This window comes from Camelus dromedarius, chromosome X, assembly GCF_036321535.1.
Source record: "Camelus dromedarius isolate mCamDro1 chromosome X, mCamDro1.pat, whole genome shotgun sequence".
In the NCBI taxonomy this organism is placed as follows: Eukaryota; Metazoa; Chordata; class Mammalia; order Artiodactyla; family Camelidae; genus Camelus; species Camelus dromedarius.
This window is the reverse complement of record NC_087472.1, coordinates 113344729-113487913: the sequence shown is the minus strand read 5'-3', so window position 1 is coordinate 113487913 and position 143185 is coordinate 113344729. Positions and strand designations below refer to the sequence as shown.

The 143185-nt window shown below is 51.7% G+C and overlaps 3 protein-coding genes and 1 long non-coding RNA gene across 4 annotated transcripts in view; 3 read left to right on the top strand and 1 right to left on the bottom strand.

Moving 5' to 3' along the window:
* LOC116151033 (P2Y purinoceptor 8) overlaps window positions 1-13892 on the bottom strand; it is a 45866-nt gene extending 31974 nt beyond the window's left edge. The window contains exon 1 of the mRNA XM_064482651.1: window positions 13483-13892. The gene's annotated coding sequence lies outside the window, so the exon portion shown is untranslated. The remainder of the gene's footprint in view (window positions 1-13482) is intronic.
* A 17553-nt stretch (window positions 13893-31445) lies between these two features.
* Window positions 31446-40446, top strand: LOC105103087 (A-kinase anchor protein 17A). The gene is made up of 5 exons (XM_064482646.1): window positions 31446-31590; window positions 33232-34009; window positions 34682-34830; window positions 37568-37808; window positions 38618-40446. The coding sequence occupies exons 2-5, from the start codon at window positions 33248-33250 to the stop codon at window positions 39563-39565; spliced, it is 2100 nt and encodes a 699-aa protein (XP_064338716.1). The 5' UTR covers window positions 31446-31590; window positions 33232-33247; the 3' UTR covers window positions 39566-40446.
* A 6409-nt stretch (window positions 40447-46855) lies between these two features.
* Window positions 46856-66287, top strand: LOC105103096 (acetylserotonin O-methyltransferase). Its single transcript, XM_031446033.2, has 8 exons — window positions 46856-47187; window positions 52921-53095; window positions 54582-54711; window positions 56950-57018; window positions 58094-58212; window positions 60000-60140; window positions 62539-62661; window positions 66047-66287. The coding sequence occupies exons 1-8, from the start codon at window positions 47119-47121 to the stop codon at window positions 66256-66258; spliced, it is 1038 nt and encodes a 345-aa protein (XP_031301893.1). The 5' UTR covers window positions 46856-47118; the 3' UTR covers window positions 66259-66287.
* A 16126-nt stretch (window positions 66288-82413) lies between these two features.
* Window positions 82414-132078, top strand: LOC135320103 (uncharacterized). Its single transcript, XR_010379294.1, has 3 exons — window positions 82414-82645; window positions 131393-131655; window positions 131993-132078. It is a non-coding gene; the product is annotated as an uncharacterized LOC135320103 (long non-coding RNA).
* Window positions 132079-143185: the final 11107 nt, after the last annotated feature.

The window sequence follows — 143185 nt, the reverse complement described above, 5'->3', positions numbered from 1 at the left end:
ATGAAGGGAGCGATGAGTGTTCTGCACCAAGCCTCTCTGTTTACCCTGGGGGTGTTGATCACTAAGCACCTTAACCGCTTGCTGGATTTTTCTAGCGTTCACCAAGGCAGGGATCAAAAAAGTGAGCCTCTCTCTGTCCTGATCCATCTGACGCAACTCTGAGGACATAACTAAAGATGTCTTCTCCATTTAGGTTCTGAGCACAGAATTCAGACTATTGTTAGTTAGATTTGGGGAGGGGGGAAGAGGACAGGTTTGCAAATGCAAGCGTTGTAATTTTTTTCCTGTCTTCCACCGTGTAAAAACTTCTTGAGCAATGCATTCTTTTACTGTCTCCCGTTTCTAAGCTTTATACAGAAATCTATGTTGATTGATATCAAACACAGCATATTTATTGCCTTCTTACACCACGCTCCCACATATCTGCACCATAGCATTATCTTGTACTCTTTGGGCTCACAATGTTATATGTCCATTGTATCTCGATATAACTTGGGGGCATAAAGAAAGGAAAAGATACGTCCACATAAAGATGTGTGCCAGACCACAAAACACGGCAAACCGTGCTCCCTCCTGAGAGGGAGGATGAGCTGGGAGGTTTATCACCCAGAAAGGAGAAAGAAGGGGCTGGTCCCAGAAACCAGGGTGGACATCAGGTCTGGGGGCCTGATGGAGGACACAGCAGAGACTCAGGGGGTTGGTTGGACCCCAGGAGCCAGGTAGGGCTGTGAGAGTCAGGGTCAGCCCTGAGCATGGCCCCAAGGACCAGGCGTCATCCAGGTGGATTTCTACCAAACCAGAATGGTGAATTTTATCTGTCAACATGACTGGGCCCTGGTACCCAGATATGTGGGCAAATACCAGTCTAGACGTTACTGTGAAGGTATTTTTTTTTTCAAACATGGGATTAACAATTAAATTGATGAACTTTGAGTAAAGCAAATGACCCGCCATCGTGTGGGTGGGCCACGTCTAATCAGTTGAAGGCTTTTAGAGAAAAGAGATTGCGGTCCCCCGAGGAAGAGGGAATTCTGCCTCCAAACAGACTTCAGAGTCAAGCGGCAGTGTCACCTCATCCGTGGGTCTCCAGACTACTGGTCTACCCTGCAGAATTGGACTTGCCATTAGAAATGACATGAACGAATTCCTTAAATCTCTCTGTCTCTCTGTCTCTCATCTCTCTCTTTCTGTCTACTAATCTATAGATAAATATAGCTACGCACATCTATCATCTATCTATCATCTCTCTGGTCTGTCTGTCTATCTACCTATCAATCTATCTACCTAACAATCTATCTACCTGTTTATCATCTATAGATAAACCTGTCCACCTATCCATCCATCTTTTGGTTTGTGTATTAGCATTCTCCAGAGAAACAGAGCAAATACAGTATAGACAATAAAGAACTGGATCCCAGGATCTGCTGTCTACAATCTAGAGGCCTCGGAGAGTGGATGATATAAGTCTCATTCTGGGAAGAGCGATGTCCAGCCCAAGGATGGTCAGGCAGGGAGAGAGCTCAGTCGTCTTTCCCCAGCCTTTTGTTCTGTTCAAAAGGATAGAGGATGGGGTGGGGGGCCACCCACATTGGGGAGGGCCATCTGTTTCACCCAGTCCATCCATTCAAATGCTGATCTCATCCAGAAACACCCTGCCAGACACACTCAGAGTAACACTTGACAAATATCTGGGCATCTCCTGGCCCATCAAGCGGACACATAAAATTAACCAGCACAGTCTGTTTCTTTGGAGAACCAATACACGAACGTTCAGAGACCCAAGAACTAGGCAACGCCCCGATTTCTCCCAGCATGGAGGGCGAGCACATTTCTCTCTCTGACTTCTGAGACCCCTGCCTTCCAAAGGCCCCTCCCATCTCATGTTTGAACCACCACGCTGTCCTCCCACCAGGCCCCCCTTGAACTTCAACCACAAGACTCTCAATCAATGGCAGAACCAGGTTGCATGGCGTGAATTGGGACAGCAGGAGGGATAGGATATATGGGGTGATAGTAAGATGCAATGTTTCTGGAAGCATCAGAGACTTGGGGGCCCCAGGAGGGGGACAAAGCCAGAAAGGGGGACAGATCTGTCCTGGGGCAAGATTTGAATCAGAAGCCACATGTCCAGGGACCCCTGTTCCACTGTCATCAGGCTACTGGAGACCCCTTCTCAGGCACAACTTACCACCTGCCTCTGAGCAGGGCCAGGAGGGTCTAGAAAGTGGAGAGAGGCGGGCAGTTACCTGAGAGGGGGGTGTTGGCATGTGCTGCAGGTCATCCCACGATCGTGGAGGAGGAGATGTCTTGGCATTTTCCGTCTACAGTCTAGAGACCCATCGCTCAGGCCAACGTTAGGACACCACCAAGCCTAGTGCCAGGAAATCATCACTGAGCTCATAATCGACGTTTCCTAATTTACGGTGTGTCCTGTGACAGAGGCACGCAGCTGACTTAAGTTTCGAGCCCACAGAGCGGCGATCCACCCACGCTATGAATTCCTAGGCCGGGGCTCGGAGTTACTGAGGACCTTCCTTCAAGAGCCGGGAGTTCCGTCTCACGGGTCCACACCTCCCGTTTGTGCTGTCTGATGCCCGCAGAACCTCGTTTATCAGATACAAACCTTGTGATGAGAAAGTGATGAGCTTTTTTTGTTTGACAGAAGAGGAAATTGAGGTTAGGTCATTAGGTGACAGGGTGGTCATGGTCAGACACACAGCTGGGGAGGAGTAAAGACCTCATAGAAGAAGCAAAGCCCCGTCTGGCCCCGCCACACACACACACACCCCTCTCCTCATGGCGGGGCCGCACCACGCACGGCCCACGTCACGACCCTAGAGGTGGCCCGCGGTCCTCATCTCCCACCTCCATGGTCTCACACAGGACCCGAGCGTGCTCCGGACTCACTCTCATGACGGAGCCCCAGGGCAGACACCCTGTGGGTTTTGGGGAAGAACCGAGGGCTGGCCTCGGTCAGAGCACATTGGATTCGATGCAACTAATGCCGGTTTTCTGGTCCTATTAGAAGCCCCAGTGTCCCTGAAAACTGTGGGTGGCCAGCCCACAAGATGCAGCTGGCCTTGCCTTTTCATTTCAGCTGTGGGTGACTGTGCCCCCCACAGGACACGTGGCAATGTTTGGCATTCTTTCCAGTTGTCACAGCTGGGAAGGGGTGGCTGGAGACCAGAGACACAGCTCCACACCTCACAGTGCACAGGATGTCCCCATCAGAGAGTCCTCCAGCCCCAGTGTCAGTCGTTCTGAGACAGACTGTCTAGTATGAGACTCTATACTATCTGTCTGTCTATCTATTATCTATCTAATGTCTGTCTACCCACCTATCTATCCATCATCTATCCATCTTTCTTTTCATCCATCTATCTGAGTATCCATCCATATCTATCTATCTAGTTATCTATCCATCCCATCCATCCACCCATCCATCCATCCATCCATTCTTCCTTCCTTCCAGCCATCCACCCATCCTTCCTTCCATCCATCCATCCTTCCTTCCTTCCATCCATCCACCCACCCATCCACCCACCCATCCATCCATTCATCCATCTGTTCATTCATCTATTCATCCCAGTCTATCTACCTAGCAACCTATTTATCAATTATCTGGGCCATAATCCACTGGATTTGACACTACAGACTCTGAACTTCTGCGACAACACTGCTGGGGGTTCCCTGAAACTTTAGGAGGCCCCAGTGTCCCTCAATATCACGGACGTTCCGTCTAGGAGAGGGAGTCAATGCTCCCGTTTAATCAGGTGGACATCCACGAGCAATGGTGAGATAGGTTCTCCTGCATAGGGTCACCTGACTGTGCCCAAGAAGCAGGGCGGGGGTGGCTGGTGGTCCAGTCTTTGTCAACAGCCCCTGGATGGTGTGGGGTCCTCACAGCCGGTCTGCGTCACTGCTATTAGGACCGAGTGGAGGACGAGGGCTGCCTTGTGTCCATCCCCCTGAGTCATCACCCTCGCAGACGATTTCTGTGATGATGGACGAGGAGCATCAGGGCGGGGCTCCCCCCACGGCCCCACGGCCCCGAGGGTTCCCAGCAAGAAGCACAATGTGCTGGGTCTGGGATCAAAGTGTGGGGAGGACAGCAGGACCTGGAGCAGCGATGGGGAGACCCGGAGACCACAGCACGTGGGGGAAGCAGGCAGGGAGATGCAGTGACCCTCCCAAGGCCACCCGAGAATTTCAGGGCCAGTCTGCCCCTCCTGCATCCCTCTCGGCCCCTCACCCAGGGGCCCGTCTCAGCCCATAAATGAGTAAAAACAACAGAGGGTTCCTAGAAGGTGGGCACAGGGCTTGTAGGTCTCCTGTCCAGGGTGCAGTCTAGAATATGCATGCCCTGGGGCTGCTGTAGCAGGTGACCCTAAACTAGCTCCCTCTGGAGGCCCCAGGGGAGGGTCCTCCCTGCCTCTTCCAGCTTCCGGGGGCTCCAGGCGTCCGTCCCTGGGCTGGTGGCCGCCTCCCTCCCATCTCTGCCTCCGTCTCCATATGGCATCTCCTCTGTGTCTGCGTCTCTCCCCTTCTGTCTCTTCTAAGGTCACTGTTCTTGGATGCAGGGCCACCTCCTCCAGGAGGACCTCCTCTCAGACCCTTCACGTCATCCCATCTGCAAAGTCCCTTTGTCCAAATAAGGTCCCGTTCCTGGGTCCTGGGGACTAGGACGTGGGCCGATGTTTGGGGAAGCCATCATGGACGCACTGCACCAGGGTGACCAGTAATCCCATTCTCCCAGGGCTGGCCCCATTTTAGCCCCCAAAGCTCTGCCCCACCTGCTCCCAGGAGCGTCCTGCTTCCTGGGCAGATCGAGATGGCTGGTCACCCCACACCCAACTCCTGGACTTAAGGGGAGGAGATGGAGGTGGTGGGATGGTGCCAGGGGAGCGGTGAGGAGGTGAGGATGGCGGTGTTGTGCCGGGGCTGGGCTGCACTTGGTGGGGCTGGACGCTCAGGGTGGCAGAGACCTTCACGGACAAGCTGTAAGCATGCCACACAGATGTCACCCCAAACACGCAGGAGCCTCCAGCCCCCGCCCCGCCCCACGGCCCTAACGGAAGCCCTGGCACATGGCCTGGGGCTGCTAGGCCGCACCCTCCCTCACCCGCCTCTGAGTCTGAGCACCAAGGCCAAGGTGCTAAGGAAGGTTTTTTTTGATGCTCTGAGCAAAATGACAGCCACTGAAAGTGGAAAAAAAGGATTTGGGGCTGATACATGGGCTGGGCTTGGGAACAGATCAAATCCTCTGAGTTGGGGTCCTTCTGGACACGCGGGGCCTGCTTTCAAGTTCCCGAGGAAATGTGTGCTCAGCCATCACTGGGACCCAGACGACATCCCCCCCAGTGGTGAGTATTGAGGCCAAAATCTTAAGCATGTGTCCCCAGTAATCTCTCTGGTTCCCCGATATTTTGTGTGGTCCCCTAGCAATCTCTGGTTCCCTGGTTAATTTCTCTGGCTCTTGTATAATTTTTCTGGCTCCCCAATGGTCTCTCTCTGGTTCCCCAATAATCTATCTGGTCCCTCAAATGTCTGTAGTCCCCGAAATCTCTGGTCCCCTGTTAATCTCTAGTTCTCTGATAATTTCTCTGGTCCCCAATATTTTCTCTAATCCCTCAGTAACCTCTTAGATCCCCAATATTCTCTGATGCCTCACTATTCTGATTCCCCAATAATCTATGGTTCCCCGATAATCTCCTGGTCCCCAGTATTTTCTCTGGCCCCCCAGTAACCTCTCGGGTCCCCAGTATTCTCTCTAGTACCCAATATTTTTTCTGCTCATCATCATTCTCTCTGCTTCTCAATCATCTTTCTGGCCCCAAGTCCTCTCTCTGGCCCCTGTAGTGTCTCCGGTCCCCAGATATCCTGTCTGGTCTGCAATCATTTCTCTCGTCTGGTCCGTCTGACTCAAAAGCAATTTCGACAAAGCCTGACGTTTTCACAGAGCAGCCAGCACGGTACCCAGTTGCAAGGCATCTCGCGAGCTAGGAGCCAAAGCGACAGCCAGAAGGGAGGTCTCTCTGCCTTGTGCTGCACAGAGCCAGCTGCCCCGGCCCCACGTGCAAAAAAACCTGCCCCCCTCTCCCCGCCGATTTACATGATTGTTTAGAAAAGGCAACAGCGGCCGTGTTTGCTTGCCAGGGCGCCGTGCTCCGTGAAGGAAGCCAGCCAGCCGTGGCTGCGGACAGGCACCTTGGGGTGGGGCTCTCCGTCTCTGGTTTCCTGTGATGGTGACTCAGAACCTGCAGGAGCCGGTGAGGCTCGAATGCTTCTGCAGAGAGTTTGTAGCCGGGGATGAGGAAGTAAGAGTTGGGGGGCAGGGATTGTAGTGGACAGTTATCTGACTCCTCTCTCTCTCTCTCTCTTGTAAATGGAATGATTCAGTGGCACTGGGTCCGTTCACCATGTTGTGCACACACTGCCTCTATGCAGAGTTAGGACATGTCCATCGCCCCCACGTGGATGGGCATTTTAGCTTAAGTACAGCCAGCAGGTAGAAGCCCCATGCATACAGTAATAATAATAGCCACACTAATGGCAGGCAGTGTAGACCACCATCTGGCTGGGAGAGTTTGTCTCTCGGTGCATCAGGCTCCCCGTGTGTAAAGGGATGTCAACTGTGTTCTCAGAGGGACGCCATGAGGGTTCTGTGAGTCCAAGCTAAGCACGTACAGCAACGGCCCTACAAGGAATCCCACAGGACTTGGGATCGGCCCCTCAAGGAGAATGACATGTCTCAGGCACTTACTGACTTGCCAGCAGCGTTGAACAGGTGTATCTTATTCAACCCTTACTTGGTATGACAATTTCCAGGTCCACCCATGTTGCTGAAAATGGCATGATTTCATTCTTTTTTATGGCTGAGTAGTATTCCATTATATATATAGACCACATCTTCTTTATCTAGTCTATTTTTGCTTATGGACATTTAGGTTGTTTCTATGCCTTAGTGATTGTAAATAGTGCTGCTATGAATTGGGGTGCAGGTGTCTTTTCAAATTAGAGTTTCCCCCAAATATATGCCCAGGAGTGGGATGGCCGGATCATATGGTAACTATTTTTAGTTTTTAAAGGAATCTCCATACTGTTTTCCATAATGGTTGCACAATAAACTATTTCAACCTAACACAAGTCTGTGAGTTTCAATACATTTACTTTTGAATGTTTCAATCTTCTCTAAGTCATTTAATAGTCTGGCAAAAAGGTATCATTTTTGAAAGCAGTACATTTTTCTTTCTGTCTCACTCTCCAGTGGGTGTCTGTGTGGCACTGTCCTCTATTTGAAATCTTACTGTTTGGGTCACCATGAGATTTTTGCATTCATTTGGTTTGGTGAAAACATTGCCTTAAAATAGTAGATATTGATTGCCCCATTCTGGACTTCCTTATGAACGGGATAGTCACACACTCTGTGACCTTCGGCAGCTGCTTTCTCTCACTGACCATCCTATTTTCAAGGTTCCTCCGCATTGTACAGTCTATCTGTACTTCCTTCCTTTTTATGCTGAAGAATATTGCAGGTTGGTGGTGGCCACGGGCTGGGGACGGGAGTGGGTAGTGACGGCTCATGGGTACGGGGCGGCCTTTTGGCGTGATGGAAACATTCTGGAATTAGAGGTGGTGCCTGCACGACACCATGAATGTTCTAGATCGGATTGTATTTATACCAGTGAATTATAGGTTATGTGGATTTCTCCTCCATGCATGAAAAAAATGTAAAGACAACAGTCGTTATTTTGATGACTGATCCTTTACCCTAATCCTAGCTCAGTTTCCTCCCTGACCGCACGGTGATGAGGCAGAGCTGGGTCTTGCACAGTTGCTGTGAGTCCCTGAAGACCTGGAGCAGCAAGGTCCCTGTGCACACCCAGACAGGTTGCATATGTCCAACATCTTCCCCCATTCCTTCCGCAGAGCAAGGACACAGCAGGGCCCCATGCAGGTGCACAAAAAGGCAGTGGGGGCCTGGGCCGGGGACAGCTCCACCTACTGGAAGCCCTGTAGTGGGGATTCATGACTTAGTGAGGGATTTGGGTTCGGGCGCATCTGAGTGGGGCCCCCAGGTCTCCACCCATCCAATACACCCTCTCTCTTCCTCTGAGTAGGATGAAGACCACAGGGCTTTGTGGAGAATTTGCTTGACATGGATTGAAGCCCTGTACCTGTGAAGGTGAGCTTGTTAGGGTCTTTGAAGATGTAGTTAAGAGACAAGCTAAGATGAAGCCATCAGGATGGGCCCTAACCCAACGTGACTTGTGTCCTTGCAAGAAGAGAAGGTGGACAGAGACACAAAAACACATGGACAGAAGAAAGCGGGGTGAAGACAGAGATGAGAGGGAGGCAGCCACCAGCCCAGACACACCTGTGGCCTCCAGAACTTGGAAGAGGCAGGAAGGACCCTCCCCTGGAGCCTCCAAAGGGAGTGCAGCCCTGGGATACTTTGACCTTGGAGCTCCAGTCCCCACAATGTGAGAGGATAAAACTCCATTGTTCTAAGCCACCCAGTTTGTGGTAATTTGTTACGGCTTCCTCAAGAAACTAATTCAGAGGAATTCACTGGGACCCAGCCTCCTCTCTTGTTTTATCTGTCCATTCATCCATCCTCCATCTGCCTATCCATCCATCTACCCATCCATCCATCCATCCATCCATCACCCATCCATCCATCCATCCATCACCCATCCATCTACTCACCCATCCATCCATCCATCCATCCATCTACTCATCCATCCATCCACCCATCCATCCATGCATTTATCTATCTATCCATCCACTCATCCATCCATCTATCCATCCATCCATCCATCCATCTACCCATCCATCCATCCGTCATCCATCCATCTACTCATCCATCCATCCACCCATCCATCATCCATCCATCTACTCATCCATCCATCTATCCATCCATCCATCCATCCATCCATCTACCCATCCATGCATTTATCCATCTATCCACTCCTTTTTCCATCCACCACCTAACAAATGATTACAGAGCCCGTGGTGATTTCTTGTGGTCTCTCATGCACAAGGTCACAGCTCATGCAGGCACGCCCCCATTTGTTCCCTGTGGCTGAGACTGAGGGGTTATTTTGGATCCTACCCCATATGTCTGCCTGCTGGACTGCCCCTGTCCTCAATGCAAGAATGGGTTTGCCCCGTTCCACCCCCAGCACACGTGCATATGACAGAAACCCCTGGAGACCCATGCCTCCAACCACAGGGTATTCGGAGGAGCTCACACATCCTGGCAGATGGGCCACATCCGTGGCAGTGAGCTACCAGGCAGCCCTACACGGAGCTGCGTCTCCTAATCGTCCCACTTCCTCTATTCCCTTTATAGCACAAGTTATTACAAAAGTGTCTTCCTGTTGTTCCTGTTTTGTAGCCAAAGTGCCACTTGTCAGAACCAACGTTTGGTTCTTGGGCAGATAATCCCATGCTGCAGGGGTGACACACACTCTCACCAGGCCCTCTGTGTGGACGGCAGGGAATCAACCCTGGCCCGTTTCCCCTGCCAAAAGGAAATCTTTTTACTCTATACACATATCTCTGTGCCCTATTACAGGGCCTTCTTAATTTTAAGTTTTCTGTTATAGGAACAGGACCACACAGCTAGAACTGAGAATGGGAGGAAGCGGCCCGGAATGTTCTGACTCAGCCAGGTTCTCCCCCTGAGACCTGGGGGATGTGACCTGGTCCTGCATCTCCTCCCAGCCTGGCTGCACTGTCCCTCCAGCCTTCCCGCCTCTTCCCTGGTGGTCCTGAACTGGGGGCAGTTCTACCACACAGAGGACACTTGGTGGTGTCTGGGGACAGTTTTGGGGTGTCACGATTTGTGTAGGAGCAACTGACATCTGGTGGGTAGAGACCAGGGATGCTGTTCAACACCCTACAGTGCGCAGGACAGCACAAGAGTTATCCCAACTAAAATGCCAGTAGTCTGCGTTGAGAAGCCCTGCCTGACATGAGCGGTCTGTCTGTGTATCAGTCTGTCTGTCTGTCTATCTATCTATCCATCTATCCATCTAATCTATCTACCTACCTACCTATTCATCCATCTTATCTGTCTGTCTATCTATCCATCCATCCATCCTATCTATCCATCTATCACACATTTCCCTATTATGAATGCATGTGTGTATTTACATTTATGTACCTCTATCATTTATTATCTATGTACCTATCTACCAATCACCTACTTATCTATCTATCCAACTGTCAGCTGTCAATTCATCTACCATCTATCAGTTATCTATTATCTAATCTATTTGTCTGTCATCTACTTATCTATTCATCTGTCATGTCAATGATCTATATCATCAATTAATCAATGAATCAGTCATCTGTCATCTAATTTATCTATTTACCTGTCACTTATCTGTCAATCAGTGCTTTGTGACCAGGGGCAACTTTGCCCCTCTCACTCCAGGACATAGGACAATGTCTGGGGACATTTCTGGTTGTCCCAACTTGGGGAGGAGAGAACAGCTGGCATCTGGTGGGTGGAGACCAGGGAGGCTGGTCCACACCCCACAGTGCATGACAGGACCACCCAGTCTGAATGTGACTCATGTCCCATCCAAGAGGCCACGCCCTGGCCCTGTGTATCTGACACTTGATTCTGCCCCCAGACACCCCTCGATTCTCTTTTCCCGCATCCCCTCTCTCCATTGGGGTCTCCTGCTCATGCTGTCCCCCAGAAACAATGCCCCGGACCCTAAGACTACTCAAAGCCTGGGGTCCCCACTCTCGACTCCCACCTAGTCGGCAACCTCCTTGAAGGTCCAGCCAGGACCATCTTCCACAAACACAGCCTGGCCCACCCCCTGCCCTGCCTTGTCCATGCCGCCCTTACCCCCAGCCACTTCGGCCTCTGTCTCGTGTCCAGCCCCCATCGTGTCAGTGAACCACAGATTCTACCTCTGTGCTGTTTTCTGCTCAGAGCACCAGTGACCTAGTTCGCACCTCGGTCCTGGCCCCACAGCCCCGCCCAGATCTCTTTCCAAAGCATAGACCAGCCATGCCAGACGCTTCCATGACTTTGCCCATGAAAGTCATCCTCCTTCTGGGACTGTCCTACCCCTGTGCCCGAACCCTTCCTCCACTTGGCACACACAGCCCATCCTCACCCCTGCTGTCACCCGTGACATCTGTCCTGCCACAGCTCTGCTCTCTTGGACATCCCAGGTGCCCCTGGTGAATGCCACCTCTTCCAGGAAGCCCTCCTGGATTCCTTCCCGCCCTGAACCCTCTGAGCCTGTGTCTCACTGTTTGATCTTTCTATTCCCTGGAAGTGCTCCCCATTGCACAGGGCACATGGTGACTTGTCCACTGCCCCCATCAGTGGGACAGCAGGCCAGCGGCCAGATGTCAGGTTAGTCAAGAGGGCCCTGAAGTCCAAAAGTCTGGGTCCAGATTCCTGCTAGGCCTCTCACGGGCTCTGTGTGCTTAGCCAAGTCCAAGCCTCAGTTTCCGCACTGGACACGTGGGGCTGAGGACGGTGAGGTTAGGATGGAAGGAGATGGTGTGCAGGCAGGGTGTGCATGGCTGTACACAGTCGGTGCAGAAAAAGTGTTGTATCACAGTGCTCGGGCACCCAACCTGCTTGCTCTGACACATCACCCTCCTTTTCAGAGGGGACTGGGATGAGGAGGGCCTGGGGCAGACGGCACTGCATACTGCCTGCTCCTGAGTCCTGGCCATTTCCACCCCGGCAGGACAACCTGTGCAACAATGTAACCGCAGTTCCCCACTCAGACGCCGGCACAGATGTGGCCCCCGAGGCCCTAGCTCAGATGCAGTCCCCCAAGGTCCCAGCATGGACACACCCCCCAGGTCCCAGCAGAGACACGGCCCCCCAAGATCCCAGGACAGACTCGGACCCCCAGTGTCACAGCACATAAGCAGCCCCTCAGGCCGGATTCCCTGCATGGCTCAGAAGCATACCCAGTCACCAACTGCCCTTCCGGCTACTGCTTTCCCTAAATGAAGGCAGACCTCACGTCCATCCATCCCTCTGTGTGGCAGGAGGGTGTGGATGCAGGCGCCCAGCTCTCACTGGGGATTCCCAGTGCCCAGCGCTGTCCCCTGGGACCTTCCTGGGGAGCCCATCCCTCAGCCCCGTCTGTGCTTGTCCACGGGATCATGGCTCTCCACGGTGTGACCTTGGCCCTGCGGAGGGTCAGAGGCCGGCATGGGTCATCTCCGGGGGTGGGGGGGGGGGCTGGACAACTGCCCTCCCTCAGGGAGCAGGTGAGTGTGGGGCTCCTGTATCCTGCCCAACCACCATGCTGCCTCCTGGCCAGAAGTGGGGATGTGGCAGGGAGGGCCCTACACGTGCCGCCGCCGGTGGTCACGCCCACGGAGGAAGCGCAGATGGAGGGGCTGGGCCAGGTGAGGAGCCGCACCCGGGGGCTGGAGGGCTCAGGTGCCCGGCCAAGGGGCGTCTGCTGATGAGTGATTACCCACCATCACCGGCCACTCTGTCACTCACACATCCCTTCCCGTCCTGGTCCCCAAGACGACAACACAGACCCCAGGGAGGGTTGGGGGAGGGGCCCCCGGCGCGTCTGTAGAGGGTCCTTCCCTCCCTCTGAGCAGGGTATTTCCTGAGTCTTCTCACCTCCTGGGTCCTCCCCCTGGGCGGGGGGGTGTAGCCAGGATTCGGGGGACAACGTCCAGGGGGCGCACGCCCCCTCCCTCCACGTAGGCAACACCGCAACAAATGAAAACACCACTTCTCTAGCTTGGAAACGCCTTCAAAGGGCAAGGCGCGCTCCGTCCGCCCCCAGGTGCCCCGTCCCCGGCCATCGACTCCACCAGCTTCTCCCGCCAGGGATGGGGGGGCTCCGACCCTCCGCGCTCCTGCCTGACAAGCCCGCTTTTCAGCCCGCGCGCTGAACGGACACGACAACGTGACAGAGGGCAGAAAAAACCCCTCCTGGGTCTGGAAACAAGCACGCGCTCGTCATTCCCCTCGGCCCAGCGTGACCCCGGCGCCCCAGACGGCCTGGTCCGCGCGGCCGGGGAGGGGGGTGCCGAAGCGGCCGCGGCCCGCGCTTGGGGCGCCCCGTCGGCGAGACCCGTCTGCGACGCTTTACCCAACGCCCCGGGAAGCTGGCTTGGCACGTGGGCCGGCGCAGGTGCGCTGGTCTCAGTGGGTGAAACGGGGGTGGGCCCGGCGGCCGGGACACTTCTGGGCTGGGGCCCCCGTGGCCTGGCGGCGTTCAGGGCGCACCTGTGCGCAGGTGAGCTTTCCTGAATGAGCTTGCGCCGCAGAGCGCGTTCCGAGCATCCGCCTCCCCGCTCCGTGGGCGCGCGGGTCTCTGCGGGGCGCTTCCCGTCCCGCCTGCGCCCCGGGGGGAGACGGGGCGCAGACTTCCCCCCAGCCGCTCAGCGCGGCCGACCCTCCCCGGCCCTCCCGGGCTCCTGGGGAGGCGCGCGGCGGGGAACGGGCGTTGCACGCACCTGGGGCGGCGGCGGCGGCGCAGAGCCCGCCGGGGTCCAGGCGCGCCGGCTGCGCCTCAGAGCCGGCCGTCGGCAAGCGGAGCCCTGCTGCGTCCGGGCGAGCCGCGGCGGTCGTCGGGGTCGGCAAAGGGCTCCGGGCCCGGCGTCCGCGCTGCGTGTCCGGCCCGGCGCGCGGGGGCCATGGCGCGGCGGCTGCGCCCTCGCCGGATGCACAGCCTCCCAGGTCCACCTCCCGGGCCGCCCCGGCGGCGGCGGCGGCGGCGGCGGAGTCAGGCTGGTGGGGAGGAAACCCGTTTTGAAATTTCCTGTGCAACAGTCGGTTGGTCTGTTTTCTCTGGTCCCCGGTCTCGGCCAAGCCCGCCACCGCCGCCTCCTATCAGCGCCCGTCCCGCCCCGCGTGGGCGGGGTGCCGGCCCCCGGAGCCGGGCCCTCGGGGCTGCAGGCTCGTCCTGGTCCCACGGCGGCTGCAGGCAGACCCTGCCTTTCCCAAAAGGGTTTGCCGCTGACAGAGGAGCTTCAGGTGTGGCACGGAGGAGGGGCCCCGGTGCTGAAGGTACCGCGGGCGGTGAACTGAAGTTGTATTTCCAGACGAGCAAATACCTGGGGGTTTTTATTTAAAAAAAAAAAAAAGTTTCAGAAGTAGGCTAACCAAAAGAACTTCCTCTTGCCTGCCATAGCTGTGTGCCTGGCCAACTCTTCTGGTCTCGCCACCAGAAGAAAGTGACGTGCGCAGTGACCCACGCACATCCATCCATTCTTCTATCTACCTGCCTACAGCCCCTTGCATCTATTTTTCTACTGATCTATCATCCATCCATCCATCCACCCATCCATCCATTGTTCTGTCTATCTACATATGTATGTATGTATGTATCTATCCATCCATCCGTCCATCCATCCATCCATCCATCAATCCATCTGTCCGTCCGTCTATCCATGTATCTCTCCATCCATCAATCCATCCACCTATCCATGCACCAATATTTCCCTCTATCTATCTATCTATGTATCTATCTATGTATCTATCTATGTATCTATCTATCTATCTATCTATCTATCATCTATCTATTCATCTATCTCTCTATTCTCTGCCTGTAATCTCTCTCTGTACCTCTCATCTATCTATGTCTCCCATCCCTCAGTCCATCCCTCTATGTATCCATATCATTCTTGTACAGACAGTGGTCCTCCCACATTGGAAGTTTGCAGCTAACGGTGGAGGGGTCGGCCCTGCTGAGAGGACATGGCCCTGGGATGCTGTGGGTCTGCGCAGTTCTCCCCCACTGCAGTATGGAAGGTCACATTCAGGAGTCCAGTCTGTGAGGCCCCAGCTGGGCTGGTGTACCCAGGAAGCTGTAAGCCCCTTGGTCCTGATGCCTCTGGCTTTAGGATTTCTACACACACTGGGGCAGGCATTACGGGAATTAGGGAAAAAATCTCACTATAACTAAATTGCACAAAGCAGAACTGTGGATGGAGTATGTAACTAGATGTATCCTGCCCCCTTAGCATCCCTGAGCTGCTGTGTTGGCGACCATGAGATTCACATCCTGAGGTGTATACGAGGGTTACCCCAAAAGGAGACCATGTGCCCATTAAGTCATCCATCCTCATCCCCCTTCCCCAGCACCTGGCAGCCTACTAATCAGTCTCTGTCCACTTTCTGTGTCTGTGGATTTGCCTGTTCTGGGCGTTTCCTGTAAAAAGGAATCACACCCTGTGTGTCCTTCTGTGTGCTTCTCTCATCCTGTGTTCAAGGTCCATCCACGTTGTAGCCTGTGTCAGAGCTTCACTCCTTTTCCAGGCTGAGTAATATTCCCCTGTGTGGATGGACCTCATTCTGTTTATCCATCCATCCACCCACCCACTCAGCCACCCATCCACCCCCATATCCATCCATCCATCCATCCATCAGACAAAGTCAAGGACCTTGAGTTCCCCCTCAAGTGCTGTAGATCTACATATTCTGAGCCATGTTCTTTGATCTGTTTTGCAGACACTGAAACCCCACCAGGTGGGAGAAGTTAACTGTGTGCTGCCCACCAGCACGGAGATCCCAGACCACTGGGACCAGAAAGTTCATGGCGTTGACTCCCGATGACCTCACCACCAGCCAATCAGAAGGATGTGCATGAGCTGATCATGCACCCATTGTCCCCTCCCTCCCCCGTCTTTAAAACCCTTTCCCTGAAAGCCATCGGGAAGTTGGGGTGTGTTGAGCACCAGCTGCCTGGACCCCTTTTTCAGTGCCTGCAGTAAACACTGCTCTGTCCTTCACCACAACCTCGGGGGAGGAGACCAGCATTACTGCACGTCCGGTGAGGGGACTCACGTGAGATTGTTTAGCTGTTATAAAGCATTTTCAGATGACAAGGTGATAATTTGGTGGTCAGCTCAGTGCACTTAGCCCCGCACTCAAGAGCCCATCCACTTGGGGCCTTTCCAGCAGGTGGAGGGTGTGCCTTCCTTCCTGCCTCACAGTGGGTGGGGGGGGGGTCCCAGCTCTAGCAAACGGGAAGAAGACAAGGGAGATGTGACACAGAGGAGGGTCCGGACCCCCCCCAGGGTAGATGATAATGCTGTTTGGGGTGAGCGTGAGCCCCCAGCGTGTGGGTGTGGGAACCAAATGCCCACACTTCCCTGTCCCGAGACCAGACCATGGGCCAGGTCACAGCCCCGTGCCTGCACATGACTCTCATCACTGCCTTCACTGCAAAGCAGACCCCGAGAGGTGGCAAAGTCAGGCCTCATGTTCACAGGAACCACGACCGCCATCCCAGGAAGGCATTTCCCCCACCCCATGGCCTCTTGGTGTCTCTGCAGCCCTGGGCGGACCTGCTGAAAATCAGGTGAACACACGGGAAAAGGAAGGGACCCACCCTCCACACCCCCACACCGCAGACCCTTTCGGGCCCTCTCCATCCGGCCAGCCCATTTCCCTCCAGAGGCGGGTACCCACAAAACCTCGAGAAGGGAAAAAACAAGGTACAGGAGGCCATGCTGCGCAGTCTCGGTGCGTAAGGAACTCTCTGGCCTCAGGAGGTGTCAGAAAGGCATTATCTGGGACTCGGGAGGTGATGGTTCTGGGTTGTCAAGAAGAGAGGGCAACAAAGGTGGTTCAAGCAGTGGGATGCACAGCAGCCAGAAGCTAGAGGCAACCCAAGTGTCCGTGGATGGATGGATGGATGGATGGATATGGGGGTGGTTGGGTGGTTTAGTGGGTGAATGGATGGATGGGTGGATGGATGGATGAGTGGATGGATGGATGAGTGGATGGATGGATGGATGGATGAATAGATGGATGGATGGATGGGTGGATGGGTGATGGATGGATGGATCGATGAATGGATGGATAAACAGAATGGGGTCCATCCACATAAGGGAATATTACTCAGCCAGGAAAAGGAGTGAAGCTCTGACACAGGCTACTTTGTGGACGGACCCTGAACACAGGGTGCTCAGAGAGAGAAGCAGACACAGAAGGACACACAGGGTGTGATTCCATTTACCGGAAATGCCCAGAACAGGCAACTCCATAGACACAGAAAGTGGGTTCGTGGTGCCAGGGGCTGGGGGACGGGGAGGGGAGTGGCTGCTCATGGGAACGGGGTCTCCTTTGCAGTGACAAGGAGGTTCTAGAACTCGACAGAGCTGCCGGTAGCACAATATTGTGAACGTGCTCAATGTCCCCAAATTGTTTGCTCTAAAAGGATGATTTGCACATTATGTGGATTTCACTGCAATTAAAAAACATTTATTTTTTTAAAGAATCAGATAGCCTTGCCTCCATCCCTGGGACTGTCAGCTCCACCAGGGCCTTTGATTCTCCCACTGGGCACCCCCGCCACACCTGACATGTGCTGAGAGCCCCGAGCTCCTGTGCTGTCACATTCTGCAGAGCACAGCCAGATGGAGATTGTCCACTGGAGACAAAAACTAAAAGCAAAACTGACAACGGATGTAAAATAAATAGCACACATCTGATTTTCCTGAGGAAGTGCCCCCTCCCCACCCCAGTTCTAGTTTCTAAGGCCCCGTCAGTGGGAGTTCCCCACGAGGGTTCATGAAAAGGCATTGCTGATCGTAAAACTGAAAAAGCTGGACTTGACTGGGCTGTGGGGACCTGTGTGGGATCCAAGCCAAGGACTTGGCCCTGAGAGAGAGCAAACCCTCACCAGCCAGGCCTGTCTGTTCCCTCTCGATCTCCTGGCCTGGGGCCTTCCAGATCCCTGACTTCTCTCCACCCCCAAACCGCTCAAAACCTGGCACGTTTTAAATACCAGGTCCTGGGGACTCAAATAACCACAAGCTGGACACCTTAAAACCACAGACATCCACCCTCCCCCAGTCCTGGAGGCCAGGCGTCTGAGGTCAAGGTGTCCAAGGGCCGCGTTCCCTCCCGAGGCTCCAGGGAAGGGTCCTTCCTGCCTCTTCCAGCTTCTGGGGGCTCCAGGCGTCCATCACTGGGCTGGTGGCCACCTCCCTCCCGTCTCTGCCTCCGTCTCCACGTGGCTTCTCCTCTGTGTCTGTGTCTCTCCTCTTCTGTCTCTTCTACGGACACTGTCCTTGGATGCAGGGCCACCTCCTCCAGGAGGACCTCCTCTCAGACCCTTCACGTCATCCCATCTGCAGAGACTCTGTTTCCAAACAAAGTCCTGTTCCCAGGTTCTGGAGGTCAGGATGTGGACATATCTTTGTAGGGCACATTTCATCCTGACACAAGGGTTGCCACTGCTCTGATGTCACAATGGTGTGTTCACACTCTCTGGGCCACTGAGCACCCACTATGGCAGCTGACAATGAAACTGTGTAGGTTTCGGGGCCATGTGGTTACACAGTAGGAGCTAGTTACCTGTTTTAAAGCTCAACTAACCGGTGTTTTTCCAAACAACATGGGGAGTGGGATGGAGAGGGAGGTTTGCTCTCCCTGGCAGGGGTCTGTCCTAACCCAGGGGGTCCGCATCCCTGTTTTTCCCCATAGGGGGCTTGAGGGATCATGAACTGATCTTGGAAAAGGATCTGAGCACCAGAGGCAGGAATGCAACCAGCTTTCCCGGATGGCACTTGGATGGGGTTGCAGGAGGGGGGACGTCCCCACATGAGACCATCCAGAAACTCCCAGCAAAGTCCAACCAATAAATGCTGGAGAGGCTGTGGAGAAAAGGGAGCCCTCTTACACTGCTGGTGGAAATGCAGTTTGGTGCAGCCACTGTGGAGAACAGTATGGAGATTCCTAAGAAGACTAGGAATAGACTTACCATATGATCCAGCAATCCCACTCCTGGGCATATATATATATAGGGAATCTTAATTCAAACAGATGCATGCATGCCATTTTCATAGCAGCACTATTTACAATAACCAAGACATGCAAACAACCTAAATGTCCATCGACAGATGACTGGATAAAGAAGATGTGGTGTATTTATACACTGGAATACTACTCAGCCATAAAAAAGAATGAAGTAATGCCATTTGCAGCAACATGGATGGACCTAGAGATTGTCTTACTGAGTGAAGTAAGCCACGAAGAGAAAGAAAAATACCATGTGGTATTACTCATATGTGGAATCCAAAAAAAAAAAAATGAAAAAAGAAGACACTAACGAACTCATCTACAAAACAGAAACAGACTCACAGACATAGTAAACAATCCTATGGTTACCAGGGAAAGTGGGTGGGAAGGGATAAATCTGGCAGTTTGAAATTTGCAAATGTTACCCACTACATATAAAAATAGATTTTAAAAAAGCTTCTTCTGTAGAGCACAGGGAACCATGTTCAATATCTTGTAATAACCTTTAATGAAGAAGAACATGAAAATGAATATATGTATGTATGTGCATGACTGGGACAGTGTGCTGTGCACCAGAGATGGACACATGGTAGCTGATTATACTTCAATAAAAAAAAAAAGGCTTAAGCAATCTGCTTTGAGAAACAGTATTTTTTCAGCTTTATGGGTATATAATAGGTTACTAAAAATGATACATATTTAAGGTATACAGTGCAAGGTTTCCACGCACATGCATTGTGAAATGATCGCCAGCCAAGTTAGTGAATGCGCCTGGCACCTCCTAGTGCCACCTTGTTGTGTATGTGTGTCTGTGTGGTGAGAACATTTAACACCCACCATCTTAGCAAATTTCCAGCATTCCTACAGTATTGTTAACCATATTCACCACACTGTGCATTGAATCTCTGGAACATTTTCACCTTTTGGGGGTTTTTTTGAGTAACGTTGATATTTATTGACACCCATGCAAAACGAACTAAAACTAAAAGCGGCCATTGAACAGGAACAAATATTGCTGCAGCTTGCTTCCTGGAGAGGGTGTGCGCTCAGACCATGAGACCTGCCTTTTTTCCTGAGGTTGGCTCTCCAGACTCGGTACTGTCATCAGCGGGAGACAGAGTCGATTTTGGCTTTGAGCTCCTAATTTATTCATCTTTAAACTGGAAGTTTAGACCTTTTAACCAACACCCCCGATTTCCCCCACCTCCCAGCCCCCGGGAGCCCCCATTCCACTCTCTGCTTCTGCAAATCTGGCTAATTGAGATTCCTCATGTCATTCGTCTCTGTCTGACTCATCTCACTTGGCACAGTGCCCTCCAGGTCCACCCACGTTGTCAAAATGGCACTATTATTTTTTTTACTTTTTTTTCCAGTTTTATTATGTAGAATTATTACAGTTCGACTGCACATACACATTATATTCAAATGGCATCATTTTCTTCCTTTTTATGGCTGAGTAATATTCCATTGTGTGTGTGTGTGTGTGTGTGTGTGTGTGTGTGTGTGTGTGTGTGCATATACATATATATACCTTCTTTATTTACTCACTCTCTTTTTTTTTAAATTGAAGTATAGTTGATTTACAATGTGGTGTTAGTTTCTGGTGTACAGCAAAGTGATTCAGATATATATATATATTTAGATTCCTTTCCATTATAGGTTATTACAAGGTATTAAATATGGTTCCCTGTGCTGTAAAGTAGGACCTTGTTGTTTAGCCATTTTATATACAGTAGTGTGTATCTGCTCATCCCAAACTCCTAATTTATCCCTCCCCCTCCTTCCCCTTTGGTGACCGTAAGTTTGTTCTCTATGCCTGTGAGTCTGCCTCTGTTTTGTAAGTAAGTTCATTCGGGTCATTTTTTCAGATTCCACATAGAAGTGACACCACGTGATATTTGTCTTTCTCTGTCTGACTTACTTCCTTAGTGTGATCATCTCCAGGGCCATCCATGTGCTGCGAATGGTGTGATTTCATTCTTCTTTATGGCTGGGTGGTCTTCCGTTGTGTGCATACACCACAACTCCTTTGTCCATTTAGCCATCCATAGCCAGTGAGCTTGTCTCCAGGTCTCGGCTCTCAGACGGTGTTGCGCAGGCATATTTTACTGGTGAGATATTAAAAATCGGATTAGGCTTATGTGGCCCCCAATAAACACATGGTATTCACACACATGCCTAGACATGTACACACAGGCACTCACACACTCTCCTTGGCAAAAAGCAAAACTCTCTGTCATGCAAAAATCAGGCTGGCTGAGCGTTGGGTTGGATCCAAGGCATTGTGTTAAAAGGTTCTCAGCAGTGCTTGTCATTTAGAACCTGGCCAATAGCGGCCACACCACCCAGGGTCCTGACCCGTCCTGGGTGCACCGGTGCACTCATTAAATAGACCGGGGCCCTGGGATCGGCCAGGACAAGGAGACTTGAACTCACCAGATTGTGTTATGTGCTATCCCCACCCCACTAAAGAACATGGCATTTGTGAATCAGCTGGATAAAAAGAGATCCCTTACCCCTCTGCATGATATGAAAAGTCACAATAAAACCTCCTAACCCGCTCTGGGCTTTTAAAATCTTTCCGTCTGTTCAAAACCACCGTAACACTGAAGCTAACTGCCTTCTCCAAATTGTTCTGCATTTTTAGGAGAATCTTGAAGGTTCTTTCTGGGACTGGGGTTCCCCATGGGGTGAGTGGAGCTGAAAGCTACCTTTCCACCTTTCTGGAGTTACTGCAGCCCCTTGGGACGTCCCCAAACACAGCGTTTCCCCCAGGCCCCTTACATTACAGCGATGTCAAGAAAATTAGAGGTCAAAATTAGTGATGGCTATTTATACAGATAAAGAAAGATTTGGGGTGTAGTCAACGATTTGAGAGAGAAAGCAGAGTCCTAGCAGGTAACCGTGATGAGATTGGCAACAGTGGAGATGCAAATTCCTAAACTCCCTTTATGAATGGGATTTCTACAAATGCCTGCCCCGGAACAACAATTCCATACCCGCCTTGGTCTGGAGAAGAGACGCTTTCCGGAGACCTCTGTACATGGGCCTCACTTGAAGCATCAAAGGGCCTGAGGATAGATGGGAGGACCTGGGGTGGGAGGGAGCCACGAGGAGCCTGGGGAGAGACAGGCAGACTGGGAAAATGGGGAGGAGAAGTCAGGGAGTCCCTGTGCCAGAAAAATCAGGAAAGGGAGGTGCCCTGATTTTGTTGGCTGCCCCACCCTGCCCCCGCCACGAGAAGTGAAGTGAAGACCCAAGAATTCAGATCACCCCTCTGCCTTTGAGCTTGGGATTCCTTATCCTGCTGACATACTAGCTAAGAACGTCTTTAGGAACCATGTCGTCAACGCCAAAGGAATGAATCTCTAATGTGAAATTCTAGATGGAAAGGCAGTGGGGGTGAGGACGTGGCTGAGCGTAGGGCTCTCCCAACCCAGTGCAGTTGTCCCGACCCAGCCCCTGTGCTTGGATGATTGCAGTAGCCTCCGAAAAATAGGTCTTCAACAGTCCACATGGAAGGTGGATTCTGGGTACCACGGGACTGGGTGCGGAGGGGTGATGATGTGCTAAGAGATTTGATTCTGCTCCCGTTTTCTAAGAAGCAGCCATCTGTGCAAACTCCCCCACAGGCAGAGAGAGAGGACTTCTCAGCACCCCTCAGTGTGGGCTGAGCACGGTGACTTCCTGATAACTTTACAACCGAGACACCTTACAAACACACCTGAGCCAGGTGAGCAAGGTCAACATCCACCGTGATAAGTCAGGCTGAGGGCATGCAACCTTGGCATGACGCCATGAGACACAGCCTTTCCCTCTGTGGTCTTCCTCCCCCCAAACCCACAACCCCGTCTAACCCAAGAAAAACACCAAACACATCCCAAGGGAGGGGCACCCAGCAAAATCCCTGCCCAGCCTCCCTCGGAGCGGACAAGGTCATTACAACCAAAGAAACCCTGAGAAGTGGCCCCAGCCCAGGGGAACCCAAGGAGATTGAAGACTGAATGTCATGTAGGATCCTGGTGTAGGGGGACCCTAAACAGAAAAATGACATTTGGGGGAGGGGAGGAGATTTGAATAAAATACAGACTCTGGTGGATAACAGAGTTCAATGTTGGTCCGTTCATGGTAACGAATGCATCAGAGCAATAGAAGATGCTAATAAGAGGGAAAGTGGGTGCAGTGGGATGATGGGGAGGGTCTGTACTGACTGCATTTCCCTGCTTGCCCTCTGCCCCCCGGGAGCCCTCAGCAGGAGCCGCCAGGACTGGACCTGGAAGTGGGGTCTCCTCTGTGCCCCCAGGTGCAGCGCCTAGCGCTATGGGAGGGCCCTCCCGATGGGCTGTCTCCTCGCCCCCCGTCTTCTCCAAGGGGCTCCCCTAAACCTTCAGCTTCCAGGGCTCGCCTGCTGGAGAAGGGGCCATGGGGCCTCCCCTGAGTCCCCTGGATCGTAGTTTGCTTTGTGGTTGTGAATGGGTTAATTCTGAGGCACTGTGGGTGTTTGTGGGCCCACCCACAGACAGCGCCCACCCACCCCACTGCGGTTTGGGGTTTTCCTCCAGGGCAGGTGCCGGGCCACCCCTCATCTGATCCCCTGTTGTCAAGGTGAAGACAGAACTTCTCCAAGGGAGGGGCCTCCCTCCTCCTACTCAGACTCCTGGCTCTCCCCATCTCAGCAACTGAGCTCAGGACTCATCTACCTGCCTGTCGTCTGTCTATCTATCTATCTATCTATCCATCCATTCATCCATCCACCCATTTATCTATCCATCCATCCATCTAATTTATCTCTGTCTATCCACCCATCTATCCATCCATCTATCCATCCATCTATCCATCTATCCACCCATCTATCCATCCATCCATCCATTTATCTATCTATCCATCTATCTATCTGTCTGTCTGTCTATCTATCTATCATCTATCTACCTACCTAACCACCTAATCTACATATGCATGCATCTATCAATCAATAGATCATTAATCTAACATATCATCTATTTAAGGTATCAATTTATCAATAGAAAATTGGGGGTGGGGGTGGGAATAAACAGTCTGGGCTCCCAGACTTTTGACACATTGATTGTCAAAAGCATTACTTTGTTGAAACAAAGGGAATGGACGCCCTCTATTCCTGAGGCTACATTTAGTCTTGAGTTATTTTCAGGGATGATTATTTCAGGGTTTTGCAAATATCAACCTTTCCCCACTGACAGTTGCATGTGCAGAGAGAAATAACTGTGTCAAATCCTTTTCGTAAAAAATAATTATTATCACAGAAAACAGACCCCTGATTTACAGTTTGTGGGATGAGAATATAAGCGCAATTTTTTTTTTCCAAAAAGGTGACTTGAAGGGCATGTATTTCTTTAAACAGTTTACATCTTTGATGTCAAACTCTGTATTTTCTATATCGTACTTTGAAAACATATTGTATATATAATAACTATCATGCATAGTATTAATACATTACTATAAACTAATTACAATGTAATTATAACAACACATTGTGTATTTTTATATATTGCACATTTAAATGCCTTTTTTTTTTTTACTAACCTTTTCATTTTTATGGCCAAAGGTCAATTATTTTGTACCAAATCTTTTCGATTTTAAATTTTAGATCTCAGGGGGAGGGTATAGCTCAGTGGTAGAGCACATGCTTAGTATGGACGAAGTTTGGGGTTGAATCCCCAGTATATCCTCCTACTCTTTAAAAAAATTTTTTTATTAAAGTACAATCAGATACAATGTGTCGATTTCTAGTGTACAACACAATGTCCCAGTCATGCATAGACATACATGTAAACATTTTCATATTCTTTTTCATCAAAGGTTATTACAAGATATTGAATAGAGTCCCCTGTGTTGTACAGAACAAATCTGTTTATCTAGTTTTCTCCCACCTATTCCTGCTTTTAATTTGTCTGTTAAGACTTCTTCATGCCTTTGTCTTATTCTTTTTTTAATTTTTTTTTTCATGGAAGTACTGGGGATTGAACCCAAGACCTCATGCATGCTAAGCATGCACTCTGCCCATGAGCTATCCCTCCCACCCCCCTACCATTGTCTCACTCTTGATTTGTCTGATTACTCCAGCCCCGCTGACACCCTGTGCCTCACACTCAGGCAAGAGGTGGTGATCACCGACAGCTTGTTGCAGATCCTCGCAGTGAGTCTACAAAAGGAGGCATGGTCTATGGTGTCTACAGTTGTTCCGAACAATCTCTGCTCATCCTGCAGGGTATCCCAAATTCTCCAGGTCCTCCATGCATTTGTGTCTTTCACAGGCTGCTCTCTGCTCACAGGCAGGTTGGAGGTGGGATGGGTGGGGGACACACGTGCTGTGAAATGTTCAGAGGACCCTGCTCTGCTAACGGGTGTGACCCACAGGGATCGGCCCTCAGCCCCTACAGCAAAAACAGGTAGGGGTCCTCCCACCTCCCAACAGCTCCCTTCCAGAACCGTGCCCCCATCCCAGGTTTGACCTCTGGCAGACCTGCCAATGGACCCAGAGCAGATGCTGAATTCAAACACCCAATTTGAACTCGGCCAATGAGATGTATAGATAAACAGATTCCTCTTAAGGAATTGGCTTACAAAATTGTGGGGGTTCGAGTCCCAAATCACAGGCTGGAGACCCAAGGGAAGATTATAGGTTGAGTGTGAAGGTTGACAGCTGGCAGAATTGCTTCTTGCTCAAGGAAGGTCAGTCTTTGAGCTTATGGAGTCCTTCAACTGATTGAATGAGGCCCACCCACACTATGGAAGCACAATCTGCTCTTCTAAAAGTCCAACACTTTCAATGTTAATCTCATCCACAAAATGACTTCACAGAAATACCCAGAATAATATATCTGCAGAGATGCAAAGCAAAGGGCAAATGCTATCCCATCCCTAAAAACCCATGAATGACGCCACAATCCCCCTACAGAGAAAAGAGAAGACGAGCCCGTTGGTGAGAAACCTGAGGACGTCCTTTCTGTGAAGGGAGGCACTCTTCCGTATCTCAGCATTGTATCTCTGTCTCCCATTCTGAGGCTGCCCTCTGATCTGATCTTCACGGCGTCTGATTTTTCTACCCTTCGTGTAGGAAATAAGACCTTACCCACCCCCGCCCCCACCCCGATGGCATATCTCGTTAAAATATCAGTTGTGCATCAACAGCTAATGAATTCCTGGAATCTGCACTCCAGGAACCAGCATTTTCTCATCAGAGCTCTGTTTTCAATGAAAACATCCCCCCAGTTGCTTAGCAACAGCACTGATTATCACAGATAAACTATGGAGGTGGGTGGTGGGTCTTCCTACCTGGGTTCCTTCCTCTGGGGCCCATTTGACTCTTGCGATCTCATTAGTCACAGGGCTGGACGCAGATCGTCCTTGCCACCTCCCCCCCTCCCCAGACCGTTTCCAGTGGGCGGCTTCTGTCTCCCATCATTTACCCCTTAGGTCTCCGTATCTCCAAACCAAAGCTCTGAGATGATTATCATGTCATGTCGTTGGGGAGAGAGGAAGGGAGGGTGGGATTCAAGTCTCCGAGAGAACCGTGAACATAGTACGTGTCCTTCCAAAGACTTAGAAGAGGTGACGTTGGTGCAATTTATTTAAAAAAAAATTACAGCCCTAACCATGCAGATTTGCTGGGGAAGGCACATGGAAATGTTAAGAACACTGTTGCAAGGATTTAAAAAATGTTGTTGAGAAATGATGGAGGAGGCACCAAAGCACGAAGAGTCTTTACGCATGTCTACAAAGTGAGAGCCATGCTGAAGATGTAGCCGTTCTGTGCCCAGACTGCGGAGGGCCTCATTAAGCCAACATTCCGCTCCCGAAAACACTGTCTACTGTCTCATGTGATAAGTCACGTAGGCGAGAGGAAGCGGGAGATGAAACACAGTGACATGTAAACCACAGCCTCTACCTGGATGCCGCCGGCAGCTGGTTGTACCGTCCAGCCTCGCCTAGACCCGCCAGAACTTCATTCTCCTGGGGAGCCCGTGGGAGGTCTCTGGGACCTCTCCCATGGAAAGTCCTGCAAGCACAGTCAACCATTCCTTGCTCCCCTGCCTGGGTTTGGCGTAGGGGGTGCCCCTCTGCACCGAGAGGCCAGGTTCCCCTCAACTTCCTGCAGTCCCGCCCTTGAGGCTTCCGCCCTGTTCTCCTGAGGAGACTCCACCCTTGCCCCACCATGGTTTATATCACCTTTTCTCATCTTCCTTCAAAGCATGACCACAAATTGCATCAGTTTGGTGCTTTGTTTTTGTGTAGTGAAGACTTCACCTGACCCAAAGAGAGGTCCGTCTTTGTCCTCTGCTCTTGGGAGGTGACCTCCAGGCCCCTGCAGTGGCCTGCTTCATAGGCATGTCTTTGCTTGGGGGCTTTGGCCACAGGACTGTTAAATGATGTGATTTATGATGGGGACATTGGGACATACCATATTGGTTTCAAACTCCAGGAGAAGATGGAGACTTAAAAATATTACCCTGAACCTCTGGAAGGGGCTGGAGACTAAAGGACAGCCACATGGATACTATGTAGTTGAGTACCAAGAAAAACTGGGTACTGAGGTTCAGGTGAGCTTTTCTGGTGGACAATATTCTGTGCATATTGTCACACATTGATGTGGATGGATGGATGCATGTATGCATGCATGCATTCATGGATTAATGCATGGATGGGTGGATGGATGCATGCATGGATGGATGGATGGATGATGGATGGATGGATGGGTGGATGGATGAATAGATGGATGGATGGATGGGTGAGTAGATGAATGGATGGATGCATAGATGGGTGGATGATGGATGGATGCATGGATGGATGGATGGGTGGATGGATGCATGGATAGATGGATGGATGGATTGGACCCAGTGTCTTCTCCTTCTGCCCTGTATCTGTACCTTCTATATCATGGTTTTTCCTGCTCCTAGACTTACCCTGGGCTCCTGACCTTACAGGACAGCTCCATTAAGGCTGCAGGCACCTCGAAGCTAATTCAACCCTACTGGACCCACCTGCCTCCTTCCTACTTCAACCTGCACCTTCTCCTGGTCGGTTTCCCTTCAGTTCATGTCACTGATTTAACCCAGTGGCCAGAGCCTATGACCTCAGGGTCGTTTTTTTCCCACCACCCATGATGTCTACAATCCAACTGGACACCGTTGATCAAGCTCCAAATCCTCTATCCCACCCTTGTTCCCTCTCTCCGTCTTCAACAGGGCTGCAGGCTCCCCGCCCCTCGCTGCTGACCACACAGCCTGAGGTCACCGCTGAATGTCGTATCACCACCACAATGGGGGCAGGTGACACGTCTGTAACATGCGGTCTTCACGTAGCACCGCATCCTGCTGGCTGAGTACTTCTGTGGCTGACTCAGCATAGGGGCTACTTATAACGGCTTACTCGGCACCCTGCATGTGTGCACTGGGGCTGTTTCCAATTTCAGGTCTCACAGTGCCGCCAGAAGCATTAATTGCACATATGCATTTTACACCTGCAGGAACTACACACACACATGTATACATTATATATACATGCTATACATATATATTTCTGCACTATTGCACATACACATTTGTATATTTGTAAGAAATAATTCTATAGGATGAATTAACAATGCTGAGACTACAGATTCAAAGAGAATGTGGGCACATTAAATATGCTAATGAACAGATTTTTGTCAGATTTCTTTTCAAAAATCGGACTGATTTATGCCCCAGGACCAACAGGAGGGGAGAGAGCATTTCCTTCACTGTCTGCACCTCACAGTGTGTCTGTTTCTTTTTGTCATGCTGCTAATGCACAAGAAGTGGCATTAAAACTCCTGGGATAAATGAAGAACTATCTAACAAGTGACTGAATTGCAAAGGGTGGATTTCACAAATAGAGTAAGGTCCATGGGAAACCGAGCTGGTGTCTTTGCTGAGGATGGGTGGCCCCCAGAAGAGCTTGGCTTCAAGAGCAGACCAGATGATTAATATGGGGGGTCTGTCCCAGGTCTCTCTCCCGGCTTCAAGTGGTTAGCTGGCAACCTCAGGTGTCCTCCTTCGGTGTCCCAGGGTGGGTGACAGCCATTGTTCATTAAGGAGGTGGGTGCGCCACCTGGCGGAAAGGAGTCATTTTGAACAAAGTCTTGAGAGGCATGGGTATGTGAGGTGGATGGAGAGAGGGAAGGCTAGATGGGTAGGTGGGTCGATGGGTGGATGTAGAGGTGGGTGAGTGGGTGGCTGGATGGACGAGTGGATGGGCTGGTAGACCGATGGATGGATGGATGGAGAGACAGACAGATGGGGGTGGGTAGAGGGTGAATGGAGGGATGGGTGGGTGGGCAAGGAATGGACACACAGATGGATGGATGGGTGGATGGATGGGTGGGTGGATTGTTGGATGAGTAGACAGATTGGCTGAGGTGGATGGGTGAGTAGACCAATGGGTGAGTGGATGCATGGATGGATGGGTGGGTGGATGGATAGATGAAGAGACAGACAGTTGGGGGTAAAGGAGGAAGGTGAATAAAAGGATGGGTGGGTAGGCAGGTGAATGGACACACAAAAGGATGGGTGGATGCATGCATCAGTGGATAGATGGATGGATGGATGTACTGTTGGATGAGTAGATGGATGGGTCGATGGATGGATGGATGGGTGTGTGAAGTAATGGATGGGTACACAGGTAGATGGATAGATAACCAGGTAGTCAGATGCATGTACACTTATATGCAAACATTTATATGTGTGCATGCATACACTAGGCATTCTTCTTGTAGAAACAGATTAATGAGATCTCTGGACATGGCTCAAAGTGAATGAGATGCCGATACAGAGGGGAGAAAGCATCTAACCTGGGGTGGGGGGCAGTATCCAAATCCAGAGGGAAGCCACAACTGGGATAGCTCTGGGTTCAGAAACAGTCCACCAGCTTGCTGGTCTCAATTCTTGTAGTGCCTCACGGAATGCCTGCACCTGGCATGGACCCAGGTACCCCTGTGTCCACTGTAATTAGTTACATTAAGATGAGGTCACAGTGGACTAGGGTGGGTTTGATCTAAGGTGGCTGGTATCCTTATGGGAAAAAGAGACAGAGAGACAGACACACAGAGAGAGGATGGTCACGTGAAGACGGGGACAGAGATGGCACTGATGCTCTCAGCAACCCAGGGACACCAGAGGTTGCCGGCTGACCACCCGAAGCTGGGAGAGAGGTCTGGGACAGAGCCTTCCTTACAGCCAGCAGAGGGAATGCACCCTGGCCGCACCTTGACTTCAGACTTCTGGTCTCTAGAAAGGTGAGGGGGTACATTTCTGTTGTTTGTCCCCCCCCCCCCACTTGGGGTCATGTGTTAGAGCAGCCTTTAGGAAACAGAGTGATGCTAAGAAAATAGGTGCTTGTTCAAGCACAGAGAGGAAGTCATTTCCTGCAGGGGGGAAAAGAGCACACATTTCTGTGGCTAGGGAGGACTCAGATCCATATGTTCATTCCAGATGTGTTAGTTGTGTGTGGCTCTGTAGCAAAGGACTACGATCTTAGCGGCGTGTCATCTCAGAGTTTTCGTAAGTCAGAGATCCAGATGCAGGCTCACCGGCCTCACCAGGCAGAAGTAAAGCAGTCAGCCATTAAGAAAACCAACATAATATTTTCAGGCAGTGACATGAACTCTGAAGACAATAACAAAAAGCGGTGATGTGAATAAAAAGTGGGGACAGAAGGGAACAGTTAGAGATGTTGGTTCTCAGAGTGCCGTCCCTCGATCAGCTGCACCACCTGAGAACGTGGTAGGCGTTCAAATTCTCAGGCCCCACCCCAGACCCAGGCTGAAGTCAAGCTGCCAAGCTGGCCAGGAGAGGGGGGTTTTCGGAGTGCTCAGGGGTTCAGGGGTTGTTGGAAGAATTCAGTTTCTTGTGTTGGAGCATTAAGACCTTCATCTCCCGGAAGCCATCCGCCAATCCCTGCTGAGGGGTCTTTGCCCCCAGGCAGTTTGGTTCCTCGAGGCAACCAGGCTGTGTCCCCTGCTGCTTCAAATCTCGCTGGCTTCGACACCTGATTAGGTCAGGCCCACCCAGAATAATCTCTCATTTCATTAACTTGAATCAACGGGTTGAGGACTTGAATTACATCTGCAAAATGCTTGCACCTGTGGTCCTGTAATCCTGGGGGTGATATCTCATCTTCTTCCCAGTCTCTATCCATGCTCAACAAGAGTGATATATACAGCCCTGCACATATTACTCCAGGACAAAGAATTGGAGCTACAGATAATAGCTTATGATAAAATTACATTGATATTCGATGTGTGATGCATAATTACAAAAATAATTTAGGCCTAAACACCTGCCCTCTGTCCTAAGTCCGGCGGCCCCGCACTCCGGCCCCAGGTGCGGCCTCTGCTCAGACCTGAACGCAGGAGGAGGCGTGGGGAAGCGGGATGGGCTCGCGCACGCGCAGTGCAAAGCCCGGGCCAGCCTCTTCCCCCACCCACTCGGCCCCGGAAGTCCCGCCTCTGGAGGCGGGGCCAGGGCCGCGAGGAGAAACGGGCAGTCGCCGCGCGGCCGCTTCCGCGGGCCCGGGCGCCGGAAGCGGAAATGCGTCACAGGGGCGGGCTGCGGCGGCGGCGGCGGCGGCGGCGGCGGCGGCGGCGGCGGCGGCGGCGGCGGCGGCGGCGGCGGCGGCGGCGGTGGGTCGCGTCGGGGGCGCCTCCGGCGGACGGTGGCGGCGCCGGGCGGGGAGGCCGCGCCTGCCGGGGTCGTCGGTGCCCTGCTGAGAGCTGGGGCCAGGGCGGCGGCGGCCTGGGACTCAGGCGGAGCCCCGCGCCGGTGAGCGCCGCCCGCAACCGCCCCCCCTCCGCGAGCCGGGCCGGGCCGGCCGGGCGGGGGTCTCGGGGGCGGGGACCCGGGGCAGGGGTGTCGAGGGCCGGGGTCTGCGGGGTCTCGGGAACGGGCACCGGGGGCGGGGAACCCAGGGTTCGGGGGCGTGCGGGAGGCCGGTGGCGGGGCCGTCGGGGCCCGGGCGCCTGGGGTCGGGGTATCGAGGGTCGGGGGCTGCGAGGAGGTGGGGACCGGGACTGGGGTGACGGGTACCGAGGGCGGGGGTCTCCGGGAGTCTTGAGGGCGAGGACACAGGGGCAGGGGGCGGGGGTCCCCAGGGGCTGGGAGACGAGCTAGGGGCGACTGGGGTTACGGGGGGGTTCCCAGCGGGCCACGGGTACCGGGGGGCAGGGGCGGTGCCAGAGAGGCGGACGCGACAGAGGTTGGGGGTAACGAGGCTGTACCGGGGGGACCAAGGTTAATGGGGGTGTACGGGGGTATCGAGACGACCCCCGGGGGGCGTCTGGGGAGAGGGTAGGCCGGAGCTGGGGGCGGCGCAGCTGCAGGGAGTGGAGGTACTGGCGGCGGCGGCGGCCAGGAGTACCAGGGCAGCAGCGGGCTGGGGGTCATGCCCCCGGTACAGGGGCAGCCAGGTGACCAGGGCAGCCGGGGTTCCTGGCAGGCAGTGGGGGTGCCAGGTTTCTGGCTCAAGCACCCCCCGTGGACCTCCGGGTCCTGGGGGAGGCTTCTGGTCTCAGCCCAGGTCAGAGCCCCTCTCCTAGCTGCCCAGTGCCCCAGACCTGCCCAGGTGACTCTTCCCACCACCTGGGGCCCGCCCCCCAAGCTCCCACCACCTTGGGGCTCCTCCCCGAGCTGGGCAGGCAGCCTCTGAGAGCTCGCTGGTGGGCGGACAGATAGCCGAGGCCACCACCTGTATTGTTTGCGTTTCCCTGGGCTCATCGCTGGGGCCTGGCTTTCCGGAAGTAGCCACTTGTCAGGCCAGTAAGGAAGACGCGGTTGAGGCATAGGGTGCGGACTGCTCCCAGCCCCCGGCTTCGGAAGGGCCCTCTCCCTTTTTCTGCATAATCTGGGCAACGAGAGGATGTGTCTGCCCACAGCAAGGATGTTGAAGTGGATGGTCCTTGGCTGTTTTCTCAGCCTGAAACTTCCTGTTTCTTCAGGGGAAACACAAGGGCTCTTTCTCCCCCACAGACCGTCCCAGAAGCGTGTTCTGGGCCGTCCCTTCCCCAGCAGGTTGTCTGCACCTTCTGGTGGAGGTTGCCAGTGGAGCTGGCCCGTGCCTGGTACACCCAGGGCAGGGAGCTCCCTGCTCCCCAGACCCTGGGAGAGCTGCTTCTACTGTTGGGGGTAGGTCAGTGTCGATGGGGGCTTTGGGCAGTCAGCCGATCCTAACAGATTTTGTCAGTCTAGTTGGTTTTTTCCGCGCTTTCCTGTAATCTGACAAAAGCACTGACATCTCAGGGTATGAGGGCCTTTCGTGAGGTAGAGACCAATGCCTCTGACCTGGCAGAGGAGACGACTGGCTTCCCTTCTCTGGGTCCACAGTGCCAGCCAGCCCGGGGCCGCCTCTCCCCAGCTGGTCTCGGGGTGGCTCTGACGGCTGTGGGTGTCTGTGTGTGTCTGTTCCAGGCCCAAGGTCCCGGCTATGGCCGCGGCTACCATCGTCCACGACACGTCTGAGGCAGTGGAGCTGTGCCCTTCCTACGGCCTGTACCTGAAGCCCATCACGAAGATGACCATCAGTGTGGCACTCCCGCAGCTGAAGCAGCCGGGCAAGTCCATCTCCAACTGGGAGGTGATGGAGCGGCTCAAGGGCATGGTGCACAACCACCAGTTCTCCACGCTGCGCATCTCCAAGAGCACCATGGACTTCATCCGCTTCGAGGGCGAGGTGGAGAACAAGAGCCTGGTGAAGTCCTTCCTGGCCTGCCTGGACGGCAAGACCATCAAGCTGAGCGGCTTCTCCGACATCCTCAAGGTGCGTGCCGCCGAGTTCAAGGTCGACTTCCCCACCCGCCACGACTGGGACTCCTTCTTCCGCGACGCCAAGGACATGAACGAGACGCTGCCCGGGGAGCGGCCGGACACCATCCACCTGGAGGGGCTGCCCTGCAAGTGGTTCGCCCTGAAGGAGTCGGGCTCCGAGAAGCCCAGCGAGGAGGTGCTGCTCAAGGTGTTCGAGCGCTTCGGGGAGATCCGCAACGTGGACATCCCCATGCTGGACCCCTACCGCGAGGAGATGACCGGCCGCAACTTCCACACCTTCAGCTTCGGGGGGCACCTGAACTTCGAGGCCTACGTTCAGTACCGCGAGTACGTGGGCTTCATCCAGGCCATGAGCGCCCTGCGCGGCATGAAGCTCATGTACAAGGGGGAGGACGGCAAGGCCGTGGCCTGCAACATCAAGGTGAGGCCCGGCCCCGTGCCCCGGCCCCCAGCCCCGGGGTGGGTGGGGGGTGGTCCCCGCGGATGCAGTCCCTGCATTAGGCCCGGCCCCTGGAGTTCCACGCGCACAGACAGAAAAGCAGGTGGCCCCCACTCCCCTTTTACGAGCTCTGTCTTGGGAAGCGGGGGGAGGGGGGGCGGACTTCGTGACGGTTCAGGCGCTGACGGTCGGGGTGCCCTGAAAGGCACTGTGCCGGGCGTCCCAAACGCGTCTGCGAAGCAGTGGGTGTTCCCTTCGTCAGTCCAGGCTCTGACATGTGGTGGTTTCACAGCAACAAGGCAGCCAGCCTGGCTCTGAGGAGGAGCTGGGGCTTTTGTGGCTGGGAAGTCGCAGGCCGGGTGGCAGCTGGCCGGAGGGAACGGTGCCCCCCCCCCCATAGCGGGAGGGGGGAAGCTGTCTTGGAAAACGGGAGACTTTGTTTTGGCAGTGAAGGCGAGTTGTGCCTCAGGGAGCGTCTGCACCCCTGCTTGACGGGGGGCTTGCTGGGAGGGGTTCCGGCCTGGCCGCCGAGTGTGACGCCGGCCCCTCGGGGGGAGGGTGTCCCGGGAGCCCGTTCTCTGAAATGAATCTGGGGGGCCCCCTCTCAGGAGCGCTTATGGGGTCCTCCTATCCTGCCCCGCTTTACCCCTGCAGGTCTCTTTCGATTCGACCAAACACTTGAGCGACGCGTCCATCAAGAAGCGGCAGCTGGAGAGGCAGAAGCTGCAGGAGCTGGAGCAGCAGCGGGAGGAGCAGAAGCGCCGGGAGAAGGAGGCGGAGGAGCGGCAGAGGGCCGAGGAGAGGTACCTGCCGCCCCGCGCGCCTCGCGGTTCCTGCCCGGCGCCCGGGTGCGCGCGCGCGTCTGTGTGTCCGGGTGCGCCTGCACGACCGCAGCTGGAGACTCAGCCCACCTGCCCCTCTCCCCGGAGGTCACCTCCTGCCCCCCACGCCGCCCCTGCCTGGTGGCCTGGCCTGGGCCTTGCCCTCCGAGTGTCCCTGGGCGCCGTGCGCGTGTCCTGCTGAAACGGCCACCGAGTCTTGGCTGTTCTGCGGGTTTTTGCGTTTACACCGAAGTTGCCTTAACGACGTGAAGCCGGGAACGCACGACATAGGGCGGGTTTTATAAAGTCATTTAGGAGGACTTTAATGTATCTGCGGTTCAGGCATCAGAAGGCAGACTCGGGCCACGCTGTTGTTTTCTGTGCTGTGAGAGCAGCATGACCCGTGACACCGCCTGGACTTTGGAGAGCAAGGAGCTGCTCCTGTCCCGTCCTGGCCGCTGTCCCGCTCACGTTTCCATCCAGCTTCGTGTCCTGTGTGCGTGTGCGTATGTGTGTCACAGGCTGGGCTTGTGACCTGCGTCTCGCCGAGTGCTGTCTAAATGTGCTGGGTCTGCCCAGGCCCGTTCTTTCCCCTTTCTGTGAATCCCTCGGCTGGGTTGACTCAACTCGTGCCCCGACCGTCCGGCTTCTGTTTTGTGTTCCCTTCTTCACCGACGTCAGTAATGGGGATGCAGAGCTGTGTCTGCGTTCAGCGGTTTCCTTCTTTGCATCAGAGCCCTATTCCACAGTAGTGGGTCCAGACCACGCTGTCTTCTTGATGCGCCCCGTGTGGCTCCCCTGCTGCCAGGGGTTGGGGGGGGCATTGGGATGGACAGACGGGTGGTGTGTGGGAGGTTGTGGGCATGGGTCGGGGAGCAGAGGCCCCACAGGAGCCCCAGAGCAGGCAGGCCGTGCCAGGGGGAGTCGGGGCCGGGGTGGCACTGGAGCGGGGTTCAGAACTTACAGAGGACAGTCCTGGCGTCAGCATGGTCCTCTGGGGCAGAACCAGGGAAGGTGGTGGGGGCTCAGGAGCCTGCAAACCGCCCCCCCCAGCTCTCATCCCGGATGGGCCTTGTTCTCCACTCTTCCAAGATGAACTGACCGCTGAGCCCCGAGCTGGGGTGCTGAAGCGTCACCCACTGCATTTCTGAAAGCAGCTCTGAGGTCTCACTAAAGGCAGTTTCCTTGACCTTGATGGAACCCTGAGACTCAGGGCAGCTTTCGAGGACAGACGGCAGAATGTGTCCCAGGGAGGCGTGAGGACACGGGCCCACAGCCAGTGGGACGGCGCCTCTGCTGTGGTCACAAGGGTGCAAAGGGCTGTCTGGGACGAGAATGGGGCCGGGATGGTGGACAGGGCTGGGTGGCTGGGCAGGCGACCCCACTGTGGGCCTAAGTGTGAGCCGGGCCTGGGGAGCCAGGGCATCTCTGCCACGGGGGAGGGTGCTTGAGTCCTTTGGTCTTAAAAGGGATCAGAACGTAACCTGCAGCCATCACGTCCTGGACATGGAGAGTCCTGCTCTGGCTGCTTAGAGCGGTGGTCACTCACAAGTCCCTGCGAGGCCGCTCTGACCCACGGCTCCGGAAGGACACCTTCCTCCTCCATGTCAGGGGAGGTGGGGTCCCCCGCTTCCTAGTCCTGGTGCTCTGTGTCTGTGGGGTCTGGCCCCAGGGAGCAGTGTTAGCTCTTCTGCAGATGGTCACCCTCCTGCCCTCACAGGTGGCACCTGTGTGGTGTCCTGCCCAGAGTGGCCTTGCCTCCCCTCTGCCGGCCCCACCAGTTACTTGGCGGCTGCAGGTGTGCTGTACGGACACACCCCTGGGTTTTCAGACTCGCCCTGTTGGTCGGGGTCTTGGTTGCCTTCGGGGCCTGGTTGCGGCCCCCAGAAGGGGTGCTGTGAGGATGCTGCTGGTGGGCGTGGTGTGTTCCCAGCGCGCTCAGTGACTGTGCGTGGGGTTAATGTGACCTTGCAGGGTCGTGTGCTTTCAGGGACCCCTCGACCGGGGGGACACCCCACAGCACACGGGATGGATTTGTGTTCCCATGTGTTGCCTTTTCTCCAGTTTCCTGTGAAAGGGGCTCCCCCAGTCCAGTCTCTCTCGGTTTGCAGGGTGCTTCCAGAACCCTCCTGTGGCTGGGCATGCGGGCTTCATGCGTGTCCGGGGCCCGGGGTTCTGGTGGTGTGAAGGCTGGGGCGGGAGGGGGGTTCTGTCTCCCCCGGGGGGCTCGTTGGAGAAGTTGCCGTCGGAGCTGGACCTGCCTGGCCAGTGAGCTCATGTGCCCGGCGGCAGCCGTGCCAACAGGCGGCCGAGGGACCGCCGGGAAGCCTGCCGGGACCTCTCTGGGCGAGGCCGCTGCAGCCCCCCTCCTCCCGCCCATCCTGCCCCCACCAGCGTGCCCCTGGTTCATACTGGTTCAAACCACCTGAGTTGCGTCCGCGCGCTGGGTCCTTTCTCCAGACTTTCAGGGTGGGGGTCACACTGGGCAGGGCTCTCTCCCGAGAGGCGATGCCCCCTCACCTGGCACTCCCGCCGCACCTGGGTCCTTGGACTCGCCCGAGGTTTGGTGGCGCAGCTCGGAGGACGAATCTCGATGCACAAACCTCGGCGCGGCGGCCCTCCCCCGCTCGCCGCGCGGCCCCTTCCATGCACCCGGGCTTTGCGCCCTGGCTCTGGCGCGGCGTCTCTGCCTCACCGAGGCCTGGTGTGTCTCGCGCAGGAAACAGAAGGAGCTGGAGGCGCTGGAGCGCGAGAGGAAGCGGGAGGAGAAGGTGCGCCGGCGGGAGCAGAAGCAGAGGGACCGCGAGCTGCGCCGTAGCCAGAAGAGGCTAGAGAAGCTGCAGGCGGAGGAGCAGAAGAGGCTGCACGAGAAAATCCGGCTGGAGGAGCGGCGGCTGCTGCTGGCCCAGCGCAACCTGCAGTCCATCCGGCTCGTCGCCGAGCTGCTGAGCAGGGCCAAGGTACCGCCGCCCCCGCCCGCCCGCCCGCCGGTGCGCCCGCCGCCCACGGGGACGAGGCTGGCGCAGGGGATGGCGGCGGCAGCGTCCCCGCCTCGCTCCAGGCCTTAGAGCCCTGCTGTGCTCTCAGAGAGCTGGCCGAGCTGGGATTGGGCATCCCCTGCATCCAGGCTGGTTCAGGTGGGAGGCCAGGGCTGAGCTGGGTTGCCGCGCAGGGGACTTAGGCCTTGGGAAGGCAGGGCGCGCCTCGGAGCCCCACCTGGCCGTGCCCTTTCTCTGTGATTTGTCCTTGTCCGCCACTGCGAATCCGACAGGTCTCAGTGGTGCTGTGTGGACGGCCCTCCACGCACCTCCTGGAGGCCCGACCGGTCACTCCTGCGGGCCCGGGGCGCGCGGACTACCTGGCCGGGTGTTCGTGCGTGGGCAGGCCGTGTGCCCGCGGAGTCAGGCGCGGGGCGACTCTAACCTGTTGTCTGATGACAGCTGTGATCAGTCCCGGGGAAGCGGCGTGGCGCGCGCGGAGACGTGTGGCGGCTCAGTTCTTGTTCCGCGGTGAACGGTGAAGACACTGACCCAGGCAGGCCCCCGCCTCCCGCGACAGCGTGCGTCTGCGCCCTAGTCTGCGCCCCGCGTGGGGGCGACCTCCCCGCCTGACGGCAGGGCCGGCCCGCCCGCCCGCGAGGCCTGCCACGTCGCTTTGCCGCGGGTTTCCTTCCGGCTCGGACGCGTGCACGCGCACACGGGCTGCTCGGCGCCCCACCCCGCGCCCGGGCTCGGCTCTCCGCTCAGGCGCGCCCCCCTCTGTCCCGCAGGCGGCGAAACTGCAGGAGCAGGAGCAGAAGGAGGAGACGCTGCGGCTGCAGCAGCTGGAGGAGCGGCGGAAGCTGCAGGAGGCGGAGCTGCGGCGCGTGGAGGAGGAGAAGGAGCGCGCGCTGGGGCTGCAGCGCAGGGAGCGGGAGCTGCGACAGCGCCTGCTCAGCCTCCTGCTGAGCCAGAAGGCGGACGGCGGCCCGGGCCCCGGCGAGCGCGCCGTCTCCCACGAGCTGCTGCAGCCCGTGCTGGACATCCTGCACACCGTGTCGGCCGGCTGCGCGGGCGCCGCCGCGCTGCACCCCCCAGCCGGCCCGCCGCCCCCCGGCGTCGCCGAGGAGAGTGCGCCGCGGCCCGCTAGCGACGGTGCGGCCCAGAACGTGAATGGGAGCGTCCCCGAGGGGGCCCCGGGCCCGGAGGCCCCGAGTCCGCGCCTCGCGGCCCCCGACGACAGCCCCTCGGAGAAGAGGTGCCCCGGCATCCTGGCCTGCATCCCCGACAACACCCAGCAGCCCAAGGGCGCGCCCGCCGCCTGCGACCACAGCGCCGCGCCCAGGAAGGACGCCCGCTCCGAGCAAGACAAGTGCAACCGGGAGCCCAGCGGGGGCCGCGGCCGGGCCGGCGGGGACCGCGGCAGCGGCGGCGACGACAGGCAGCAGCGGGAGAGGAGCCGGCCGCGGCGGGCCGGCAGCCGGGAGGACGGGCGGCCGCAGCACAAGGAGCGGCGGCCCCACCGCAAGCGCTCGCACCCGGACGGCAGCCCGCGCCGGCGCAGCGCCAGCCCCGAGCACGGCCGGTCGCGGCGGTCCCACAGCAGAGACCGGCACGGCCAGCGGGAGAGAAGCCGGGACCGCAGGGGCGGCTCCAGCCGGAAGCGCAGCCGCCACCGCCGCGGCGAGCGGTCGCGCTCGGGGTCCCCCGGCCGGCACCGCAGCGCCTGGAACAGGTAATGCCGGGCGCCCGGCCCGTGGAGCCAGCGTCCCGCGCCTCCTCCGCGCCCCTCCCGTCCCGCCCGGCACGCCCATGGAGCCTGTCGGTGAGGACGGCGGCGCCCCCGGGCCCCTGCCCTTCGCGGTCCCAGGCATCGCCGTCCGTCCGTCCGGAGCTTCAGTTTCCCTTCAAACTCTTGATCCGATAGCTTTAACGTCGCCAGTGCTCTGAGAGTCAGGAAAACTGCCCAGGCGGCAGGGGTGAGGGTCGCAGACCCACCGTGCACGTGGAGCGCAGGATTCGTGCTGACTTCACTGGAGCCACGTGTCTCAGCACTGGGGACGGACCGGTGTGGCGGCCATGGCCCCACAGGGCCCTGGAAACAGGAAGCGTTGCCCTGGAGGGGTTTTTTGTTTTTTTGTTGTTTTCCCTTTTTTTCTAAGTTTGAAGATTCGGAATGAAGTTCTGGTGGAGTGCATTTAAGTCACCGGCGAGGAGGCTGTGAGTGGTGTAGGATGGAAACTCAGACCTGCCATCTTTTAAGCTGTGGGCAGGTGGGGAGGTGGAACGGATGATCTGCTGCTCCTTACGTCACCAACATTCACTTTTTACAAATCCAAGTCATTCAGCGTAAAAAAAAAAAAAAAAAGGTTGGTTAAGATTAGCTTTGGTTTCTAGTGAAGGTTAGCCTGTGTGGTTTTTTTAAGAAGCCGTTTTGCTAAATTATTTTTACTTGGAACGTTTCAAACAGACTTATGGCTGCAAACTTGTTAAATTTTATAATTGTTGGCTTCTCCAAGCGAAGCTCAGAAATGCTTAAAAATAGCTGTAATGTTCGCGTTAGGAGACGTGTTTATTCCAGTTTGCATTTTTATGGTAAAATAAAATCCTTTTCCAATGAGCCAGTGTTTCCCCAATTTATGTTATTCTCGTTAAGCTCTTTGGGCTGCGTTCTCAACATGAGTGTGACTTAGTGTATATGAAACTGGTAGAGATCACTCGCTGATTTCTGAATGTTCATTTCACGTACTGTGACGACCGTAAAATGACCCCCCCGGGGTGAACCGGGGTCCTAAGAGGCATTTGACTTGTTTACACGAAGTTTAGTGAGTTCACGAAAGCAGTCTTCTTAAAGCAAAGGTGCCATTTTATGAAACGGATTAAAGAAAAGTGGTTCTCCTTGGATCAAGGTCTCAAGTAGGCGTCGGTGCTTCTGCAGCCCAGGGTCCCTCTGTCTCTCTGTGTGTGGTTCAAACCCAGATCTTCTCAGAGCCTGGAGGACGATCACGTGCCCCTTCTACCCCAGTCACATGACTGCCAGAAACTCAGGTGGGCACAATCTGAAAGAGGAGAAGTTTTTCCTTCCCTTCTGTGCGCTGCTGTTTGCCTTGCCTGTCACTGGCCGAGGAATGGGTGCAGATGTGGTCAGACACCTTTGTGCAGCCCAGACAGTGTTTTTTGCCCCATCAGCAGCTCTGAGAAACTGTGCCCAGAATGTGGTTCTGGATGAGACAGGCCCTCTGAACCCTGGGGCAGTACATAGAGGAATGAGAATGGCCAAGTGGCGTTTGTGTGTGTGTGTGTGTGTGTGTGTGTGTGTTTGGCGGGGCTCTCTGAAGTCAGGGGAGATCTCTGAGGTCAGGGGAGCGCTCTCTGAAGTCACAGGAGGTCTTGTGGAGGTGTTGTGGAGGACGAGATTCAGAAATCTGAATTCTAACCAGGCCTTCCACCCATCACGCACATTTTACCTCCAGAACCACTGAGCTACAGGACAGAAAGGCAGAAGTACAGCAGTGCCACCCCGGCCGTTCCTCCCTGACTGGCTGACCCTCCGCCAGCAGGGTCTGTCGGTTGCTGAGAAAAGGGTGGTGTTGAAGTCCCCGACCGTAGCAGCAGACACATCCCTTTTTCCTCCAGAGTCCTATCAGTTCCCGCCCTTTGTGTTTCGATGCTGTTACTGGTTTTGTAGGAATTAAGGGTTGTTGTTTCTTCTGGGAGAGCCTTCTCCTTGGTCATTTGCGGCGGCCGTGTTTACTTTGATGGTTTTCCTTGTCTGGGAGTCCGTTCGGTGCTAAATGTGGAAGAAAGGAATTTGGTGGAAGTTACACATCTGGGTGTCCAAGACACACACGCCGCATCCAAGGGTGGCAGGGAAAAAGGTTTTGGCGTTAAGTCACGTGTGTTCCCTCTCTCCAAGCCGGGCTCTGCCGTGGAGAGGACAGTAGGGGTTTTGTTGTGACGTTGCAGAGGCTTTAACGAGGCAACATGATTAAGAATGAGGATTCGGGAGCCTGGCTTTGGGGTCTTCTCTCCTGCCCTCCCACTCAGGCGTGCCCCCAGGGTCCGGTCCCCCTCTCCACCCCATCAGAGCTCTGGAGCCCAGGTGCTGTGGAGTGAACGTTTGTGCCCCACCCTGCCCTCTGCCCGCATTCCTAGATTGAAGCTCTAACCCCCCAAGGTGATGGGATTAGGAAGGCAGGGGGCACTCTGGAAGGCGATCAGCTCATGAGGGTGGAGCCCCATGAATGGGATGGGTGTCCTTTCATTTTTAAGAAAAAAATTTTGCAAGGGGGTAGGTAATTAGGTTTATTTACTTTAACGGAGGGACTGGGGATTGAACCCAGGACCCCATGCATGTTAAGCACACACTCTACCCCTGAGCTATACCCTCCCTGCGGAGTGTCCTTTTAAAGAGACTCCACAGGGCTCCCTGCCCCTTCCCTCACATGAGGACACAGTGAGATGTGCAGCTAGGAACCAGGAAGCGAGTCCTCACTGGACACTAAATCTGCCCCCGCCGAGATCTCAGACGTCCGCCCTCCAGTCTGAGCTGTTAGAGCAGCTGGAGGTAACTGGCACCAGGCGAGCACCAAGTATGTCCTCACTGAACCCTTCTGCAGTCGCCTTCCATTTTGCTTAAGGGCAGCAGATTAAATCATCCTGCCACCCCAGGCTCCCAACAGACGAAACCAAAAGTTGCTCAATTGAAAAAGAAAACCCTAGAATGGCAATCATAGTAAGTGTGGACAAGGATGTGGAGAAATTGGATCCTGTAGCTGCGGTGGGAAAGGGTTTAGCAGCTCCTCAAAAAGTTAAACCTAGAATGCGCATGGGGCCCAGTCATCTCACTCCGAAGTGTACACCCCAGGGAATCAAAAACACTTGTCTAGGATTGATTATAACAACAGTATTTACAATGGCCAGGAGTGTGCCCAAGTGCATGGATGATGGACGGACGGATGGATGGAAAAATAAAATGAGATCCATGCACACGGGAGAATATTACTCAGCCAGGAAAAGGAGTGAAGCTCTGAGACAGGCTGCAGCGTGGGTGGACTTGAACACAGGATGCTCCGTGAGAGAAGCTGACACAGAGGGACAGACGGTGTGTGATTCCACTTACAGGAAACGCCCCGAACAGGCAAATCCACAGACACAGGAAGTGGGTTTGTGGGGCCAGGGGCTGGGGGAGTGGGAGAGACTGCCCAGGGGGGTGGGCTCTCCTTCTGGGGGTATGAGAATGTTTCAGAAGCAGAGATGATGGCTGCCCAACACTGTGAATGTCCTGAGTGCTCCTGAGTTCTTCACTTTAAATGGCTAAAATGGTCAGCTTTATGTTATGTGCGTAATAACCATGTTATGTTACATTCGTTCCCCCTGAATAAAAACCCAAGGATATCGTGTTCTGGCTTTTTCCTTAATTTCCCTTTTCCTAGGTTCTGGGGAGGGGGTTATTGGTCTCATTCCCCTGTATGCCTCGCTCTTTGAGAAGGTTTAGAAGCTGGTTTGGTTCAGGGAGTGGACTATGTGACGTCTCCCCAGACATCTGGGCATCTGACTCTGGGAGAAGCTGAGGACGGCGTGGGCCCCCCTCCCTGCCACCCTCTCCTGGCTCAGGTCCACGTGGCTCAGACCCAGGCGGGGTCCATCCTGCTCACCCGTTTTCCTTACACCAACCTCAGTGTTTCCTCAGCCTCGGACCTGCATCCGACACAGCGATGAGGAGCACCCGGGAGAAGGGAGCCGTGCCATCCACCATCAGCTGTGAGTCACGTTACTGGTAAGAATTCTGTGCTGGTTTCCTGGGGGCGGGGGTGACAAATGGCCACAAACTGGGGGCTCTGGAGACCAGGCGTCTGAGGTCAAGGTGTCCCAGGGCCGCGCTCCCTCCTGAGGCTCCAGGGGAGGGTCCTGCCGCCTCTTCCAGCTTCTGGGGGCCCCAGGCATCCATCCCTGGGCTGGTGGCCGCCTCCTCCCGTCTCTGCCTCCGTCTCCATGTGGCGTCTCCTCTGTGTCTGTGTCTCTCCTCTTCTGTCTCTTCTGAGGTCACTGTCTTTGGATGCAGGGCCACCTCCTCCAGGAGGACCTCCTCTCAGGCCCTTCACTTCATCCCGTCTGCAGAGACCCTGTTTCCAAATAGAGGTTCCAGGAAATTTAGGGGGACACTCAACCCCATGCAACATCTCAATTTCATTTATTTATTTAATTTTTTTTTCATTTGGAGGAGGTCCTGGGGATTGAACCCAGGACCTCGTGCATGCTAAGCACGCCCTCTGCCGCTTGAGCCATACCGTTTCCGTGTAACATCCCAATTTCAGAGAGGCTACAATGTTGATTTTTCTTTTTCTAACATGTGTTTTGGGACTGATGTAGCCATTTCTCACCGAATGACTAGATTTTGTTGAATCCGTGATTCTGTATTTTCCTGGTATGTCAGTCACCCCGCGAGCATTTAAAAATCCCAAGGCCTGACTTCCTGCCTCGGGGGGTCCGCACCAGCCCAGGTGGAGGTCTGTGAACGGACCCTCGCCCAGGCGGTCCCCACATGCACTCAGAGTTGAGGATTGTGCCACGTAAATCTTGCTATTCCTTCCGTGTTTCCTTCAATCCCATTGTGGGTCCTGAGGACAGAGCTGTGTGGCTCACGTCAGGGTGGCCCTCTGAGGAGCCAGATGTCCCCATGGTCCACGTATCAGAGGACCCCACTTCCTGCAGCCACCGCCCCCCCAGCCTTCCTCAGACCTTCTCACAGACATGCCACCCACTCAGCAGACAAACCTGGGGGAGCTGCCTTCCTACAGCGGGAGCCGTGCTGGGGACCAGGGTTTGGGGTTTTGTCTCCGGGAGCAGGGGTGCCTCTGTCCCCGTCAGGTAAAGCCCGCTTACTATTGCCGGGCAGGCAGGAAAACGTCCCTCAGAGGCGGTGTTCCCAGGTGCTCGGGTCTACGTGAGAGCTTTCCTTACACGCCAGTGGTCGTTTGTAGCAAGACAGGATGCTACTTCCCGGCTTCCTGTTGATCAGAAGTAGGGGAGCATCCTGGGTCTCGTCTGCCCTGCACCCGTGTGTCTTAGGTCCTTATGGGGGGTGGGGATCCCAGGAGACAGAGCCCGGGGTCGGGGAGCCCCACTGCACAGAGCGGCAGACTGCATTTCAAGGCAGCCTGTGTGTGCGGTTACCTGGGGCCAGTTTCCTGTTCCAGACCTTCCTAAGTTTCCACGTACGGGCGGACCGTGTTGTATTGCTCTTTGCAGAGATCATTTGTCCCCCCCCCAACCCCATGGAAGGTTTGGGGCCACCCTGCCTCGAGCACAGCTGCCAGTGCCATTTTTCCAACAGCATTTGCTCACTTGGTGTCTGAGTCACGTTGGGGCAATTCTCATCATCTCTCTCCAACTTCTAAATTATTATTCTACTTGTTACGGTACCTGTGATTTTGACATTAGGACCAGGATTCGCTGAAGGCTCAGAGAATGGCTAGTTTTTTGGGGTTTTTTTTGTTTTTTGTTTGTTTTTTTAGCATGAAGTGTTTAATTATAGTAGCTGCATTCTTTTCTTTTCTTTTCTTTTCTTTTCTTTTCTTTTGTTTTCTTTTCTTTTCTTTTTTTTAAGACAAAGCTGCTGCACAGGTGACAGACTGCAGTCTAGCATAATGGTCAGGAGGAAAGGAAAAAATTCGTGTGACTCACTCCGGCAGTATTTGCTGTGTTGGTGAGGTCTGCAGCCAAGCCCAACATCCCTCCTGTGTATACCTGTGTGCTTTATTCCTTAAACACAGCCTTACTGGGGAGGCAATGCCTGTGTGAAGGCTGGAGGTCTTGCTAAATCTCTGTTTTCCCTTTAAAATTTGCTGCAAACCCAGAACTGTCCTAATAAAAATAGTCTTAAAAAGCAAAGCCAGATATATAGTCCACATACCATAAAATCCACCTTCTTAAAGTGTACAATTCAGTGGGTTTTTTAGGACAGCAACCATCACCACCATTTAGTTTCAGAGTTAATTACATTTTTGGACTTAAACGCACAAGCCAGGCTCGTTTTTAAAAGAATGCTTGTCAGCGTAAATTCTTTTCTGGCCAGTGAGAACTCCCTGCGGTCAGAATGCCGTCTGTTTTCTTCTGGCAAGAAGTGGGGACCGTCCAGGGAGGGGCCGGGGGTCTGATGCTGACCTAGCAAACAGCCGGACGCCGGACGGGGTGGGACCCTCACTGGCTCCGAGTCCCTCCTGCTTCTGAAAGCCTGAGTCCGAGCAGCGACCTTGAATTTCAAAGGTTATGCTTCCATCTCTGAGAGTGCCCTGGTCCTTCTCAACACCCCACTTTATTACTAAAGTAATCACCTTAACTGAAGACCCCGGACAGAGCCTGCAGCCACGGGGGCGGGGGGGCGTTTAGGCTCAGCACGGCTGCTTGTGCTTTAATCACGCAAATGCACCGGGTGCCCAGACGCTCCATCCTCCTGGAGGAAAGATCTCAGTGTCTCGACGACTCTGCCCACAACCCTATTTTTCCAAAATGTTCAGTCTCCCGTCCGTGGCTGGCTTCTCTTCTGTGTGTGTTATTTTTTTTTTAATTGAGGCACCGTCAGTTACAATGTGTCGGTTTCCGGCCACTGTGTTCAATATCTTGTCATAACCTAAGTGCGCATCAATAGATGAATGGATAAAGAAGATTGAGGGGACGTTTCCGTGGCAATTTTTTTTTTTTTTTTAGTCCCAGAGTTTTTCATTGCTTCTCTGTAAAGCTGTCTGTCCTTGACTCGTGTTGGCCCCTTCTTGGTCTCAGACATCTGGTCTCCAGCACTTGGGGAGGATGGACGTCTGCGGTTTTAAGCCTCTCAGTTTGTGATTCATTTGCTACGGCCACTGTAGAAAATTAATACGCCCGCTCTGTCCACGCAGGAAGGGGCACAGAGGCTTCAGGCCATCAGCTGCGTCATCGGCGCTGGGGACTGGTGAGCACTTTGGAGTTGGATCTGTCCACAGCTGGTGGTGGAAGAGGGGCAGGGCGTGGGGCTGGGGGTACAGGCTGTTTTAGGGCTGTGTGCTCATCAAGGACAGAAGGCTGAGCTGAAACCCAGGTGGGACCCACAAGATTTGTCATCCCTTTAATGAGGCTTATGGAATTTTCTAGGGTGACCTGACTTGAGCTCATTCCCGGGCCTCCAGCAAGGAGCTTCTGACGGCAGCGCTGAGCCCCTGGCCGGCCCCCGCCCCCAGCGTCTTCCTTATAGACCCGTGGTCCCCGAAGCTGGGACAGCCAGGGGGTCCTCAAAGCCAGGCCGGCGTGGAGGAAGATGGGTTCCCCGGAGGACCAGGCCTACCGTCTCCTCAAGGAGCACTGCCACGGCTTCATGGTGTCCCAGGTAGGGCGGCGATCCCCTGGCTCGGGGTCCGTTGCAGGGAGCTGCGGAGGCAGAGCGGGGCTTGAGTGCCTAATGGGGACGGGGCCTCGCTTGGGAGTATGCGAGTGTTGTGGAACTATGGCCGAGTGTATGCGCAGAAGGCCGGCCACCGGGGCCCTTCTGGGACGTCTGCTGGTACCATGGACCGTGTCTCAGAATGAAGTTCTTAAGTGCTTAGCCTGAAATAGGTACGAAGAGAAATGAGGCGATGGTCACTAAAACACATGTATCGACGTATTGGAAACAGTTGTTTTTTTTTTTTTTGAATTGAAGTCTAGTCAGTTTACAACGTTGTGTCAGTTTCTGGTGCACAGCGTCGTGTGTCAGTCTTGCATGCACACGCATAGATTCCTGTTCATATTCTTTTTCATTATAAGTTGCTACAAGATATTGAACAGAGTTCCCTGTGCTGTACGGTATAAACTGGTTTATCTGTTTTATACATAGTAGTTAGTATCTGCAGATCTCGAACTCCCAGTGTGTCCTTTCCCACCCCCGGCCCCCACCCCTGGTAATTATAAGTTCATTTTCTGTGTCTCTAAGTCTGTTTCTGTTTTGTAAATAAGTTCATTTGCATCTTTTTAAAAATAATACATTTTATGTATTTATTTTCATTGAAGTCTTGTCCGTTACAATGTTGTGTCCACGTCCGGTGCGCAGCATCGGGTGTCGCTCATGCATACACATACATAGATTCCTTTGCATGTTCTTTTTCATGATAGGTGACCACAAGGTATTGAATATGCTTTAAAAAAAAAATAAAATCACATAGCAGTAGAGTAACGTAGGAGTTCTTGTCTGTTCCACACTAAAATTTAAAATCCAGATGGGTGTGGAAGGTTCGCCCACAACGTAGCAGAATCAGCGTGTCACCCCTTCCCGTGGGCGAGTAGATTGTGTGCACAGTGACAGTGGCAGGCACAGGACACGCAGTGTGTGAGTCCGTCTACAGGAAACGCCCAGGACACGCAAAGCCACAGACACAGAAAAGTGGGTTCCTGGTGCCAGGGGCTGGGGGATGGGGGTGACGGCTCACGGGGACAGGGTCTCCTTTGGGCGGGCGACGAGAATGTTCTGGACGCAGACAGAGGTGGCTGGTTGCACAACACTGTGAGCTGGCTAAACGCCCCGCATTCTTTAGTCGAAAATGGTTAAAGGTGATTCTCACGCTGCTTGAATTTTGCTTCAATAAGAGAAAGGGAGGCAGAGGGCTGGTTGTAGCTCAGGAGTAGAGCGCGTGCCTGGTGTGCACAAGGTCTTGGGTTCGATCCCCAGTGCCTCCGTTAAAAAAATAAATGAAATTCTCTCCCCAACCCTCCCCCCCCCAAAAAAATCAAACAAGTAACAAAGTAAAAAAATTAAAAGTGGAGGCAATTGGAGTCTGGTTTTATCTTTCAAAGGCTCACCGTTGCCCAGTCTGTTGAATGAGGTGATGAGCGGTGGGTGGAGATCTCGGCGTGGGCGCACGCCGGCGCCGTTGGGGATAGACTCGATCCTGTGTCTCGGGGGAGCTGAGCCTCGCCGGCTACAAAGCTGTTTGGGGCATTTGTTGTTCGAGTGTTCTTTGACGGTGGCCGTGCCGACAGGTGCGAGGTGCTGCCTCGTCATGGTTTTGGTCTGCATTTCCCCTGATGTTGGCGATGCTGAGCAGCTTTTCGTGCTCCTGTTGGCCGTCCGCGTTTCCTCTTCTGGAAAAAAAAACGTCTGTTCAGCGCTTCTGCCCCAATTTTAAATGGGTGGGTTGGTGGTTTGCTTTGTAACTGAAGTGGGGTTGATTTAAAATGTTGGGTTCGTTTCTGGGGCACAGTGTGCATGGACTTGGCGGGCATTATGCTGAGACAAATGAGTCAGACAGAGAAACACAAATACTGTGAGATGTCACTAAGATGCGGAATCTGAAAGGAAGGAGTGGAGATAACAGAAAAGAAACAGACTCATCGACGCAGAGAAGGAACTGGTGGTGACCCGTGGGGAGACGGGGAGGGGAGGGACAAGGTGGAGATGGAGGATTAAGAGATACAAACCATCAGGTGTAAAATGAGCTACAAGGATGTGCTGTGCAACACGGGGAACAGAGCCAAGCTTTTATAGTAACTGTAAATGGAGTGTAAGCTTTAAAGCTTGTGCGTCACTATATTGTATAGTGATGTAACGTATTGTAACTTATAATATTGTAAATGAAATATACTTCAATTATAAAAATATATTATAAAATACATACATAAATTTAAAAAAAAATAAGGTGTTCAGAGGCAGGTGGAAGGAAAGGACCCGTGGCTGGGCTTCTCGGGTGGGAGAACGGGGTTCCTCTGGGCTTTTTGGAGTGAACCTGCAATTCTGAGGACACACAGCTTCCCCACGGGGTGGCTGAACACCCTTGGGGCCGAGAGATGCATGTCCGTCAGTAGGTGGGGGGTGAGGCTCCGTGGCAGCATGACCAGGGGTGGGACTGGGGGCTAGGGGTGTCTGCAGCTGGTGGTGGATCCAAACCCGCCAGCACGGACGAGCGTGGTGTCTCACGTTCTCTGCGGCAGCTTTCACGACATGTGATGACGTGGTGGCCTCTGGCCACGCCGCCGCGGGTTCTGAGCTCGTGCGTGGTCTGTGCTGACTCCATCCTCCGACGGGGGCGCTCAGATTCAGGGAGAGGGGACTGAAAACGGAAGTGAGATGTCTTCCCCCTCCAAGGGCGGGGAGCCCCGGATTCCTCTCCGGAGACCCCCCCCCCGCAAGGGTGACGTCTGCCGCTTTTAGCCCCACTGAGAAAAGGAAAAGGGGCTCCTTCTACAGAAAACGGCGTGACCTGGTGCCTTTCCCTTGTTCGACCTCGCCGTGCTGCCAGCCTGCCCCCAGCCGGTGGGGCTGCTCGCTCACGGGGGCATTCGTGGGTGTGTAAGTCTTGGGAGGAAAGTCACTCTGGTCCATGGGATTCCACAGCATTGGGCTGTCACCATTCAGCAGAGCAATAGCCAATGCCATCTTGCTGGAATAAAACTTAATTACCTTAATAGAGCAAGACTCAATACAATGTCAGTAGAACCGGAGTTCATCCAACGTTAATAGAATAAGACGTCATGCAACCTTACAGAGTAAGGGTCCGTGAAGGTTCCTTATACGCGGAGTGGAAGCGACCTGAACCCAGGGGCTCACACAACCAGAACAGGGTGAGAGTTAACGCCGACTTCGCAGGATAGGAATAGACACAATGTTAGCGGAATAAACACTAATGCATCGTAGTAGCACACAATTGAATACAACTTAATAGCACGAGAGCTAATAAAATCTTCATTAAAAAAAAAAAACCCAAATACAACTTTAATAGGATGAGTGTTAATAACATCTCAGTCGAGCAAGAGTGATTACAGCTTTTTTTACTTCTTCTGTTTTTGTGGGTTTTTTTTTTTTTTTAGGTGGGGGTGGTAATTAGGTTTATTTCTTTATTTTCTTTTAATTTTTTTAATGCAGGTGAGGATTGAACCCAGGACCTCATGCAGGCTAAGCACATGCTCTGCCCCTAAGAGACAGCCTGCCTCCCCCCAGGGGTTACAGCTTTGATAGAATTAGACTTAATCCAGCTAATGCCGTCTTAATAGGATAGAACTGAATGCAACCTTAATACAATACGAGTTAGTGGGACCTTAACAAGAGTTGATACAATCTTAACAGAATAAGGGTGAATGCAACATTAACAGAACAGGATTGGATACAATCTTAAGGAGAGTGAAGGCAACCTTCGCAGAGTAAGAGCTGATGGAATTTTAGTTTCATGTAGTGGTTCTCGCACAGGGACTGCGCGGGGCCCCGGGGGGGCACTTGGCAAAGTCTGGGGATGTTTGTGGTTGTCACAACTGTGGGAGGTCCTGGCATACGGCGGGTGGAGACCAGAGACGCAGCTCCACACCCCGCTGTGCACAGGACGCCCCCCATCAGAGTCCTGTAGCCCCACATGTCACAAGTTTGGCTGCCTTAATAGAGTAAGAATTAATAGTATCTTAGGGGGAGGCTGTAGCTCAGAGGTGGAGTGTGTGCCTTGCATGCACGAGATCCTGGGTTCAGTCCCCGGTGCCTCCATTAAAAAAAAAAAAATAACAGAACCATAATCAAAGAATTCAGAGTTAATAGCTTGACACTTCCCTCCCTGACATGCATTTTGAGAGCTTCCCAGTGTTGGCGGCAAAGGAAGCATGGAGTTCCCTCGTTAACAAAGAGGCGGGTCTTTTTCTTACGGGGACCGTGTGTCCCCGTGGGCAGACGTCTGTGACCCACCTCTCACGGCTAACATCCGTGTGGTGGCCTGGGGCCTTGGCACCCACCCAAAATGAGTGTGCCAGGGGACAACTGCATTAGCAATTTCTTCTTTTTTTTTTTTTTTAATAATCTTTTCTGTGTTATTTGAAGGCGTGACCTATTCACTTCTTTAGACAGAGAAGGAGAGAAAAAAAAAAATAACCAACCGATCTTAAGACTCAAACACCACCGTGTAGGGAACACCACTGACATCTTTAGAAAAAAAAAGTAATATATATATTTCCTTGTTTGGAAAATCAAAATGCATAGGGAAGGGCTTGGAATGAAAATGCAGAAGGCGCTCTCTGTCCCCCATTCTCCAAATCCCTGCTCCCAAGGGTGACCCCCGTTGACCCTGAGAGACAGACGGCCTCCCTCATCTTTGCTCACTCATCTTTGCTCCCCCATCTTTGCTCCCCGCCGGCCCCCCGGCCAGTGAATGGCCCTGTGGGACCCTGCGTCTCCGGGAGCAGCCCCCACTACGCCCTGGTCCCCACCCTCCCCGGGGACCAGCCCATCCAGTCCCTGCAGGATGGGACAGTATTCTGGTTTAGCACTTAACAGAGCAGGAGCAGTTGCTTCCTGGGTGCAAGGTGGAAGCATCATTAAAAAATATTTTAAAAAAATTTTTTTATTGTGTTAAAACAGATGCAGTGTAAAACTGACCATCTGAACAGTTTTTAAGTGCCCATGTCAGAGGCATCAAATTCATTCCCACTGTTGTGCAGCCGTCCCCACCATCATCGCCAGAACGCGTCCATCTTCCCAAACTGAGGCTCTGTCCCCATGAGGCACTCACTCCCCCTCTGTCTTCCCCCAGGCCCCAGCCCCCACACTCCTAATCCTTATGAATCTGATCCTTCTCCTGTGAGCCGTCAGTCCATCCCGCTCCCCCAGCCCCGGACAACCCCGAATCCGCCTGCTGTGTCTGTGGATCTGCGTGTTCTGGGCGTTTCCTGTAACTGGACTCACACCCTATGTCCTTTGTCTGCTTCTCTCTCTGAGCATCCTGTGTTCAGGGTCCGTCCGCATCGCAGCCTGTGTCGGACCTCCCTTCCTTTCTAAGACTGGACGCTACAGTGCATTGCGTTTATGCTAGATTTTGTTTGTCCACCCACCGCTCCATCGGTGGACACGTGGGTGGCGTCCCCCTTTGGGCCGCTGTGAGTGCTGCTTCAGTGAGCACGGGTGTCCGCGCTGTTTGCTCCAGCCTTTGGGGGTCCGCACCCCGCAGCGGGATGTCTGGATCCTACAGTCCTCCCGCGCTTAGGGCTTTGAGGAACCGCCGTCCTGTTTTCCGCGGTGTTTCCGAACGCACCCCCACCACCCACCCCGTGGCCTGTGTGCCTCTAAGCGTGTGGCTCCGAACGGGATCAAAGCTGCTTTGGTTTCTGCCCCCGCCCCGAGGTGCTGTTCTCCGCCTGTGAGCTGGGAGTGTTCGACCTTCTGGCCGAGGCCCCGGGGCCCCTGGCGTCGGCGGAGGTGGCCGCACGCCTGGCCAGCAGCCCCCGAGGGACAGAGCAACTGCTGGACGCCTGTGTGTCCCTGAAGCTGCTTCAAGTGGACGTGAGGCGAGGAAAAGGTCAGTGTCCTTCCTGTTTCTAAGAAGGTGTTTAAAATAGGCACACGAGGCACGTCCTTTTCTGTGAAGGGCCAGAGGCTCAGGGCTCTCGGCGCTGCGGGCCGGCCCCGCGGCCCCTGCCGCCGCCTCGCGTGTCTGCCCTTGGAGCATCCAGGCAGCCGGAGACAGCATGGAAACAAACGGTGGGGCTGAGTTCCAATAAACCTTATTGATCAACTAGCTGGTGGGGCCAGGGTGCTGATAAAACTTTACTGACCAAACAGGCAGTGGGCCAGGGTTCCAGGAGCGGGTGCCGGGCCGGTGGGAGGCGCGAGGGGTGGGCCTTCTGCTTGCCGCAAGGACTTGAGTCCCCGCCGGACTTCGGGGGTGCAGAGACGGGGGAATGGGTTACCTTGAGCAGGAAGACGTCGTTGGGGCATGGCCGGTGCTCAGATAGCCCGGCTTGGAAACCAGGTAGGTGTCGGGGTGCACGGCGGCCAGAGCCACCGGCGGCAGGCACGGCGCGTGAACAGCCTTTGCAGAGCACCCCCCACCCCGTTCCCCTGCCGGTACTGCCGCGTCTGGACCTGCACCCCGTGCTGACCTCGGCCAGGGGGCACCTGTGCAGGGTGCAGACGGTGGGAACCACCTGGGGGGGGGGCCTGGGGTGCCTGCCGACACTCAGCCCAGGCCGGTGAGGAGGTGGGCAGGTGGGCAGGAAGGAGGCACTCGGACGCTCACCTCGGAGGCCAGGTGGGCGGAGAGCCTGTTCCAGCTCTGCCGTGGGGTCCGCATAAGAGACCCACAGCATCCGTCAGGTGTGATGGACTGTGCGGAGATGATGAGAGGCTGGAACGTTACTCTTGGCGAGCGGGGCAAGCGTGCTCCTGCGCTAAGAGGGAACAGGACCACAGTGGGGTCCCAGGCACCACGGCTGGGTCCCCAGGAGAGGAGAGGAGGATGCAGGCTCGGACACCAGAGAGGCGCCCTGGACGTGCGGCCCTGAGCTGCCCAGAGCCACCCTCCTGATCGGGACGAGGCCTCCCTGGGTTGGCAGGGCGGAGGCACGGGGCAGTTCGGAGCCCAGCTGAGGGCCCGCCCAGAGAGCACGGTGTCCTCTGCAGCCTGGGGGCTGCACGCCCGCCCGCACGTTGTCGTGAAGACTGTGTCCTTCACCCGGCCGGGCCCCCTGCCGCGTAGCTGAGCTCGGCCAAAAAGCCCCCCGTCCCTCCCCAGTCTTTGTTTCCTTTTCACGAGTCGGGGTGTTGCCCCCCCCATTTGTTGAGTGTTAAACCAGTTATTAAAAATCCACAGACTGCAATAAACACTTCCACCTGCTCCACAAGGTCTCCCACAGCATTTGCCAAAGTTGAAGCCGACAGGTGCGCCAGGTGCCCACCGGCCGGGACCAGGGGCCAGCCACCCGGAGGGATTATGTGCAATGCACGTCGGCAATGACGTGACGTCTGGCTCATGTCTGTTTTCTGTCCTTTCTGTTTGTTTGCAGCCGTCTATGGGAACACGGAGCTTGCCAGCACCTACCTGGCCAGGACCGGCCCCAGGTCCCAGCAGAACATGCTGCTGTACATGGCCAGGACGACCTACGCATGCTGGGGCCACCTGGCCGAGGCCGTGAGGTGCGTGTGGCATCACCGAGTCCCCAGGGCTGCCTGGGGGCTGCTTTCGGGGCGTCCCCGGGGAGACAAAAGGCGGGCTTTGCCAGAGAACCAGACACGGCATCACTCGGTTCAGAAACGCAGAACAGGTGTCTGAAGTCGCCTGGGGGTGACCGACGGGATTCCTCGAATGACGCCATGATGAGAACCCCTGTGTTTCTCGGGTCTCCGAGGGGAGGGGAAGGTGGCCCAGAACCGAGGGTGGGAAACCTCACAGGCTGATGTCACTGCGATGGCTTTTGTGCACACGGGTTCCCAGCCCACAAGACTGACCCCAGGGCTGGAGGACCCTCTGATGGGGTGGGGGTGTCCTGTGCCCCGTGGGACGTGGAGCTGCGTCCCTGGTCTCCACCCGGCACACGCCAGGAGCTCCCCTTCTCCAGTGGTGACAACCGGAAAAGTGTCCAGATGTTGCCCTGTGTTCCCTGGGAGGACGGAATTGCCTCCCGCTGACAACCGTGGCTCTGTTTTCTCTTTTATTTTTTAAATTTTTTTTTGGAGGGGTGGAGATAATTAGGTTTTTCTTTAATTATTTTTATGGAGGGACTGGGGAGGGAACCCAGGACCTCATGCCTGCTACGCACGCCGCCTACCCCTGAGCTGCACCCTCCCCACCCGCGCGTTCTCTTTCTGAACTGTTTCACCTTGAGCCCCGCCTCGAGCCGGCGGTAGCTCATTAGCCGTGGAAGTCTCAGGGTCAGGCTCTACCACTGATTTCGGAAAAGACACCGCTCAGCGCCTTCGTGGTTACCATCACTGTCCGACTCCACATTTCTGCTCCCAAGTCACGTGCAGTGAGACTGACCTCCAGGGCAGCCGGGGATGCGGTTCTGAGTGTCCCCGGGCGGCCCCGGGGCAGAGCTGCAGGCGGGGGATCCCCCGGGGCTGGGGCGTCAATTGCATGAGGGACAGGCCTGAAGCTTGGGGTCCCGGGGACTCTCGGCACGTCTTTGCAGGAGACCAAGGCGTCAGGGGCCTCGTGTCACAATCAGCCAAGAGGGCATGGTGGGGACAGAGGCAGAGTGGACACTGAACGCCCGTCTAAAGGGCCAGCCTCCCGTGAGCTCCCACCGCTGCGTCCACGCGGCAACGTCGGGCCACGGCTGCCACAGCTTCTGAGGTGTGTGTTTTCCAAGAAGCAGGCTGTCGGGGGGAGGGTCTAGCTCAGGGGTAGAGCGTGTGCTTAGCATGCACGAGGTGCTGGGTTCAATCCCCAGTCCCTCCATTAAAAAAAAAAATGAATATATAAACGTAATCCCCCCCAAAAAGCCCCAAGAAACAGGACATGTAGATTTTAACAGTGATCTCCGAAGTGTTTGAGGTTGGAACCCATTCAGTTAAAAAAAAGAAGCTGGGAGGCCGTTAGGGTAGATCTCAGTGGTAGGGCTTGTGCTTGGCATGCACGAAGCCTGGGGTTCAATCCCCAGTCCCTCCATTAAATAAATAATAGACAAATAAACCTAATTACCTCCGCCCCAAAATAAAAATTTAAGAATTGGGGGAGCTCAAGCAAGCACCGGGTGAAAGGTGCCCGAGGGGACAAGAACGAAAACCTCACCGTCTCGTCCCTCGTGCAAAAAGGAAGCCAGCTTTGGAGCCATGGAGAGTGACCCTCCGCTGCTCACCTCTGCCCTGTGCTTCCGTACGAGGCTGCCTCGTGTTGGTTTAGGATTCCTGCTCTAGTGGCCTTTCCACCGCCGTCTCCTGAAGGTCGGGCGGACAGGGTGCCTCACGTGACCAAAGGCTGGCTCATGAATTATCCGTGAAAGGGGAGGGGGTTGATTTCGGGGCTGCCAGGTTGGGAGGAGACAAGTCACAGGGGGGCAGCTCACCTGGGCATCGGGGGAGCTGGCCAAGGTGGGGTGAGGACCCGGAAATCTTTCACCCTGGCCGCCACGGTGGAGGGGGCGGGCCAGCTGGCTCTCCAGCGGCAAGGAGGTTCCAACTGCCCAGACGCCAGGGGACCGCTCTCCTTAGACGGCCCCTCCATGGCTTCTCCGCTCACATCGGGGAGCCTGCGGCCCCGAACGCCCAGCTCGCGTAGAGCACACGGGAACGGAATTCCGGAGTGTGCTGGGTTCCCGAAGGAGGTTCCCTGCGTGCCGTGAGCAGGGGTCTGGGGCCACCTGTGTGCGTCCTGGGTAGTCGCCTCTCAGAACCCCAGTGACCGCCTACCCCCCCCCCCCCCCCCATTTTCAGAGAAGGGAGGAACCAGTACCTGAAGGCCTTCGGCGTCCCTGCGGAGCAGCTCTTCACCGCCATCTACAGGTGACGCCAAGGGCCAGCTCTGGGGGGCCGTGCTTGGTTCTACAACTCAGGGCTGCAGAATTGGGGCCAAACAGAGCCAAACAGAAGAAAGCTGAAAGTTGATACTTAATTTATCATTTCTTAAAAAAAAAAAAAAAATCCCCAGATTTGGCAGCTCTGATGTTTGTCTGGGTCCATGTCCCGCATCGATGCCAATATTTTTATCTTTGTTTTTCGGTAGAAAAACGAGGCACCCCTTTTCCTGTGGCTGCAGTTACCCAGGGAATACGTCTGTCTGTCTGTTTGTTTTCTGTGCAAAGACACGGGGCTCGTGCTTTGCATGCAGCTCTGCTGTAAAAATTCTGAGATGGTGATGCCCCGAGGACTAGGTGCCGGGTGTGTAGCTGCCCAGAGGGTGTGGTGGGAAAAGGAGGAAGGATGTAGAGAGCTGGTGGTCCTGAGAGGAGCCGGTGCCCTCCCCACCCCTCCCCTCCCCTCCCCGTCTTCCTACAGCGACACCAAACCCACATAGCAGACTCCAAGAGCAGGCAGAGGAGGCAGGGGATGCAGAGGACCCCCAGGCACCCAGCACCGTTGCCTCCTTCTCACCTCCGCCCCCTTCCCAGACCCCTCCTGTTCCCACCATCTCTTCCCCATCCCCCTGAGTCCCCACCGCCTGGAGCCCTCGCCCCAGTGTGGGTGGACTCCCTCCCGGACTTGCAAAGCAGACCAGACCCTCCTTCTGCCCCGTCGGGTGGGGGACGCTGTCTGAATTTCCCTGATTCAAGAGCATCAGAGCTCCTTTGACGGTGGAAAGGGGCGAGACCCCCTTCTCCATGGCTTCCAGAGACAGGTGATCCCTTCCCGCTGTGCTCGCGGTCTCCTGGAGCTGGGCGTCTGTGGGCGGCTGGCCCGGGGGCACCCTGAGCCCCGCCATCTCCAGCAGCGCAGACTCCAACCCGCAGACGCAAGGCTTACACGCAGGCCTGCGGGACACGGTGCTTTGCTGGGCCCTGGGCTCCCCAGGTTGGGTTGCTGCTCACGCGGCCCACCGTGGGAGTGATGCGGTTCTGACGGGCGTGCTCTCACGGGCCAGGTCGGAAGCCGAGCAGCTGCTGTTCATGCGGGGTCTGCAGGAGGTGTGGAGCGTGTGCGGGGGCAGCGTGCTGGCCGCCTTCGACCTGTCCCCCTTTCCGCTCATCTGCGACCTCGGTGGTGAGTGTCCGCCCCCGGTGTTGGGGCTGTGCTTGGATTCAAGCCTATGAACCCTTGTTTTTTTTTATTGTTGAAGTCGAGCTGATTTACAAGCCTGTGCCAGTTGCAAATGTGCAGCTGAGTGATTCAGTAACATGATTTTTTTCAGGTCTTTTTTTATTATAGGTTATTACAACATATTGACTATAGTTCCCTGTGCTGCACAGTAGGACCTTGTTGTTTATTTATTTTATATATAGCAGTTTGTATCTGCTGATGTCAAACTCCTAATTTACCCTCCTACCTCCTTTCTCCCCTGGCAACCATACGTTTGTTTTCTGTGTCTGTGAGTCTGTTTCTGTTTTGTAAATAAGTTTATTCGCATCTTTTTTTTTTAGATTCCACATATAATTGATACTACAGTATTTGTCTTTCTCTGTCTGACTTACTTCACTTAGTATGATCATCTCCAGGTCCAACCATGTTGCTGCAAATGGCTTTATTTTCTTTTTTCATGGCTGTGTAGTATTCCATTGTATAAATATACTGCAGCTTCTTTATCAACTGTTGATGGACATTTAGGTTGCTTCCATGTCTTGGCTAATGTAAATAGTGCTGCTGGGAACACTGGGGTGAGTGTATCTTTTTATGTTAGAGTTTTCTCCCAATATTACGCTCAGGAGACGGATTGCTGGGTCACGTGGTAAGTCCACTTTCAGTTTTTAAGGCACCGCCACAGTGTCCTCCGTAGTGGCTGCACCCGTTTACGCTCCCACCAGCAGAGCAGGAGGAGAACCCTGGTTGTGCCGGCTCCCCGAGAGCTGATGACAGAAGGAGATGGGAAACCCATGCAGGACCATGGAGAAAGCCTTTCTTGCACACCCGACGGCTGTCCTGGTCCTAGTTCCCCAGCGTTGCCAGCGAGCAGTGGCCCCAAGGGCGAGGGCGTGGGGCAGAGAGGCGGGTCTCCGTGTGGACAGAGGCCGGAACTCCCCGAGGAGGTGGAGGGGTAGGATCTGATGAAACTCCAACAGCACAGCCTTGTCGTGCTGCCTTCCTGGTGGAGGCAGAAGGCCGTGCGAGCCTGCAGGGATCGGGCGCGCGTTCTGGGGTCCTGTGGGGGGCACGTGCCACCACCCCTCGCTTGGGAACCTTGTGTTCTGTCGCCGACGGGGATGGGAAAGGTGGGTAGCCAGGCCTGCAGGTTAGACGCCAGGCTTGGGGCGAATCGTAGAGCAAAGGCGGGCGGGGCGGGTGGTCCTCCTGCCCATCTTACCGGATGGGGCTCCTCTGACGTAGAAATGCCGGCTACGCCACGGTCTGTTTTCGGCAAACCCTCTTGCTGCCACAGCAGAGGCACGGAAAGCTGCAGCCACCGTTCGGTAGGGATGAGGGGTCGGGAAACCATCCCTGGTGAGGAAGGCACGTGTTTCTGAAGGTCCACCAGTGTTAGTGGTCACTCAAAGCAAGAGTTCAGGGAGCCGCTGGGGATGAAAACACGAGCAGAAGCCCCAGGGCGTGCACGCCGGTGGCAGAGGGCAGGCTCCCCCTGATTTCTCATCAGGGCATTCCCTGGAGATGTCCTTCATGCGTGTCTCGCTCCGGCCCCTGCTTGGCTGTTGTCTGCCCTTGGCGGGGACAGACGCCCTGGCCCAGGACGACACGGTCAGCTCACAGCGTGTGTGGAAGACGGGCGTACGGGCCCGTCCAGCCGGGAAGACACCCTGGACTTCAGGGGCGCACGGACAGTGCAGGCATGAAGACCGGAGCGGGGCACCCCCATGCGCCCGTCCTGTGTCCACCCGCAGGCTGTTCTGGGGCTCTGGCCAAGGAGTGCGTGGCTCTGTACCCCGCGTGTCGCGTCACCGTCTTCGACATCCCGGAGGTGGTACAGATGGCGGAGAAGCACTTCTCCTTCGCGGGCGAGGAACGGATCAGCTTCCGTGAAGGTGGGTTTCCGTGCGCTGTGTCCGCGGGGAGCCCGAGGCAGTGGCGGTGGGGGGCTTGGGAGAGGCCGGCAGCGGACGGTCCGCGTGACTTCCCCCACCCTCCAAATGCCTGCCCTCAGCTTACTCGTGATGGACGCAAAACTGGGAAGGCGCGCTGTTTTTTTGCAGCTAATTCCTGAGCGTTGTATTGCGCTCAGTAGTGCCCCTGAAAATTAACAGCCATTCAGAACTCATGAATTAGAATTTACATGGAAATAGCATCTTTGCAGACGGGATGGAGTGAAGGACCTGAGAGGAGGTCCTCCTGGAGGAGGTGGCCCTGCATCCAAGGACAGTGTCCTCAGAAGAGACAGAAGAGGAGAGACACAGACACAGAGGAGACGCCACGTGGAGACGGAGGCAGAGACGGGAGGGAGGCGGCCACCAGCCCAGGGATGGACGCCTGGAGCCCCCAGAAGCTGGAAGAGGCAGGGAGGACCCTCCCCTGGAGCCTTCGGAGGGAGCGCGGCCCTGGGACACCTTGACCTCAGACGTCTGGTCTCCAGGACGGGGGAGGATGGATGCCTGTGGTTTTAAGCCCCCGGTTTGTGGCCAATTCCTTCGGCCGCCCCAGGACCCCCCTGCAGGTGTCTGAATCCAAGTCATTTATCAATGACCGTAAGTGAAGTCGGTTGACGGCAAGATGAGGGGACAATGACCGACTCAGCAGACTGAGAAGATTCTGAGCTTTCAGGGGCTCAGAGACCAGGGTGGCTTTGCCGGGAGCCAGAAGGGACCCCCTCTGGCCACGGAAACACGGGGTGTGTCTCCCCGGGACGGGCTGCATTCTGACCTGCAGATGCCATGTCTTCCAGTTTACAGAGGAAACCGGCCTTTGGTGGGGTTTTTTTTTTTTTTTTTTTGCTCACTCAGAAGGAAAACACCATTTCTGCCCACTCTTAAATCTGCTATGAATTCGCTATCTTTTGTTTAAAAAAAGTCACCCCCAAGTTCACGGTGTCTCATGGGACAGGCCACCACCGCTGAATCTGGGCTTGAGTACGGGGTCGGCAGTCCCCAGATGTTGACGGGACCACCTCCTTCTGACCTGCTCTGGATCCGAGAGGCTGAGCTCTGGGTGGCCCGGGTGTGCCGGATCGTGCCCTTGAAGGGCTGAGTACCGTTTTTATTTAAAATTCTGACCATCACAATTTTTTTTTGGAGGATGTAGTTAATGTTGATTTTTTAAAAAATGATTGCATTAAAATACCATAGGGTGAGGGGTACCTCAGGGATACAGCGCACGCTTAGCGTGCACGAGGTGCTGGGTTCAATCCCCAGCGCCTCCGTCGAAAAAATCAATTAATGAATAAATCTAATTACCTGCCCCCCTCCCCCAAAAATTTTTTAAAAAATATTCTGAATCCCAATGACCAAGTTTTGGGGCCCCTTATATTTTCTGCACGGAGGAAGAGCTTCAGCCTGATCTTCGCCTCATCTCACTGCTGGGGAGACGGTCTCCGCTTCTTGGAGACTCACGGCCAGTCTTACTCCCATGGCTCGTCTGGAAAATGCGGTGAAGGAGCAGATTTCGGAGGTTGGGGGGATTAAGGCAAATGGCTGGCTGCTGTGAGCTGCTCACGGCTGAGGTTCGGTGTCTGCGGTCGGTCACCAGAGGGGACAGAAGGGGTGTGGACCCTCGTTCTTGGATCTGACTTCCCTCCATTGAAGGCTGCAGGCGAGCAGACGCCCGGCCGAACTTGGCCCTGGGGCCGCAGTTTCCGGAGAAAGACCCTGTCTCTCCTCACTGAGGGGAGGAAAAGCCATTCGGAGGGCTCTCGTTTCCCCTGCCCTACCTCCCCGGCGCCCGTATTTCCCGGGGCGCTCCGCGCAAGGAGGAGACGCGGGGAGCAGCCTAGGTGTCATGCAGGACACGCGCCCCAGCTGCTGTGCATTTCAGAGCCAGCCGAGTGACCCCGGGCCCACCCAGGCCCACCCAGGGTCCCTCCCCACGCCGGTGGTTTTTGCGGGAAAAATGGTGCGAGAGTTGAGCGTGTGCCACCGCCTACGAGTAAGGGTCTCTCTTGGACATTTCTGTTCAGCCAGCAAATCGTGTGTGGACAGTCGGTCCAGTTTGGTTCATCGCGCAGGAGCTGCTGACCGATCGCCAGGGGCCTCCTGACGCCCGTGGCGTGCGTCCGGGTCCCGCAGGGGCTGGCTGTTGACACGGGGAGCTTAGGAACTTAAATTAAATTAAACTAAATTAAAACCACTTCCCAGACATCGTTTCTTTGGTTGAAGTTGAGGTTGGAAGGTCAGTAGCTGGGGGATCTGGTGGCCTTTCCATGCCGGGGGGGTGGGGAGGCGTCAAGTTGGGCGGGGCTGCAGGCTGACCCCCTGGCACCACCCTATGTTGCAGGAGATTTCTTCACAGACCCCCTTCCCCATGCGGACCTCTACATCCTGGCCAGGGTCCTGCACGACTGGAGCGACGAGAAGTGCTCTCAGCTGCTGGCGAGAATCCACCACGCCTGCAAGGCAGGTAGGTGGTGGGGCCGCGTGGCGACGTGCGTGTGGGGTCCCTCCATCCTGGTGGCCCACGAGGACGTGAGCACAGCCTCTGTGTGTGATGGGGACAGAGCCCCAGCTGTCCTGTGAGGTCCCTCCATCCTGGTGGCCCACGAGGACGTGGGCACAGCCTCTGTGTGTGACGGGGACAGTGCCCCATCACACTTCCAATCCAGCCGACACGACGGGGCAGGCTGCTCACTGTTCTGGAGTCTGCATGTTGTCCCACAGCTGGAGGCTTGGCTGCGAATGCCCTCAGTGTCCCTTGTCTGTCTCGCCCTGAAGCTTCCGTGATGGCATTGCAAAGCAGCTCACCCAGGCTTGGACACACGGTGAAGCTGCCGGGGGCCGTGGTGGCCTCCCTGCACTGTTCTGTGTTGCATGTCCCACAGCCTGGCTTCGCCGAAGTCGCAGGAAACGTGATGCCCAGTGGTGTCCCCCACGCGAGTCCCAGCCCGGCTCGTGGCCTTCGGTTCGCTCGCAGGGCTTGAGAGCTTGCCTTTTCTCTTTCCTGTTTTTGTTTTCAAATTGGTGAGACTCTTGCATAATTTGGGAACCCAGCGCTGCGTACAGACGTATCTGCAGGGAGGTCTGGCCTGAAGTGCAATCCCCGCAAACCTGCTTGTCTCTGGCTCTTGGAAGTGAGCTGTTTTGTGATGGGGGTCTGCCTGTGCCGGCTTGGTGAAAACAAGAGCATAGATGTCTGTGCACCTGTGTGTGCACGTCGTGCGTGTACAGATGCAGTCGTGTGTGTGTATATGTGCACAGGGATGTATGCGTGTGTGGGGATCTGTGTACATATTACAGATGTGTACGCATTTGTTGGAGTGTTATATACACACATGCACACGTGTGTGCAAATACGACTGCATGTACATATGTGCATGTGGGCATACGTGCATCTGCACATGCAGGTACACGTATACGCAGGGGTCACGGATGCACGTGTGTATAGGTATGCATACATGTACGTGCACGTCTACACAGACACATGGATTCGCACACAATGGTACACACGTATGTGTGACCATGTATATGGATGTGTGCATGTATGTACACGTGCATGTGTGTCTGTACATGTATGCATGCGGATATATGCACACATGCATAGGTATACATGTGTACGTGTGTGTTATGGCTGTGCACCCAGGCAAAAGTGCCTACGTTTGTACATGTGGATGTAGGGTTCTGTGTGTGTGTGCATGAAGCGTGCACAGGTGTGGATGTGTGCGTATACGTGTGCATGTGTATAATATATGTGTACAGATGTATGTGCACAGGCATGTATGACTGTGTGTGTAGGTGTGTGCACGATACATGTGAATGCATGAACACGTGGGTCTATGTGTGCATTGTACATGAGCACGTGGGTGTGCATAGTTAACGTGTGACCATGCACATGCACACATATCTGCATGTGATACAGACATGCAGGTGTATATGTGTGTGTGTGTGTGTGTAATGGCCACCATGCATGTGCATGTGTGTGTATGTATCTTTGCATGTGTGTGTGTTTATACACATACATGTACATGCACGTACGTGGGCATGAATGTGCATGTGTGTTTATGCACATGTGTGCACAGACATCAATATGTGGGGGTGTTTGTGGACATGTACACACATGAGTGGACAGGTGTATTATGCACGTGTGTGTACACACGGGAATACATGGGGATATGTGTGTGCGTGTTTATCCCGATCAGGTTATGAAGGTGATTTCTACGTGCGTTCCAGTCTGTTCTATTAGGTGCTCGCTCCTCAGAGATCAAGTATACACGTACGGGACCCTGCATGACTGTATGGGTGTGGATGCGTGCGTCTGTGTGTTTATGCACATACCCGCGCACACACGGATCTGCAGGGCACACCCGGATGGTTCGTGCTCTGTGTACCACCATCCACGTGCCCTTCTTCCCTGGACCCCGTAGCCAGGAGCGCTGCCCACATCTGACGGGACGGTCCTCACCGGCCCTGCTCCGCGGCGCTCTGTCTGTGAGCATCCCCGTGTGTCTGCTCCCGAGGCCGGGAGCTGCACCGTGTCCGCACCTTCGCCAGTCAGGGCACATAGAGCGCGGGTCTTGGTTTGGTCCCTGGGGGACTCGCCTCCACTTGGGGCTCATTGTGGCAAAGGACCCATGACTCGGTAATTGGCAATGAAGCCCTTTTTTTCAAGTCATGCTTATTGGATTAAGTTTTCTTTGAGGATCAGGCACCTAATAAAATGGATTGGAGCTTATATAAAAGTCACCTTCCTAACCCGACGGGATGCTCTCTGCGTTTTTAGAGAGCGCGCTGTGTTCAGTCACCTTGCGGCTTTGTTTCCCAGCGACGCCGGAAGCGCCGAGAAAGACAGCCAGGGCGTGTGCTGGCTTCAGGCCCGCGCGTTACAGCGCTGCGCTTCGGGGGTGGAGGCTCTTCTGCCCTACCCCGCCCCTCCCCAGTCCGGAAAGCCGGACACTTCGTCCACGCCGTCCTGTGTTCCCTGTTTCATGCTGGCGTTTGAAAGGTTGAGGACATCTTGACACCCTCTCTTTACGAGACTTTTGATCGGCCATCTGCAGCGTATACAGCCGGTGCTTGAGGCAGTTCAGGGCGTGGCCCGTGCCCCTCACTCTGTTGTCTTCAGCATCTTGGTTCTTTACGTGCGCGTCCCGTCTTTAACCGCATCTCCACCACGGCTGTAGATGCCCAGTGTGTGCGGAGTCAGAATTAAAACCACATGAGGCAGTCAAGTCGCCAAAGGGGGGGCATTGCTCCGGCAGAGCGGCTGTAGCAGCTGCAGGGGCGGGGCCTGACCTTGTCCACACCCCCGTGCTCCCTGCACGTCCCCAGGCGCGCTCAGCACGTCCCACGTTTGTGTGGAATACGTGAAACACTTTATGCCTTGCTTGAAATCTGGAAAGGACCGTCAAGTCGCTCCTCCCAGCCCACCGCCCAGGCATTTGTGAAGCCTTGTCTTCGAGACGAGTCAGTCGCTCCCTCCTAGGGTCCAGGTGGAGCAGACTCGCACCCACCTGTGTCTCCCGGGGGCTGGTCATCCGTGGCGATGACGCTGGTGACTCCCATGCCCCCGCTGGCTTAGACCCCGAGTGGCCTGGAGAGGGGGTGGCTTTGCACACACATATGCACACACACAGACAGACACGTCTGGTCACTCGTGCAGACCTGTCCAGCGTCTCAGGGCCACCCTCGTGTGCTGGGGCTGAAAGCAAGCGAGGGTCCACAGCTTCAGGCCCGCCGTGCAGCCGACGAGGGAGGATGCCTGGGCTGGGGGCTGGGAGGGGGGAGCCCGGGAGGAGCAGCGGGTCCTCAGTCTTGGGGGACCCTCACTCACGCCCCAGCTCTCCGTGTGGCAGGCGGTGGCGTCCTGGTCATCGAAAGCCTCCTGGACCCAGACGGGCGGGGGCCGCTGACCACGCAGCTCTACTCCCTCAACATGCTGGTGCAGACGGAGGGCCGGGAGAGGACGGCCGCGCAGTACCGCGCGCTCCTGGCGCCCGCCGGCTTCCCCCGCGTCCACTGCAGGCGGACCGGGGGCACCTACGACGCCGTCTTGGCCCGGAAGTGACTCCCTGCGGGGGCGCAAAACATTGCAATAAAGAGGTGGTCTCCGTGACGTCTCCTGTCTTGTCTTTGTTCCTGGAGGGCAGGTGACATGGGGTTTCCGCTGGCGGCCGGCGACTGCCTGTCACTGTGTGGATTTTATCTTCTTTCCTTTCCTTTCACTTATTTCTATGATTTCATCCTATTTCGTTTCATTTTCATTATGTGATGACGTTAAGGGCCTGAGAGGAGGTCCTCCTGGAGGAGGTGGCCCTACATCCAAGGACAGTGTCCTCAGAAGAGACAGAAGAGGAGAGACACAGGCACAGAGGAGACGCCACGTGGAGACGAGGCAGAGACGGGAGGGAGGCGGCCACCAGCCCAGGGATGGACGCCTGGAGCCCCCAGAAGCTGGAAAAGGCAGGAGGGACCCTCCCCTGGAGCCTCGGGAGGGAGCGCGGCCCTGGGACACCTTGACCTCAGACGTCTGGCCTGCAGGACGGGGGAGGATGGATGCCTGTGGTTTAAAGTAGTCCATCTGGGGGTCTCCTGTTTCTGCCACCGCCGCCGGCCACTCCCACTCAGGGAAACCGCGCGCTGGTGCACACATCTCAAGTTTTAAGTTTGGAAAAGCCCAGAAGAACCTCTGCTCCGTTTTGCTCCGGGTGGTCTGTGCCGGGGGCGTGTTTCTCAGAAGCGGGAGAGACTGTTCGGGAATCTGGGGGGTGTGCATGACACCTTTTAAAATTAGATCGAAAACGGCAGAAACAGAGGACTGGGTTTGTTCTCTGCTGACACGTTGTCAGAATCTACACCATCTCATTTCAGAATGTCCCCTCTGATGTCGGGAGACCCCATCCTGCTAACAACGTGCTTGGGACCCTGAAGGGAGTGGCACTGGGTGGTCCCGCTGGGCGGGGTGCATCAACACGAGTCCGTGGGGCCCCGTTCGTGCTGGCAGTGAGCGGGTTCCTGTCCTCCGAGGTGGCCTGAGTGTCCTGTGGGGAAGGGGCTGAGGACCCTGGCCCCACCCTGGGCCGCCGACCCCAGCATCCACCCACGGTCACCCTGACTCTCACATCTTGTCTCTGAGATGCAAACGCTGCGCCTGCCAGTTTGGATATTTCTCTGAACGTCCGCAGCTCGGCCAGGGAACCCAGAGGGGATGCTGAAGCCAGGGTGGCCCTCAGAAGCCGGGGAGCGGGGCACGGCTTCGGGGTCCGGAATTCCTACTCAGCAGGGCCCTGACCTCGGGCAGGCTGCCCTCCTTCTCTGGACCTTCCCCCTTCCAGTTTACCAGCTGAGGCTGGCTCATCTCTAAAGTCCTGTTCGCCTTAAACCCGCTGCGATTCCTTGAAAACGCTGAACCCAGTGCTCCTCGGCTAGGCTGGCTTTGTCCCGCTGGGACTAACACCGGGCAGTGTCTGGAGCCGTCTTGGGCGGTCACGGCGGACTGGAGGGAGCTGCTGGCGTCTCTGGCTGGAGACCAGGGATGCAGCTCTACAGCCCACAGGGCATGGGACACCCCAGCACGGAGAGTGGCCCGGCCCCAGATACCCGCAGTGCCAGGGAATGAGAGCAGAGTCAGGAAGTGGTCACACCGGGGCTTCAGCGAGCTTCATGGCCAGAGGGACCAGGCTGGCTCTTAGGGATGTGTTTATCTCTCTTTCTCTCTTTTTTTTTTAAATTGAAGTACGGTTGATTTACAATGTTGTGTTAGTTACAGGTGTACAGCACAGTGATTCAGTTACACATACATATATAAATTCCTTTTTCATGTTCTTTATCATATAGGTTATTACAAGATACTGAACATAGTTCCCTGCACTGTACAGTAGGACCTTGTTATTTATCTATTTTATATACAGTAGTGTGTATCTGCTCATCCCAGACTCCTAATTTATCCCTCCCTCCTTTCCCCTTTGGTAACCATAGTTTGTTTTATGTGTCTGTGAGTTTCTGTTTTATATGTTCACTTGTATCATTTTTTAGATTCCACATATAAGTGACATCATATGGCATTTGTCTTTCTTTGTCTGACTTACTTCACTTAGTAGGATCATCTCCAGGTCCATCCATGTTGCTGCAAATGGAATTATTCTTTTTCATGGCTGCATAGTATTCCATTGTGTAAATGTACCATGGCTTCTTTATCCAGTCATCTGTTGATGGACATTTAGGTTGTTTCCATGTCTTGGTTATTGTAAATAGTGCTGCTGTGAACATTGGGGTGCAGGTGTCATTTTGAAGTAGGGTTCCTTCTGGGTATATGCCCAGGAGCGGGATCCCTGGGTCATATGATAAGTCTATCCCTAGTCTTTTGAGGAATCTCCATACTGTTCTGCACAGTGGCTGCACCAGCCTGCATTCCCACCAGCAGTGCAGGAGGGTTCCCTTTTCTCCACAGCCTCTCCAGCATTTGTCATATGTGGACTTTTGAATGATGGCCGTTCTGACTGGTGTGAGGTGACACCTCATTGTAGCTCTGATCTGCGTTTCTCTGACAGTTAGCAGTACTGAGCATCTTTTCATGCGCCTGTTGGCCATCTGCACGTCTTCTTTGGAGAAATGTCTACTTAGGTCTTCTGTGCATTTTTCTTTTTTGGTTATTAAGCTGTTGAGTGTCTATCTCTCAAGAGTCCACTTGAGCTGAAGGCTCTGGGTGGGTCATGCTCTCCTCCTGAATCTCAGGACAACCTGGAGCCTCGAAGGGAGGCATCTTCCTGATGCCACGGTGACGCTGGACCATTTAGGGCAGGACTGGAATGCCTGTATCTCAGCAGGTGGCGCCATCGGGTGGCTCATGGACACCAGCTGCAAAGTCCAGGCAAAGTCACCCACCCACTGGGGGCGGCGCGGGGGTGGGAGGGGTGGCCCTGGGCGGAGAGGACAAAACTGCTTTATGCCTTTGCCTGTATAAAATGTTATTCTTCACGAAAATAAGTCCAAAAGCTCGCTTTTCATCACCTTCCCTGTGAAGAGCGGATACAAATTAAGAATAAGAGGCATCAGTGTCCAGGATGTACGTCCAGGAGGAGACCCTCCACCTTGCCCCCACCCCACCTCCCTTTTCTGAAGGCATTTATTTTAGAGGGTTCTTTCTCTGCCTCTTCCAAATGTACCCAAATCTTTTTAAACCAACCTCAGGCTGGTGCCCCAGCTCAGGAGTGTTTCCTGCAGGACCTGGGAGCGTCTCTGAGATGTGAGCAGGGGAGAAAATGCCCCGATCTTCCACTTTCTTGGGAGGAGGTGGAAGTCCCCAGGGTGGCTCACGCCCTCCCGGGGCCTTTGTACGAGGCGGGGAGGAGGTGCGCAGGCTGAAGTGCAGAATGGACATGGTTTCCATGGATTCCCCAGAATCTGATTGCTGTTTGATGAAATGAGGTCTTGCTAAAGCGTCTCCCGGGGAATCTGTGCAAGACAGGCGCTGATGCAGAGGCCGTGGGGGCCGGCTCCCCGCCGTGGACGGGCTCGGGCGCCAGGTCTTCCCTTTCTCCTGTGTTTTCTGCATCTGATTCATGTTCTGTCTGAGCGGAGCCCTCCAGCTCGCTGACCGAGAGACGTGACGAACGCGTCTGGACAGGGTGAGCCCCCTGGACCGGATCTGGCTTTCAGAAGATGCATTGTGGGGAATGACACCCGATGAGCATGTCATCATTGCGTTTCAGGTTTCACCCATGTGATCGTGGGCGGTGTGGGGACACGGACGGAGGGACAGCTGGCGTCCGTCTGGTCAGGGCAGCGGGCTGGGGAGTGTCATGGACTCTCGTCCCTCCTTCATGGGCCGATGCTGGGATTCCCAGTTTGTGGGAGACAGTCAGATGCTGTGAGGTGTTGGAAGTACATGGAAAGGAGTGAAGCTCTGACACGGGCTGCAACATGGGTGGACCCTGAGCACAGGCTTCTCTGTGAGAGACGCCGACACAGAAGGACACACAGGGTGTGATTCCACTTACATGCAACGCTCAGGACAGGCGAATCCACAGACACAGAAAGAGGGTTCGAGGTGCCAGGGGCTGGGGGAGGGGGAGTCACTGCTCCTGGGGGATGAACTTGTCCCAGACCCAGACAGAGGTGGCGGTTGCACAACCTTGTGAATGTGCTGAGTGGGGCTGAGCGGTGCGGTATGAGGAGGTGAGTTTTGTGTTCTGTGGGCTCCCCTGCGGCAACAGACAGCACACCCAGCGGTGGTGATTTCCCAGCTCACAAAGCCCCGTGCCGATTCCGCCGTCCTCTGCCCTCCCCAGCCCTCTCCCCCAGGGCCGTCTCTCGATGACAAGCCATCAGGATCCTGGAGGGGGTGGGGGGAGCCTCCTGTCCTTAACCCTGCCTGCAGCTGGCAGCCCCGCCGGCCACATTCCCCGCGTGCCTGCTTCCCCGAGCAAATGTGTGAACCGTCGTCCCCCAGCGAGGCCCAGGGCTCCAAGGACAGTGGACGAAGGAGCAGGAAGGGAGGCGTCCCCGCCGTGGGGAAGGGGCCATAGACAAGATAGCCTGGGTAAGGTGGGGAGGGGTCACCGTGCTGGGCAATGTGGAGGCGGCCGAAACGCTCATCCCCTGAGGGCACCAAAGGCAGGCGGTCCTGCCCCACCAGACCGTGCGCAGGTGGGATGCGCGGCGCCCGAGGGACACAGGTGTCCCTTCCAGGAAGCCCCACCCCAGCGGACTCCAGCGGGTGAGAGCGTGCAGTTCTCCAAACGGACAGCAGGGGGAGCTCCCGCGCCATCGTCGCCGCCAACCTGCTGGTGACCAGCCGCCCAGCCGTTCATCACGGGGACAGGATTCCTGTGAGTCCCAGGTGAACAGATGCAGCCTGGGTGAGCCCCGCTGTGTCCGCGGGCTCCCCGTCCCCTTGCAGATGGCTGTGCTGAGGCGTCACAAACCCAGATTAGCCGGGGCCGCGCGGCCCCCTCTCCCCAGCCCTCGTCTTCCCTCTTCTCTGCACAGAGCTGACGGCTCATGTTGGATTTTCTGTGCTTGAAAGGACTTGCAGAGAAGCCGTCGGGTCCGGGGCCACAGAGGCTGGGGACGGGGTCGGCTCCTCGGCTCGTTTTAGCCCTTGTGTAGGAAACGTGCCATCTGTAGCTTGGCTTCCCTTTGCTGCGTCCTGGGGGCTGTCCCGTCCACCCAGCTGTCCTGTCCACCCTGGGTTGGGGCGGGCAGGGGGCTTGTGATGGTTACATTTTCCCATCAGCATCCGTGCTGTGTGTGGTCATCAGCACAGCCTGACCCGTGGGTTCCACCTCGGGGATGCATCACGGTCCCCTCGTGTGGGCGGCTGGCAAGGGGGGACATGTCCTCATGACACACAGAAGGAGGTGGCCCTGGGGGGCACCTGCGTGCTGGCGGGAGACCCAGGTGACTTTTCCAACAGTGACGATGCTGGAAACTAAGGCGTCTTGACATCATGTGTGGGGGGGCACAGCTGGAAACCCGGAGGGAGGCCCCACACCCACACGATGGCCAGGCGTCACGCACCTGCAGGAAGGTAATGGGCCGACAGCAGCCCCACCGGCCCCGAGGAGAAGCGCCCGGTATGAGCACTGTGTCCTGGAGCGTCCCCGGCCCCTTTGTGCAGGTGGAATTGAGTGTCAAGCTGAAGCCGTTACGGAAGAAAGATGCCCCGTGAAGGTGCCTGGGGACACTTGCTTTGCCACCGGGAGTCTGGGTTGGAATTGGCTTCCCGTCTACTCATGGCTGAGTTATGCTTCGTAATAACAACGCTGCTGCTCTGCGTGCAGACTGCAGAGGTGTGACTGTGGCTGTGTGGCTTCTGTTCTTACGTGTACGTGTCCTGTCGTGTATAACCGAGGGCTGTGTGGCTCTCCGGGTATGTATCTCTCTGTGTTGATAACCACCCCCATGTGTGTCCCTGTCTGTGACCGTAAGACTGTGTCCCTGTCTTGAGCCGTGACCACATGTCTGTCTCCATCCAAATTCTGTGTGCAGTCCAAGTATAAACAACCTATGCGTTTTAAAAACATACTGAGATATGTCATTTCAGGAAGCATTTCCACCCCCTCTTGAAATTATAGAATTACCCTAATCTTAATAATGATTGTTTTTTAAAAAAGGTGCTAACATCCCCTTTCCCCTGGTAACCATAAATTTGGGAGTTTGAGTTTTGCAAATGTTAGCCACTATATAAAAAAAACAAAAATTTTTTCTGTGGAGCACAGGGAACTACATTCAGTATCTTGTAATAAATACCCTTCAGTGAAAAAGAATATGGAAATGAATATATGACTGTATATGCATGACTGGGACAGTGTGCACCAGAGATGGACACATTGTAACTGACTGCACTGCAGTTTAAAAAAAAATTACAAAGTGTAAAAAGAAATGAAGGCGCTAACAGCCCTGTGGGGCTCACTCTGCCCGGGGCAGCGTCCGGTGTGTTTTTCCGTATCGTGCTGTGTTCATTGTTTTCAGCCTTCTTCTGAAGCAGGCATTCTTTTCCTCGCGTTACAGATGGGGAAACTGAGGCTCGGACTGCCCCTGACTTGCTGGACGTGAGCATCAGAGCTGAGCTTTGAGCCTGAGGGATGTTGCAGGTGGGGTCTGGGGTCTGACTGTGGAAGTCACCCGGTTTCTGTGTGGAGGAGAGAATGGCGTGTGGATTGTTTTCAGACAAATGTCACGATTCTTTGTTTTTTGTTTTTTTTTCTCCAAAGCAAGGGAGCCTGAGCTGAGGGTCCGCATTTGAGGTTGGCTAGCAGAGCATAAAGGATGCTTTGTAGGGGACGATCCTGGGGTCTTTAACTGTGCAATTTTTTTAATAGCTGCATACGGATGTTGACGCGTGTCTCTCTGGGGAGGACACTGACGTTATTCCTGAATTTTTTTTCACTCATGTAAATAATGCATGGCTGTCCTCACCCACGGGCAGATGGATTCAGTCCTTCGGTAAATGGATTACGAGTCAGACCCCAGGCTGGGCCCCAGAGAGGGGACGTGTGGTCCCCGGAGAGGATTCAGGGGTGCGACTGTCCATCCCTGGGGCGTATGATAAATCCCATAAACGGTACTGGTCCCCGGAAGCCACCAACAGTGAAACTGGTTTGAGCCACATGGGTTGAGAAATAGCTGTAAAAGACTCATTCCTGACCCATATCTGGGCATCCAAGACTCACAGACGTGGACAAACTTGCACCCAGAAACATTGTGCCGGTCAAAGAACCACCCACCTGCGTCCACGTGACGCATGGAAAAGAACAGAATAGCGCTGCCTCGGTTTGCATTTCCTCCGTAACTAGCGAAGCTGGCTTTTTACGGGCCTCTTGGCCCCGAGCACTTCTTTCGCAGAGCGGATCCCCAGTTCCCAGCCTCCGTGCTGGCTTCCGACGGCTGCGTTCGCATCTCCTGGTTAACGCGAGCTGTGGGAAGACTCCATTCTGCCCTGGTTTTTCAGCCCTTCTGATTTTTGCCTCTGTATGGTGGTTCTGCATTCTTCTTTCTTTCTACCTGATGCTTTTATTAAACACTTATCTCTATGATTTACGGATAAGATAGTTTAAACTTCTAAGTGGTAACTATTCCCATGTTATCTTTTTTCATTGTATCTTTTTTAAAAACTGAAGTAGAGTTGATTTACAATGTTGGGTTAGTCTCTGGTGCACAGCAGAGTGATTCAGTTACACATAAATGTATTCTTTTTTCGTATTTTTTCCCATGACAGGCTGTTACAAGGTACTGAACATAGTTCCCTGTGCTCTGCAGTAGAACCTTGCTGTTTATCTATTTTATATACAGTGGTGTGTATGTGCAAATCCCAAACTCCTAATTTACCCTCGCCGCCCCGTTTCCCCCCGTTAACCGTAAGTTTGTTTTCTATGTCTGTGAGTCTGTCTCTGTTTTGTAAACAAGTTCACTTGTGGAATATATTTTTAGATTTGACATATAAATAATATCGTACGATATTTGTTTTTCTCTGACTTAGTTCACATCGTATGATCACCTCCAGGTCCATCCATGTTGCTGCAAATGGCATTATTTCATTCTTTCTCTTTTTTTTATGGCTAGTATAGTTCATGCTTCTTGAAATAAATCGTAGCCGATTATTTGCGTGCTGGTAAAAGGGATCATGCTCGTTCTAAGAGCTTGGGGAAAACGGGAGTATTTGTAATGGGTCCTTTCCACCCCGAATGAATGCCTGCTGGTCAGCCTCCTTCATCACCGCAGTGTGGCTTGTTCGTGCCGACCCTGGCTCTGGGATGCAGTGGTCCCCTCGCTCCTGCAGGCTGGGTGGGGCCGCCCGCCCTGCGCCCCCCCGACCTCCGCCCTCTGCTTTTTCATCTGCATCGTGTAGGACCTGGGTTACACGCTGTCTCGCTGGGCTGCTCGCTGTCCCGTGCAGGGGCCCAGGTTGCACCAAGAGGAAGCCACACCCTTGGACCACGCCCGCTGCCAGGGGCTGCCCTTCCCTGGGGGCATTTTCAGGCGCAGAGAACAACCCCACGAACCGCACCTCCGGGCTGGCGGCCTCCAGATGCCCCACGTCCAGCCCTCGCTCCTCCAGAAACCGTCTGGGAGGCACTTCCGAATTCTGCCCAGGGGGTGATGGCAGCCCCGGTCCCCAGGGCTTCCCCGGAGCAGAGTCTCCGCTTACAAGAAACGAAGTCTATCTCCGAATGAGCACAGGTGATGTCCAGCAGCAGAAGGGAAGGCGGTCCCCGTGGACAACACCCGGCTGCACGGAAAGAAACGAAGGATGAAAAATGCCGTGAGCTTTCCTCCAGGCAGGCGGGACTCCTGTCAACGTTGTGTGTGTTTTTAACACCCTTTATCTGCTCAAGGAGGGTGCGGGGGGAATACCTGGTCTTCCTGCACGGCACGACGTATTTCTGTTTGCACAGTCACCCCCTTGCCTGCTTGGCCTGTTTACAATGAGGTGGTCACTTGCCACTTAATTTTTTTTTTTTAATTTGCCATTTTAACTCTGATGGCAAAGCCAACCGTCCAACCTCTCTTTGCGGTGTCTACCGTTGCCCGTTTAGAAAGACGTTCCTTCGTAAAGTTATAAAACTAGGTTCCCTTCTCTTTTTTTAGGACGTGATTTTATTTTTTCTTAACACTTAAAAATGTGTGCAGTTACTGCGTGGGATCAATGGTGGAGGGGGGGGTGTGCCCTAGGAAGCTGCCTCTTGGATCCGTTGAAATGGCTTGTTCCAAATTTTTTTAAAAAGCAGAAACAATGAAATAAGATAACCCTCTGCCCCTCACCGACCCCACAGAAAAGGGTCGCGATACATAAGAAGGAGCCAGGTGAACGCATCCCAAAAGAATGACCAGATTAAAAGGGAGTCAGGACCCAAAGGACACAAGGTGTGATTCCACTCCTAGGAAAATGCGAATTTCTAGAAATTGCACGGCTAGAAATTTCTAGAACTTGGAAGGAATGTCACGGGGACCAACCACGGATCAGAGGTTGCCTGGGGTTGGGAGCGCAAGGAGGAGGCGCTTGGGGGAGCCGTGCTCGGGGCATCTCCTCGGTTGGCCCTCTGTGGTCATTCCCTGGGGGACGGAGGCAAATCCTGTGCTTTTTAAGTCAAAGGCCGTGACATTTGCTGACCATTAGGGGACAGATAAAAGGGGAGGAAAAGGTCATGTGTGTCTAATGGGGCGGGAGAGGGGTGGAAGCGCCTTCTCATCCCCATGGGGGCTCCGTGGATGTTGGAACCCTGACCTTTGATTCTCCGCAGTGTGTGTGTCCTGAGTTCTCATTAGCTCTGGCTTCCGTTTCCTTGGGTGACGGTGCCCCCTGGCCCTCCCGCTTCATCTTCGGCAACTTGAACGAGGAGATTTCCTGAGCAGGAGAGGCTGCACCAGGCCAGCCCTGGCTTCCCCGTGAGACGTTGCAGGTGAGCATCTCGGCTGCACCGCGACACCCACCCTGCGTCCTCACGTCCTGCTTTGAATTAATCCACGAATCCACGCCGCCCGCTTTCCGGGGCTCCCGGCCTTCCCACGTCCGCCCGGTAAACCGTCTTCCTCCTGAGCTCGGCCACCCTCTTCCAAGGTCCCTTTCCCACCGACCTCTGCGTTTTCCCCTGAAGAGGCTTTTCCTGACGAGCCGGGCACGGGCAGCCTTTCAGGTACCAGATGTGGCTGTCACGGCCGGAGACCCAGCTCTGGGAAAGACGGAGACAGAGTGTGTGGAGAATTCATGGTGCTGGGATTTCCTTGCGCCAGTTTTCATGACTGACACCGGGGCTGGAGGACCTCTGGGATGGGGCGTCCTGCGCACGGTGGGGTGTGCAGCTTTGCCCCTGGTCTCCCCCCGCCACGTGCCAGGAGCCCCCTGCCCAGTGCCAGAGGAGACAAGCAACCATCTGCAGACTTCACCAGGTGTCCCTGACTGCTCCTCCTAGGAAAGCCACCTTGCCGGCTGGCCCCGGTTAACGTCGGAGATATTCGGAGGGTTCGCGTCATTCCCTCAGTGATGAGTGTGACCCCTTGTGCATAAATGATTTGCACAAACAATGCGGCTTGTGCTGAGCACCTGGTGTTCCTCTGGGAGGCGGGCGTGCTGGTGGGTCCCAGGCAGCAGGTGCCCACAAGACCAGCTCCCAGCGCGAACCCCACGCGCCGTCTCCCAGGACCGTCCCTGCCGACAGCATTCCACAACTGTCATCGCCACCCAGAGCTGGAGGATTTCAGTGCCCCCTGTGTGACTCCATGGGGATGGGACACTAGACACTTGCACCAGGAATTCCCCAGACTCCACACACCTTTCCCTTTGCTGATTTTGCTCTGTCTCCGTTCATGGGAGTAAGTCATGACCGTGAGTGAGTTCCCCTGTGTGCGGAGTCCGAATCCTTCCAAATAATTGTAAATCCTAGGTTTGGGGGGGCGGGTCTTGGGGACCCCTGATGCAACATCTGAATTCGCATCCAGTTCCTGGTCTACATAAGAGCCTGGGTCGGCGGAGGACCTTCCCCAGGTGAGAGGGCAGTGACAGGTGGAGGAGACACCTGCTTCTACCCGGACGCGTCCGTGTGCTCTCAGCGCACCTGCCTGGTCCCCAAGCCCGCCGTGTTGACTTCCAGAGAGGCAGACACTTCTGTGGCGGCGTAAGTGCTCCTTCAGCTTTTCTCCCCCCTTTTTTAGACTTCGAAGTCTGCGTGTTTCATTCTCTGCTCCTTCGGGCTTTCTGTTTGAAGGACCCCATCCCTGAAAAGCAAGGTTATTTATGTCTGGACACGCTGCGGCATATGGTTTGGGAAAGGAAATCTATTACCACCGACCCAGGTTTTGGAATTTATTATTTTTTTTTAAATAAGCAGAAAATGAATGATGTTTCAATTTCCGCTAAAGTGGAGATTTTGTTACCGCGTCCAAACTCATTCTGCTCGCTGCACGACAGGCTAATAAATCAGGAGACGAGGTGTTGGGGCGAGGAATAGTGATTTTATTTGGAAAGCCAAGAAGATGGGGGACTCATGTCCCGAGAGCCATCTTCCCCAAGTCGGCAGTCAGGCTCTTTTTATACTAAAAACAGGACAGGAGGGGTTGTGGTTGGTTGTTGCAAATTTCTTAGTGTGGGAATTCTTTGTTCTTAGAATCCTTTGTTCCTGCAGCCGTCCATGTGTGTTAAGGTCATGGGGCTCTGCAAAACCTCCAACAAGACAAACGTGATTTTCTATTCTGCAGTTTGTTATCTTCATGTAAGTGCAAAAGTATTAATACCCCTAAAGGTCAGAGCCTCGAGAATGGGCTCTCTTGTCTATTTCAGGCTCGAGGCAACATCCTTTCACAAAAGGTGCAGAACCAGCGAGACTAAAGCCCAGGAAACAGGGCACAGGGTTAAAGCCAAAGGAACAGATCTAACGTGGACTCAGATTGGTTCTTTTCTATTACAGTTTCATGCAATCACGAGCTTGTGCGTCCGGGAAGGTCTAAACTCACAGGCAGGTGCGTGTCTGAGACGAATTTCCCTTCTGGGTCTTCGGAGGAGGTGCCGACCACCGGGGCTCCTGCAGACAGTGTGAGAACCTCCCGACTCACCGGCCCTGTGGGTGAAACTTGGCAATACCAGGACGTACTGGGCTCAGTTGGGGCTTCCCTCCCCCCACCTCCCCCGAAACGTGTCCGCATCTTTATCTCCGGACCCTGTGAATGTGACCTTGTTTGGAAGCAGGGTCTCTGTGGATGGGATTAACTGGACCATCTCAAGACGGTTTTGTCTCCCTGGATTATCGGGTCGGGGGACGCACGGGGTGTGAATCGTCTGCAAGCTTGTCTGCAGATCTGGTCTAGGTTTCAGAAACATCCACGGACACTCAGAGCAGAAGGAAAGGGATTTTTTTTGTTTCTTTTTGGCACCAGATGTAGTTTACTTAGCGGAAAGAGAATCCTCTGTTCTTGTACCAAGCAGGCAAAGTGGCCCCAATTCGCCTGCCCACTGTTGCCCCTTGTATATAGGAATTGGATGATTTCTCAGGATTTCTGAGGAGTGAAGCCCATAGGAAGGGACCCCAAGAGTTGACCACAGAGATGTTTGTTCCCCTAAACAGCATCTCCCAGACGGGAAGGGAGAATGTTTTTATTTTGAATTCTGCCTATTGACAGAGCCAAGGGGGATTCCCTGCGAGGAAAACGGGGACTTCACATCAAAGTGCCCCGAATGAAATGGCTTCTGTCGTTTTTATTTTATTTTATTTTATTTTATTTTATTTTATTTTATTTTATTTTATAATGAGGGGGTGGTAATTAGGTCCATTTATTTATATTTGGAGGAATTACTGGGGGTGGAGCCCAGGACCTTGTGCATGCTAAGCACGTGCTCTACCACTTGTGCTGTACCCCCCCACCCCCACCCCCACCCCAGTTTCTCTCCTTTTGATGGGGATTTATTACATCAGGTGTTTCCAACACGTGACAGAGGGAGGAAGGCGAGAGGTTTATTTGACATCCTTGCCATCTTGGGGCGATGTCTCTATAGGATGTTCTCAGACGGCGCCCCCCAGAGACGGGAGAGAGTGACGTCTCCAGGCAGGATGATGCGTCCAGGAGAGGCCACCAGAGCCATGAGCTCTCCTCTGGGCCCAGCTTTGTGCAGAGACCAGCAGTGTCCACTCCGTGTGTCTCCCCTCCTCCGTGCAGGTATTGCTTCTGCTCACGGGGCTGTGATGGTTAAGTCTGTGTCAACTTAATTTTGTGGATCGCTGGGAGGGGCCCAGATAGCTGGGTAAATAGGATTCTAGGTGTATCTGGGAGGCGTGATTCTGCAAGAGATGCGCAACTGAATCAGTGGACAGAGTGAAGCAGATGGTCCTCCCCGTGGTGGGTGGGCCTGGTCTAATCAGTTGAGGGTCTGAATAGAACCAAAAGATGGAGGGAACATATATGATTGGTATCCATCTATCTAAAATCTATCTGTTTATATATCTAACCACATCTATTTACCTACCTCTGTCATCTGTCTGTATTCATCTACCTATCTCTACAAATACCATGTATCTAAAATCTGTATATGTAACTGCATCTAGGCATCTAACTGTATCTATTTTTCTCTATCATTTGTCCCCCTATATATGTATCTAACTCTATTTCTTTGTCTCTATTATCTCCTTATCCATCTATTTATCTATGATTTATCTGTTACCCACCTGGGTCCTCGGACCCCTTACTCCGTGGAAATGGATGAGGCCAGATGAGGAGTTCAGGGGAGGCTTTGCTGGGACTTGTGCTGCAGCAGGGGGAGTGAGAGCAAGAAACAGGGGCCATTGGGGGTGCTCGGAGAGGGAGGGGGTGAGCAGGACCCTTAAATGGGGTGAGGGTGGGGGCGGGTCGGGTCGGGCAGGGGGGGCGGCTCACCCCCATGGTGGTGCTGTGTGCAGGGATCACACCTGACATCTGCTTTTGCTCAGAAGTGGCAGCTGGGTTTGGTCTTTTTGTATCTTGTTGTTCATAACCTGCCACAACTGCACATGCCTGTGGTTATTTTTAGTCCCTTATCATTTATTTGTGTCTGTTACTGGAGGAGACGCAGCTGCAGGTGCAGCAGCAAAGGGTCCCGGGTCCCAGCTGGTCTCATATCTAGCCTCCATCTATCCTTCCTTCCTTCCTATTTATCTATCTATCTGTTTGTCCATCCATTCTATCTATCTATCTACCTACCTACCTACCTACCTACCTATTATCTATTATCTATTTGCCTTCTTTCCATCCACTCATCCTATTGGTTCTGTCTCTCTGGAGAGCCGTAAGGAAGCAGCTGGGGAAGGGCCAGGGGAGGAAAGAGAGGACTGTGTCGATGGTGGGGGAGGCAGGACGCAGGGCCCATGGGCAGGAGAGTGAGGGGAGCTGGGGGTGCTTTAATTAGTTAATTTAAATTAATTAATAGAAATTAAAATATAAATATAATATCTTGTTTACAGTGATATAAGTATGCACAATTATAACAATGGTTACATGATTATACAATTATTCAGAGTCATATATAATTTAGATATATAACTATAATTTCATATGATTATAACATACAAGTAATGTATCTCTATACATTATATATCATATAGTTTATAACTAATAAGTAATATTAATCTATATACATCATATAGTTTCTAACTCTATATACTATATATAATCTATACATAATTGTATTATATATTTATATATTTGCATGTTATATATATTATAATTTATATAATTAAAATGATACTAACATATGAAAGTACCTATAATGGGTGCTGTATAATTTAATACATTTATAATTATATATACAATAATGCGTGTATAATGGTCAAGTCGGCTTGTCCACCCAGTGGAAGGCTGTCTTCCACTGTCAGAAAAGCAGTTCTGTGTTGCAACCTCCCTCCGCAATTGCAGGGGAGCCCCGGGGAGACGCCGCCTCCTCGCCTTTGGGAAGGCGGCCCTGGGACCCCAGCCCCGGGCTCGGGTTTGCAGGGCTCACGTGCCTGGCTTCCTCTGAATCTCCCCACCAGTGGCCGGTTTGGCCCGAGGACACGTTGTCTGTCTGCATTACGTGCAGTGTCTTCAAAGTCTGTCCTTGGGGAGAAGAAGCCAGTCCGTTGATTATTTCATCCGGCCTCTGACCGCATCCTCGGTCTTGCCAGCTGCACCCCCACTGCTGGGCAGGAGCCTGTTGGGACAGGGGCATTTTCAGCACTTTCTAGTCCGAGGGAATGGGAGGCGGGGGACCCCTGGGTCTCTTCTAACTCTGGGATTCAGTACACATCTCCACTGCAGCCTCTTTGCTAAGCCTTGCTGTTCTGGTTTGGTCCTTTCTGGGTGGAAATCAGCATCTTCATCTTCCCAGGGGGTTTCTAGGGGTCAGAGCAAGTCCCTGCCTTCCATGCATAGTAGTGCTGGCTCCAAGGGGGTGGGGCAGGTGCATTGTGGACTTTGCACCCTCCCAGGGGAGCCCCTAAACATTTGCCTTTGTCTTGTCACTTTTCCACAAATTTATCACCATTGAAGAAAAAACTGTATTTAAGCCCCCAGGTCTAATTGCTTCTTTGAGGTTAAAAAATTTTCTTTTCTGTGAGGCCTTGTAAGCATCTGAAACAAAACTATTCTCCAGTTGATCTGGAGGGGGAAAAAATCAGTTTAATTCACATGCCTCAGGTACAGAACCTAAGAGGGTAGAAGGAAAAAAATTTTCCCCCATTCCTGCAATGGGTTTGAAGGGCTTATAAGTGAAACACCTTTTAATAAAGCAGCTTCCTGGGCAAGTGTTTTGTGATAAATAGGTATCCATTTTACTCTTTGTCTCAAGCCTCAAATAAGTCAGTGGAGGAGAATGTTTGTTGGCTTCAAAGCCTGTATTTTTTTTCTCAGAGTGAACTGAAAACCAACCCAAACCCACTTTGGACATCAATACCTGGTGTTACCAGGGCTCTCCTGCCCCTGAGATATGCTCTGGGTCAGGACTCTTGGCTAAAATAATAAAACCGTCTCCACTGGTCAGCTTTGCAGACCGGAAGCCAACTCCTTGACCCCAGAAGCTCTGTTCCAAAGCTGTTGCTCCAAGTGTCTTCCTTGGAAATGACCGTCCCTTCTTCCCCCTCCCTCCCTTCCTTCCTTGTTATTCCTAACAAGCTCATCCACACCTGAGTTTATGCTAATGCAGTGGCTCTTGGGGGTGGGGCTGGCAGCCAGAGGAACCAAGCACGTGACCAGAGGACTGACCTTCTTAGCCACGCCCCCAGCCTCCGCGGAGGGGAGAGGGGCTGCGGGCTGAGCGGCCGAGGGTTTAACCAGTCCTGCCTGATGGCACCTCCATGAGAAAGCCAAAATACAAGGACTGTGAGAGCTTCCGGGTGGGGAGCACGCCCGCAGGTTGGGAGGCAGCTGCCCCCCAAAGTCCACAGAGACTGAAGCCCCAGCACTCGGGACCCTCCTGGACCTCGTCATCTGGAGAATCACCCCCGTCTTCAGCATAAACGGTAAGAGAGCCAGGTGTTCCCAAAGTTCTGTGGGGAGGGGGTCGTGGGAACCCTCAGTTTGCAACCGAGCCGGACAGAAGTGTGGGGGACCTGGGGACCCCCCTGGTGCTTGGTGTTGAGTGGGGGCCATCCTGGGGGCCTGAGCCCTTAGCCCCTGGTGTCTGCACGAACTCGGGGTCGGTCGTATCAGAGTCGAACTGAGTCGCAGGACACGCAGCTGGTGTCCGACGAGAACTGGGTGTGGAAGACGCACCACTCGGGGTCGGAGGGACTGAGGGCAGGGAGACGGGTTTCCTTTAGCAAGTGCGCTTCTCTTACTCCTTCAGAGCAAACCCCTCGTCCTGGCTGACTCTCTGCTCTTGCTGTTTTTCTTGTAAGCCTGTCTCCTCCCTGTAGTTGGAGAGAACTCTCTAAAACGCCAATTAGAGCGTGTCTGTACCTGCTTGAGGCCCTGTGCGTGCTTTTCCATGGCTGTTAGAGGGAAAAAACAAACCCCTTCACCTGTCCTGCCGGCCGAGGGGGCGCGGCCGGCGTGAAGGGCGGTCACCGACGGAAGGAGCCCGTTCTGGGGCTGGTGGAAATGACGCCCCGCGGCGTGCATCTCGGGGTTTAGACTCTGTGTCCTGGTGCTTCCAGACCTTGGAAATTGTTTCTTACTACTTGGCTTTGGCAGAGGAAAAATATTAAAATATTTGGGGACTAATCAATGTGCCCGGCCGGCTAAGAACAGACCCGTTTCATTTTCCAGGGCAGACCCCTCATAGCATCTCTAAATAAATGCCATGAACCGTTCGCCTCTTTTTCACGACAGTGTGCGTCTCTGAAATTTAATTTCGTGCTTTTGGATGCTCATGTGAGTTAGAATGATACCCGTGATTTGCTTTCTTTGCACCGCAAATTGGTTTCCTGGGGGTGGTTGTCATTAATGACCACAAATCAGGTGGGTTAAAGCCGCAGGCATCCACCCTCCCCCGTCCTGGAGGCCAGACGTCTGAGGTCAAGGTGTCCCAGGGCCGCACTCCCTCCCCAGGCTCCAGGGGAGGGTCCCTCCTGCCTCTTCCAGCTTCTGGGGGCTCCAGGCGTCCATCCCTGGGCTGGTGGCCGCCTCCCTCCCGTCTCTGCCTCCGTCTCCACGTGGCGTCTCCTCTGTGTCTGCGTCTCCTCTTCTGTCTCTTCTGAGGACACTGTCCTTGGAAGCAGGGCCACCTCCTCCAGGAGGACCTCCTCTCAGGTCCTTCACTCCATCCCACCTGCAAAGACCCTGTTTCCAAATAAGGTCCCCTTCTGAGGTGCCAGGGCTGGGACTCGAACCTGTCACCTTGCTGGGGGGGGGGCACAGTTCCGTCTACAACACCCCCCCCCAGGCAGCACCTGATACGCATCTGATTTGGGTGAATTTCCACGGTTCACGGGCTGCGAGGGAGCGAATACACGCGGGCGTTCTCCGCCCTAAAGCGTCAGGTGCTCCTTGTGAAGGAGCAGCAACTGTTTATGCCTTTTTCCCAGCACAGGTGAGACCGCCTCCCATTTTAAGTGGCCCATCCCTCACTCAAAACGCTGAGATCAGAGTTGTTTCGGCTAAAAGCGATCGGGGGCTCTGCCTTTGAGAATCGCCCCACGGATGCAGGTGCCCCAAACCCACGTGGTCCCTGTGACCGAGGCTGAGTTAACGCAGGGCGTGCAGGACGGAGCTGCTGGCTCAGGCCTGGGGACACTTGGATCCTAGAAAAAAAAAAAAAAAAAGAAGTGTTTTGTGAGCACGAGTTGCTTGGTGTGTTCCAAGTGTGAGTCTGAGGAATTGAGAACCGGGGAGGGGGAGAGTCCTGCAGATTCTCGGCGTCCCTGAGAATTCCGGGACCCGATGGAGTTCACGGACCCACGTGGCCGCTCAGGCCCCTCACTTGTCTTCTTGGCTATATGACTCCCTGGGGAGGGTCTCCGTGTTTCCGCAGTTCGTGGGTGGTCTGTGTCCCCCTTCCTACCGTGGGCGTGTGTAGAACTTTGCTAAGCCTCAGAGGAGCCGGGAGGTTAGCTTTTAGCAGACACGGCAAAGCACCTACTGTGTGCACGGAGCAGCCCTGCTCCCTGGAACACCGGGAAAGGGAGGGATCTGCTTTCTTCCCGTCGGAGGAAATGTTACCAGGCTTTTTCACCGACAGGTCCCCCCCCAAAGCGCACAGAGAGTCCGGGCCTCTGATCGAGCTCTCATCCCCTTCGAAGGAGGAAGTCCTCCCACTTGTTCTGAAGGCGCGTGCGGGCGGCGGCGGTCCCGGAGCTGTGTGTCTGCGTGTGTGTCTCTGTGTGTTTGTGTTAATGTGCCCCTGTCCTGGTCTTGCCTCTGTGTGAGTCTCTGCAGTTGTAGGTCTCAGTGTGTCTGTTTATTCCTGCATCTGAGTGTGTGTCTGTGTTCATTGGTCTGTGTGGGTGTGTCTTGGTCATGCACCTGTGTGCCTGCATTTATATGCCGCTGTGTCTGCATTTATTCCTGCGTCTGTGTGTCTCTGTGTCTACGTACGTTCCTCGGGCTCACCGGAGGCAGCTGCCCCTTTTATTTTTCTTTTACCGAAGTCTAGTCAGTTACAATGTTGCATCAATCTGGTGCACAGCACAGTGCTGCAGTCACACATACACATACATATATTCCTTCTCAGATTCTTTCATTGAAGAGTATTACCAGGTTTTGAATATAGTTCCCTGTGCTGTACAGGAGGGCCTCCTTGATTGATCTATTTTACAGGGAGGCCGCCTCCTCTCAAAGCCCCCAGCCCCGCCCCGCGGCCCTGTTGTCTGGGCCTGTCCCCTCTCTGCCACCAGGGAGGTCGGTGCCAACAAGCCTGATTTAGGGGCAGTTATGCATTTCATCCAGAACGTAGCCCGCTGGCTGTTTCCTACGGGGTGCGGTGTTCATATTTCAGCATGTGTGATCATACCCGTGGCCGGGGTGGGGGCGGGGCTGGAGCAGACACAGGTTAATTCGGATGTGATAGAAGCAAAACGGGCTCCCCTCCTCAGAGAACCAGACGCCCCTACACAGAGCCCACTGGTCCGCGGCAGTGATGCAGGGAGAACAGCCGCGGGGGCGGGAGGACCAGCTGTGGCCGCAGCCCCGGGGAGGATTTACGAGGCCATAAAGCCACCGAGGGCCTCGCACTTTGCATATTGTTTTTTATGGCACCGCGGCTGCTCTCGTCCCGGAAGAATTTATGCTCATGAGTGAGCATCAAGAGTATCATAAACTGGAGACCGTGCCGGTTTCCAAAAGGACTTTTATTCTCTTGGTTAATAGACCTGGGTCTGAAAGCGCGTTGGGGTCCTGAACTAAAACAGCATCCGTGCACGGGTTCTAAACACCAGATTCCCTCTTTTTTTTTTTTTTTTGACAAAAAAGCCTCCTTGATCCAGTGGGTCTCACCAGGTATTGAAATAAAACCTGAACATGTTTTATGGAAACCTGAAACCTGCAGGTCTTGATTAAAAATGTCTACGATCCTAAAAGCTGGAGTGGAAGGATGTATCCGGCCTCTGCTGTGATGGACCGTTTCTGGGGGCCTCGGGGCGCACGGACAGAGGGTTGCACTTTTTGCAATAATGACTCATTGGATAAATATTTTATTTTGTTTTTACTTTTGGCTCCTTGTGGGTGGATGAGGGTTGTTATCCGTGAGTGACAGCTCGATTAGTAGCTAGAAGCTGGTTCTGCTACACATTAGGTCCTTGTGGTTTATCTATTTTATATCTATTTTATACGTTCTTCTGTCATTTCCCTGAAAGAAGGGTCTCTCGGTCAGAACCCAGACCTCATTTGCTCCATGGAACCCAGGGAAAGAAGATCTAATTCTGAGGGCGTTCACTTTGACTCAAGGCGATGTTCGGAGGTGTGTTTTTTTTAAACTCCAGGGAACGGTTGCCTGGGTTTGACTCTATGGCCAAGATCCATCGATTCTCATTTAAATTGATTTTGGCTTCTAATGACTTTGAAGAGAAAAAGGTTCGTTCCTGTACATAGAGGGCAGAAGAGTACCCTTGTCCGCACAATAAACTGGGTGACATGGTCTCCCGTGGAGCGTGAGGAACTCGGGCTTGTCAGCAGAGAACCTGGGTGTCCGGGGAGCAGACCTCCCAGCACAGTGAGGCCAGCCAGCCCCGTTTCTTCTCGGTACTTAGTAACCTGTGGTGACAGAGAACACCTGCAGGGAGAACTGAAAAAGAAAAACCCAGAAAACAAAAAGCGCAAAAGGAACCAGAGTAGGATGATTGTGAAAACTCTCAGCCTCTCCAGATGGTGGAAGATGGCGAAATTCAGAGATGGCTGCGGAAACCACACAAGTGGCTGAGAGTGGGGCAGAAAGACTTTTGGCTGAAAGTTCAGAGATTATGAAGAGGTCCACGGGGGATGTAGGTACCAGGAGGTCCTCAGAGAGAGGCAGGGTGGTCTCCTCCGATCCCTCTACCCAACCTGGACCTGGAGGGGACTATACCACGCGAGGGAAGTCAGTCCGAGAAAGGCAAATAACTCTGTTACTACTTATATGCGGAATCTAGGAAAAAACACAACAAACTGACGTGGCATGGTGTGGGTGGGCCACATCTAATCAGTTGATGGCCCTAAGGTCGTCGGGGGGGACACCTAAAGTCCCCCAAGGAAGAACGAATTACACCCGCCGACTGTCTTCAGGCTCACAGTACAGTATCACCTCTTTCCTGGGTCTCCAGTTTGCCAGGCTTCCCGGCAAATTTTGGACTTGCCATGCTTCATAATCTCATGAGACAATCAGTTCCTTAAAATCAGTCTCTCTGTCTGTCTCTCCCTCTCCCTCCAAACATCCTCTTGGTTCTGATTCTCCAGAGACCCTAATGTGCCCTCTTAGGTACCTCGGGAGTCTGGCTGAGTTGCCTGAGGCCTTCCTTACCTAAATAACCCAGCGGTGAGTGAGCAAGGCCGAGCGGGTGGTGTGGGGGTTGATGTTTGGAATCGTACCGGGCACAAGGGAGATTATTTGGATATAAGAATGAACAGGGCAAGGGTAAGATATGAGCTGCTACCAGGGCAGCAGCTGCAGGGTCTGGGGACCTGGGGGAAGGGCGAGGGGACGGCCAGCCTTCCCACAGCGTGTCAGAAGGTCCCTGCCTGCGTCATCCAGCTCAGTGGGTCTCGGCTGCCCCAAAGCCATAAGTATGCACACGTGTGGAAGCAGGTTGGCACCAGACAAGGAGGGTGAGCAGAGGGTTTGAGATGGGCATTTTTTTTTTTAATGATCATACTCTGCTTAGAGTGATTGCAAAATATGGGCTTTATTCCCCGTGTTGTACAATGTATCCTTGTAGCCTATTTATTTTATACATAGTAGTTTGTACCTCTGACTCCCCTCCCTCTATCGTACCCCTCCCCCTTCCCTCCCCCCACTGGTCACCACTAGCTTGTTCTCTGCACCTGTGAGTCTGCTTCTGTTTTGATATATTCACTCATTTGTTGTCTTTTTTAGGTTCCACATATAAGTGACATCATATGATATTTGTCCTTCTCTGACTTACTTCACTTAGAATGACATTCTCCAGGTCCATCCATGTTACTGCAAATGGCATTATTTTATTCTTTTTCGTGGCTGAGTAGTATTCCATTGTAGAAATATACCACATCTTTATCCCGTCGTCTGTCATTGAACATTTAGGTTGCTCCCATGTCTTGGCTGTTGTAAATAGTGCTGCCGTGAACTGGGTTACATGCATCTTTTTGAATTAGAGTTTTCACCTTTTCCAGATATACATGCCCAGGAGTGGGATTGCTGGATCGTATGGTCAGCTTTCTGTTTCTTGGTTGAATTAATGACAGAGGCTTGAAAGCTAAAATGAGCACATCTTTTTCTATGCACCATCTCCTAATTTTTTTTGTGGGGGGAGGGTTTCCATGAAACATTCTGCCTTCTCGGTGCGTTCTTTGTCATCCTTCCCTTCCTCTGTCCTCCCCTTTGCCTCCCCCCTCCTCTCCCCCCCTCCTCCTCATTCTCCCCTCCCCCTCATTTTAGGAATCCCCACTCCCATCACTTCCTCCAACGTCCACTCTTACGACCTGGAGTCTCCGATGTTCTGGATTTCCTGGAACTGCGTTTGCATCTGTCTCTCTGCAGTTTTGCCCCTGATCCCAAAGGGCAGAGGCTATAGTTCGTAAAGGACCCGGACGACACCAGTGCTGGGTGCTCGCTGTGGTGCCTGGGTCTCTGCTCTGCGGTTGCTACTGGGCAATGTACAAGCTGTTGTCTCATTTTAGCTTTTTAGCTAAACCTCTTTGAGAGACAGGGAGAGAGAATCAATGTAGATGGATAGAAAAGTAAACAGGTAGGTAGACAGGTGGGTAGATAGACAGGTAGACAGGTAGGTAGATAGGTAGACAGGTCAATAGATAGGTAGACAGGTAGGTAGGTTGGTAGACAGGTAAGTAGGTAGGTAGATTGGTAGACAGGTAGGTAGGTAGATAGGTAAGTAGGTAGACAGGTCAATAGATAGGTAGACAGGTAGGTTGGTAGATAGGTACATTGGTAGACAGGTAAGTAGGTAGACAGGTAGGTAGATAGGTAGGTCAGTAGATAGGTTGGTAGAGAGGTAGGTAGGTTGGTAGACAGGTAAGTAGATGGGTAGATAGGTAGGTTGGTAGATAGGTACATTAGTAGACAGGTAGATAAGTAGGTAGACAGGTAGATAAATAGGTAGACAGGTAGGTAGACAGGTCAACAGATAGGTAGACAGGTAGGTAGGTAGGTAGACAGGTAGGTCAGTAGATAGGTAGGTAGGCTGGTAGGTAGGTATGTTGGTAGACAGGTAGGTAAGTGGGTAGATAGGTAGGTAGACAAGCAGGTAGACAGGTAGGCGGACAGGTCGGCAGAGATGATACAAGCACGTGAAACTGGACAGCGTGCTGTAGACTTTCTCCTCCGTCTCCTTCTTCTGAGGAGTATTTGGCTTTATGTCGAGCAGCAGAGGCGGCATCACGCTGACCTTGAGGACGCCTGGCTTGGGCTTCTCCAGGGTAGATGGGTTTCTGATTATCCCTTCGTCCTGGGACACCCTCCATAGCCCCGGGTCGTGGTCCTTACCCCTCAGGTGTGGTCCTGCTCCGGGAAGCTCTCCGATGTTGGTCCTGACCCCCCAGTAGGCGGGAAAAGAACTCCAAACTCGTTCCCAGACTCGGGCAGCTCCAGAAATACCCAGTTCTGTCTTGCAGACCTCCACCTACCCGGTCCCCTGGGGTCTTTGGAGCTGTGTCCCCACACCCTACCCCCATCCCTCAGGTGCAGTGGGGAGTCAGCCACGGCGCAAGGGTTTTTTTCTGCAAATGCTGCTGTTCCACTGTCCTTTCTGTCCCGTTTACTTCCTCAATTTCCACCCACGGGGATGCTCTGGAATCTGACCCCTTACCCATCGGCGCAGTGTGGGGAGGGCTGCGCTCAGAGAGCCAGCTGGACGGATGTGAGTCTCGCCCGTGTGGTCCTGTCCCCCCGAGAACCTTCCCCTCCAGCCTCTGCCTCCGCGCGGTTACAGCCCTGTGCGTTCCACACAATCTTCTCTATTTTACCCGGAGTCCCTCGCTGTTTTTCGCATGAGATTTCATCTCTCAGAGGCAACTACGCCGTCCGTGGTGTCCTGACATTGGCAGGCACGCTTTGATTTCCCCCCGTTATAGCTGGCACTTATTTTAGTTTGGCAAAGGACAGATACCAAACTACAGTAACCGCCAGAGAGTCTTTTATTTGCTGTCCCTCAGCGTTTATTGGATGGAAATGTAGACACTGGGAATTTTCCCAAAAGAATATACTCAAAGCAAAATCACCTAAGCAAGCACAGTGTGGGCTCTTTTTGAAAGATTCAAATAATAATTATTTTTGTTCCCGTTGTCCTGAGTTACGATGGACGGTCGGCACTGTAAGGCAGTCAGGTGCACGGCAGAATGACTGGCCCCATCATGGAATGGTGACCAGGATAAGTTTAGGGACCATCCATCCTGCCGTATAAACACAACAGTAAAGAAATAAGGAAAAAGATTCTTTTCCTTGTGATGAGAACTCTTAGGATTTACCGACTTAACGGCTTTCACGTATAGTGTACAGCAGGCTTAACCGTCTGTATCGTGTTTCGTTCCCACTAACTCCTCTCATCACTGGACATGGGGACCCTTGACAACCGTCATCCAACCCTCCTCCTCTGCTGACCGTCGGCCTGATCCTTCTCCTTGATGGCACTCTTCCTTTAACTCTGCTGACCTTTTCCCTTGGCCGTCAGAGTGGCATTTCTTCCAGAGGGTTGGGATTTGCACAGGACGATGTACCAGGGGCAGCCATGGCCCTGCCCGAGTCCCTGAGGCTTCCTGAGACGCCGTCTGCTCACAGTTCCCAGTGGGGCGGTGGGCACCGCGTCCCCCTGACCGGTTTACGCCCTGGCTGAGGGGCGTGTGTGCTGAACCGAGAGTCTGGGGCCTGATAGCATTGCCTTAACGCCCCCAAGGGGCAGCAGCGTGAGACGGAAGGGCGCTGCTTCCTTCTCCTGCAGGAGGAAGATTCTGGGCGTGTTCCAGAAGCCCCCAGAGGGACTGGTGAGGCCCCAGCTGCCCACAGGGGTGACCCCACTCCCTACTCCACTGACGTAATAAGAAATCTGTGTCTAGTCTCTGCCCCTGTTTCCCGGAACGCAGCTCCCCCAGCCCTTCGACTCTCCAAAGTGATAACGTCTTTTGTGCGCTGACCCGTGGCTCCCAGGTGACCTCGGGCTGGAGCTGGTTGCCATGGAGACCAAGCCTGCATAGAGAGTTGGGACTTTCAGCCCAGCCCCCTGACCTCCCGGGAGGGGAGAGGGCTTGGAGGCTGACTTCAATCCCCAAAGGCCAGTGATTTCATCAGCCGTGCCTGCAGGACTGTGGACAAAAAATTGTCACCTGCCACTTCAGTAAACAAACAAAAAAATTGTCCCCTGCCACTTCAGCCATTAAGCCATCAGCCACTGCAGCCGCCCGGATGGTGCCCCGTGTGGGGACTCAGGATGCAGAAAAACAGGACCCTGGTCCTAGAGAGTTAAGGTTCACATCAGAGGATTGATTTCAATGAGCCCAGACTCTTGGATCTTCCCACACATAGAAAAGCACTAAATTCATTAACTTGAGAGGTCTGCCTTTAAAAAAAAAAAATTACAGTTGCTTTACAATGTTGTGTTCATTTCTGGTGTACAGCGGAGTGATTCAGTTATACATATAGATACGTACTCCTTTTCATCTTCTTTTCCATTACAGGTTATTAAAATATATTGAATATCGTTCCCTGTGCTCTGCAGTAGGACCTCGTTGTTTTTCTATTTTATATGTAGTCGTGTGTATCTGCTGACCTGGAACTCCCAATTCATCCGTCCCCTTTTCCCTCTTTGGTAACCATAGGTTTGTTTTCCATGTCTGTGAGTCTGTGTCTGTTTTGTAAATTAGATCATTTGTATCATTTTTTTTAGATTCCACCTATAAGTGCTATCATGTGATATTTGTCTTTCTTTGTCTGAGTTACTTCACTCAGTATGACCATCCCTAGGTCCATCCATGTGGCTGCAAATGGCATTATTTGACTTTTTTTTATGGCTGAGTCGTAGCTTTTATGTGGCTCAGGGGGTAGGAATGGATAAATTGGGAGATTGAGATTTGCAGACATTAACTACCATATATAAAACAGATAAACCACAAGTTCATACTGTACAGCACAGGGAACTATATTCAATCTCTTGCAGTAACTTACGGTGAAAAAAAAAATGAAAATGAATACATGCGTGTTCCTGTATGACTGAAGCACCGTGCCGTGTGCCAGAAATTGGCACAGCATCGTAAACTGACTTCAATAAAAAGATAGTAAAAAATAAAATGTGCATTAAAATTTTTTTAAAATATGTACGTATTTAAACGTTTTTTATTGAATGAGAGATTCTTTATTTCTCTAGTGGTCTCTCTCTCCTCATACCCTCCTGGTGCCTTTCGCGATTGCAGGAGACAGATTCAACCACATAAGCATCTCTCCACATTTGTGTGCCTTTCAAGTCACCAAGGACCGCCCAGAAGATGGTCAAATGCTGAGGCAAAGGGGAACTGACCAGTGGCCCAATGGGCCAAATTTGCCTGATTTGATGAAAGCATTGATTTGACGTCTGGTGACACAAGTCACCTGGGTCTCCTACACCAGAAGGCAACTCTCTTATTGTCCCTTGTGTTTCCTCCGTTTCCTGGTCCTCACCTGACCCAGGACCTCAAAATGCCTAATATCCCCAGCAGTCCTGGAGTGGCTTCGTGCAATCTAGCATCTCCATGCTTACTTGCCTCACTTACAAAATTCCTTTAAAAAACAGAAGATCAAGGTGGGAGGGTGTAGCTCAGGGTTAGAGCGCATGCCTAGCATGCACGAGGTCTGGGGTTCAATCCCCAGCATCTCTGCCCCAAAAGATAAATAACTAATTGATTAAATCAACCAACAACGACCTCTCCCCATGAAAAAATTTTTTTCTTAAGTCGCAAAATCAAAGAGGCTCTTTGCATTCGGGCGGCGTCAGAAGAGCAGCTAAGAACAGCATGTTCCCATTTGTCAGGGCGGCCAAGGAGATTCCACCAGGCTTTGCCGACTGGAGACAAGGCGGTCTTACTCAGTGATCCAGAAAATCTCCTTTCCGGTCAGGATGTGTCTCCAGGAAGAACGAAACGAAAACGGAAAAAGGAAACTGTGGAGGGAGCCTTCTGATGCTAATTCTGTTTGCATCAGGGAACGTTTTGCAACACGGGGAATGTTGCAAAAGCCACACAGGGTGTAAGTTACCCAGCTGGGGACACGTTCCTCTCCGGGAGAAGAGCACAGATACAGACATTCATTCCTGGATGCCGCCCGGCGGCGCCGGTCCATCTGGAGAACGTAGACGCGGAGGATTTCCCAGGTGGACGGGGCGTGGGGCATCTCACAGGCCAGGGAACCCAACCCCGGAAACCACAGCCGGGAGTGTGGCTTGAATTGGTGTGTCCCCTCCTCCCTGGGCTGTGCCAGTGAAGGCCCAGACGGAGGTGGTGCTTCTGGAAGCTGAGAATCACCAAGGATGTCTGCTGGCCCCCCCAAAGTTGGCAGAGAACCATGCAATAGGTTCTCCCCGGGGGCCCCCGAGAGAACCCCCCCCCCTTTGGGCTCCCTGGATTTCAGAAATTCTGGCCTCCAGCATGGACAGAGACGGAATCTCTGTTATTTGGAGCCTCCGTCATTTATGGCCATTCGTTACGGCCGCCCGAGGGGACTAATTCAGGAGCCATCGGAGGCGAGCTGTGAATGCCATGATTTTAAGGGCAGAGATCGGTGGCCGCCTGGAGGCTCTGCAGAGAGAGCGGGTGAGCCTTCGAGGCTTGCTTGGAAGGGAAAAGAGGTCTTGGTGCCTGTCAGCCGAGGGGGGCTGACGTGGGGTTCTAGGAGGGGAGCGGCCCAAACGAAAAAACACTCGAGGGGTTGCCATACCGCCGGACAGACTTCAGCCGGAGACACCACGGGGTTGACAACACTTTATTCCATTGCCACAAGGAGGTGCGCGCCCACGACGCACCTGCCCTGCCTTTCATCTGTGCTCTGCCAGCACACGCGCAGTGTGAGCTTCTTTGTTCACTAGGCTCACAGAATATCTCTAGCATGTGCATACTTCTATTTCCTTTGTTGTAAATCTTATATAATTGATACATGCATACAGCCATCATTTACTGCATGCTACAGACATGCTCTGATCGTGGCCTTGGGTCCCGCGGCCTCAGCTCACCTCAGGGCCAGCTCGCAGTGCCCCTCGTGTGGAACCTGTTGGCCGCAGAGGGAAGCGTGGGAGGAGAGTCAGCAGACCACAGAAGTGTGTAGCTTCTATGTTCAGACACATATGGGGTTTCAAGAATGGCTCGATCTTTCTGAATACTGAGGACTGTACTCAGACTCGGTAAGGCCAAGAGCTGTGGCCGATCACGTCTCGATGTCTTTGCCTGCTCCTTGGTGCTGTGAGTGCTTGGGGGCAGAAGAGGTTGCCGTTTGGTGAGTTTGGATGGCAACATACAAGCCCGTCCGGTTTACATAATGATCCCTTGTTCGCTCAGAAACAGTTGTTGAAGACTCGCACACGTAGTGAACAATCTCATGGTTGCCGGGCAAAGGGGGTGGGAAGTTTGAGATTTGCAAATTTTAGCCACCATATATAAAAATTGATTTGAAAAAAAATTTCTTCTGTGCAGCACAGGGAACTAGGTTCAATATCTTGAAATAAACTTGAATGAAAAAAAATAAGAATGAATATATGTATGGATATGCATGACTGGGACATGATGCTGTGCACCGGAAATGGACACATTGTGAGTGATGGTACTTCAATTAAAAAAAGATAATTTTTTAAAAATTTGTTAATAATGACCATGATAATCTGGCCGTTCATGCTGGATCTTTAATTACGCGGGGAGCCATTTAAAAGGCCACCTTGGACGGAAACGCTGGCTGCGCTGGAGGCCCCGGGACGCTCAGCACATCTCTGCATGTGAACGCGTTTAACCTCCTGCCCGTCTCAAGGGCGTTTCCATCACCCTGTCGAGCGGCGGGCGTCCGCTGGAAACCCGCCAGCGTTCATGGACGCACTTCCAGCCTGCGAAGCCGGGGAGCCGGTTAGCATAATGAAGAAAGCCGTGGTTGGCAATTCAATTTCGAACCCTGTAAAGGTGCCTGCGTGATTTATGGAAACAATTCCACGGTGCGCCGGGGAGGCCTTCCGCGCGGACAGAAGGGATCATGATGCAGGCGGGGTGGCGGCTGTGAGGCGGGGTCGGATCTACACAGATGATCGGGCACCTTGCTTCACCAAGGGTTCTTTTATTTTTATTTATTTATTTATTGTTCTTTTGTCTCTCTTTGATGGAGAAATGTAATTTGCCTTTGCAGAATGAGGTCAATATTTTCTAAAGGATACAATTTCCCTCCCCCCTCCCCGTCTTTACAATCAATTTAAAGCCTTGATAAGTGGCCAAAAGGCGCAGAAGTGAACGGGACACACCGTCATCCACAGACGGGCTCATAAAATTGGGGGGAACACGTCCTTCTTTCAGATCGAAGCTTGCGTCGTGAGACCATGAGGCTGTGTCCGAGTCTGGATCCTGGAGTTCGCCTCCCCGTGCGTGCTGGCTCCGGAGGGACGCTCGCCCTGCCTGCAGAAGCCGTAAACGGCCCCGTCTCTGCTTTGGTGGCCTCGGAACGGTTAACCGTGTCCACATGCAGGGCGTGCCGTCCACCAGGGAGGCTCACCCGAGCCTCGGGGTCCAGGCTTTTTGCGATTGGTTACGTAGAAACGGTGGTCCACCCGCAGAGCTGACCTCGCCCTCCCGTCCCGCCAGAGGTGCAGGTGAGACCCCGTGCCCCGCGGCGCCCACCGTGCATCACTCTGTAGCGCGTGTGAGCTACGCTCTGGAGTGAGCCAAGGTCTGGGCCGTCCCCAGGGCCCCGAGGGGACCTTCCACGAGGTGGGGGCAAGGCCAGGGCTTCCCTTGGGCAAAGCCATTTCTTTACTGCAGGCCACTCTTGTACACGCTCTTCTGAGCCCCGTTCTGCAGAATACTCCCCATCCTGGACAGAAAGCTCCCGGGGACGTCCTCCAAACCGGCCCTCCCTGGTGTACAAGGCGGGTTGGCCCCGGCAGACCCCACCACTAGACGGTGCACGGTTTGGAGTGTGTTCTGGGTTGAATTTTATGTCACCCCATAAAGGATATGTGCACGTGCTAAGCCTCCAGACCTCAGAATGTGGCTTCATTTGGAAACAGGGTCGTTGCAGACGGAGTTCATTTAAGAGGAGGTCCCACTAGAGTGGGTGAGGGGCCAGTGTAATCCGACTGGCATCCATATAAAAGGGGGGAATTTGGACACAGACATAAACCCAGAGAAGGAGAATGGGGGTGACGATGGACGGAGAAACTGGGGAGATGTGTCTACAAGTTAAGGATCTCCGAGGGTTGCCTGGGGCCACCATGACCTGGACCCGGCTGACACTTTAATTCTTTTAGGGGGCGGTGGATCAGTAGGTCTATGTATTTATTATTAGTTTGGTTTTTTTTTAATGGAGGCACTGGGGATTGACCCCAGGACGCCGTGCGTGTTAAGCATGCGCTCTGCCCCTCAGCTCTACCCGCTGCCCCGCCACCCGGCTGGCGCTTTAATATCAGACTTCTGGTCTCCAGAGCAGTGAGGCCATGAGCGTCCTATGTCCCCTCGTCACGGAAGCCATAGGACACTGATGCGATGTTGGCGCGAACCTGTGTGTCCACCATCGAAAGCTGGGTGGCCAGACGTCCCCCAGGCTGGGCAAATTTGCCTACAGAGCGTGAGCCATGGTCGCTAAGTACTGTTCTGTGGGGCCGAGAAATCCTGGGCCCCTGACACCCCGTCCCTGCTGGGAGGGAGCGGCCCCATACACGCAGCTGTGATGGGGAAATGCGGCAGGGTAGGGTCCCCGCTCCCTCCCACGGGGACCTTCCATCCGAGTTGTCCGATGTGGCGGTGGGTCAGAACCTCACAGGGGCGGAAGTGCGTTCAGGGGAAGACCCGCATAGACTTTGCGTATTAATTTATATGTAGTGAGGCTCTCGGTTCCCCGGTGAGTCCGTGCTTCCACGGGAGGTGGAACTGTCCCCAGACGGAGTCCTCTCTGTGACCGCCCAGAGGCGCCCTTTCTGGCTTGTATCAGGAGGCAGAGGGAGGCGCTGGAAATTCCTGGAGTTCTTCCAGGAGGCGGTGTCTCTGCATCGCAAAACGCCATCGTGTTGCAGGTGACGGGACACAGAAGCGTCCCATCCCAGTGCCGGCCCTGGCCTGGCGTTGTCACCGGATGGGAGTCAAATGCCACCCCCGGAGAGACCGACCGTTAATTAAGACTGAACAGTAGAAGGTCACCGTGTAAACGCTCGTGACGTTGGGGAAGCAGCAGAGGCGTTTCCGAGAGAGGGAGGTGCTGTCTGTGCGTGTGGCCCTGCGCTGGCGCGCGCGTGGTCGGAGGGGCCCCCGGGGGACTCAGAGCCGGGTGGACGCCAGGAGGGGCTGCGGCCGGGACCCTGGCGTCGCCGGACACGGGAGCACGGCTCCCGCCAGCCGCAGACCTGCCGCACTTGCCCGAGCAGCGGGGGGGCCCGGCCCGGCGGCCGGACCCTGCGGGGAGGCGCGCGCCTGGCCCTATCCCACGGGGGGGGGGGGGGCGGGGACAGCCACCCCCGCCTGCCGGGCAGCTGCACCCATGCAAAGCTCCCGCAAGGCTGTGCCAGCGCGGGCGTTACAGCTCCGGAGGACCCGTTCCCTGAGCCGGTGCTTCCCGAGGCTTCCAGGTGCCTTTGACCTAAGGCGCATCGGCTTAGGAGTCCACGTGCGCGCGCGCGAGGTCGCGGGCGGGTGTGCAAAGCAGCCGTGCGCGCCGTCAGAACTGCTCGCCGTGACTTACTGATCTGCAAGAGGGGAGATGCAGAACGGGTTTTCGGGACCTTCATTGCACAGGGTTTTTGTTTGTTTTTTTTTTTTTAAACAAAGGTGTTTCTGTTTTCTGCACCACGTTTGGTTACTGACAGCGCAAGGAGAAAAGTGAAGGAGGGCTGATAAAAAGAAAGCAGACGTGGTGAATCTGGGAAACACGTGTCTTCCCCAGATAAGCTCTCTGTCCTCGCCCTCAGAGCGCAGGGACTGTCAGCTTCATCCGCGTCTGAACGAAGACAGCCCGCCGGGCGGCTCAGTCACTGAAATCCCGGAGACTTTCATTCTTCCTTGGTGTTTGCGGAAAGAAAAAAAAAAAAAAAAAAGTCAGTCCATCTCATTCCTTTTCCCCAAACTATCGCCCAGGAATAAGTCTCGATCCACAGTCTGTGCGTCATGAGCGCCTGCGAGGACTGGGGGTGGGGGGACGTCAGTCTGACTTAATGTCCTTATTTCATCTTTTTCTTTTTTAATTGACGGACAGTCAGTTACAATGTGTCTTTCTCTGGTGCGCAGCACAATGTCCCAGTTATGCATATACGTACATATATTGGTTTCTTTCATTTTTCCCCCCCTTATTTCATTTTACTTGCAGTGGAAGCCAGTCTTAGCTCTTTGATGGGAAAGGTCAGCCTGGATGCTTCAAATACTGTCATGATGCGTCCCGTTCCAGACCACAGCAACCGAGTGTCACATGCAGTGACACTATCAAAGTTCCGTTTACTCTAGACTGAAAAAAAAAAAATCCCCCAAAACCAATGCACATGCTTTAAGTAAAAAAATACTTCATGGCTCAAAATTGCTAACCGTCCTCTGAGCCTTCAGCGAGTCATAGGAGTAACGTCCAAGATGCCTGATCACAGAGCATCGTAACAGACACAGTCACCATGAAATAGTTTGAGGTACTGGGAGAATTGCTGACATGGGACCCAGAAGCCCAAAGTGAGCGGGTGCTGTTGGGAAAATGGCACAGATACACCTCCTGGATGCAGGGCTGCCCCAAACCTTCAATTTGTCAAAAAAAAAAAATGCAATAAATGAAGCATGATAGAATGATTGCACCCAGCTTTTTTTTTTTTTTAAAGTTGCGCACAAAGTGCAACTTTGTTTTCAAGTAGCATATAACTTGAAAGTTACTTAGCATGCACGAGGTCCTGGGTTCAACTCCCAGAACCTCCATTTAAAAAATAAACAAGTGGAATTGCACCCTGTGTGTCCTTCCGTGTCTGCCTTCTCTCACAGAGCATCCTGTGTTCAGGGCCCACCCACTCCTTTTCCTGGCTGAGTAATATTCCCCACCCATCTAGACAGACACCATTGTGCTCATCCATCCATCACTTGATGGACATTTGTGTTGCCTCAACCTTTTGACAGTTGTGCATATTGGCTGCTGTGAATGTTTGCTTACATATCTTTGTTAAAACCCTAATTTTTTTCTTCTTTGGGGCGTATACATATATCCTGGAGTAAAACTGCCAGCTTTCAAAATTAGGTAGTCGAGGACGGGCCAAGCAGTTTGCACGTCGTCACACCCTTTTCCATTCACACTAGTGGTTGTGCACAAGTCCCAGTTCTCTCCAGACCCTGGTCAACTTGCTACTTTCCATCTTTTGGACTACAGCATCCTAGTGGGCGTGGGGATTACACACTGTACGTGGTGCGGCATCGCTGACCAGCTTGCTGCATTTCTAACCCACTGTTCGGGATGTAGCGGGGACAGGCGGTCCACCTCATTTGTCAGATTCTGGGCACAGCTGTGCATTCCCCAGAGTTGGCCCTGCACACCCTTCTCCTCCCCATATATTTGGGACACTCATCAACTCTTGCATTCATGACCACTTCCTCTGTGACCTGCCCTCTGGGGACCCACTGGGGTGTCCGCAGAAGATGCGCCCCTCCCTCGCACAGATGGTTTATCACATGCTTTGATTTCCGGTCGCCCGGCAGGAGAGACGGCTCCAATGGCACCAGCCTTCACTAAGGTTCAGACCCTTAATGACAGCGTGAAGGGGGGACCTCTCCCTGGGGGATGTGTGTTTAAGAAGCTAATTCCATGAGATGGCAGTGCCTTCCTACGGCATTCATTCCATCGTGGTGGAATTGGGGGGAGGGGCGCCTGAGTCCAGAGGGTTTTGGGGTGGAGGGCTCCCAAGAGCTCATCAGAGAGGTGTCCCCCATGGCCACATGAGGGCAGGTCTGCGGTCTGGCCAGGTTCCCCTGAGGGGGACGGTTGTCTGGGTGGGTGCTTGGCTTCTGTTTGCTGGGGGCACAGCTGAGATGCTGGGTGTCGCACAAAGATGGACAAGTGAGCCTTTTCCAGGGGAGGGTCATGGCACGTAGGGTGGGGGACAGACCCCAAGATGCACCCGGGGCTACGTAACGCGCCCAGCCTGGCGGGGCATCGAGACTCCTTCTGCAAGACCCAGAAACGTGCCCCTGTGCGGGGAGCTGCGGCCGGGCCTTCCCGGCACCGTGCAATGTGCCCTTGTAGCTTATTTATTTACACATAGTAGTTTGTTCCTCTTACCCCCCTCCCCTAATCCTGCCTGTCCCCCTCCTGTCTCCCCACTGGTCACCACTAGCTTGTTCTCTGTCATCTGTGACTCTGTTTCTCAAAGTGTCAGAGATTTTTAAATTTGAATAAAGTCCAAATTATCATCATTTTTTTTTCTCTGATGGACCATGTTTCCTGTGTCTTATCCAATACGTCTTCGCCGAATGCTGTGTTGCAACGACTTCCTCCTGTTTTTCCCTGTATAGATTTTTATATATTGAGGGCTCACCCACGGGTCTAGAACTCACTTCAAGTTCGTCTCCTTAGGATGGGAGGGGTGCACGGACGTTCCCTGTTTTGCATGGCGGTGTCCCAGTGTTTCAACACCGCGTGTTAGAAAGAACGTGCCTTCTCCAGTTGCGTTACGTTGGCATCTTTTGTTGAAAATCAGTTTACCCTGCAGTATGGTTGTGTTTTTTTTTTTTTTATTTTTAAGAGGGTGCCTTCTCTCCCGTTGGCTCATGTCCACCCTGAAGCTGGTCCTGAGCTGATTTGACTCCTGTAGCTTTTATGATAAGTCTTGAAATCGGGTAGTGGGAATCCGCCTGCACAATTCTTGTTTTATGCAAGTGTCCTGGCTCTTCCAAACCTTTTGCGTGTCCATGTTAATTTTACAGTCCACTTACCTATTTCTACAAAAATACATTTTTAAAAAACTGAAGCATAGTTGGTTCACAGTGTTGCATTAGTGTCTGCTAGGACTTTGAGTTTGTGCTGAATTTATAGATTATTTGGGGTTGCGGGGGGGGGCGAGAATTGACTTCTGAACAGTATTGGTCTTTCTGATTCAGCAACCTGGTAGATCTTTCTGAAGATTTATACTTCTTTTTTGTTTTGTTTTAATCAGTGTTTTCTGGTTTTTAACAAATATCATTTGCACATACTATTTTAGGTTTAATTCAATTTTCATGTTAATTATGCTACTAGAAATAGTGTTTTTGTTCATTTAATTCATTAAAGTAGGGTTGGTTTACAATATCGTGTTAGTTTCAGGTGTACAGCAAAGTGATTTGGTTTTATATATATAAATATATATATATAATATATATTAAAATATGTAATATATATTATATATAACATAAAAATATATAATATGTATGAAATATATAAAATATATACTTATATATTATATATAAATAATATATAATATATTTATATATTATATATAAAAATAAAATATATAATATATATAAAAATACAAAAATATATAAAAACATACAAAATATATAAAAGTACATAAAATATATATAATATATATCAAAATTAAAAATATATAAAAATATGAAATATATAAAAAATATAAAAATATACAAAATATATATAAAATATATAAAAAATATAAATATATACAATATATATAAAAATACGTAATATATAAATATATATATAAAATATAATATATAAAAATATATACAAAATATATATACAAAATACAAAAATATATAAAAATATATAAAAATATAAATATATATAAATATATACAATATATAAGAAATATATAATATACATAAATTATATAAAATATACAAATATAAAAATATATATAAAATATAAAAGATATATAAAATATATAAATATATATAATATATATATGTATATATATAAATATATATATATGGGGGATTCTTTTCCATTATAGTTTATTACAAGATATTGAATACAGTTCCCAGCAGGACCTTGCTGTTCATCTATTTTACATACAGTAGGTGTGTGTATCTATTAATCCCAAACTTCCAGTTTATTCCTAGGCCACCTCCACTTTGGTAACCGTAAGTTTCTTTCTGTGATTGTGATTTTGTTTCTGTTTTGTAAATAAGTTTGTTTGTATCATTTTTTGTTTAGATTCCGCATGTAAGGGGTGTCATGTGATATTATTGGTCTTTCTCTGTGTGACTTAACTGCACTTTGAATGACCACCTCCAGGTCCATCCATGTGGCTGCAAATGGCATGATTCCATTCTTTTTTATGGCTGAGTAGTATTCCTGTGTGTGTGTGTGTGTGTGTGCGCGTGTGTGTGTGTGTGGTCACATCTTCTTTATCTTAAGTGGTATTTTTTAAAGTTTCAGTGTCTAAGTGTTCATCGGTCCCCTGTAACAAAACGATGCTGACTTTTATAAATGGCTCGTTTCATGGTGTCTTCTTGCTACACTTACATGACTTGTTTTAACAGCTTCTTTTCCTAGGCATTCGTAGATTTTCTATGTAGACAATTTTTTTAAAAAATTAAGTATGGTTTCTTCCTTACCAATCAGTATGCACTTTTCTTTCTTTGTCTTTTCTCATTGCTCTGTTGGACATCCAGTTATCCTAAGACTGTGTGTGGGGTGTCCCTGGCCTCCCCTGGTCCCACAAGAGAAGCAATCTTTCACCATGAAACATAATAGCGTTCGGCTTTGGTAAACGCTCGGTGTAAGGTTAAAGATCTTGTCTCTATTCCTACTTTGAGAAGAGTATTTTTTTAAAAACATAAATGAGTGTTGACCTTTGCCAAATGTCTTTTCTTCATCTTCCGAGATCATAGATACATTTTATTTATTTTTTCTTCTGTTGTCATGGTAAGCTACGTTGATTAATTTCACTTGTTGAACCAGTTTCCCATCCCTGCCTGTTTCTACTCCTCGCCATGGAAATTATTCCCTTTACACTGATGGTGTTGATTTTTTGACATCCGAGGAAGCCAGAATCACTCTGATTAAAAAATCTCAAAAACAGACCAAGATGTTGCTGCCAAAGAAAACTATTGGCACGTTTTTCCCTAACATAATTCATGGAGAAGTGTTTCCTCCACTTTTGTTTTCTGGAAGTGTTTGTACCAAACACTTTTTTCCCCCTTTTTAAATATTTGGTGAAGCCACCTGGCTCTAGAGGTCTTTTTGATCTGAGGTGTTTAGCAATACATTTCCTGACTCGAGCAGCCATGGGACAGGTGTTCATTCCTTCCTGAGTGAACTGTGGCAGTTTGTGTCTTTCAAGGAATTTGGACGTGTGGACCTCGGTGCTCAAGCTGGTGGGCGGGAATTTGTTTATAGCGTTTCCTTATTAACCTCTTGATATAATCAGCAGGGCCTCAGAGGTGCCCATCCAGCCTCCTTCGTCCGATAAATGTGGTTATTTATTCTCTCTTTTATGTACTGCGTTGATTTGCCTATAGAGGCTTGTTGATTTTATTGACACGTCCAGGAACCAGTGTCTCTTGCTTTTCTGATTTCAGTTACATTGACGATGCTCCGTCTTATTTCCTGGCTTCTAACTTGCTCTGGGTTTAAGACGCTTTGTGTTCATTTCTTAAGGTGAGAGCGCAAATTACGGATTCTAATCCTTTCTTCTTTCTTATCATAAACATCCAACCCTGCGTGCCCTGCTTTAAACACGGCTTCAGCTGAATCCCCCTCATTGCGTCCTGTTGCATCTGCATTTTCATCCGATTCAGAATCTTTTCCGATTTCCCTTGTCACTGCCCTTTGACTCATGGGCTATTATATGTATATATTTTTAGCCAATATTCCAGGATTTTACATAACTTTCTGTGACTCTCCACTGTGATCAGCGCCCATGCATTGCAAAACTTCAGTTCTACGTAAACTGTGTTCTGCTTTATGGCTCAGCATTGGTCCACGTGGGCGAATGTCTTCACGGGCACTTGGAAAGACCGTCATTCTCCCAGATTTTGTCCTTAGAAATTCTTTCCTTTGTCTACCACCCAGCTAAGGATGACAGGGTCTAGTCCGTTGGGTGATAGAAACATTTGCGTCTTAGAGCAGAAATATGCCATGAAGAGTTACTCATACTCAAATCCAAAGTTAAGAATCTCAGAGCTAACTTCGGGGTTTAGGAGGAGCTCAGAGAAGGAAGAGGCTGGGGGTTCTCTCCCCCAAAGCCTCCTGTTCAGTTTTAAAGGGAACCGTTTCATGAAGCGGGTTTCTCCGGCTCAGCAGTGTGGACTTTGGGGGCTGGCGGACTCTCCGATGGGGGCGCCCTGTGCACTGTGGGGTGTGGAGCAGCGTCCCTGGTCTCCACCCACCACACGCCGGGATCATCTCACCCCTCCTCTGAGTTGTGATAAATGTCTCCAGGCATTGCCAAATGTCCCTCGGGGAAGGAACTCACCCCCACACCATGGAGAAATGCAGGTCGATCGCAAAGCCCAGACAACTTGCTTCCACCAGGTGCCCGGTGCAGTGTTCAAGGAAGATGTTCTGAACAAAAGAGCGGGAGGGAACGGCTCAGGCAACACGCAAAAACCCTTTGTAATTGGGGAACCAGGCGAAGCCCCAGGGCAAGGCCCAGTCATTAGAATTTCCTTTAGTACAGATGACATTTCTTTCGTTAGAACCAGTCTTGTCACCCCCGAGCCCAGAAGGGGCCTCGTGGGATTCTCTTATGGTTGACAAGTTTCCGCATGAAGATGTCTCCGGATTAAACGCACCGTCCCCCGAGGACACGGGGCTGCACGGGAGGCCCCCTTAGCTGCACAGAGACGAGAGTCCCTGGCCCTGGTGTTTGTGGTCAGGTTCCCCTGCATTTTTTTTTTTTTTAACTGATGGGGAAACCCGTCAGGGGAAGCCGGAGGAGGGACTGGCATAATGAACACACCAGGCAGGGCCAGACCTGGCAGCACTCCTAGTACTCAGAGGAACCGTGCAATGAATACGTTTGTCATCAGCCTTCGGTACCATGTCGCTTGTGGGTCTCACTTCCTTGGTCGACATACTCTATTTGCCGATTAGATGGCACTGCAGGCAAGTTAGATGTAGGCGAGTTCGCCGTGACTTGTGATTGTTAAACAGCCTGGGTGGATCATCCTACACTGATGAGAACAGGGGAGAAGAGTGAGATGGAAGGAATTCGAAGCGGGGTCTCCAAGAGTTTATTTGCACACCCACATTCACAGCAGCGTTGCTCACAGCAGCCAAGAGGTAGAAGCGGCCCAAGTGTGCATGGATGGATGGATGGATGGATAAATAGAATGGGTTGCATCCACACGGTGGAATATTACTCAGCCAGGAAAAGGGGTGAAGCTCTGACCCAGGCGACAGCGTGGATGGGCCTTGAGGATATGATGCTCGGTGAAATGAGAAAGTCATAAAAAGGCAAATAGTGTGTGATTCCACTTGTACAAGATATCTGGAATCATCAAATTCAGAGAGACAGAAAGTTAGACTGGTGTTTCTAGGGGCTGCAGATGGCGCTGGGGAGTGAGTGTTGAACAGACCGAGTCCAAGTTTGGGAAGATGGATGGGTTCAGGAGATGGATAGTGGGGAAGGCAGCAGAACAGTGCGGATGTGTGAGTGAGACCCCCGTGCCTGCTCCCCGCTGTGATAGGAGGGCCATTTCCCCGGGGGACCTTCTCCGTGGGAGCAGAGCGAGGCAGAACTTGCCGTTGGAGGGCTCCTGGTCTTCCCAGACCTCAAGAAGGCACATCCCATGGGGCCTGGGATTTGTGTCCTGTTCCAACACTCCCACTGTCCCAATCACGGATGCTGCAGTGTGACCCGAAGGAGGGAGTTTTGCAGGGGACGGATGGCTTGAAGGCGGGTCGCACGGGACTTGGCCAGATGATGCTGAAGGAGACAGAAGACGTATGTCAACCACGGCGGGTCCAACACTCAACGTCTGAACTGGGAGGCAGGATGCCCGTTACGGTATCGGGGAGATGTGCTTGCTGGGAGCGAGCTGGCCGAGCAGAACATGGCAGAGCGGTGATCTTTTAACACGGCGGATTCGCAGGCGGCAGAGCAGATGGATGGCATCTCTAGGGAGCTGGTCGTTTGGCGAGACCGTAGGGGTTGGGTTGGGCACCTGGAGGCAGGAGCGTTCAATTAAGTTTATTCTTGATTGGCTGGTCTTCCGACGTGAGGGTCAGCCCCGGTTGGTTAGCTACCAAGCATGTTCACGGATGAATCAAGCAGAGTTGAAACCCGTTTTGGGGAGGAATACAGGGGGGCTACTTGTTGCCATGGTGACAGAACCATCCGTCTCCTCTCAAATGTGTGGGAACAGTTTGTTCTCACTCGGAAATTGGATGCGTGGCAAGGTGTACGGAGAGAGAGTGTGCGGGGAGCTTCTTGGGGCGGGAAGCGTGCGGAGAACATTTCGGCTTTAAATTGTGCTGGGTTTCAGATGCTTACGAACATCTGGGCAGAGAGCGCTCCCGGGCAGCCCCTGCAACATTGGATTTAAAAGCAACTGATAAATTGAGCATCTCTTAAAAGCATTGCATGACGGTCTCCCGGGACCGGTGTATAGAGCAAGACACATTTAATGGAAACATGAAATCTGTAAAATGAAAAACGAAATTGATGGACAGGTCGAGGAAGAGGGAGGGGTGAGGGAAACAGAAGGCGTCAGAATGCCAGAAAGCATTTCAGGACCCAGAGATCCACGGAAGTCAAAGGAGACAAGAGTTTTAGGAGACAGGTGGTGATCAGAACTGTCAAATGATGGGGGTTCTGACATAGGAAAGACCTAAAGAACGGACCCCTGGCTCCAGTGGGAGAAGGTGGTTTTGTAATGACCTTTTTTTTTTTTTTTTTTTGCAAAGAGGTGGGGAATGAAGCTGCAACAGATGCCCTTTGGTTTTCCTGGAGAGGTGTTTCTGTGCTTCTGTCTGCAGTGATAGGTGGTTGGGACAGTTTGTAGAAGTTGGAGGCTGGACAATCATTCCTTCAGTCTGCTTAAGCATGGGAACATAAGAAGAGCTATAGAAAGAAGAATCAGGCATGTTTCCAAAATTGTGAACCGCAGGTGGTGGGGAAAGTTGGTTCACTCCCTGGCTGAGTGACCTTGGGAAAGTCACTTAACCTCTCTGTGCCTCCTACTACGTAAGGTTGTCCAGGGCATGCAAGGAGTGAATGCCTGTGAACTACTTGATAGATTTCATTAAATAGTAACTATTTATTGTTATAATTTGCCATGGAGCTAGCACCTGACCCAGCAGTCCCACTCCTGGGTATACAGCCAAAGACAGCGAAGACATTAATTTGAAAGTATACATGCACCCCAGTGTTCACAGCAGCACTATTTACAGTAGCCAACATGGAAGCAGCCTAAATGTCCACCGACAGAGGACTGGATACAGAAGTTGTGATATATTTGTATAATGGAATATTACACGGCCATGAAAAAGAATGAAATCATGCCATTTGCAGCAACATGGATGGACCTAGAGATGATCATACTAAGAGAAATAAGTCAGACAGAGAAAGACAAATACCATATGATATCACTTATATGTGGAATCTAAAAAACGCAACAAAATAGTGAATGTAACAAAACAGAAGCAGACTCACAGATGCAGAGAACAAGCTGGTGGTGACCAGTGGGGAGAGGGAAGGGGGAGGGGATTAAGTGGTGCAAACTACTATGTATAAAATAAAGAGGCTACAAGGATACATTGTATCACATGGGGAATGTAGCCAATATTTTATAATAACTTTGAATGGAATACAATCTATCAAAAGATTGAATCAGTGTCTTGTACACCTGCAACTAATACCATGTTGTGAATCAGCCATATGGCAACAAAAAATTACAAATAAATCAATGTATCATTGTGACTCATGGAGTGTGAGTGTTCACCCAAGTCCTCTGGCTAGGACACAAGCCACGTGGAAACAGGCACTGTGTTTTTCTGGAAAAGACACACCAGACGCTAAGCCCCCGACTGACATGCGTGTTTTGTTTGGATAAACACACGTTCTCCCAGAAGGATGTGTGTGGAGAGGTCCCGGGGGCATGGCCGGGTGCAGGAGTGAACGTGCGGACAGTTAGAGAGGCAGCTGTGGGCTCTTTAAAGCATTCCCTGAGGGCCGGAAATCTAGGAACACGGAGCCGGGGGAACAGCCTATGGCGCAGGCTTGCCTTGTCCCGCCGTCTGTGTGCGCTGAGATTTAAACTTACTTGAAATGCCTGTCAGCCTGTGAAATCTCTACGATGGGGCTTCCTTTTTTTTTTTTTTTTTTTTGCATCCTCTGGGGTAGATGGAAAGGGCCCTCATTTCATACCCTTTTGGTAAAAATTCCCCTGTGGCCGTCACTGCTAGTGCTTGGCTGAGGGTTGGGTGTGTGTTCAGTCCTGGGCGTGGGACGGAAGGATGACACGTGGCTGTATTTCTGAGTACTTGGCACGCAGGGCTGCTCAGAGGACCGGCCCAGCTTCCCCGGCCGTGGGCTGCTGTTTGCATAAAGTGACATTCTGCTTGCCTCCTGTTATAGACTGAACTATGTCCTCCCCCCCGCCCCGAAAATGTGTATCCCCAAGTCCTCACTGCCAGGACCTCAGAACGCGGCTGTGTTTGGAGACGGGGGTCTTTAAAGAGGTGATGAAGGTAAAACGGGGTCACTGGGGTGGGTCCTGATCACACAGGACTGGGGTCCTTGTAAGAAGAGGAGATGAGGACCCAGACATGCCCAGAGGGACGCCCACAGGAGGACACAGGGAGGAGACAGCCGTCTGCACACCAAGGGGAGAGGGCTCGGGAGACCACAGCCCTGCTCACACCCTGGCCTCAGATCCCAGCCTCCAGGACTGAGAGGAATAAATGTGTGACGTTTAAGCCACCCGTCCGCGGCAGCACAAACACACCTCTCTGCAGGGAGCCTTTGCCTTGGGGAGCCCTCTTTCTTTTTCTCTCTCTCCCGCTATTTGCGTTCTGTTCTCTCTTGGAGCACCCCACAGCCTGGCCCCCTGCTTTGCACTTTGCATAAAGCCCCCACTCCTGGATGCAGCCCCTCCTGAGGGTGCCGTGAGCGTCCTCCCATCTGCCTGGAACATATTTCCACCCCGGATAAACCTGTACGGAAAAGGACAAAGGGCGGTGGCCCCAGCCCTGGGGGAAACCGGATGATATTTACACGCTCAGCTGCCCGGATCGCCATCCCCCCGATGCGTGTTTATCCACCTGGACAGGTTGGCTGCATCGGGAAATGAGAAGGATGCTGTGCTCGGCTGTTCATGGAAGGGAGGTGGGGGCTGCAACGTGCTGGGTACCATCCAACCCCAGGCGTAGATCTCATTGGAGCCTGATCATTGCTCCGTCTTCCGGGACCGCTGCGCGAGTCTCGGGAGAAATGACCCAGATTCACACTGTGTGGACAGGTGACCGTCCTTCCCAGAAATTCTGGCCCTGGATCTCAAGGTTTCCAACATCCCTCCAGCAGCTGGCCTCTCCGGTCTGCAGTGTATCTAGAACGCCTGTGGTTCCAGGCTTCTCCAACTGCCCGGTTTTACATAGAAAAAGCCCCTTCCCCTTTGGATGTAGCCGTTCAGGGCTCTCAGTCTCCTCTCTCTCTGCAGCGAGGAGGCGAGCTGGCCCCAGGACTGGTGACACTGGGCTGTCTTCTTTGCAGTGTGTGTCTACCTGCCGCTGGGGGATGGCCACCGTGTGTGACCCCAGGGCTGTCACTCCGGGGTCATGGTTCTGCACTTATGAGACCCCAGGGAGCTTTAAAAAAAAAATGCTGGCTCAGCCCCAGACACTCGGATTTATTTGATCCGAGGCGGGGGGCAGGGCAGAGGACTCCTAACATCTCTGCGGGGCGTGGCGAAGCGTAAACAGGAGGGGCCGAGCGGCAGAGCAGCCTCCCCCAACACTCCTCACCCAGGACCCCCGAGGCGCCTCCGGGAGGAACAGGCTTTGTTGCCTGAGCTCCAGATGGTGCAGGAGAAACAGACGTGGGGCGTGAGGGGGGGCCGTGCCCCGGGCTTCGGTGGAGCCCCCGGGGCGCGCCCCGCCAAGCGCGGGCCCTTGGCTTCGCGCAGCAAAGGATCCCAGAGCGAGCGGCGGCTGAGGAAAGGCACGTTTATTTAGAGATACAACAAAAGGCGAGAGAAAGGCCACGAGGCGCGGGAGTCGGGCGGTCGGATTAGAGGAAAAGCAGGTCCACACGCCACAGGTGGAGTGCGGGCCGTGTCCGAAGGGGGAGCGAGCGAGCGAGAGGGGGCGGCGGCCAGTCTTACGGGCGCGGTGGCTCCGTGTGCTCATAAGTGGAGGGACCAGCGAGCCAGCCTGGGGGAGGGGCGGGCCATCTCCCACCGTGACCCTCCGCGGGTGGCCTGGGGCCGCCCTGGCGCCGTGGGCCTGCTACTCACCCTGCCGATACGTTGCAGTGAGCTTGTAATGAGGCAGAAGGAAGTCCAGGCTCCCCCCATCTGGAGCCGCAGGGCCTCCTGGGGGTTGAGTCCTGCTGCTCGCCGCTGTGCTGCTCCTGGATCGGCTGCGCCCTGCCGCCCCTTCCCGTCTCACAGTCACCCTGACTTGAGCAGTGGGGGCCGCAGGTCCATCTCAGGGGACCCCCCGCCCCACCGACAGAGACTCCGCAAGGAGGCGGGGCGAGGAGGAGGAGGAGGAGGAGGGGGGCGGGACGGTTTCTGGAGGTCACTCCAGCAGGCTGGCCTCCGGTGGAGGGCGTGTGCCGGCCGGCCGCACGGCCCGTATCGCGCGGGCTGCCCGGCTCCTTGCCTTGCGTGCAGGCGTGCACGTGCCGTGTCGTGCGTTACCCAGCACAGCCGTCACACTCTGTGGCCTTCTACAGGCCACGTGTTATTTTGTGGAGAACACGGGACCGTACCACGGTGGGATGGCTGGGAAAGATACGATTTCCCCCCCTTACGATATAGATACGATGTAATGTGTCCTATATTATTATACAACATTAGACAGCATACATCATATAGACACATTATGATAGGATACAGTGTATTATGTAGACAATGGCCACGTTGTCATGACAGGGCATGTAACAGTTTACATAATAAATGGCATGTATACAATACACGGCGTATATTGCATTGCACAGTAGAATGTGTAACAGTGCAATGCGAGCACATACGATTCTCCCACTTCCCAGACAGCTGTGTACATGCCCTGCTCTGGATAATGTTATGGGTAGGAGCTGAATTATCTAGACCACACCTTGGTCTAGAACGTGTGATGTATGTGACACAGTAGAATATGTAACAGTGCGATTTGGACCCATGGGGTTTTCCTACCTTCCAGATAGATGTGCAAATATTCCACTATATATTCCGTCGTTTGTAGTTACAATGTTACAACTTGGTCTGTGACATACGGCATGTATTCTGTTACGGAATAGATTTGGTCGTAAAGGGTTTCCCTGCCTTCCAGATAGCTATGCACGAGTTCTGCTGTGTATTTTATTATGTGTCATAGCTCTACTATGGTAGCTGGGGGTGCGGTGGGCGGTACAGGCTGCGTTACATAATGGAGTATGTAAGTGTGCGATTTGGCCATGTGGGATTTTCCCACGTCCCATAGAGCTAACGTGTATGCGCTCTCTTCATAGTATTATCTACACTAGTTATAACATTATACTCTGGGCCGGGACGGAAGAGGGCCGAGTGTCGAGTCAGAGGGGAGAACACAGTTCAGGGCCTCCCCTCCTCTCCCTGAGAAGTTGGTCTTGATGGAGACGCCAGGGGGTCCCTGGGCCGACGGCCCCCAGTAAGGAGCTCCCTGGATGGGGCGCGCGGACCAGAAACGCAGGCACACACAGGAGCCCAGCGAGCTTGGGGGCCGAGTCCTTGACTGCAGCCCCCCACCCACAGCCCCCAGGCTGCCCCGGCCGTGTGGGGAGTGGGGACGGCTTTGTGGCTATAGCTTGGATGCATCACACGCAGAGATTCCAAGGACGGCAGTGAAGGAAGCGCCCAGGAAAAGGGGTCTGGACCGCAGTCCGTGCAGAATAGGTCAGGGGGGCGTAAGGGTCTAAAAGTTACGTAGAACCGACCAATTTTCAGAAACTCTACAAATGGGCCCTGTTTGCTCTCCTGGCTTTACCGTGAAGTTGACCCCACGCTGGCTTCTAACCCTCAACACTTTATCAGGTGCAAACCCACGGCGTCTTCCAAGCGGAGGACACCCGCCCCGTCTCAGTCTTGGTTCTGAGACGGGACGGAAGTGACCAGGGCACAACGTTTAAAAGAATGACACAGCCGTGGAAGGTCTGACTCCCAGCGGACCTGGAGGCGCAGGGTGGCAGGCGCTTCGCCCTCGCGAGGCTACGCTCCTTGTAACGCATCAGCAGGGCCAGTGGCGCTCCCACGGGCGCCGTGCCTGTCCCAGGCTGACCCTGAGAGGTCGGAGAGTGGGCGGTGGTCCAGTCCCTGGGAATCCCCGCCCCTTCCCCAAAGCAGCTGGAACAATCCGCCCACTTCCTAGCATATGAGCTAACCGGGCCCATCTCTCTGAATAAATCTCCTTTGACTCAGGCGTGGCTCACTCTTGAATTCCTTCCTGCATGACGCCAAGGACCCTCACTACAGGGGGCACATCCCAGGGACTCGCCTGGGACCCGGGACAAGGCCATCGTCTCACGCCCCATCGTCCCGTATCAGTTCTAGCAGGAAATGGACAGTGCCTTCCTGTAGGGTTTTGAAGACTCTGCAAAGACAACCGGGATGGGCCAAGGGAAGTCCTAAAGGATTCGGAGGCTCCTGGAGCCTAGCAACATAGAGGAGAAAACGTCATCGCCCTGAGGTAAAGGGTCAAGGTCCTACTGAGGTTCTGTTCGAGAGCTGTGGCCGAGAGCCTGCCCTAGGAGGTACGTAGGTGATGAAGGACACAGCCGCGTGCGGCCGCAACCAGATGGGGAAGATTCCAGGGAAAAAAACCTCGTAAGTGACTCCCTGGGCCCCTCCCTCCCATCTCCCACTGTTGCCTCCCACCGTCTGAACTCACCTGGAATCGGGGGACCAGAGAGCCTGGGCCGTGTCCATCAGCATCTTGGGGCACAGAGTTGGCAAGGGAAGGATGGAGGCTGCATACAAAGAGGGGCATGGGGAAGTCCCCTCTCCCTGGGCTTCAGAAAGTGTGGTTGATGGCATGAGTTGCTCACAGCTTTTCTCTGCCTGCCTCCCTGGGTCCAGGCTGACCCCTCGTGGAAGGACCACACTTCCCTACACCATGTGGTTGTCACCCATTTTGCTTTACCTTATGGGATGTCAGCCCATGTGCTGCAAACCCAGATGGTTTGGGGTACCCTCTAGACACTTACGCTCCAACATTACAGACAGATGCCCAGGATAACCGAAATAACGAAACCATGGGGAGCAGACATGAATCCAAGCTGATGCATTGGGTTCTGCTCAACCAGGGAGAGGAGGGTGGGAGTCCAGCCTAGATGAGCCAACCTTTGCTGACCCCCAAACTCATAGGTCTGAAAAAACAAACATTTATTATGGTTGGGCTTTGAGATTTAGGGTTGTTTTGTTAGGCAGCACGATTTAAGTCATAGCTGACTGGTATAGAAAACAGGCATCTCCTAGGGTGGGGAAAGGTTATCAGCCCGATCTCTGTATCTTACAGAAATCTCCGGCAAATTGTCTAGATTTCTTCATATTTTCAAAGCAGGGGGTGGGATCCAGAGTCAGGGAGGGAGTTTCTACTTTTTTTCTCTGCTTTGTGAATTTGTGTGGGATGGTGTGTGAGTCCCCTTGAAATTTCAATTCTCTTGGATTTGGGTGTCTAGGGGGGGGTCAGATTTTAACATTCTGTGGCCGATGATAGTTGGGTGGATGGGATAGGAATGAGTGTGTGTCTGTGAGATACTTAAAGTCCCAAATCCTCTCCCGCCCCTCCCGCTGCCTTCTTTCCTACTGTGAAGTCAAAATGTATCCGTCACACGCACGCTTTGGCTGTCATATACATCTGTACAAGTACGATCTAAAATTTATTTTGCAAAGAATGCACACGCGTGGCAACCTGCTTTTTTATATTCTGTCTGGATGTCACAGATAATAATTCAAGATCCTTTCCCCTTTCCTGGAACTGTCGCTGTGAGTCCCACACATTCCAAATTCCTATTTGATAAATAGCAAATTTTTTTTTAATTGGCTGAAAGAGAAATAGAGTAAATGTACCACAACATCCGCTCCCATGCGGGAAATCTGAGGCACTCACGTCTCCTTCGCTGATGGCAATTTTCCGACACCAGAACGAAGCGGTTTTCCAAAACGATGTTTTCCCTGCTAAAAAGCCAAGCTTCCACGAATGAAAACCAAACAAGTGACTTGATTTAGAAGGCTGACGCCATCCAAGCTGTGCACGCAGCTCTGTTTGTTTGTTTCTGACTTTCTGGATAGTTGGATGAAGGGGGGGGGGGTGGTGGAATGAGATGTTTCGAAAATAAATCCTGCCACGTGCATGTGTAATTAGGCTCTTGTAAATCAGATTTAAACTGTAAAGTGCCTGAAAGGAATCCAATTATTTCTGTCTCTGGAAACACCCGTTCTGTAAGTGCAGACGTCTCCGCCTTGGCGGTGTGCCTGCGCCTGCGGCGTGAGCAGCATCACTCGTGGGGCGCGCGCTGCCGGCGGCCTACGGAGTCCTCCATGGCAGGAAGTTTCCCCTGGGCGGGGCCGTGGCTTCTGGGGGAACGTGTTCTCCCTCCCAGGAGGAGACTGCAAGAGTAGACGGTCTTCTTTGTCCTCTCAACATGGTGGCATCTGGAAGCCTTGCCTCTTAGGTTTTGGGTGACCCAAGGGGACTTCCTGGAGGAGGCGTTCTTGGAGAGGACCAGGTTTGGGAAGGGACTGGGGGCTGGAGGTGCTGTTTAGAGACCCGTCAAGGAGACAGCCGATCTTAACTGTTGGATGTTCATGAAGGTAGAGACGAGAATCGTCTGGGCAGGGGTACCTGCTGGAGAGCTGTTGGTGAACCACAGCTGTGAGCGAAGGCGACGTTGTCCAGTGGAGAGACAGGGAGGAGGACGTGAGGCTGGACAACGGAGGATGTAAGAACTTCATCCGAAAATGATGAGGAGGATTAAAAGTCAGACACAGGGACCTGGATCCTGAGAAAGAAGAGTAAGGAGCCGTGGAAGAGAGAGCTGCGAAATTAGGACAGGGGGCACCTCAGAAGAAGGTGGTCACGGTGGTCCTCAATTCCGCTGAGATTCAAGCCATAGGAGGGCCACAAAGGCACCGTAAGTTCATCAGAGGCAAAGCGAGAGCAGGCTGAGTGGACAGAAAGGGTGTGTCAGTTTGCTATGCCGTGTAACAAGTGAATACAAGTGTATCAGCATAAAAAAAACAGACAGACATTTGTCATCTTGTAGTTTCTACCCATTGGATGTCTGGTACTGTGTTGTGTTTTCTGGTCAGAAATTGATTTCACAGGCCTGAAATCAAGTCGCAGGTTGGGGCCGTGATTTCTTCCGGGCTTCAGGGTCCTCCTGTCCGCTCACTGGTTGTTGACGGAATTTAGTTCCTTCCTGGGTTTTCTGCGTGGCCCCCTCCATCCCAAAAGCCAGCAACAGCCGGTCAAGCTCTTCCCCTCCTTTGAGCTTTTGACTCCCTCCTCTGCCCTCTCTTGTTAGAAAGCTGGTTTTAAGAGCTCACATGGTGGCGTGACGATCCAAAACAACCTCCTTAGCTAAGGCCTGCAGAGGAGCGATCTCACTACCTTGGTCAAGCCTCCTCGGCCATGTAGTTAACTCGTATTCACAGGTGTGACTCCAGGCAGTGGAGTTCTGGGAAGCCAAAACTGTACCTACCAGGGCAGAAAAGGAACAAATTGAGGAGGAGGTGGGAGGTGAGGCTGTGTAGACAGCTTGGAGAAGAGAATGATGGGGACATGGATGGAAAGGAAAGCGGGGGGAGGGTTTTTGGGGGGTTGTCCGTTGGGCATAATCCAGGCTGCACGTACACCCGATGTCCACGGTGAGGGTGGACAAGGACGTCCAGCAGCTGGTGTCCAGATCTTAGAGAAGAAGCGTGGGATGGGGCCCGGGGTGGGATGACAGCGCCAGGTCTGAAAAGAGTTTGCCAGGCACGTGATCAGTCTCCGCCGCCTCCTCGCTGGGGGACCTTGGGGGAGTTCCTTAACCTCTCTGTACCCCGGCGTCTCAGTGTGTAAGGGAAAGTGCGAATAGGAAATCTTTCTTTGGGGTCTGGAGAGCCTGAAGTGAGTTATGACACATACAACATATCTGGGTCTGGTGTGCGGCAAGAGCTGGGGCAACGTTGACGGTGCTGCCCCGAGAGTCACCGTCACTCCGCTGCCCTGACAGTAATGAGACAACTGCCCTGAGAGTAGTAATACTGCTGACCTGAGAGGGAAGGCAGAATATTGCAACCATGGGAGTAAGAGTAATATGACCACCATTACACTAATAATGATAACAGGGCCATCATGATAGAAATAATAACAACACGGCCACCGTGATAGAAATAATAATAACACGGTCACTGTGAAAGAAATAATAGTAACACGGCCACCATGACAGTAATAATAACAACACGGCCACCGCGACAGAAATAATAATAACACGGTCACTGTGAAAGAAATAATAGTAACACGGCCACCATGACAGTAATAATAACAACACGGCCACCGCGACAGAAATAATAATAACACGGTCACTGTGAAAGAAATAATAGTAATACAGCCACCATGACAGTAATAATAACAACACGGCCACCGCGACAGAAATAATAATAACACGGCCAACATGATAGTAGTAACAGTAACATTGCCAACGTGATAGAAATAATAACAACACGGCCACCATGAGAGAAATAATAATAACATGGTCACCATGATGAAAATAATAGTACTATGGCCACCATTAGAGTAATAATTACAACACGGCCACTGTGAAAGAAATTATAATAATGTGGTCACTGTGATAGAAATAATAGTAATACAGCCGCCATGAGTGTAATAATAACCACATGGCCATCGCGATTTAAATAATAGTAATACAGCCGCCATGAGTGTAATAATAACCACATGGCCATCGCGATTTAAATAATAGTAATACAGCCGCCATGAGTGTAATAATAACCACATGGCCATCGCGATTTAAATAATAGTAATACAGCCGCCATGAGTGTAATAATAACCACATGGCCATCGCGATTTAAATAATAGTAATACAGCCGCCATGAGTGTAATAATAACCACATGGCCATCGCGATTTAAATAATAGTAATACAGCCGCCATGAGTGTAATAATAACCACATGGCCATCGCGATTTAAATAATAGTAATACAGCCGCCATGAGTGTAATAATAACCACATGGCCATCGCGATTTAAATAATAGTAATACAGCCGCCATGAGTGTAATAATAACCACATGGCCATCGCGATTTAAATAATAGTAATACAGCCGCCATGAGTGTAATAATAACCACATGGCCATCGCGATTTAAATAATAGTAATACAGCCGCCATGAGTGTAATAATAACCACATGGCCATCGCGATTTAAATAATAGTAATACAGCCGCCATGAGTGTAATAATAACCACATGGCCATCGCGATTTAAATAATAGTAATACAGCCGCCATGAGTGTAATAATAACCACATGGCCATCGCGATTTAAATAATAGTAATACAGCCGCCATGAGTGTAATAATAACCACATGGCCATCGCGATTTAAATAATAGTAATACAGCCGCCATGAGTGTAATAATAACCACATGGCCATCGCGATTTAAATAATAGTAATACAGCCGCCATGAGTGTAATAATAACCACATGGCCATCACGATTTAAATAATAGTAATACAGCCGCCATGAGTGTAATAATAACCACATGGCCATCGCGATTTAAATAATAGTAATACGGCCACCATGAAAGTAATAATAACAACACGGCCACCGTGAGAGTAATAACAACAACATGGGCACTGTGATAGAAATAATAGTAACACTGCGACCATCCTAGTAGTTGTAGTAACACAGCTATTATGAGAGTATTAATACTGTCACCATGAGGTAGGAGTAACGATCCTGCTGCCATGAGGGGGGCGGGGACGGGCAGGAGGGGTGACACGGCTGCGGGGTGAGTGGTGATACCCCCGTGTCGCGATGCTGCGGCAGTGGTGCTGCCGCCGTGCTAGGACAGTGGGGATAGCGCGGCCCTGATGGAGGTGGCGATGGCGCTGTCCTGCTGCCGTGACAGGTGTAGGAAAGTAGAAGCCAGTGCTACCACAGTGCCCGCAGTCCCTGTGGCTGAGCTTTTTCACGTCATTGTGTATCATCACGTGACAACTATTACCACGACGCACAGAATCAACAGAAATGATTTAATCTGTATTCAGAATACTGTCTGTTTGTGAGGAGTAAAGTAAATCCTGTCGTGGGGCTGGGGTGTAGCGACGTGACTCACAGGCGTGACTGTCAGGGAGACGTCCCCCCGCCCCGGAGCCCGCGCGGACGGGAGGGGCAGCTGGGGATGCCCTGGCGGGGCTGCGTGCATGCGTGGGCACGAGGGGGCGCTGGGATGTGCGTGCGCCCGTGAGCGGGGGCTGGGGGCGGGTTACGGACACTCAGGTCCCACGCTGGCCCCCACCAGGATGCGCTGTCGCCGGCTGGCTCAGGCACGGATCGGGGATGCAGCCTCTGGGGTCAGTGAGCTTTGGATGATCGGGACCCGGCGGGGAGGCGGGGCTGGAGATGCTGTGGCTTGAACGTGGCAGGGTGGGGTTTGGGTGCGACCACGGGGTCTGGGGGAGCCAGTGACAGGGTGTCTGGCGTTGGCCAGGCCCCGGGAGCAGCCGTGGGTGAGCTGAGACAGCTCCCGGTCCTTCCCCAGGCCCACACGGGGGCACGTGCAGCGGGGGTCACCCTGGCCATGCTCCGCGGTCCCTCCACAGCCCCGTGACTGCATGTGTGTTAGCTGCAGGTCATCCAGGACAGGACCTCAAGAGGTCTGTGCCCTGAAGGTGGCTTCTGTCTCATCCACCGGCCCTGGGTGCCTCCCACCTGCCGCGGTCATCACCTGTCCAGGTGCGGGGCAGGCGGTGGTGTGGCAAGAGGCACCTTCTGAGCGCCACGGTCTTGACGTCAGCGGACCGTGGCCCCGGCCCCGGGAAGGTGCGCGGCTGCTGGGCAGTGGGCGGGCGTGGACGCCGCCCTTCCTGGGCAAAGACAGTTCACCTTCTGTCGTGGTTTCCTCCTGATAAAAATGTTGTTTCTGACTCATTTCTGCTGGTCCTGAGGGCACTGGATACACTGGTCCAGACAAAATGCTGACTGCACGATGGACTTTCCAGTGAGGAAGGCTCATTGCATGCGCCTTAGAAATATCTTCGTGTGTGAGCGCACAGGACGTCTTTGTGGACAATCCCAGGAGATCCAAAAATCCATTCCGTTCTCTGAACAGACGAGGATGGGACTGGGAAGGTCAGATGCAAAATGCAACGGGAAAATGACCGCCCTTCAATTTGGAACAGAGGAGGAATCGGACGTGCCCGGCACGGTCCCGGCCCCCGGCACTCGACTTGAAGAGGCCGGGCCTCGGCCTCGCGGGGCCCGGGTTCAGCGTGGTCGGAGTGTTCCCTGACAAATGCTGCTGGAGCATCCTCAGGTATAGCAATTGCAAAATATTGATAGAGGCCAGGAGTCTTCCCATGATTTTATTTATTCCTCAGGAAGGCAATTCATAAACTTGAGGCACCCGGTATAAACTAATCAGTGTGTTTGGCAGATTCATGAGGACTTTAAAAAGGCTTGGAAAGCAGATTTAATGCCTCGAGAAATAACTTAAAAGGCAGAGTAACAGCTTTATTATATTCATGCCATAATGTTTTACCAAGGATGGCCAGCATTGCAGTATACATCACTTTCTGTTTCCAGCAAAAAAGAAAAAAAGAAGATTATGGGGAGGATGCACGGAAGACAAACCTGGGAATACCTGTGAACAGACGAAATGGCCAAGGAGCTTAAGATCTGATAATAAATTATCTTCATCTCCCGCTGCTTCCTATGCAGACCAAGGGGTTTCCCATTTTCCCCTCAAAATAGCTTTATTTACAGCCTTCCCGTTTTGGCGTTTTAACCCTCCCAGAAGGTAAAACAAAACAAAACAAAACATGTTTGCTTTAAAATGCTTTTATTTAAAAGCTCTCCATCCAACTTGGTCAAGCTGCTTTGAAATAAAGCAGTTCTTTTCGAGGGGGTGCGAATCATATATTGGATAAAGGGTTTGTATCCAGAATATAAAAAGAACACTTATAACTCAATAATAAAAAAATAAATAACCCAAGGTTTTAAAACGGGCAAAAGGTTTGCAGAGATATCACACCAGGGAAGATATACAAATGGCCAACAATTACATGGGAAAAAATGTGCATTGAGATTAGCCCCTTGAGAAATGCAAACCAAAACCACAGGGAAATATCGCCTCACAGCCACTAGGATGGCTAAACTCAAAGTCAGCTAATCGCAAGTGTTGACAAGGATGTGAGTGGAAATCAGAACCCTCTTACACTGCTGGTGGGGATGGAAGAGGACACAGCACTTTGCAAAACAGACTGTCAGTGCCTCAGTGTGTTGAAGATACAACTTCCGCATAATCCAGCCACTCCACCCCTAGGTGTATACATATACACAAAAAAAAAAACCAAAACAAAAATGTGTGTATATAAATATACACATATATAGATGAAATAAATTTGCACACAGATGTTCATACCAGCATTATTCACAACAGCCAAAAAATGGAAGCAACCCAAGTGTCCATCCATGGATGGATGGATGGATAAACAGAATGGGGTCCATCCACACAGGGGAGTATTACTGACACAGGAAAAGGAGTGAAGCTCTGACACAGGCTACGACGTGGATGATGCTCAAACACAGGATGCTCCATGAGAGAAGCCAGACACAGAAGGACACAAAGGATGTGATCCTATTTATAGGAAAAGTTCAAAATAGGTAAATTTATTGAGATATAAAGGACATTAGTGGTTGCCAAGGGCTTCGGGCGGGGGGGGGGTGCATGGAGTGGAGGGTAATGTGGGGAGATGGCTAAGGGGTGAGATGTTTCTTTTAGTGGTGATGGAAAAACGTTAAAAAAAAAAACTGTAGGGAGAGGGTATAGCTCAGTGGTAGAGTGCATACTTAGCATGCACGAGGTCCTGGGTTCAATCTCCAGTACCTCCTCCAAATAGAAATAAATAAATATATAAGCCTAATTAACTCCCCCTCATAAGCACACACACAAAAAAGCAAAAAAAAAAAAAACTTACTGTGGGGATGGTTGCACAACTTTGTGAAAACACTAAACGCTGACCTCATAAAAAACCCAAAAAGTCACTAAATTGTACACTTACAAGGTATGTGAATTGTATCTCAATAAAGAAAACCAGAAAGGATAGCAAAAAGTAAATACATTAAATAATTTAAAAAATTTGAAGTATAATTTCTTTACAATTTTGTGTTTCTGGTGTACAGCAGGGAGATTCAGTTATACATATATATATATTTTTATTATAGGTTATTACAAGATATTGAATATCATTCCCTGTGCTGTACAGTAGGACCTTGTTATCTGTTTTATATGTAGTAGTTTGTATCTGCCAATGCCAGACTCCTAATTTATCCCTCCCCCCTTTCCCCTTGGGTAACCACATTTGTTTTCTGTCTGTGAGTCTCTTTCCATTTTGTAAATAAGCTCATATGTATCATTTTTTTAGATTCCACCCATAAGTGAGATCATATATTTGTCTTTCTCTGTCTAACTTACTTCATTCAGTATGATCTTCTCGGTCCATCCATGTTGCTGCAAATGGCACGACTCCATTCTTTTTTATGGCTGAGTAGTATTCCATTGTGTAAACACCACAACTTCTTAAACCAAATGTCTAGGCCCTTGGGTTTTGACTAGCCCTTGAGGTTCTGCAAGAACTGAGACATGGAAGAACCATCACGGCCCCTCCTGAGAATCCACTGACCCCAGGAAGACCTGCTGGGATGAGGTGTCCAACCATACCACTCACTCCCCGACACCCCATTCTTTGAAACCTTCCTCATGCCTCCCTATAAAACAAGAGGTGCTTCTGCCTGACCTTGGAGATGCATGTCGATCTATGTTTAGAAACTCTCCACATTGCAGTGATCTTTTAAAATGCATTTTCTTCTGCCCTGAGCCTGGAATTTTTATTTGATGGTCTCGTCTGGGACAGCTGGGTCTTGAAAAGCCATTTGCAATGATGCAACTCAAGTGGTCGACCATGAACGAAAATCGGAAGCTCTTAGTGGGTGCCTCTCCCCTGGCGTCTGTGTGGCCAGTCACCAGGTCTCCTTGTGGTCCTGTGCACTTGGGACCTATGAGAATATGCTACCTGGCTGCCCTGGGTTAAGTAAGTGTCCACCGAGGAACTTCATGTCCACCTAGAATCTCCAGCATGCGACTAGATTTGGAAACTGGGCCTTTGCAGACGTCAGTAGGCACATTATGCTGAGGTCACTGTGGAGTAGGATGGGTCCTTAGTCTGCTGTCACCGGCGTCTTTATAAGATGAGAGGATGCAGAGAGAGACGCTCCGAGGAGAAGGCTATGTGACGATGGAGGCAGAGATTGGAGAGATGTGTGTGCAAGCCAAGGGTGGCACGCAGCCCCCCGACCTGGAGAGAGAAACCTGCAACGGAGTTTCTTCCAGAACCTCCAGAAGGAACAGCCCTGCTGACAACTTGATCTCAGACTTCTGGACTCCAGAACGTTTCTGTTGGTGTCAGCCCCCTGGTTTGTGGTGCTGTGTTGTGGCGGCCCCGGGGAGCTCGGGCAGGTGTACGTCCTCAGGTGCATTCATCACGGCCGCGGCCGCGTCGAGGACATCCGATGAGTGACCGAACGCCGTGACGTCGTGTCCTGCTGGACGGCACACTGTGTCACCTCCTGCAGCTCTGGTTTTGCTCCCTCTCACGTGCGCCCCCTTACGTCTCATCTTTGGCCCCCTCTCCCGTGAGTAATGCCTCTCCGTTTCAGGACGACTCTGCCGGTGGCTGATACGGGAGGGAGGGAGGTCGGGGGGCCCTTATCAGCCCCGCCAAACGCGTCCAGCCGACACGCGGCCATTTCTCTTTGTTCTGCGCTGCTGGCCCAGACACGCCGTGTCTGCTGTTTGAGGTCGGCTGTGCAGACTCGCTGGTCTGGAATGGTTGCACTCCATCATCCCTAGGTGCTCTTCTGTCTACACAGTGCGCTGTGTGCGTGTGTAGCGAGGACTTTCAACTCTGTTTTCTCACTTAACTCTCTCCAGGTGCTGAGGGACAGAAAGACTCTTTTTAATATCCCATTTCGTCAAACATGGGCTCTCTGGGGCTCATAACAGGATGAATAAGGGAGTGCGGCTTTATACCCAGATCTTCTGCCCTCCTTAATTAACAGGTGGTTCCTCAACCTGCCCGCGCGTTCACTCCACACACCCCGTAAACACACACATCGCTGGGTTTGAGACGGGTCTGAGCCTTGCCTGGCTGACCTCACGATAAAGCCGTCACTTCTCAGAAAGCGGACGCCACCTCATTGGCTTCCATGCACATCGGGCAGTGAGCCTTTGCTCGGTAACAAATCTTGGGGGGGCACTTATGATGTGCAAATCACCCAAAGACCCCGCGTCTCCGTCAGTATGCGCAGCACAAGCCCCGCGGGCCGGGTGAGGGATCTGAGGTGTGTGTGCCAGCAGGATGACGCGATCCAGGCGCCATTTTTCATCATGACACGGAGGACCCTGTATCATCAGTGGGGCGGATGCCACGGTAAGGCCGCGGGTGGCTTTGGGTCTGCAGCCTGGGCTGGGTTTCCACGTGCGTTCATTCCTACAGGGTCACATTCAATCCCGCGCAGCCTGACAGAGGGGTAGGAGGCTCACTGCCGCCCTATTTCAAGTAGGGCCACCTGGGGAAAAGGAACGAGCTGTTACGATTCCCAGGACAGCCTCCACCAGTTCTTGCCGAAATTGCGTATGGCGGGGCTGAACAGAGTACGAGAACCAAGACGACTCCTGGGCCTACCCTGCCTGTCTGTTCCGCTTTCTGCCCCATCTTTGCATCCAGCCCGGGCTGCGGTCAGTCATGCAGTGGGTCTGACAGCCCTGGAAGAGATGGGCTGAATTCTTCATGGGTTGCACAGTCATCTGACAAGGTGGGAGACCCAGGCTAAGTGCTGTCTGGACGTTAAGATGCATTTTCTAATGACTAGAATCATGCACCTTTAGATGTCTCAATTTAAGGGGAAATTATGACTTTTTAGCTCAGACGCTTTGCAATGTGTGCCGTTTTTGGAAATAATCTATAAAAATATTGAACCACTATGTATACCTGAAACTAACAGAACATTGTAAATCAACTGTACATCAATTAAAAAAAAAATTGGGTTTTAAAAACTTAATTCAAGGCCAAAGCAGGAGGCAACTGACTAAAACCTGAAACTTAAAAAAAAAAAAAAAGGGAGTGTGTATTCCCGGCAGAGTAACTGGAGTGAACGCTTTCCTGCTGGCTGCGCTACAGTGACCCACGTGGCCTTCTGCTGAGTGTGCCCAGCACTTCCCAAACCACCTGCCCCTCCTGACCCCGCCCCCAATTGGAAAACCACTCTGGTTATCAGGTGAATATGTGGCTTTGAGGCAAAGCACTGCCCCTTCTCTTCCACGCCTCAGAATCTTTTAAAATTTATTTTTCTTTTCTATTGAAGTAGAGTTGATTTATAGTGTTTTGTTAGTTTCTGGTGTACAGCCTAGTGATTCAGTTCATATATATATATATAGCTTTTCCATTAAAGGTTATTACAATACATTGAATATAGTTCCCAGTAGGACTTCGTTGTTTGTCTGTTTTGTATGTGGTTGTGTGTATCTGCTAATCCCAAACTCCTAATTTATCCTTTCCCCTTTGGTTACCATAGTTTGTTTTCTATGTCTGTGAGTCTCCTTCTGATTTGTAAATAAGTTTACTTGTGTCACTTTTTAGATACCACATATAAGTGATATCATATGATATTTGTCTGACTTACTTCCCTTAGTGTGATCATCCCTAGGTCCATCCATGTTGCTGCAAATGGCATGACTTCATTCTTTTTCATGGCTGAGTAGTAGTCCATTGTATAAATATACCACAGCTTCTTTATCCAGTCATCTGTCAGTGGACATTCAGGCTATTTCCAGGTCCTGGCCATTGTAAATAGTGCTGCTCTGAACACTGGGGTGCATTTGTCTTTTTCAGTTAGAGTTCCCCTGGAGACATGCCCAGCAGTGGGGTTGCTGGGCCATGTGGTAACTCTCCTTTTCGTTTGTTAAGGCACCTCCATGCTATGTTCCACAGTGCGTGCCTCACATTCTTGGTCAGACCCTCAGCCCGCTGGCTGTGTTACCCAGTGAATAACTAACGCATGGTTTTCCATTACTCAGGTCCTATGAGACGGTGTCCAGTCACCCCAGACCGTCTCTACAGATGCATTTAACGTGGAGAAGGCTCTGCATCGTGTTCCATATTTTATGTCCATGTGGCTTGTCTTCTCTAAGTCCCCTGAGGGCAGGTCTGTGCTCACCCACGTGGTGGGTCACAGGGAAGCTGAGAGGAAGCACGTGTACCCAGGCCTGTTCACTGGACATGTCGATGGCAGGGCTTACAGATAACTGTCACCAAACCAAACCTCGGTCCACTCGCCTGCATGCGGCAAAGCCGGTCTGACACTGGGTTGTGGTGAAGGAAGGAGCAGTGTTTATTTGCAAGGTGCCCAACGTGGGGCCAAGCAGAGAAGGGCAGCTGGTGCACAGAAGACCCCAACTGCCTGATGGCTTTCAGGGAAAGAGTTTTAAAGACGGGGGAGGGAAGGGACAATGGGATGCATGATCAGCTCGTGGAGTCTTCTGACTGGCGGGTGGTGAGGTCATCGGGAGTCCACGCCATCAAGTTTCTGGTCCCCGTGGTCTGGGGTCTCCGTGCTGGTGGGCAGCACACAGTTAACTCCTCCCACCTGCTGGGGGTTCCAGGGTCTGCAAAACAGCTAAGAGGACGTGGCTCAGAATATGATCTACAGCCCTCAAGGGGGGATCTCAGGGTCCTTGACTTTGCATGATGGCTAAGCTATGATTATTTTGTCTTGCTTGACTGTTTCCCTTTGTGTCTGCATTTTCCCACGTCTGTAGTTACATATGTTGGAACTCAGGGGAAGCCTGCGAGGCGAAAGGTTTTCCGCACACAGGAGGCGGGGCGCTGGAGGCGCCTGTCCTGGGCAGGCACCCCCCCCCCCCCGGCTCCGGCCACGCTACAGTGTCCGCGCGTCGTGCGCTCCCGTCCTCGCGCGCGGAGAGCGGATCGCCCCCCGACCCCACGCTCCCAGAGACAACGTGTCTTTTACCCTTTGAAACAGGAGGGGGCTTTTGTTTTTAATCAATAGAGTTTAATTTTTCCCATTTGTTCTTTGAAGAGACTGGTCTTTCTTCCTTTTTCTTAGTTCCCACCCATCCCTACTATGTTCTTTTTTTTTTCCATCAGTATCTGTACTTTTTCTCCACTTCGTCCTTGATTTTTTTTCCTCTTACGGTTTTACCCTCTGCCTGAGATCAGGGTTGTCGTCCCCCAGTGGCCGCGTCTCAGAAGTATGCTTGGTTTTTGTGTTGATTTGTCTTCTGTGCGTGCAAACACCGAGGAGTTTGGGGTTTCCTGCCCCTCATTTCTCTTCGGGTAGAAACACTCCACTTCTGTGTTCAATATGCATCTTTTCAACAGAGAATGAGAGGCATTTGGCTCACGAATCCATCGTGAGTGCAACCTTCCCCGGCTGCAGAAAGACTGTCAGTCACCGTTAAAATACTACCGAGTGTCGGGCACTGGATCCCGCCCCCCGCCTTGCCCAATAATAATAATAAATAATAAAAAAAACCCCACATCTTTTTTGCCTGGTAGGACCCGAAAAATGAGAGTGGGGCTTTATCTAGCGGGATTTTAAAATCAAGAAGGGAATGAGTCACACTGTTAGTGGTTAAAGGCTAAGTGAGCTAAAATACCGCGTAACAGGGTCTGTTCCAGTGGAACACATCACATGTTTTGTTTTATAAGAGCGAGTGATCGGAAGGGGCTGGGAGGGGGAAAACCCGTCAGAGCCCTCGGGCGGAACTCGCGGGCCCCACGTGACAAGCTCTGCAGTGCTGGGCGCGCCCTGCAGACACAGGGCCGCCCCGTTTCGGGGCCTGGAGCCTCCCTGAGTCCTCGAGGACACTGGCCGAGGTCAGGGAGAAGTACTCCCCGGGTGAGACGGCTTTTTCCTCCCTCCGGGGTGGAAAAGGTCTCCAGAAGACCGTGTTTCTCCTGGCAGAAGGTCCAGCTGCAGAGTTCCTGGTTCAAGAAACAGGCTTAAAAAACATACAAGGTGATTTCATTCTGCCACCCTGGGCTCCTGAAGCGGACTCCGGTGTCCCATGGGTCACCCGAAATTGTGTGCAAAGCTTTGTTTCTTGCCAGTGAACAGAATGCCCCTTCTCCGGGCATTGGTTGGTGGAATAAAAGGTCGTTGAGGGGTCCTCGGTCGTTACGATACAGTGCGCAGACAGCAAAGGGGCGTCTTCCCAGAGACTTTACTGAGGATTTGGTGCATTATTTTATTACAGCTTGCAGGGGCAGAGAGGGAGCTGGCAATGGTCCTGCCCTGGAGCCATGCATGCCCACAGGCAGGAGGTCACTGTGTTCCTGACCTGGGTCCTTGGACCCCTTACTCCGTGGAAATGGATGAGGCCAGACAAGGAGTTCAGGGGAGGCTTTGCTGGGACTTGTCCTGCAGCAGAAGGAGTGAGAGCAAGAAACAGGGGCCCTTGGGGGGTGCTCGGGGAGGGAGGGGGTGAGCAGGACCCTCAAATGGGGTGAGGGTGGGGGCGTGTCGGGTCGGGCAGGAGGGGCGGCTCACCCCCTTGGTGGTGCTGTGTGCAGGGAGCACACCTGGCACCTGCTTTTGCTCAGAAGTGGCAGCTGCGTTTGGACTTTTTCTCTGTTGTTCATAACCTGCCCCAACTGTAGACACACGGGGTTAATTTTGGTCCTTTATCGTTTCTTTACGCCTGTTGCTGGAGAAGAGGTTTGCCCGGGGGCAGGCGCTGCAGTAACAGGTCCTGGGTCCCAGCCTGTCTCAGTGGGCGCTCCCACAGGATCAGGGAGGGGCATCGTGGGTACTGTATACAGTCGGTTGTGGATGCCACTTTGGTTACTGTATGCAGTCGGTTACGGATGCCAGGGTGGTTACTGTGTATACAGTTGGTTACAAATGCCAGTGTGGTTCCTGAGTACTGCCAGTGTGGTTACTGTATACAGTAGGTAGTGGATGCATTGTGCTTACTGTATGCAGTTGATCACCGATGCCAGTGTGGTTAATATAAACTTGATTATGGATGCCAGTGTGGTTAGTGTATACAGTTGGTTGTGCATGTCATGTGGTTAATGCGTATGCAGTTGGTTGTGGTTGCCAGCGTGGTTCCTACGTTCAGCCGGTTACAGACGCCAGTATGGTTACTGTATATAGTTGGTTACTGATGGCAGTGTGGTTACTGTGTATACAGTCGGTTTCAGATGCCACTGTATTTACTGTATGCAGTTGGTTACGGATGCCAGTGTGGTTACTGTATACCATCGATTGTGGATTCCACTGCGGTTACAGTATACAGCTGATTGTGGATGCCAGGGTGGTTACTGGGCATACAGTCGGTTACGGATGCCACTGTGGTTGTTGTATACAGTTGTTTATGAATGCCAGTGTGGTTACTATGTATACAGTCGGTTAATGCCAGTGTGATCACTGTATTCATTCAATTGTGGGTTTTGTATGGTTAGTGTATCCAGTCGGTTGTGGACACCAGTGTGGTTACCATGTGTACAGTCGGCTACAGATGCCAGTGTGGTTACTGTACAGTCGGTTCCACATTCCATCTGGTTACTGCATAGTCGGTTACAGATTCCAGTGTGGTCACTGTATACAGTCGGTTGTGAATGCCACTGTGGTTGTATACAGTTGTTTACGGATGCCAGTGTGGTTAATATGTATCCAGTTGGTTCCAGATGCCAGTGTGCTTGCTGTATACAGTCGGTTGTGAATGCCCCTGTGGTCACTGTGTACACAGTAGGGAACAGATGCCAGTGTGCTTGCTGCACACAGTTACGGGTGCCCCCGTGGTTCGCACCCTCTTGGCTGGCGGTCACCCTGGCCCTCCTCAGCCTCCCGTCCAGCATGCCGCGTGCCGCACGCCCGGCAGGACTGCACGCCTTGAGGACGCGCGTTGACGTTTTGGGGTCAGCGGATACAAAACGCTTTTCAGTTCAAATGCAGCTCACGGAAGCGCGCCCGTAGCACGGTGCCGCTTGCAGGGTTAGGGCCTGTCCGAGTCTATCACATCACATCTCGTGGTGCGTTCCCGTTCTACCCCGCAGCTCCGTTTCTCAAGCTTAAGCTGCGTGTCGGGTTGTTTTTTCATTATTGACCCCAACACGAAGCCTGCTGGCGTATTTCACAAATTGCTACCGGGGACCCACAGGCGTGCCGGTTGCTGTAATTTGTACAAGTGTTTCCTTGTAAACCCAGGACGGGTGAGTCTGCGTGGGCTGCCGTCAAAGTTCCCCAGCCTGAGCGTCTACACGGCAGAGGGGAGGGGGCACAGCGCAGGGGTGCTGTGTGCGCAGCATGCATGAGGTCCTGGGTTCGATCCCCAGTCCCCCCACTAAATAAAAAAAAACAAGTACTCAATGTTTATATAAAAAAAGAAAGAAACAGCACACATTTATGTCTCCCAGCCCTGGAGGCTGGGATCTGAGGTCAAGGTGTCAGCAGGGCTGGTGTCTCCTGAGCCCTCTCCCCTTGGGGTGTGGACGGCCGTCTCCTCCCTGGGTCCTCCCGTGGGCGTCCCTCTGTGTGTGTCTGGGTCCTCACCTCCTCTTCTTACAAGGACCCCAGTGCTAGAGGATCAGGACCCACCCTAGTGACCTCATTTTACCTCCATCACCTCCTTAAAGACCCCCGTCTCCAAACACAGCCCCATTCCGAGGTCCTGGGGTGAGAACTTCATGTGGGAATCTGGGGGAGACACAATTCAGCCCCTAAGACGTGAGCGGACAATTTGACAGAAGAAGGCACCCCCAGGCCCCTGCGTGTGTAGCCAGACCCCATCTCTTCCTGAGCCTGAGTTTCTGTGTCCCATGACCTGCTGCCGACTCGCGGGTCACTCAGAACCCACGGACGCCTGCAGGCACCCCAGCCTGTGACATCCTCTCCGAGGGTCATCTTTTCTGTGAAATCACTGCATCTCAGGGCTCACAACTAGTCGTCAGCGGATGGCTTATGGTTTTATGCTTCTATGCGGGGAACTCAGTTGTGCACATTATTCATTTTGGAAAAATGTAACATTATATATTACATAAAGTCCCAATTTCCTCTCCACCCAGCTGCTTTTTCTTTTAAACGTTTTTTTCATTGAGTTATAGTCATTTTTGATCCTGTAGGAAATTCAATTTTAACACTTGTGTACACACGTGATGTGTGTGTGTACAAGCTGTGTGTAATTATAACTTTAAACGTATAAATTATATGTCACATATATTTATGTGCATTAGGTAATTATTATGTGAAGCTTTTTTTCTCTCTTGTCTTTACTTAAATTTTTTTATTAAAGTGTACTTGATGGACACTATTCTGTAAGTTACACGTGCGCAGTATAGTGAGTCACAAGTTTTAAAGGTTATCGTCCATTTAAAGTTATTAAAAAACATGAGCTTTCTTCCCCGGGTTGTACAATGCATCCTTGTAGCTTGTCTGTTTTGTACAAAGTACTTTGTCCCTCTGACTCCCCTCCTTGTCTTGCCCCTCCCCCCCCGCCCTCTCCCCTCTGGTCACCACTAGTCTGTTCCCTGTGACTCTGTTTCTGTTCTGTTACACTCACTAGTTTGTTGTGTTTTTCAGATCCCACACAGAAGTGACGGCCTACCGGATCTGTCGTCCTCTGCCTGCCTGCCTTTGCGTTGGAGGGGCCTCCAGACGCTGCATCCACTATGAAGGTGGTCGATCGACTGCAGAAGCCATCGGCTCCGCTGAGCTGTTCAGGGAGAGAAGGTCAAACGCTGGGGTCAGACCTCAGGGAGCGTCTCCACTCAGGCTGTGGGAGGAAAAGGCTGTGGAGACAGGAGAAAGGAAGGCACTGACTTTTTAAAATTATTTTTTCATGGGTGAGTCACGAGGTTTTGGGGCTCCAGGCCTCAAGGGAGGGGTGGGTGGCTGGTGGAGAAACCAGGAAACCGCCGTGCTGTATCAGGGGCTTGGGGTGGAGCCGCACAGGGAGCCCGGGGTGATGTCACAGGTGCAGAGGTGACCTGTGTGTGTGTGTGTGTGGGGGCCGTGGGATGACGGGGGCAGAGGTGACTGCTGTTGGAGTGACCAGGGATGCAGAGCCTGAAGGATCGGGAACCGGTGGAGAGAGAGGTCTCACTCCACATGGGACAGGATGGGGGGGACCACGGTCCCCTCCACCATCTCCAAGCACCACCCCTCAATGCTGCCTTTCAGTTCTGCACACACACCTGGGAGACGGGTCCACCCTGCCGCAGAGAAGGGAGTCAGGTGCTCATCTGGCCTCGACGGGGACCTGGGACATAAGCCAGCCAGCAAACATCAGGATGTCTGTGAAGTATGTTATTATGTGTACTGTGTATTACATACAACACATTTAGAACACATACAATGTCCAATGAATACAGAATCACGACACAGTAGTGTCATGTGTTGATTTCTCTGCATTTACTATACATATATGTTATGTGTAACAAAGTACATTAGACATACATATGTATAATGTTAATTATACACAATGTTACATAACAGGTGTGTTACATTACATATAATTAACAGAAGTATGTATGTTACATATTATGTATAACAGCATATAAGTATGTTATATAATATATATTAACAGTATGTACTTATGTCACATTATACATGTTAATTATACATAATAACAGTATATACCAAAATTATATATCATGAACATTAGTATGTGACATATATATCATTAACATTAGTGTGCAACACTTACCTATATTATGTATAACTAACATATCAGTGTATAGCATACTTATATATTATGTACAATTAACACATTATGTAACATACAAATGTTAATATGTATATTATATAACATACTTATATGTATAACAATACTAGTGTGTAACATACTTATATACTGTTAATTATATATAATATTCTGTTAATTAGACATAATGTGTAACACTTATGTATAATTAACATTAGTATCTAACATACTTGCCTCTTATGTATAAACATATTATGTAATATACTTTTATATTATGCAAAATTAATATTAGTATATAACGTACTGATATATCTAACAATTGTATATAACATACTTACATACTAATCTTGTTATACATAATATAAAAAACAGTATGTTAACATTTATTATGTATAACATACTTGTGTATAACATCAGTATGCAATTTACTGATATATTTTGTATAATTAACATATTAGTATATAACATGCTTACACATAAAATTAATAGACAATATGTAATTTAAGTATTAGTACATAATATACTTATATATAATTAATACTAGTATGCAACCTACTTACATGTGTATCATACTTATGTGTAATTAACATTAGTGTATAACTTACGTGCTAATGTTAATCATACATAATATATAACACACTTATGTATGATTAACATTAGTATATAACATACTTATTAACATACTTATATATTAATGTTAATGAAATATAATTATGCTATATACTAATATGTTAGTGATAGACACTGTTAATTATATATAATGTAGGGAAGTGTGTTATGTATGTTATATAACATATTCTGTATAATTAACATAACATTAAAGTATGATACACAGATTATGTTATACATAGTAAGTGTATGTGTTAATGATATATAATTATGCTATATACTAATATGTTAATCATATGTATGTCTAATTAACAATTATTCATTATGTATAATATGCAACATATTTACATACTAATGTTTATATATTATATAATATGCTTATATGTATAGTTAACATTTAGTTTGTAGCACACTTAACCTACATTATGTATAATACTAGTATATAACATACTTATGTTATATATTATGTATAACAAATATAACACATATTATGTGTAACAGTATGTTACATACTAGTATTATATATAATGTGGGTTAAGTGTGCTACACACTAATATGTTAATTATACATAATGTATCATTAATATTAGTATATACCATAATTATGTATCATGAACATTAGTATATATCATTAACATATTAGTGTGCAACATACTTACCTATATTATGTATAACAATATCAGTGTATATTGTAACAAATTATGTATGATTAACACATTATGTGACATAGACACTAATGTTAATAAGCATATTACATAACATATAATTAACAATAGTGTGTAGCACACTTAACCCAATTATAATTAATACTAGTATGTAACACTTATATACTGTTAATTATACATAATATATGTTGTTATATACTGTTAATGGTATATAATTATGCTGTATACTAATATGTTAATTATATGAGATAAGTGTTATATATTATGTATAATTAACACTAGTATGTAAGTTATATACTAATGTTAATATGAGTATGTTACATAAAAGGTAAGTGTGCTACATACTAGTATTCTATTAATTATACATAATAGTTATATACAAATATATGTATGTTATATACAAATACTGTGTTGGTCATACATAATACGTAAGAATGTTACATATTATGTATAACTAACAATATCAGTACATAATATATACTGTTATACATATATCAGTATATTACATACTAATATGTTAATTATGCATAATATAAAAGTATGTAATAGATAAGTGCTACATTACATAACACGTTATATACAAATGTTATATGTATCAGTACATTACATAGTAATATTGTTATTGTTTATACATAAGAGGCAAGTATGTTACATACTAAAACGTTAATTATACATAAGTGTTATAATATACATAATAGTATGTTTTATATTATATATTAGTTATAATTAACATAATATATAACATATATTATGTATAATATATATTAGTTATAATTAATATATAACATATTATGTATAATTAACAGTATATAAGTATGTTACACACTAGTATGTTAGTTATACCTAAGTATGTTATATAATATACATATTAACATTTGTATGTTACATAATGTGTTAATTATACATACTATGTAATATACATTATATATAAGTATGATATACACTGATATGTTATACAGGTAAGTGTGTTACACACTAATATGTTAATGATATATAAGTATGTTAATGTTACATGTTAATTATACATAATAGGTGAGTGTGTTATATAGTAATATTAAGTAATATATCACTGTATTACATAATAACTATTATGTATAGTTAACCTAGTATTAAGTGTATTAAATACTAATAGTAATATACATAATACATAAGTATGTTGCATAGTAGTATTGTTAGTTATACATAATGTGGGTTATGTGTGCTACACACTAATATTATGTTAATTATACATATAAAGTATGTTATAGATTAACATTAGTATGTATGTTACATATTATACATAATGTTAACTATACATAACTATACATAATATTGAAATTACTATATACCATAATTGTATATCATGAACATTAGTATATGACATATATATCATTAACATATTAGTGTGCAACACTTACCTATATTATGTATAACATAATATGTAAATAACATAATATACATAATATATAAGTATGATATACACTGATATTACAATATGTATAATTAACACATTATATAACATAGACACTGTGTATATTATATAACATGTATAATTAACATATTAGTGTGTAGCACACTTAACCCACATTATGTATAACATAATACTAGTATGTAACATACTTATATAATGTTAATTATACATAATACATAAGTTGTTATGTACTAATGATAATATATAATTATGCTGTATACTAATATGTTGATATATATCATTAACATGTAACATTCATATAACTATGTTGTATGCTAATGTTAATTAATGCTAATATTAATTATATATGTTATATATTATGTATAATTAGTATATAACTTACATACTATTGTTAATTATACATAATACATAAGTTACACATAATACAGGTAAGTGTGTTATATACTAATGTTAATAATATGAGTATGTTACATAATAGGTTAAGTGTCCTACAAACTAGTATTCTGCTAATTATACATTATAGATAAGTACGTTATATACTAATACTGTGTTGGTCATACATAATACATAAGAATGTTATATACTAATATTGTTAGTTATACATAATATATAACACATACTTATGTTAGTTATATGTAATGTAACACACACCTATTATGTAACATACTTTTTATAACACTTATGTACTGTTATGTATAATATATAAATATGTTACATACCATTGTTAATTATACATAATGTAGGTTACATGTGCTACACACTTAATTATATATAAGCATGTTATATAATATATTAAAATTAGTGTGTAAATATGTTGCATGTTATGCATAAGAATTATATTATACATAATAACATATTAGTGTGCAACACTTATATCAGTGTGTATCATACTTATATACATTATTAACATTAGTTTGTATGTTACATAATGTGTTAATTATACATAATTTGTTATATAATATACATTATACTTATGTATAATTAACATACTATTGTGTAACACTTACCTACATTATATATAACTAATACTAGTATGTAACATACTTACACACTGTCCATTACATATAATATATATCACTAACAGTATATAACAACTTATATGAATATGTTACATAATGTTAATTATACATAATAGTATTATATATGTTATATACTAGTATTATATGTTATGTACTAATATTTAATTACATATTGTGTATTATGTATAAGCATGTTATATACTCTGTACATTGAATACAATAGTATGTAAGACATAATTAACATATTAGTTATACACATTAACTGTTATTTATATTAACATTTATATATATTAGTATATTGCATACTAATGTGTTAATTATACACAACATATATGTTATACATAATAAATGTTACTGTTTTTTATACATTATATATAACTAACAATAGTAGTATATAAAACAATATTAGTATATAAGTGTTATATACAATTGTTATATATATCAGTACATTACATACTTATGTTAATACATGTTATATGTTATATAATAAACATTAACATTAGTATGTATGTTACATAATGTGTTAATTATAATTTATATTATATACACTGATATTGTTATACATAATACAGGTGTTATACATTAATATGTTAATGATATATAAGTATGTTAATATGTTACATATATTAAATATACATAAATATGTAAGTATGTTGCATACTAGTATTATGAATTATACATAACACACAACTGTTTATAGTTATATATTATGTATAATTAACATGAGTACATAACATACTTAACATAAATAAGTATGATTATGTTAATTATGTGTTACATACTATCATGTTAATATAAATTATACATAATACAGATGTTACTGTTTTTTGTGTGTGTTGCATAGTTAAGTTGTTATACAGTAATGTTATACAATGTTAACTGTACACAATATATAAGTATGTTACAAAGTATGTAGATAAGTATGTCATATAGTAATTTTTATATAATATACACTGTGTAATATATAATTTTACCAGTAAAATTGCATATATTATATATTTTTCACTTACATGTTTTATGTTATAATTGTATAGTATATAACATAATGTATACAATATATTTCGTATTTGTTATATAATAGCATATTGTACTACATAGTATTTGTTTATATATAAGTATGTATTTATATATAATTACATGTACAAAATACAATATATAGTATGCACTGCACATACACTATACAAGATACACTATGCGTTGAAAATTCAGTTACATATCCTGTGTTACACAGTATATAGTCTGTATGCTTATTGCGTATTGTAAATCATACAGTATGTGTGTAATATATTGCCTGCCCTCTGGTATGTATTTTCATCTTTATATACTTACGTTTACGACAGTTACACTATTTGCATCTCTGTGAGACTGTGTCTAATGTAATATGCAGCTACTAGCACTTTTGTAGAGGCTGCTTCCTTTGAAAGACTAAAGACGTTAAAGCCGACTTACGATTCTGAGATGAGCGCTCCTGACAGCTGCACTGCGGGCATCGTGGTGTCGGCTGGATGTGGTCATGTCACAGTGAATCCGATGGGTAACCACGCCTGCTCCGCGAAGCTCACCTTCAAGGGGAGACGACAGGAGACGCCGTCCCAGCGTCATCTCAAGTACGAATCCGTCTTAGGGTCCACTTCCTCGCCATCTCCATCCCGGGGGCCCTGCCCACACGGACTTGCATGCCTCTGGAAGCCCTTTACGGACGGCCCTGTGCTGCCCCCGGGGTGCTTATCGGAGCTGGAGGGGGGGACATCCATCCTTCAGGGAAAGAGCAGAAACAGAGGGGGTGATTATCGGCACCAACTTCCCCACCTCCCAGGTGCCCAGGGAGAGGCTGGCAATCTCACTAAGTCCCCTCTGAACGATCCGGGGTCCCCGTGTCCTGGAACAATCCCGATACGGCCACAGGGACGGAACGAGCCAGCGGCCGGGAAGACCTCACCTCCCACAGGCACGACCCTGCTGACCTGCCGTCCTCCCCGCCTCGCTCTGGGTCCGGAACCAGTCCTGATCAGCTTGCCCAACACACAGCCCTGGGCGCTGGGGCTCCTGCGAGCCCCGGATCTCCCCCTGCACTAAAATTGGGACTCTGATCACAAATCCACCATCCCCGAGTTGGCTGGACCAGCAGTACCAGCCATTTTTGTCCCCCTATTTGTTGGGGTCCATTTTGGGGTCATCCCTGCCCTGTCATCTGGATCAGTATTTCCTACTGTCCAGGTTTTCCAGGGAATGAGCATCTGGTGAAACCCTCTCATAATACTGCATCTAGGGGAAAAGGTACCACACGTCGGAAGAGCTGGGTTCCCCCGTGCTCCGTATTCACGCCAGGAAGACACAGGCGTCCTGTCCGCACTGTGGCCAGACGATGTCACCGGGAAGGGGAACTGTGACACGCCGCTGCACTGGTGAGATCTGGGGTGATTTCACGTCCCCAGGGAGTCCCCGGGATCCATGACACTGCGTGGGAGGTCCCCTGAGGCCGGCGGGGAGGCGGGAATGGCTTCTTACGTACGAACACCGTTGAATCCTTAACTGGCGCAAGGCTGTCCGTCTTGCCTGACGGCCTCACTGCTCGCCGCATCTGAGTCCCTCGATCCTGCTGAGAGAATGTTCAAGAATCAGTACCTCAGACCGTGTCACTGCTGGACTTTCTCCCGCCCGCCCCCTACACCCGCCAGAACGTGGGGACCGGGACTACGGGCACTAGAAGAATGACACTTCGTTTCACTGCTTTGCTGCCTTGAGCGCCCGGGAGCAGACAGGGCTGGCTTTTACGTCACGGCTGTTTTTCAGTGACTTCGGGGAGACAGATGGCCACTTCTAAGTAGCTGACTGCTTTCACATAGTTCGTAGAGAGAGATTCCGCGACAGAAATCGCCTGCTGTTTCCATCAGTGAGCACAGAGCTGTCCTGGCTGGCTCAGAGGCCCCGGGGAGGCAGGCCTGCGCGTCTCCAGGGGCGTCTGGCGGAACCTCGCTATCTGGCGACAGTGACTAAAGTTGGAAGTAACTGTCTGAGTGCACGACCGCCCTGCACATGCATGTGCATGCACACACACACAGAAACACACGCATGCAAACAGACTCATACAGACACAGACACACACACCTTTAGTCTAATTTCAGAAGAATCCAGAAACCAGCATCCTACCCTCCTTTTAAACAAGTTCAAAACCTACACAAGATTTCTCTCTGTCCTCCCAGTTTTTAAATGAAAACACACCTGGCCGTTACCAAAGCACGTTCAGATGCACGTCTGGTATCTGAGTCTCACCCCCTGGGATCTAAGTTATACACACACTTGGGTGTACACACACACACACGTCCTTGAGTGCATGTGTATGTACTTGGGCGTTTATCTAAAAGTGTATGTATGTAATAAACAGACATAAAATGCTGCTGGTGACTCACTGTGTGACTCTGCTCAGGCCACCACGACAAAGTGACACAGACGGGCGGGCTTAAACACCAGACATTATTCCTCCCAGTCCTGGAGGCTGGGAGTCCAAGGTGTCAGCAGGGCTGGTCTCTCCTTGGCATGTGGACGGCCGTCTCCTCCCTGTGTCCTCCCGTGGGCGTCCCTCTGTGAGTGTCTGGGTCCTCATCTCCTCTTCTTACAAGGACCCCAGCCCTCTGGGATCAGGACCCATCTAGTGACCTTGTTTAACCTCCATCACCTCCTTAAAGACCCCATCTGCAAACACAGCCCCCTTCCGAGGTCTTGGGGGCCAGGACTTCATCACGTAAGTTTTAGGGAACATCACTGAGCCCCCAGCCCTCCCATCCTGCAGAGAGAGCAGAGGTGAATGATTTGCACAGGACCCACGCAGGCGGCGGCGGCGGCGAGGAGGGGGCCTGAGGTTCACAAGCACAGCTGACCGGCTCCGAGGCCAACAGCCTTTCTCCTGGGCTGCCTCTCCCACGCCCGCGCGGGCCTGGACGTCAGAGGTGCACGTGGCTTCCCCGCGGCGGGAAGTCCGCAGGGTTTAGAAGTTCCACGGAAAGAGGCAAGACCAGGGCCGGGGCTCGCCCGTCGCTCACCTCCGCCGTCCCGAAATCCACGCAGTGCTGTCTGGCCGGGCCGCCCGCACCTGTCTGGGTGTCCTTCATCCAGCTCAGGAGCTGACAGGATGGGAGGGGAGCCACCTCCGTGATCTGCATCTCCTGAAATGAAATAAGAGCACAAGGTCTATGTGGGCACACTGCATCAGAGGGACAGAGGGGCCCCGGGTCCACCAAAATGAGACAGGAGCTGACAGAGTCCCTGCTGCGTCCCCAGAATGCGAGTCACCGTGCACCGCGTTCCAGACGCCTGGATGGTGTCAACGACACAGGCACGTGGCGGGAGGTCAGGGTGCTCACCCGACCTTGGACATTGCAACCTTCCTCCACCGGCTCTCACGGGGCCCCTGGGGGAGCCAGCTGGGGGCAGGGGGAGGAGGTGCTCACCCGTTGAAGGTGACCCTGACAGACGGGCCCTGGCTTCACAGAGCTTACTGTCTCCCGGGGAGCTGCACGTTGGACAGGCATGGAAATCGACACGCTGCACAACAGACCTTGCTGCCACCTCCTCCCCTCTGTCCTAGGCATCGAATCTTCACACGACCTTGTCTCTCTCAAAGCAGCAGCTACCTGCCTCCTTAACACCCTTGGATTCTGCACGACTTTCCTATGCACGGTGGCTCCAACAAGGACCGCGGGCTTGGCAGCTTGAAACCACAAAACTGCTGTCTTGTGGTTTTAAACAGAAACCTCTAAACTGAAGGTGTCTGCAGGGCTGCGTTCTCCTGGAGGCTCCCGCGGAGAATGGACTTCCTGCCTTTTCCAGCTTCTGGGGGCCCCTACGCTCCTGGACTTGCAGCCCCGAACTCCATTGTCAAGGCCAGCCGTGCAGAACCTTGCAACCAGATAATCCTCTGACAGCCTCTTACTGGGGCCCTGGTGATGACACTGGACCCCCTGGTCAGCGGTCATCTTCCCATGTCAAGGTCCTTAACTTGTACCACATCTGCGAAGTCCCTTTGGCTGTGTAAGTTCACATATTCACAAAATTTGGGGATTAGAATGTAGATGTCTATGGGGCCATTACTGTCCACCAGGCAGGAGCCAGGACCTGGACATCTGTGGGGGCAGGATTCTGTCCACCCCATGGGGGATGGAAAGTGGACGTCTGCGCGGACAGAATTCAGCTGACCTCTCTCAGCCCTGGGCTCCTGGGTGGGTTCCCCAAAGCGTATTCAGCTCTTTTACTGTTTTACTATATTTCTGAATAACAGAGACAGCCCAGAAAGGAACCCACACACCTACGGCCAAGTGATCTTCCACAGAGGAGGAGAGACTATACAATGGAGAAAAGGTGGTCCCTTCAGCATGTGGTGCTGGGGAAACTGGATGCTGGGACGTTAGACCACCTCCTGACATCACACACAGAAATACACTCAAAATGGCTTAAGGACTTAAATGAAAGGCGTGGCACCATTAAGTTCCTAGCAGAAAACACAGGCAAAACATTCTCCGACACAAATCGTAGCAACGCTTTCCTAGCTCAGGCTCCCAAGGCAATAGAAATAAAAGCAAAAACACACAAATGGGAACTAATCAAACTCAAATGCTTTTGTACAGCACAGGAAGCCATCAACAAACGAAAAGACAACCTACATATGGACTGGGAGGGAGTACTGGCAAACGACATGGCTGACAAGGGCTCAATTCCCAAAATGTACAAACAGCTCATACAACTCAATCAAAGGACGGGCAGAAAACCGAAACAGACGTTTCTCCAATGAAGATGTCCAGACAGCCAACGGGCATGTGCAAAGATACTGAATATCGCTTATTATCAGAGAAATGCAAATCAAAACCACAATCAGATAGCCCCTCATACCAGTCAGCATGGCCGTCATTCAAAAGTCCACGAACAATAAATGCTGGAGAGGCTGTGGACAAATGGGAACCCTCCTACACTGCGGGTGGGAATGCAGTTTGGAGCAGCCACTGTGGAAAACAGTATGGAGATTCCTCTAAAGACTAGGAATAGACTTACCATATGACCCAGGAATCCCACTCCTGGGCATATATCCAGAAGGAACCCTACTTCAAAATGACACCTGCACCCCAGTGTTCACAGAAGCACTATTTACAATAGCCAAGACATGGAAACAGCCTAAATGTCCACTGACAGATGACTGGATAAAGAAGATGGTGTGTGTGTGTGTGTGTGTGTGTGTGTGTATCTATATATATACACATATATATGTATAAATAAAATGGACTTATTTTATACATTAAAAATGGAATACTACTCAATCATAAAAAAGCATAAAATGATGCGATTTGCAGCAACATGAATGGATCTTGAGATTATCCTACTAAGTGAAGTCAGTCAGAAGAAGGCAGATATCATATGATATCACTTATATGTGAATCTAAAAAACAGTACAAATGAAGGTATTTTCAAAACAGAGAGATTCACAGACATAGAAAACAAACTTACGGCTACCAAAGGGGAAACGTGGTGAGGGATACATCAGGAGTTTGGATTTGCAGATACAAACAACAATATATAAAACAGACAAACAACAAGGATGTGCTGTAATAGCACAGGGAACTATATTCAATATCTTTTAATAAACTGCAGTGTTAAATAATCTCAAAAGTAAATAACTGAGTCACTGCTCTGTACACCTGAAACTAACACAATATCGGAATCAATTACAAAAATAAATCATAAACAAATAAATAATAAACTTCAATATAAAAGAAGACTCCCGTGCCTCTGACATGAGCCACCATCCACCCCAGACCTCATTGCCTATGAGAACTGGCATCTCACTGTGCCAGGAAATACCCTGAGACAACATACTTGTCCATAGGATCAGAGGTCCTCCCAGACCTGCACCCTCTGTGCCACATGCAAGGACCACGCAGTCACGGTGGGCATGGCTGAGAGGTGGCGATGCCCACGTGGG

Excerpts from the sequence above, each read along its gene's own strand:
- LOC105103087 (XM_064482646.1), top strand. The coding sequence starts at position 33,248 with ATGGCCGCGGCTACCATCGTCCACGACACGTCTGAGGCAGTGGAGCTG. Across the intron at positions 34,010-34,681 it reads CCGTGGCCTGCAACATCAAG|GTCTCTTTCGATTCGACCAA; the intron begins GTGAGGCCCGGC and ends TTACCCCTGCAG. Across the intron at positions 34,831-37,567 it reads CGGCAGAGGGCCGAGGAGAG|GAAACAGAAGGAGCTGGAGG; the intron begins GTACCTGCCGCC and ends TGTCTCGCGCAG.
- LOC105103096 (XM_031446033.2), top strand. The coding sequence starts at position 47,119 with ATGGGTTCCCCGGAGGACCAGGCCTACCGTCTCCTCAAGGAGCACTGC. Across the intron at positions 53,096-54,581 it reads GGACGTGAGGCGAGGAAAAG|CCGTCTATGGGAACACGGAG; the intron begins GTCAGTGTCCTT and ends GTTTGTTTGCAG. Across the intron at positions 58,213-59,999 it reads GCTCATCTGCGACCTCGGTG|GCTGTTCTGGGGCTCTGGCC; the intron begins GTGAGTGTCCGC and ends GTCCACCCGCAG.